Below are 144,179 nucleotides of genomic sequence, written 5' to 3' on the forward strand. Positions count from 1 at the left end.
TTAAACTCTTCCCTTTAAGGAATTTAACTGAAAGTGTCTGCCCCTTGGAGTATAAATATGTTAACTTTGAATAAGAATATATGGCCAAGAAGTCAGCCCAAGCTTGTTTTCTAGTTATTTTTCTTCCTAATAAATTCAGGTATGGCAGAAACCAGAGCCAGACTTGAGAGAAATTTTTACTCCGAAGTTTTCACCCAGATTCTAACCCATACGACTTAGTGAAAGCAGAATTTGGTCACAACGTAATGTCTAACCTTACACTGGAGTCTCCAAGTTTTAAACGTATCTCTCTTGCAGAGGATGCATTTTGTGCTGAAGCTTTTGGATTCAGCAATGACCTTGCTGGGCCCACTGCTGGACCCACATTCCACCTTGGCCAGGAGATAAAGCTCGACCTATGGCAATCCTTCTTTCATGGGATACATATATTTTAAATTTATTTTTTCAGATGACCGTGTTGTTGATTGGAAAAATGTGTTTTCTGAAGAATTGTGCTGTTGTGTCATTTCATCAAGAAGTTAATTGTTGTTGGAAATGTTATTTAAAGGCTTCATCAAATGAGGAAATAACTCTGCTATTGCAGGCCAAAGTCTCTTAACTTTTTTTTTTCACTTCATCTTTTTGATGCTGACTGAGTGGATTTTTTTTTATTTTATTTTATTGAAACAGTTCAGATTTTGCTCAGACATCCTTCTAACGCCTTCAGATGCAGCTATGAATCTCTTTAAGGAGATCCTGCCTAGAATAAGGAAGATTCTTTCAGCTGCTACAGCTTCTGATGAGCACGCATTGCTTAACTTCATGCTGAAAGAAGATGTGATATCCAAGGAGTACCATCAAGCCTTGCTCCATGAAGAAGACAGAGAGGACCTCGCGAGGAAGATATCTCTGACATTTGTGGAAAAATGGGACCTCTACTTGACCAGTTTGGTTCCCCTGTGTTGTTTAAACCTCTGTGGCAGTAAGCCTCAAAACGAGACAGATAATGAGCCAACAGGAAGCAAGTACATTTCTGGTAAATCAGATTTTTTGTTTGGTTTTTTGCTTTGTTAAAGATTTACTTTTGTTTATTGCATTTGAGATTGCATTGTGACACAGTGCAAAGTGCATCACTGGAGAGCAGGTGGGGAAGAGAAGAGAGTGGAGTGTAATGCAAGAGCAGCTAAGAAGAGATCCACCCATCCAGGGTAGCTACAGATACCTGTTTTCATAGCCAGGCCATCATGAAGCTTTTTCTTTGCCACCTTTTGCACAACCAGAAATGCAGAGTAGATTAAAGAGACCATGAGTAGGTCAGTTTTTTGCAATGGACATGCCGGCTATTGACAGTCTGAGTAGCATTTGTTTGCAGCACATGCTGGCAACTGATGGAGGGAAATCTTTTATCTTTTTCAGTCATATATGGGAGGAATATTCTTAACTTTAGATTCCAGATGTCTATAAGCAACAAAATTACACTGCCTGTACGAGGTTTAAGCAGGGGATGTACCTAATGACTTATGAAGCTGGATTCAAGAGTTTTGAGCAGCAGGAGAGATAATACCTTAAAATACCTATAATACCTTAAAATACCTTATAATTCTGAGGCAGTAAACTCTCTTTTCAGTCTGACTCACCAGAGGATTGATGTGTATGTTGGAGAACAGGGATAGTTCTGGGACAATCCTGACACTGTCCATCCTTTGTAAAATGACAGAACCACAGCTTAAATTACAGCATTCAGAATTATTTTTACAAAGCCAAGAAACTGTAGAAGAGAGTAAAAGAAAACTTAGTAGAATATTGGAGTAGTCCTGCAAAACCGATGGAACATGATCAGGGGCATGAATTTTTTCCTCCCCTAAAATATACTATGGGACATCACTTCTCGAGGCGTGCGTGAAAGTTCAAGGGGAAAGGCTGGAGAAAAAAAAATGAGGTAGTTTATGAGAGTACAAAATACTGACCTGGAAGATTTTAGCTCTATTATTACACACATTAAAATTAATGCCAAAAATTCATATTTTAACTGTAGAATATCATAGCAAGTGGCCCAGTGTCACTTATGCTGGGAGTATATATAGTCTGGCTTCTATTTTAAATTAAATCCCTGAAATGCTTGAAAACATTTCTGCTCCTGCTCATTTTTTTAATGGTAGCACCTAAAATCTCTGTTCAGGGATTTTGATCCTGTCACGCCTGGCTCTGTATCCCTGTCACAAAGCCTGCATACATTTGGGACATGACAGAGGGAAGCTGAAGTGCCTCAGAGGCAGCATGGGTTTTCATCCATCACATGTTCAACTCTTGCCACTGTTCTCTAGATTTTGTAGTAGAGATGGGCTTTAAAAAAGTGGTTTCAAAGACATTAATTCACCAAGAAATGACTCAAATTGTACTAGAGGCTTCAGCTTCCTTTGAAACAAATTATTCTATAACTTTCTTTTTGAAATTTGTTAATTTTTCAGCCTTACATTCAGTCATTGTTTCACTCTGGAGAAGTCTTGCAGAGAAATCTCAGGTCAGGAACAGACTGATACCAGCAGGTTTCTCACTTGTTACTTAACAGTTTTGCAACTATTTCCTCTACCACAAAACAGATCTTTACAATTTCTGGACAAAAAAAGCTCCAGCTTTCTCCCTCTTGCAAAGTGCACTATTGACATCTGGTTTGCAGTGCTTCCATACTAACCAACCTGTTCTGCTCCCTCCTTTTGCAACAAACACCCAAGCAAAGAAGCTGATGGTGACCTGAGAGTCTTAGGCCGTTCTGAGCTGCCTCACAGCCTCTCGTTTTCCCTCTAAGCCCATCTTTAGGCACTAGATGAGCCAGTACTCTCATTTGGTCCAGCAAATCCTTTCTGCTCCGCCTCAGAGCTGGTAAAGAAATCTGGCTGCAAGGCTGGCAAAGGAGCTTATACCTTGTGGGGTTGTGTTGCACATTACAATGGGGCTCACAAATAACCCTCTTAAATTTTGTAGGGATTTCTCGTGCAGTGATTGTATTATTGTCCTATCAAAACAGAGCACTAAAATACAGAACCTGTAGTTGTGCAGCCTTTCATTATTTTCTGCTCTGAATGCTGCTATACTGAGATGTTGCTTTTCTTCTGATGTGCATAGAGGAATTCCAGGAACACAGGTCTCTGGTGGGTTAGAGAGCCCAAATCGGCTGCTGCTGTGCACTGCAGGCTGGGCTCCGTGGGAACAGATCAGCTGCTCCCAGAAGGTATACAGCTTTATCTTTTCTCAGTGAGCGTGTTCCCATGGAACCTGATGGAAGTGCATCTCCGCTGCAAAGGGAAGAGGCTTACGCAGGTCAGCAGCTGCTTTGCTTATAGCACCTGCTGCCTTGTGCAGAAGCCATTTGTTACTGAGCAGCTGATTAAAAACTTGCCTTACTGAAGCGGCAAGTCCTGGATGTCATTGACTTCATCAAATTGCACTTCCTACACATTCTGGTGGAACTTTTGGTATAAGCCATAGCCAGTGGAATAACACTACAAAAAGTGTTTGCTCACTTGGGAATATATTCTCTTTCATAATTAATTTCTAATTTGTGTAGATCTATGCATGGTAAAAAATAGAAAAATAGGCAAATAAGCTTGCGAAGCCACACAGCAGCAGATAGAGGCATCATGGTAGGAACATTCATGAACGAAGTTGGTTTTCAAGTTTGTTTGTCTTACATCAGGTAGGTGCTGGCAGGGTGCTGAAATGAATAAATATTCTGTCAGATGCTGCTACAAGCAAACCCTGAACACCGTGTGTAAGCCAGACAAGGTTTACAAGATCCTCTTGCATAGAACGTCCTACTCATCATTTTGAGCCAATGGCAAGAAACACTTGAACAAGATACCAAAGTAATTTTTGTATTGGTAGAGCCTGTGAACATGTGAAAGAAATACTTTCACTTCTGTTATACCGAAGGGAGCTGCAAAGTAAGAATGTCTGCGTGCTTCTTGCTTTATTCGTAGTGATGGCCTGTCTAACAGCATGGCTTTGGGACAGATTGCAACTGGAATAAAAAAGGAAAGGAAGAATTCTGGGGAGCACCAGAAATTGTAACTGTCAGCTCTCATCCAATTTCGGCTTCCATCGGAATGTATCAGTCTGTTCGTAACTAGTGAAAAGTGCAAGCTCCTAGCTGTGAATCAACCGGTAGAGGTAAGCGTGTTTACTATACAGGACTTGCTAGAAGGGAGGTTCCTCTTAATTTTCCTTCATGGAATTCCCCCTGAGACTTTAACTTTTCTGCAGCAACTGGTCTGGCTCATTTCCTCCTTTCTGGTATCACTTTCTATAAGCCCTGGGCAATGATAGCAGCTCTTCTCACTTTTGGGTTCTGGATCCAGAGTGACAGAGCAGGAACTGTCCAGCTATCTAAGGTCAGTTTTTTCGCAACTCCTGAATTCAGTGTTTTTTCATGGAAAATGCATCTTATCTTTTGTAGATATTGGTAACTATAATGTGTCAGTATCTGGACTTGTATTGCTTGAAATAGTAGTAGGATGAGGTCTGAATGCAGGTGGAATTTTGGAGAATTTTTAACAATTTTGTTTTGTGGCTAGCTGTGTTATTTGCCAAAAAAGTTGCTGTAGTTTATTTCAGGCTTTGCTAAAAACGTACTTGCCTTTTGTATAAATGTTTGCTCCAATAGAAAGTGAAACTGAGGATTGGTAGAAGAAATTGGCTTATTTCCAGTTTTTTCACTGGTTTTACTTTTTCTGGCTTTACGTTCCCATTTAGGAGAGCTGAGATACTGTCTTGAAAAAAGTCTCTGCGCAAATGTACTTTTTCTGCCAAAAAAGCTTATAGGCAAGGTGTCTGCTTTATTCCATGGGGCTGCTGGGATGGGAGAGCCAGGCACAGCTGTGACACACCAGGCGATACGGGATCTGAAAAGGCAAATTCTGCTCTCAAATCACAACTCTGACACCTGCAGGACAGCACGTTATGAGTCTGCCTGAACTCGGCTGTCTCCAGCACAAGGCCAGTAATGTTTCTTTTATCTGTTGTGTTGGTTAGTATCCAGCTAAGTTCATTGACAGGCAGAAGCTCTTTTTACCTGATATTCATACTTTTAAAAACTTCTTTAAACTCATCTCTAAGGGGAATGTGGCAGAATATAGAGCAGCTTCTTTTCAAGCATCATCTCTGTTCTGCCTTTTTAGACTATAAAGCCCATGGAAAGTAACACACCACTCCATCAGCAAGATAAAGACTGTAGGTAAAAGTAACATCTTCTGTAAAATCGAGTAATACCATGGGAAAAGTTAAACTGGCTTCCAGATGTATAAGCCTTTCATGGATCTAAAATAGAAACTAAAACTTTCAAAGCTAAATATAAATTGTGCATCATTACTTGCAGTTTACAGTAATCAGACCATCTCTGAAAGGAAAATCTGTTTGGTGCCTGTGGAGTGAAGCAATTGTTAGCGATGGATTTGGGGAGAAGAAAGGGAGACAGGTGACTGTAGCACAGAGGGAACGTCCTGCTGGTATGTGTGCTGCACACAGTGACATAACCTCTGGGGGATGCAAAGAAGAGAGAAGAGTCTCTAAAGTTGTTTAAAAATTTAAAAAAGGCTTTAAGATTGTGGCTGCTGATAATGAGCTTTTAGCTCAGAGTACCAGTGGGTTGCTGGACTCCTTATTTAGAGTTTGATATAACCTGGTTTTTGTCAGCATGCTTCACTCAGATTCACGTGTAGCCCTTAATGGGTCTGAGGTGTTGCGGAAGAAATGTTATTTTCCTGCAATCTTTGTGTTTAATTTTTCAACCTCCCGTCTTCACAGCAGTCCACTCTCTTATATTTCTGTAATCTGAGACTTGGAGCTATAATGTTATGTCATCTTCTGGCTAAGAAATGTGTGATTTGCATGGCACTACTATTCTTTTTTATGAATTGTCCTCAGCTTCCTAAACCGGTACAAAAATAAAATTGTAAGGGGATTTCCTCTGTTCCTGGAATGACTTTACATAGTTTCATTTTCTTAACCTGTGTACTCATGTGGGAGATTATTTTATTATCTGTCAGAGCAGATGTCAACAAGGTTCTGGGAAGGAAACCCTGTAGCAAATCTTCTCAGAAGCATGCACCTTATTTTTGGACTAAATGCTCCATTATTGTCTGTATAATCCTTCTCCATTCTTTCAGATGCCATCTGTTTTTTATTTAGTAACAGACCCCATTACCTGGAGTCTTCAACATGCTGTTCCTTTAAAGTATCACAGTATGTTTGGGATTGGAAGGGACCTCAAAAGCTCATCTAGTCCAATCCCCCTGCTGGAGCAGGAACGCCCAGGTGAGGTAGCACAGGAACATGTCCAGGTGGGTTTTGAATGTCTCCAGAGAAGGAGACTCCACAACCTCCCTGGGCAGCCTGTTATAAGACATATATAAAAATCAAATTACTGGGGCAAAATGATAAATCACAACCACCTCCCTTATCTTCAGAAGTTAAAAATGCCCCATCTAACTCTTAAGACTTGTATGTGATTTAAGTGAACACCTGCTCCTTCTTTAACTGGATTATTTTTCCTGGTACAGTGATGTTCACTAATCTTTTACTGCTTGTCCAGCATTTTAAATTCATATGATATCACTCGGCCTCTAAAAAGAGCCCTGAAAAAAAACCAACATTGAGAGTCTTAGAAATGAATCATATTGTTGTGCTGTATATGCAGAATATGGAGCAAAACAAAGCGCATCCCAGGTAGAGCCCTTGCTGGCGCAGGTGCACACTGAATCATTGCACAGATAATGCAAAGGGAACTATATGGAGTACAGTGATGCAGCTGGAGTGTATAATCTGCTGAAAGGTCTTATTTAAAGACAGAAAGAAAGAAATCTGTCTTAACCAGTGTTCAAACAAGAAAGGGCTGAACTTTCTGAATGGCATGGCCATACATTCGCAGTACATCCTGCCTTGCCCTGCCTAGCACATCCACTTTGTGCTGCAAGGCGGGGGCACCTGTGTCCTCAGGGACTTCGATCTTTCATCCTGCAGGTCCGTGTGGGGTCCAGCTTCCTCCCCCCGAGAGCTGGCTCTAGCGTTCGCAGCCCAAACACTGACATTATTTGGAGATTTTTTTAGTCCTCTGATGTGAAAATGTGCCAGACACCCAGTTAGGCAGCACTGTGTGGGACCCCAAAGGGAATGTATTATCAGTAAACTAACTTAAAATCATGTATGAAACAACAGAGAAAGTGCTGAGCAGTGCAGAGCTTATTCATCTTTGGTCTCGGATAGGGGATTGCTGGGATGCTGCAAGGAAAAAGGGGAAGCTCTGGGAGAGGAATTACAGTTGTAAACAAGCTTGGTAATGTCTAGTTTCAGTTTGTGTGCTTCAGTTACAACACCCAGCAAACCCTTGATGATCCTGAGGTCTAATTCTCCTTGCCTCTGGCTTTCTTGGTGTGGAAATTTTCATCTTGCAAAAGCTCAATCCAGTGTAGTTAATAGACAGCTATGTATAGATTTGTGTCAAAACCAAAGTAATTAAGAAAAAAAGAGGGTAAACTGAGGGCCATTCAAACTGATGAAACAAAAAAGACAAGTAATCAAGTTTTTCATTCTTGAAAGGGTGGCAATCTTCATTCTTCCCAAGGGAGAAGGCTGTGTTGCTCTCACTCCTGTGTTCCTGGGTCATAGCACCTTTTAGGTTCAGATTTTCAGCTCTCTGGCCTGTTTTGGCACTGGTGAGACTTCCTCTTGGTTGCTTCCTGACTTCTTGACCATGGTAGCTGAAAAGTATTTTGCATTACTTACATATTTATCCACAGGGAAATGCTATTGAGAGGCTGAAAACAACAGAAGCTCTTACGACTATGACTTCATTGAAGCTTAGCATTTCCATGATGATTAAGTAGTCTGTCTTAGTCTCTTTCCACAGGGCTTGCCCTTTGCTTTGTCTGCTGTAATCAAGGAGTTTACTAATCACTGAACTTGCATTCCTGTTATGGCTTCTGCCCAATTACTTCTTTCCCTCTAACCCCAAAATTATATTGACCCAGAGGTAATGATTCTATAGCATTATTTGCAAAGTCTAGCAACCTGGCATCCTGAAAGGCCAAACTTTGTTTAGATTTTACATTAATTCAACAAAGCAAGTCGCAAAGCAAAATGATGCAACAAACTGAAAACTTAATCTGGTGTGTTTATAACCTCATTCTTGGTTCTCATGCAGTTTGTCAACTTCTGCTTTTCATTTTTAGCACAGCAAGGAACAATTTCAAATTTGGTGATTTTGGTAACATAACAAGGCCACACAACATGAACAAGGAGAACTACCTGAGTGTAGGTTATTCCTACTTGTGGGACTTCACTGTGTCCACCTGCTGTTCTGAATTCTGGCTCTAGACTCTGGTGTCTTCTGCAACAGAAGGCTGAGAGGCCATTTCTGAGCTATTCACAGGGACAGCCCCACAGAGGGGTAAGAGAAATGAAGATTCATTTATAACAAAGCAGCACGTGGTAACGTGTGACCAGGGCTGCTCTGCCTCTCTCAGCAGAGCTGCAGTGGTAGCTGTGTTTCTCTTTTTCCATGTTGCAGGTAGAGTTGATGGTACAGCAGGTTGCTCCACATTTGCACACCTCAGGGGTCAGGCGTGCAGCTGTGGACAGCAAGGACATTCTGCTACAGGCGGAACATCTGAGAGTGTGTTACAGCTGTCCTTCGTCGCAAAGGATGCTGCTTGATGCCAAGCTGAAACTTTTCATGGCTGTGGTGCATGGTCTATTTCAACAGCATGTGGTCTGGAAATGTTGCTGGTTATTCATTTCATGCCGGCACCTCAGTACTATGGTGGAGTAAATCACTTGGATTGCCAGCCCAGTTGGCATTCATATCAGTGATCTGTAAACACTGAGGAGCAAATATTTGTTTTTCAAATAGTTTGATGAAGACAATGAATAACCAACAAGTAGTGTTACTCCACTACCTGCAGAATATCCAGGAAGAATGTTTGTGTTTATTCTAGTGCCTACTGCAGTAACTGGAAGGAAATAGAAGGGATTTAAAAAGAGGTGGAGGAAGAGATAAACTTTATGAAGAAAGGCAGCTGCAGCAATCTAAGCAGTTCTCATTTACGCAGGGGTGACTGGGACAGGGAGCACCCTGGATCAGTCAAATTCATCTGGTACTGTATGGCACTCTGCTTAGAAGGCTGTGCTGATTCCCAGCTCATGAGTAGGTACACATATGAGTTCTGAGGGCGAGAGAAAATTGACTACAAAATCATTGTGATAGATTCCAAAATGCCAGTGAGTGCCCTTTTACCAGAAACTAATTCCCAAGGTGACCATGCTATTTTGTATGCAAACAACCAGGTGGTTTGGGAAAGAATGATATAAAGTAAATGTTCTACCTTTCACTGTTCCTTCTTGTGCAGAGGAGATGTCTCCTAGTGCCATCTCCAAGGCTTAGCAACTGGGTGTAGCATCCCAGCCAGAAGCTCCTTCCCCTGAGAAGAAGTTGTCCTGACAGTAAAGAATGGGATTCTTCTTCCATCCTCTTCGCTGCTGTCTTCTCATGGAGTTGTGACTTATTCAATACTTGACGTTTTTAGTCCAGGTGGTCAGACTGCAGTACCCACTGCCCTGATTGGAGTGAAAAATAGATAAGTCTAATTGCAAGCTGTATCTGGATCTATAAATTTAAGTAACTCAGGGTTATAACTCAATGCAACACTTGGTAAGCAATACAGGTTCCACAGCCATCAGATCTCAGTGTCATGTCAACAGAAAGCCACAGTGCAGGACTTGTAGTTTTGGTTGACAAAATCTGTGGCTTTGTCATAGCTAACTGTTTTACAATTTGATTTCAGACAGCAAGGGACAAATCATGGATTCAGCACTTCTGTCTGAGAATGGCTATCTTGATTTGCTGCACAGTGACATCGATCCATTGCATCTGTATACTGTCCTTGATCCAAAGTTATCTGGAAATGAAGATGATGTCTTCTCTGCAGGTTAGTAAAACACTAAAAAAATACTTGATTAGTTTAGTCATCATGCTGTGAGTTATTACCGTCTCCTCTCAATTATATAGCCATGTAATGGCAGTTTATCATGGTGGCTGGTCTAAATTCAGCAGACATTTGGTCTCACAACATGATAACTTTGTATCTGTATATATAACAGTGACTGCTTACAGAAACTATCATGTTTTGTAAACTGTACACATTTACAACTTCCTGCACTGTCCCTCATCAAGGTGTGAAGCTAATGCATTTGGTTTGGATATCATTCATGGAAGTAATTTATTTGCAAACATTTGTTGTAAGCTGGTCAAGTGTAATTGTCAACGCTTTTGTAGTTTCAAGCCAAAAGCTTTGCAAAAGGGAGACTTTTCGATGAGTTTGTGATTAAGCCAGTCTGCAAACAAACTAGCATTTCTAGAGCTTTCTGAGATCCTAAGGCACCAACACAATGGACTTTCACTGCCAGGTGCTGTTTTACAACTTTTGGGGGCACAGACCAATGATTCTATGATTCTGTGACAGGGGAGAAAGCAGAAGGGCCAGGGTGTAAAGATGATAGGTTCTTGTATGTAAGTTCCTACAGATAATCAGCCTGGTTGCCCTGGCTCTCAAACTTTCTGCTCCTGAATTTGTGTGAAGGTTTGGGAACATTCTGCTCCCCCTGAATCTGCTGGCATAGAAGTATGAAAGTGTATCTGTGCTGCTGACTCTGTTGTGGGGCAATAGCTGAGCTCATTTTAAAGGAATGAGCGGGACTGTAGGTTGAAAGTGGCAATGAAATTGAGAAGAACAGATGTACGCCAGGTTTGAAGTCCTATAGCTCTGTGCCCAACAGGTGTAAAACAACACCAAATTGGAGGATACCACCTCACATCCTTGTTGCTTTCATGAGTGACCAGCGTCAGCAGGTACATGGGCAAACTGGTGGGGGACTGAGCACCAGAATCTGGAATCATCTTTGTGATTAATTATTTTCCAGGCTGAGCTTTGCTTTCTCAACTTCTGACTGCTAGTAGCACCCACAGGAGTGTTTCTTCACTCCCGTGGTTTCACTGCTCAGTGACTGAAAGCAGGATGAATTAGGGATCAAGGACTGACTTGTCATATCAGAGATGTTTCACTGATTTGAATGTGCTTTCAAGCCCTAGCAGTGTCTGAGGTGATAGTGATAAATTGAACACTGTCAGGACATGGTGCCAGTAACTGGAAACTGAACATCTCTGCTGTGAAGACATTACTGTGGTCCTGGGTGTGTGTTTGGCCTTGGCCAACTAGCAGCTTCACAGGGAATTTGTAGCTGCAGTTCAGGGGTTAGTGTGCACCCAGCATTGTTCTGAACAGGAGTTTGGATGGTACCACCATCACCTAAAGAATGAGAAGATTTAATAGTATGGATGAGTCCGGGCCATGTGTGTAGGCCCTAGTGTCATAGAACAGATTCTGGAGCTGTTTTCTTTACTAGGAGAAATAATGTCTCAGTGTTTAGCAAAAGAAAAGTGTTGATGTTTGGGTGACTATAAATTACTGAGAGTTCTGTTCTGTTCCTATTTAGCCAACACACAATGAAGAGCTAAAGCCTTACACTGAAGTAACCAATCTGCCTTTTCTGTGTGTCCAGCTCTCTGTTTTTTTTACTCCTTGGTTATGGCATTCATTGAGCTGATGTGTACTCCTTTTTAATTCAAGATCCTGAAGTTGATGCCAGCAATAACGATCAGGTCAACAATATGGATTTCCCATATACACTGGAAAATGGTGAAAATGGGGATGAATTGTATCTCTGTTCCAACACCAGAGACGCTTACGCAAGAATAGGTATGAAAGCAATTTTTGTTTTTTAAATCATTATTTTCCAATCACTTGCTATAGCTATTTCTTACAAATTCCATTTTCAATGTAAAACAGCGTCATATACTCAAGTGGCCGGTCCCTCATGCATGGTCCATCTAGCCAGGCTACCTAAACCTGTGTGTGGTGGGGAAACAGATGAACAGTAGCGTGTGGTTCTTGGGGGAAAATCTCTCTATTAATGGCTCCTTCTGCTTAATACTTCCTGTCTCAACTTCTCCTTTCTCGTGTTCTTTATTTCCTGAACAATTTACAAGAAAAACTTAATTTAACTCTTCAGTTTCATTTATACTGCAGAATTCTGTTAATGATGGTAAGCTTCCAAGAGCTTTACTGTGAAATTCACTGTGTCATTACTGCGTTCCTTTTTCTTTTTCCTTCTTGATAGCTGAATTAGCAGAATATGTACTCAAAGATCATCAGGAGAAGCTGATAGAAGACGATTTTGGTAAGATTTATGTGGCAAATTTTAATTTTCTCCTTGACTGTGTTCTGGGCTAACATCTGCACTGTACTCCACCCCCAAAAATCAGACACCAGTAAAGTTTCTATACATCTGGTATCCCCTTTTTTTTTTCCCCTGGGAACTGTGTCCCATGATTTTCTTGGCAAACATTGAGGATTCTTTGTATTTTTGCAGTCTTTTCTCAAAGATGGCAGTTTTATTTCTGATCACATCAGCATGGCCATAGTGCATGCATGGCTTAACTGCCTGGTGCAGTGTGTGCCCTCAATTAGCATCAGACTCATTCTGAGCACAGCATGGATGATATATGTAAGTTCATTAAATCTGACCCACCCAGAGAACCTTGCATGTGTATAAATGGAGTTCCTGTGCACTTATTTCTGTCCAGGATGCACAGACCTGCCTGAGGAAGCATGCCAAATTTTACTTCTCTCCCTGATCACTGCAGCACTTGTATAATATACCCATAGTAAATGATTCCTTCTTTTGGTGCTTGACCAGAGATAATTGCTTGACTTTTGGTATAAAATCATTGTTTTGGTAGTGGCATAAATACAGCTGTTTGCTATTTCAGAATATACATATATATAAATAAATATTTAGCCGTTGGGAAATGTGTAGAATCAGAAAGATTCACAGAATCTTTATATACCCTGCTTTATGTTTGGGCAAGGTAATTTTGAACAACTTACCAAAGGTCAGCCCTTACCTAGGACAATTCTGACTTTTAAAATGCTTTTTATTGTTCCCTGGTGTGTTTAGAATTTGAGGATTTTTGCACCTAATGACAAAATTTATATTGGTTTTAGAGGAAACAAGATACAATACTTAAGTATTTGCAGTAGAAGAATGGTATGGATAACTTCACAATTCTTACAAAACAAAATATAAAATCTGTTTAGAACCCTTTACTCTGTCTCTTAGAAACTAACCCTTTTTGTATAAAAATAAGTAACTTTACACTGTGATGTTTTATCCTTTGCTTATCATTAGAGCATTGAGAAGCACTGATGTTTTATTAGCCACTGAATTTGTAACAGTAGATTAATATTTTGCCGTTCAGAAACTAACACTGGGTGACAGAATCTGTATTCATAGCTCAGTGGGCTTTCTAAATCTTAATGATGTGGATATGTGTTTTATCGCATTATTTTTTTTCGTCTTTTGTTTGTAACATATTTCATCTTTGCCTGTTGGTGTGTTTCTCTTGCTTTTACCTCTTTCTGTAATTTTTCTAGGATAACAAAGGTTGACATTTGGCAATGTTTCATGTTTTTTAGCAGGGAATCTTATTTGGGATGAAATGAATGCTGAAAACACTGAGAAATTTACTGACATAAAGATGCAGAAATGTCACAAACGACGTAAGTGAAAACCAGTGAGAGTTTGAAAGGCTGTAGTGTTTGAATTTTAAATCTGCATTATGGTGCTTTGGTTTTAACACAGCCTCAGTGCATCTCTCATGTAGTTCTTCACTGATACAACCAGATGTGCTTCTCCTGATTTTGCTTATCTTGTGTGGGCTGGAAGTGAAAACAACTCCCCCAAGCACATTCTTTACAATTCACAGATTTTCTTTTCCTCTAACATGACATTAAGCATGTTGTGTTTCTTCCCTTTTTAAATCATCTGTGTGACAATGTTAACTTTGTTCTCAGTGTACCTATAGCTTAGCAAGCTTTAGCTGAATGATTCCCTCTTTAATAGCATGAACAACAGCAAAAATCTTTGATTACTAGCACAAAAATCTTGCAGCCTAATTGAAATTTCACATAGTAAAATAATGTGAAGCTTTTCACATTCATATTTTATATATTAGATGTGTACAGTTCTGAAATAGCTGAATTGAAACTCCTACCACCCCCTTCTACGTTAAAAAGTTTAAATAAGTTTCCACGGTGGAAACTTAAAATTACCAAACTGGTTCAATTTTTATCACTTGCTGTCTCTGTTTTTCTTTCAGCCTTCTTAGGCTCTGCAGAGAGTTGCTCTGAAGCCTCAGAACCCAAATACAAGAAAATTGGTAAGTTACTGGCTGAATAGGAAAAGATTATTGAAGATGTATTGTGTCGTGTTCCAAAGTCTCATCCGCTGTTAGGTATTGGAACTCTGCCTTCTAGGGAAAGTTTGCTCTCACAGGTTTCATGTTACAGCATTTTTGTGCATTTTCGTGTTTCCACTTCCAGCAGAGTGAAAATCACTGTAGAATCACACTCTTATTACACACCTCTGGCTAATTCATGATGCACCAAGTCTGTGCCCTCTTATCAGTAGCTATTAAAATACACATCTTATGACCAACTATGTGGTAGCCTGGAAAGAGTTGGATCCTTGTGCTTCAAAAGCACACTGTCCTGCTGGCTGATAGAAAACTTCCTTAGCACCAGCAGAAGCACAGCTGAACTTTTCTAAATCCATCTGAGAGAAGGAAGCAGAACAATGGAGAACTGAGTGGTGCCAAACTTTGTAATTTTTATCATGTACACCTTTTGTTTATGCTGGGTCATGTGACTGGCGCCATAGTTTGGCATTTCCTGGATTTGACTGTCTTTTCTTTTAAGTGCGACACCTTCCAAAAATCCAGTGAAACATCCTAGTGAGAATAATAATTGTGCAGAAATGGCTTCTTGGCCCAGGCCATGATATTCAGTCCTTTAAACCTAAGTAAGGGTTGGAGAAAGGGAAATGTCTAGGTGTCGCACGCCGTTAGACCATCTGGAGGGCAGTACCTGTGGCAGCAGGCAGGCTGTATCTTGTTCCCTAGGTGTAAACTGATGTTAAAGTTCTTACCCAACTGTAGCCCAAATGGTTATCTTGGGGAGAGCTAAACCAGCAAAATTCTCTTCCAAAATCCTCATGAGAGCAAGCACCTTTGGATGAATATCTTCTATTGTGTTTGGAAGCAACATATATGTTACTGTACGGCAGTCTACTTCCCAGGCTTCCTAAGGGGAGCTCTGACTGTACCAAATCCCATGGGCCATGTACATGCCAGGATGGGCAGCCAAAACCAGCGTGTAACCCGGGAGCCATCCAGAGAGCGTCTGGGTTGTGGGACTGCACCGCTGCAAAATTCAGGCTGGTGATTGCTGAGGAACTGGCATGGACTGGGAGAAAGTCATAGAGAGCACACACATGCACTGGGACCCAAGCTGGTTTTCCAGCATTCATGTGGACTTCTAGGGGCACTTGAGCAGAATTAGCTGCTGGAAAGGTAATCAGAGTTCCTACGGAACTGGTACCTGCTGGTTGTAGTTATCCAGACACAAGTAAGGTTCCTGGCAGTTGGTACTCATTAAAGGTGGATTACCTTTTATCTTCTTAAATTCCTTTATAGATTTGGCACTTTTTAAAGCCTATATTTATGCCACACTAACAATGTGAGTTTTCAGTAGGGAAATGGCACATCAGTTCCTGTTCAAATGAAAACCAAAACCAAAACAGAAAAACTGCCTCCCCCTACAGAGCTTGCATTCCAGTGTACACTATCATCACAGAGCTAACAGGCGCTGTGGGAAGCTGTGCCCATCCTTTTCTCGAAAGTGCTCAGAGTATTATAATTCTCTCTACCTTGCTTGACCCAATGAAGGTGCTGAGGGAAGGAATCTATACATAAGGTACTATAAGAACTGGGTCCAAAAACTCTAATTGACAGAAAGACGAGGTACATGACAAAATCGGGACTTTATTTAACACATCGTAAAATGTGTCACAGTATGACCCTGCATAGGCACATACATCAGCTCTTCAGAAGTGTAAGACTATCTACAGTAAAGTTCAGAGTGGTAAGCCAAGGATGAGATTTGTCCAAAGGAACTGAAGGCAATTAAACTTTGGATGTGCCTGACTCTTTGTGGCTAGCTATAACTGCACCTGATCTGACTGTAGCAACGCAACAATCCTTAGCTAGGAAATCACATGGGAATTCCATATGCTGATTTACATACAAGCTGAAAACACTTTAAAAAGTCTCTTTTTATACCACAGTAAAAATGAGAGATTCCTGTAACAATATAATACATCAGTTCCTGATAAAGAACATAAACAAGTCCCACCCTAAAGAGCTTGCATTCCAGGTGACAGTGTACACTATAGTGGCACAAAACTCACATAGGTTTGTAGCTCCTGATAAAACATTAGACCGCAGAAAGTGATTAAATAGAAACATAATTGTTGCTGCTGGACTTGGTGGGGGGGGAAGAAAAGCTAAACCAACTCTGAGAATAAGGGCGTGGCAAAACCAAGGAAGCTACCAAACTAGTTCAATATACCAAGTGTATCTCACTTGATTTGTAAGAAGCTTGTGATTAGCAGATGAAAGCACACAATGCACGTGAGTGTCCCTCCCAGTTTGTCCTCTTGGAAAAATAACACAAGTGCTGCGGGGAAGTTGCATCTCTTAACACTCAGGTGTTTGTGACTGTTCCCTGGGAAACCCTCCTAACACAGACTAGTTATCCTTACAAGCACTGTCATGTCTAAGTAGAGAGTCAAAGTCCTCAGTTGTCCTTGAGCCTGTGCTTGGGAACCTTAGTACAGCCAATGTAAGACCTTGTCATCCCTTGTCTGTCAATCATCCGTGTGTAAGATCATTTACATTTAAACACATCTGAAGGTTTCTAGGAAGAAGGTGGGCAAGGAAAGATGAAGAAAATGAAAAGAGCAAACTACTGGAAAAAAAAGGAAAATTGTTCTTCTACAGAGTTTCATAAATCTATTTTAGATTTTAAGACCTGAGTAAATTTCAGAAAGCTTTGTGAATTGTTCTTGCTTTTGGAAAACCAAAACACAACTGATCAGATTCAAGTGGTTTATGGTATCTATTGAGACCTCTTCTTTGGGGCCTTGAACTTCCAGCAATGAAATAACTTTCTCCTTTTGTTTTGCCTTTTTTTGTTTTCAAGTGGAAGGACCTGCAGTGCCTGCAGGGAATGGCGGTTTCTTAACTATGCCTCTCAACAGCCATCCAGCCAGCTCCACCTCACTAACTAACCAGTACTTGTCCTTTTCTGTTCCTGCTGCCAATGTGCTGGAAAGAAGTTTTGTAATTCCTGGTATGTACAGTAAAGCTGTAGGTGTGCATCTGTACGCAGGCTGATTTATACAAGGGGAATGCTCTTATAAATCTGATCCTTGACCATGAACAATGGCAGGGAAAACAAGTATGGCAGCTGTTTCAAGCACTATAAAGTGTGGCAGTCACTAAAAGAATGCAGACTATTCAAGGGAAATTAGAAGTGCATTGCCCCTATGAAACAGAATGAGTCTTTCATTTAATTGGTGAAGTGCAGGTTAATAAATAAGATAATGGAGTTATTTACTATGTGCTAATCTAAATATTTGTCTTAAGAATAGGAAATCACAAAAATTTCATTAATAAATTTTAGTTTAGTTCCAAATTGTTCTTTCTCCAGAGGCTTGTAAAGGACTGCAGGATAATGGTATTTGCAACAGTAGAGCGAAATTTAGGTTGTAATTTTGTTCACAAAAACTGAGTACTAATCCAGGTGATGGGCTGTGTAGCCCCCTTGCCTTGATCATGTTGTGGAGCAGAGCGTGCCCATGGTACACCTGCAAGTGCTAGTGACAAAGGCACAATTCAACGCCTTTCACTCTTAAATCTATGCTGGAAAGGAACCAAAAAGCAGTGGATGAGTTAGAAGCCTTGAAGTATCTGATGTTAGCTGAAGCAGCACAAAGTAGCAGAAGAAATTCTGTCACACCTACAGAAACTCAGAGCTATGGCTGATTAAATTGCAAGCACTGCATCATCAAAAACACTTTCGAGTGCGGGTTCAGAGGCTGTTAGCACCTGCTGTGTGTGCAGTAATGTGGGAAAGCTATAGTGCAAAGGATGGTAAAATTCATCCAGATACGTAATATTTACGCATTTTCTTTCTTCTGTATCTCTGGTCCATAAATTTACAGACTTTGCCTAAAGCACTTTTCCTTATCTTAATAAAATTTCTCTTTGTAGTATCAAACCCCAGCATCATTAAAAGCTGGGTAGTCCCTTGTATTTCACATTTGCCGTACATTTTAAGAGTTTTTGTTTAGTGGATTCTATAGACCTAATTAGTTCTGGTTCATGACCTTTCCACTGGGAATATTTGCCCAGAAGCTGCCAGAAAGGATAAGTAGCTTAGAGAAAGCCTTTTATTTCTTAGAAACTTTTAGAAACCTAGAGCCTTTAAAAACAGAAGAGTAATTACTCGGCATTCATTTCAGGATCATCAGCACCTTTGATTCCAGAGTGTCTGCCTGTCAGCACGGAAGGGAGCCAAGAGGACACAGACTTTGCAGATCCTCCTCAGCAGATACTTAACTTTGTTCTTGAAAGTGGCACATCTGATGTTATAATATATCCAGGTAAGAGCAATAACCCTTTATCCACATCAATAGGTAGAAAGTACTGGAAAATCGGGGCTTTCAACACAGTATTAAGTTTCCTCATATTAGTTACTGATAGCTATGATGGGCTGAAAACTATCATTTGTTTCTTGCCAGTGCTGACTTCTTCCATGGAAACGCTGGTATCCCCGAGTTTTCCAGTTAGCTTATGTGGTAAGTAGAAAATGATTTTTTATATATACAGTGCTTTGGATTGGGAGAGGGAGAATATCACTTCTACCCAAAGCCAATTCTCCTCTCCAGGCTTTACTCATATTGACCTTATTGAGGAAAATAAAGATCAATGGCGTTTCCTTCTTTGTATTGATCATTGGCTGCTTAGTCTAGTCCAACATACAGAGCAGATAAAAGATTGTAAAGCTACGGGTTCAGCTATATAGTAGCAGCCAATCCACTGTGTTTGCTATGAAGTCCAGTTTCTGAAAGAAGTCTTCTTGTCTAGTTAAATCAATACAGCAAACAATACAAAAGCCCATCAGAAGTGGAAGTTGTGCTGGTAGTGGCATGGCCTGAGTGCCTTAAACGCCTGGTGCTGGAAGCCAGAGTGCAGTCAGCTCACATGGATGCCCCCAAACCAAAATTATGATGGCACATGTAACTGAATACAGAAGCTTGATACACAGAAGGCTTATAAGGAAATCAGAGCCTTGTTCAGGGGATAAGAGGCCCACCTGTGGTAGAAAACTCTCCTCAGACACTTTTCTTCCAGCCCTCAGAGCTCTTAGAACAGGGGTGTTGATTTCAGTGGTTGATGATCTCAGTATACCTTGGTGATCACAGTTACTTGCAGCTTAGTACAAGTATCTGTTGCCCTCTGGTGGCGACCACCAACCGAAATAGCAACATAACCCCTAGCTTTGGGGAAGTATTTGTAGATTATATATACAATACTAATAATTCAAACTGATTTACAGCAGCACAACATATGTGACTATGTTGCAAACTTCAGAATTCCAAATGCAGCAGAAAAAAATAGCACATAAGCTACCAAACCAGTCTCTTTTCCTTTTAAAAATATTAACACCTGTTTGATTTGGCGGATGCTGCTTCCCATCTAAATGTCTCATTATACCTTTTCTTGGTTTTCATTCTTCTTGTTTTTATTTTATTTTATTTAATGAAATAAATAGTAAGCCAAAATCAGCCACTTGCCTGAAAACTGGCATGTCCCCTCTTTATTTAATATCTTAAGTTGTTTTTTATTCTACAAGGTGTGCTATTTCTATATTAAATGTGTTCTTGCACTGGGAAAAGCACTTGCTTATTAGAAGTCTGCTAGAAGCAACTCTGAACTATAACCATTCCAACTGTTGCTGGTGTGCAGAGCAGGAATGGATTGGGTTTTTTTAACTACATTCTACATCAGGATGAACCAAATATTATGGTACTAAATACATCTGTACAAATCTAGAGAGATTAGCCTGTTTGGGGGTTTTGTATGGGTTTTCTTTGTTTTTTCCATCTCTCTGCTGAGTGTGATTACCACAAGACTATTGATGAGGTTGAGTTTGTTACAGTGTCTTATCAATTTAATTCCGTCCTGCATCTGCAAAGATTTTCCTACCAAGTTTTCTCAAAACTAATACTCTGTCAGTAACAGTCTACAGAAAACATGCTTGCTCTGAAAAACTCCCAATTTCTTTGTGTATGGCAGACACTGCTCATCTGGCCGGGTGCAGAGGTCTGCAGTAGTTTGAAACCAGGCAAAAAGAAAAATGGACAGTGACAGTACTTCATCAGGAAGAGTAATGGGTAAATTCACACTTAACGCTTGGTCACAGGTGTAGAATAACAAAAGGACGCTATTGCTTTGGATGACATAAAGAAGTGAATGTGAATTTGTGCACAACACTGACATTTGAAAAGAACAGCAGATGTCACCTTGTTGTGATAGGTCTTCTGCTTCATACCACTGTTGGTCATCTTGTTTGATGTCGTATTGCCTGTAGCGGGTTGTGTCAGCCGAATCGGACTTCTGTGAGGATTTTTTCTTCTTTCCCTCGTAAAACAAACAAGATATCTCTTTCTCTGGAGGATACATAGTTTATGTTGCAATGAACTCAAAAATTTGTATTAGCCCTACTGTTAAAATTAGTGAAGCGGCATGAATGACCATCTAGGTGTTTTCAATCAGATCATTTTGTTTCTCCAGGTCTGGAAATGTTCAAAGAAGTCCGAGTTCCCCCAATTCCTTCTGAAGAACCTCTCAAAAGACCAAGTGAGTTTAGATCTCTCAAGCTTAAAACTTCCAGTATTTTTTCCTAATTTTTCTATGTTTCTTTCCATACCGAAAAGCTACTTTTTCTAGTAATTGTCATTGAACAATTTGTGAAACTGTTACAAGTGTCTGAGCACAATTTCCGTTTTTAAGATGTTAGACTTGTCTACCTTTAGATATCTGGCTGTAGTACCTACTTAGGAGGTCAGTGTATATGCTGTTCTTATCAGATGTGTAGATACCTCCAGAATTATTCAATTCCTAGGTCTCAAAGTGTCTATTGTGCCTGCACTCCTAATTTGAGTACCTGCAGCTGGATGGGATAAATCCTGACCTACGTGCTTTATGGGAACTGATGTATTTTGAACATATTATAATTAGTACTTAAGCCACTCTGAAGCAACGGTGTGATTTGTGGACTGGTTTCTTCAGTTTGTATGTGCTTTTTACTTCCTTAGAGCCAGTGGAAGATTTCTGTGCATCACTTATGGAATATTTCCGAGATGTGTGCAAGTCTGTGGCCATGGAGCGTGAAGTAGCTCTTGATCACCTGTTTATTGATGGGACACTTGTTCAGAGCCAAACTGAAACCAAGACTGGGAAGAACAGCATAAAAGCAATGGAAAAGGAACTGGTAACTTGCAGTCTGCAAGGGAAGGAAAAAGCAGCTCTTACAAGAAGCCAAATATTTCAGATCCCAGGAGGTAAAGACTTAGAGACTAAAGTGATTGTGGTGCTGGGAAAAGCAGGAATGGGCAAAAGCATTCTTGTCCAGAAGATCTGCCAGGACTGGTCCAGTGGAGAGCTTTCTCAGTTTGAATTTGTATTTTGGTTTGACTGCAAACAAATAAGCTTGCCTGAGAAGCGATACAGCTTGAAGGATCTGCTGCTTGATTTTTTGGTAAAACCTCAAGAGGGAAGCAAAGAGATCTTCGAGTACATATTGCAAAATCCTGCTAAAGTCCTCCTGGTTTTTGATGGTTTTGAAGGGTTGCACGATCATGAGAATTTTCCCCGTTGCTCGGCCAGCCAGCCTGAAAAAGCCTTGTGCAGCGTCAAGGAGCTGCTTTCAGGACTCATCCAAAAGAAGATCCTCAATGGTTGTACTTTATTACTTACAGCAAGACCAAAAGACAAGGTGTACCAGTTTGTGTCCAAAGTGGATAAGACCATTGAATTAGTAGGATTTTCCCCTCAGCAGAGGGAATTGTACATAACCAAATACTTCGAAGGATTACCCTACTGTGATAATGCACTGAACTTAATCAAGGAGCGTGAGTACCTGTTCAGTCATTGTTACAGCCCTGTTATGTGCAGATTTGTTTGTTTTCTGTGTGAGACAGTACTTGAAACTGGAGACAAAAACCTTCCTTCAACTCTTACTACAGTCTTCCTGAAATTTGTCCAGCAAAAGATGATGCCTATGCAAACAGATGTTACGGCCCTGCAAAATCAAGAGAGTCTTGCTACACTAGCCCGTCTAGCCTGGCACCTTGGAGAAAAGCACCAAAGTGCCTTGAAAAGTGATCTTCTTCCTTCTAAGGAAGTTAAAGAGTTTGCTCTGAAACATGGATTTTTCTTGCCATTTGCATTCCCCAACCATTCAGATACTGGAGAAGAGGAATTTGGGAACACATTCTCTGATTTTGTCATTCAGAATTTCCTGGGTGCGCTTCACCTTATATTAGCAGAAGAGATCAAGGATAAAAGTCTAACAAAGTACCTGTCTTTTCCATCCAAGAAGAAAAAACCTTATAACTGGTTAGATTTAGTGCCTCGATTTTTGGCTGGACTGTTGTTCCTCCAGGATGACCCCTGCTTCTGCTGCCTTTCAAATAAAGATGTAAAACAATCAACCAAGAAGCAGAAAACACTCTTGAAGTATATTAAAAGGCTGCAGATAAATGAGCTCTGTCCAGAGAGGTTACTCGAGCTCTTCCATTGTATTTATGAAACACAAAGCAGTTATCTTTTTCAGCATGTGGCCTTAAGGCTCAAGCCAGACCTGTCTTTTCTGGGCGTAGTTCTTACTCCACCTGATGTCCATGTACTGCACTCTGTTTTAAAAAGGTCAAAAAAAGAGTTTTCCTTGGATTTGCGAAACAGCAGCATTGACATACAAGGGCTGAAAGATTTGGTCGGCCTAACGAATGTGGCATCCTTCAGGTTGGTCACTCCTTGCAGATAGTAGACATATACACGTAGATATCTATATGTAGATGACATTTTTATGCAACAACACCAGCCATATCTGTTGATTTTGCATGTTTTGCCACTTCACAGGGCCTCCCTCAGTGATACCCTCAGGCTCTGGAAATCTTTAGAGCAGACAAAAGACTATGAACTGCTGAAAGCATCAACAGAGAAGTTTGTTCTTGATCCCTTTAAGGCAAAGACAATGAAGGACATCAGTGACCTTTCAGACCTGGTAGAGATACAGGACAAGATGATCAATTGGTAGGCTCGTTTGTGATCAAAGGTCCTCTTAAAATACTAGTGATTTAAGAAAATATGGGTTCACTGATGGTGCTGGAGAGTGGGGTCCTCTGCTTGTCCAAAGGAGCCATAACTAACGCTGCACAAGCTCCTGGACCGTCCCAGAGTCTCCCACCCCAGCATGTGGTGGTTGTCATGGCCAGAGGAGCAATGACAGCAACATGCAGAATTTGTATTAAAATTGCCAATAAAAAAGGCAGCTGTCATTTTTTTTCTTCAGTTTTCTTTTTGATCTCTGAGCGCACTACCTTCTAATTGCTTTCAGTTACATAACTTGGGATAACTGATTTGTCCCCCTTGTGTAGCACCTGGGCCATAAATGAAGGATTGTTTTGCACCAGTCACAAATGACCTGAGTGAGTCCTTTAGCTCAGACCTCAGTCAGTCCTTCAGCTCAGGGGGGAAAAGCTTGTGTTACGTGATCTATAAACCCTGGGTTTCATCCCTGCTCATAATGTGGCTGGGGGATGGGTTGCAATGCAAAGTATGCACAAGTATTTTGGTGTTTTAGGGTTGTTGGTTGGTTTTTGGTTGGTTGGTTTGCTGGTTGGCTTTTGTGGGTTTTTGTTATTGCTGTTGTTGGTTTGTTTTCTCCTTTTTTAAAAATTTAACTGAAAATGATGACTTAATTTTAACAAGATATTTTAATAGAAGATATTTTAATTAAATAGATATTTTAATTAAATAGAAGATATTTTAATTAAAGCTATTTTAATAAAATGCACACCAAAAAAAATCATGTTTGACAGAAAATACTTCATTTAGAGGAATGTATTTTTAAGTTTTATTGGAAAAAGAGCAAATGACTGCACTATGGAAAGTACTTATCAGATTGCAATCAATTGAATGAAGAAAGAGTGGAGCGGAAGTTATTCTGAAGTTCCTCGTTCCTCAGTTAACACAGCAGTGGTTTATCTCCTGTAAATTTTTACTAAGAAATTATTTGTAAAGCACTATTTTATTCACTAAAATATTTCTCATACTTTGGTTCTGCTGTGATTTATTTAGTGTGCAAGATGCATCTGGATGCAGCAGCTATGAAATTCCTGCCATCAAAAACCTCAGAAAACTAGAATTTGCGTAAGTGCTGTTCCTCTCTGCTCATTGATACGTGATTACACTGCAGACTGAGAAAAGTCGTGGATATTGGTACAGTCATTGAGCTGGTGTAGAGTTAGTTTATGGTAAAGCATTAAGTAAACATCATTTATTTCTATTTTTCTTTTCTCAAGTAGATTTATTAAGTTACAGACAAACCTCAAAAAACGTCATTTCTGGCTCCTGTGGTGATATGGATCAACATGGTTGTATCCATTTGTTTTGATTTTACTACAAGTTGGCTCCTTATCACCAGATGTAGATCTTGTGCCACATCTTTGTGATCCAGCTACCTGGGAAATACTTTTTTCCCCAGAAATGCTTAACTTTTCTATCTGAGTCTTCTGATGTAATTTGCTGCCCTATCAGAGAGAATAAAGCCAGAGAATGCCTCCGAAATAAAATATTTAGCACCGTTTTCCTGGAAGAAGGAAGATTGACTTGGAAACACTGACTTTAGAAATGAGCTGTAGTAACACTTCTTTTTTCCCACAAACTGTAAGCAGCCTTCAAGGTTATTGTATTGCTTAAAACATCCGGCTATCGCGTGTGAGTTAATTTGGACAGAAATCACACCAGTGCAATGGAGAATTCTCATCAGGTCTTCTTCTGTTTCCTGCTTTTCATATCTGACCCACTCTAGAACTGTTATGCTTGGCCTCACTTCTGATTTTATGCTGCTTTCTCGTCTTATTTTCTCTCCTACTTTCCCTTTAGTTTAAATTTTTGGTTAAAATTCCAATCCTATTAACTTGGCTGAACTTGTGATACCAAGGAAACTCCAAATCAGAGGTTAGCATCTGAGGGACAAATGTTGGAGCTGGAGGACTGAAGTTCAATTTATGCTTTAAGCTGCAGTAAAATGTTGATCTGAAGGTAGTCTGAATTGCCAATTTTTCATCTCCATTATCAATATTGTAATACTTAAAATGAAAAACCTGTAGGGGGAAAAAAAAAAGAGAAAGAACAGAAATACAGGAATCTAGAACAAGTGAGATGAGTCTTGCAAAGAGTAACAAGAGAGTGGCAAATGCAGGTACGGCTGCTCCTGTGCAAGCAGTTCTGCTCTATTTGACCTTGGCCTTGGGGCTTCACAGCAGAAATCCTTGCTGCAGATTGTGGGGAACGGCTGCTTCCAAGGGCTGTAAACTAAGCCTGCATTTGGGGCTGCAGGGGAAGAACTTAAAAATTCATAATGTTTGCTGCTTCTGAGCATGTAAAAAGCGCTGCATGTCTTTATTTCTTTCTTCCAGGCTGGGTCCAGCATGTGGCCTACAGGGATTCCTAAAACTCGTGGAAATTCTTGCAGCATTTCCATCACTTCAGCATTTAGAGTGAGTAATGCTACAGATTAACATGCCTGATGTTGCTCCTCAGCAGCCCTTGATGGTGGGGGAGCTCAGGTACTCAAGAAACATTTTATTTACCAACAAGACAACTTGTTTTGATGACAAGAATATAACCACAGGCTAAAAGCTCATGCTTTTTATCTCCCTTCAGACACTTGGAAGTAGTTCCTTCAATACCTCTTCAGTCATTTCCCCCACGGGTTCCTCAGAGGTTAAAAGCTTGTGGGAAAGGCTTAGTATTAATACAGAGCCCTCGGGGTGCTCCCCCTTCCTGCCACGGCACCGATCAACACCACCTTCGGGGTCAATTATTTCTTCATTCCAGCTCCACCACGCGCCCCAGCCCCCGGCAACCTCCTGGTGAGGCTTCTGGGGGACTCACAGTCCTGTCTGCCCTGGGAGGGAACAGGCCCCCTCCTGACTCACCAACACTGTTAAATTTGGGGGTTAACTTCAGTACTTGTGCTGGTACTGTGCACCTTTCGGTGCCAACAGACATCCTGAACTTCTGGTAGAACCTGGAAGAGATTGAGCTTTGTGGATTTGATACTCAGCTAATATCTGGTTTTGTTCTGCCCACCTATTTTCCCCCAGTCGTTGTCCCTTCCTTTACCAGGAGCAGTATTAGAAATAGAGATTCAAGAACTCCAGTTACTATTTATTCTTTTGTATCTATGACAAACCAGCTGTCCCTGAATTTTTAAGCTTCTTTACGCAGAAACAACTGTAGCAACGATAGGCAATATCCTGCCATCATCTCTGTGGGAAGATTACTGGGTTTTGAGGGGAACTTTAGCCTTACTGGCTCAGCCCATTGACTGTCTATATTGTATGTGGCCTTTTCATGATATTTTGGGAAAACAATAAAGCTCCAAAATTGGAACGAGTTCAATGTATCCCAGTGTTGTCTGTCAGATTAGAACGGGATCCAGTATCTAAAACTGTGACTATCTGAAATTCTTTCCATCTGGATACCTGAATGAGGAAAAACTTCATTTCAATTCTATGCCCTATCTGGAGAAGGTGCTGTTCAGGCATCTGCTGAATTTTGTCAGTTTTGTATTTCTGTGTGCTCAGGAAATCTCATTTCAGCATAGCTGGAACAGCTATTTCGTAACCATTTTAATATTCTTCAGTGTATGGTGGAAGCAAGGCATTAAGTGCTACCATTTGCATATCAAAGGAAATGGGTCAAGCCATTCAACCAGTAAAAAATAATCTTGCACTGTAAATTTGGGAAGCAGAAAGCTGCTTATTAGAGAAGCTGTAATTTGTGTGATGCTTCTTGCTGATTGAGGCTACTGCAGAGAAGCAGCTTCTCAAGATACATAGAGTGGTCTCTGAGGTGAATAAACTGCAAAAATGTAAATAAAAAGGGAAGCTAATTCTCTCTTTGTCATCACCCAGCCTTGATGCTCTGAGTGAAAATGGCATAGGAGATGAAGGAGCAAAGAGTCTATCTGAAGTCTTTCCAACCCTGAAATCACTGGAAACATTAAAGTAAGTGCAAGGTTGACAGTTCTGGAAAATTTTGAAAATATATAGATTAAACCCAGAGCCCTAAGGGACTGTGTGTTACCAATTATGGCTGTAACTAACACATGGGCATGGAAGACCAATGAGTCTATGGACATACTTAATCTGTGCATTCATTACAGAAATAGGTTAATGCTATGGCAATTCCTTATTTCCCTTCAAGGGCCATAATTTGTCTTTTTCCCTATATTTGGTCTAAACAGACTGTCCAATTATATTCAAAAAAATAAATCCCCACATTGTAATAAATTAGAATAAATGTGTTCCACTAACAAAGCAATCTCGCTTACTGTAGCTTATCACAGAATAAGATAACAGATGTGGGTGCGGAGAAACTAGCTACAGCTCTTCCTTCGTTGTTGTCATTAAAGACACTAAGGTAAGTAGTTACGTCCTGTTTAGTTGGTTTATATAGCACGTTTCATACCGCATACTTTACTATCTCTATTAGAAATATTGAACATGAAACAAATATATACGCTGTGCAGCAGCCCAGCTTTTGACTTCATTCTTGCACAAAGCCTTTAAAGAGGAGAGAAATATATGACCCAGGAATATACTGAGGACTGTACTGATTTTTAAATCCAATCCATAATACTCACTGATGAATAATACTCTGTACAAATGTGCGCCTGGTGCCATGATCTACTGTGAGCTTATGTGGAGCTTGCTAAGCGCAGCGCTAAGCCCTAAGCCAGCAACAAGGTGGTGTGTTTGCTGATATGGGACCAGTGGTTCATCCCACTTCATTAAAATGTCTGGCGCAGGCCTGGATGAAGTGTCTCTGGAGAGAATGCAAGAAGCCATGGTGTGCAATTCTGGAATAATTTGCTCCCATGGAAATCCTTTCAATGCTATGCTCTAAATCTTTGAGATTCATGTTCTTGCAGATTTTTAATTTGATCTAACGTAGACAGAAATCTTCTCATCATTCATGAGGAATCTAGACCTATTTGTGTGTAGCTGTACTAGCTCAAGAAGGGATGTGACCGTTTGTCTCACTTGATACAGAAAATATCCTATTGTGTTTTAAACATCAACTGCAAATAGATAAAGATAAATTGGAAGTTAAGACGTACCAACCAGATCTGAAATTCCTTGATCTAATATATAACCTGTTTACATTATCCATTCTTCAATAGTGACTAAACTGGTTTGGTTTCCTGCAGCTTGTACAATAATAGCATTTGCGATTTTGGAGCAGAAAATCTTGCGAAAGTTCTTCCTGCGATGGCATCTCTAAGAGTGCTGGAGTGAGTATGAAATCTTTGGAGATGACCTGGGAAAGCTTATTTGCTTGGATACTGAAATTTAAATCTTCCATGCTCAGGGTAGAGGAGACAGAATTTGTGGAAGAAAACTTCAGGGCAATTTCAGAGGGAAAATGTGGCTGTGCAGAGTTCAGCAGTTAGTGGTTTAAAAGGATTAAGGAGCAGTTCACCACAAAAAAAGTGAAAAATTGGTTTTAAGATGGGAGAACAGGGCGATGGGGAGTTGGAGAAGGACCTCGGCTACAGAGAATACAGAATCACTCAGAGGAACTAACTTAATCAAGTTCCAGTTTGACCTTCTGAGTATTTTATTATGAGCTTTTTGAATTGAAGATCTATTTCTTTTTCTTTCTTCCCCCATCAACAGATAAGCCCATAGAAAATTTTTTGTTTTGAATGAAGTGTTGGATTACACTGCTACATGATGTGATCTGGATTAACAAAGGTTTTTTGGGTTTTTTTCCTCAGGGTTCAGTATAACAAAATCACTGGTGTTGGAGCCCAGCAGCTGACTGACAGCCTGCGCAAATGTCCCCATATAAAGAACTTGGTGTAAGTCTCTTGATATCCTGTTTGCTGTATCTTCATTCTGTAAGTTGGGTTAGAATTCATGCTAAAGCTGTGTCCTGTATTTGTCAGATTTATAAGAGGCGTGAAAAAGAAGACAACACCAAAATACAAAAGCAGACACAGAAATGTTATAAAATGTTGTCTCTGGTTTCAGCTGAATTAAGTCCCAATTGTCCCAGGCGAGCAAGCTTGTCCTGCTTTAAGCACAGTTTGCATTGAGCCTCCCTTTGTTAATCTCTATCCTACCAGAGTACCTGACCTGCCCAGCGCTGCAGGACTTGCGTTTGAAGGCTGAACAATAAACAGCCATCGTCAGAGGTTAAATAGGCTGGAGCTGCCAGTGTGCGTGCAGGGGAAGGGAGTTTGGTAGAAAGATCAAGAACAGTTATGGAGACAGGACTGTAGCGTGTCCTGTATCAGGTTATGGAGCAGTGAACTGCTTTCTTGTAATAAACCTCATATCGTAGCTTAAATACTTTTATAGATTGATATTCAAAAGGGAAAGGCAACTTTTAAAAAAAACTAAACAAAACAAAACACATATGTATCAAATACATAAAAAAACCTGTGAAGCAAATTACGCTTCTTAAAATCTCTTTCCTTTCTGAATTTGCCCTTACAGGATGTGGAATCCCACCATTCCCTATGGAGTTCTCGAACACCTGCAGCAGCTGGACTCTAGGATCAGTGTGTAGACTTGGATGATCCCATAAAGGTACCATAAACCCTGGCTCCATGAGACAAGATTTGTTTCTGTGGCAGCTGTGGTTCCTGGGCTGGCTGGCTGGCACAGAGACAGCACCAGTGCACACGTGGCTCAGGAAGGAGCTGCTGCGCTGGAGTGGCACAAATCAGTGTCACATCAGGCCCCTTTCCCCCTGTTCCACTCACACCCACCCTTCCCTGCCACCAGCAGACTGCAGGAGCTGCTGCAACAAGGCTGGGCTTTAGGCCACCCAGTTCAGCCCAGTTCAGTGGCTGTCAGTTGCCTGTTTACCTCTCTGTTCTGGTGCAGAAAAATAAATAGCTCTGTGCACTTCTTATGTTAAACAGATGAGTTCTCTACTCTTCTGAGATTGTTTTGTGTTGGTTTTTAGTAAATCCTTTCACTCTTCCTTTGTTTAGTACAAATCCTCAACAGCTGCTTGTCTCACAATGAAGCTGTGTCTACACTGTACTGAGAGCAAACCACTGGGTCCTGCATTCCTTGTTCTCAGACTGTTTTGTGTGGTGCAGCCACTTTTACTTCATTGATTCTACCTTCACGGTTTCAAGGATCCTTGAAATAATTGCATCATTAGCAATTAGCTAATCTGTCTGCCTCGATGCTCCTGGACTGAAGGAGCTGCAGCAGGCATGGCAAGTCAGGGCTTTCTGAGAGATTTCTGCTCCCACTTTTTCTGCCATGTGCTTCCTCTTGCTCTTAAAAAAAAAGGGCGCAGGATGCATCAGTGAAATGTTCCCAGTGAAGAATGAGAAGCCAGAGTCAAGCCGGACACCAGATGCCCTGCAGCTTTTTTTCAGATGGCAAAAACCACACTCCAGAGTGATTTCCAGCTGCTTGAGCTGTGGTTTGAGTGGTCCTGGCAGTGGCTGCAGTTGCCAACAGCTCCCTAAGCCATGCAGTAAGCCGAGCTTTTGCATGACCCAGGTTGTGGAAGACTCAGGTGCCAAACCAGCTCCACAGATCAGCTTTACACAGCAGCAGTGAAAAATTGTCGTGATCCTTAACAGCCTACAGTACAACTAATCCTTTCTCTTGTTGAATAACCATACCTACATGGGAAAGGAGACATTAGGGGTATGAACGCTGGCAGGAAACCTCACAAAAGCAAAGCTTTCTCTAGCCTGTGTCTGGCATTCAAGGGGAGCATGTGGTAAGAGCTCTGAACATGTAGTTCAGCTCCCAAGCGACCTCAGTTTTCCTCTGGTCAGAGCAATGGCAGTCAGTGGTAGAGAGCTCTGATCTATGAAAGCGGCAATTCTTGGATGCAGGTCAGCTTTCAACACCAACCAAAAGACGTGTTTGACATAGCTCTGCATGAACAACCCCTTGCATCTCCCTCCAGTGCCCTTCTCTCATGTTTGCAGCACATGCAGTGACCACATTAGAGCAGTATCTGAGTATGTGAGGAAACTTCCTTCTTCATTGGCACTGAGGATCATCAGCAGCAGGAACTCTAGATCCCACCTCCCAAACTTGAAACATCCACCAGTGACTGCTGTCTGTTTTCAGAGCACATCAAAGATACGGTTTTAGTGGTGTTAATGGTAATTAAGCTGAGGAGCATGTATCTAATATTCTGTTTCCATCATTTCACAGGTAACATAAAGAAGAGGAGAAGGTGTCCTCTGTGTTTTCCTGTCCTCTTGCTGCTTTATGAATCAGTGGCTGATTTTCATGATGGTAGCAGAATGAAAATAAGTCGCATTTAAGCTTCTGGGTGATGCTTGAAGTGGGTGAATGATGGAGTTCAAAAACTTTAGAGGTCATGTAAAATGCTATTCCAACACCTCGTTGTGTTTCTACTGAAGTGAGGAAGACTTAACCAATATGAAGTTTCAAAGATGGAAAGAGCATCTGGATATTGTGATCACCATTAAAGGTGACCAGAAATCACCAGGATATTGAGAGTATGAAATTCCATCATCAGTTCATCAAAGACCAGACTTCAAGCTTCTGGACCTGCAACATCTGATATAGTGAGAGATCAAATATACTTGTTTCATGGTGCCAGTGGTAACTGATCAAATTTGGTTTGATGATTTTGGACTTCCAAAGCTCAGTGTTATGGATTTCACCTGCCTGTCTGTCCTGATTTGAAGCATTAAGGCCAGGAGCATAAAAAAAGAATAATCAGTCTTAGAAAACAATTTGGTATTGTCAGATTATCTATGAGAATCTAGAAGTGGTTCTTTTCTTGACGTGAATCACCAATGCCGTCATAAAGGATAGAAAGATATTTTCTATGACTCTCTTGTTATAGAATCATAGAATCATTTTGGTTGGAAGAGACCCTCAAGATCATCGAGTCCGACCATAACCCAACTCTGTCATCCTTCAGAAAGATTGAGAGTGGAAAAAAAATGAAGTAAAGAGAAGAAATTAATTAAAGCTGGAAAACTGTTAAGGATTTTTCTGACATTATCACAAAAATCTGAATACATACAAATAGCTTCAGTTTATTGCACAAAAATCCTCAAAGTGACAGTCTTCAAAGGTTTTTACTCTGTCTCAAATCAGGACTTCAGTTTTTTGTTCTTCATTCATATACTTGGATTGGGATTTAGTTCCTGGCTTGCAGGTGGCGACATCTATTTTATACTTGACAGTGAAATCACTGCTGTGTGTGGTTTACGTGGCCTTCTTCTGCAGAGTTATGAATAACTAGGCAACGACAGACAATAACGTATTTCAAAGTGTTACCGTGTGTCTGCACTGCTGGTCTCAGTGATATGTGGGCCAAATACTGGTCCTGCCGACTGCAGGAGCGAAACAATTGTCTCCTTTTTTCATCTTTTTTTTTTTTCCCCTTTTCTCTTTTATTTCAGCTTTGTGAACATTGAGAAAACTTGTAATCATACAGAGACAATAGTCAGGAATGGTATTCAGGCTCCCTGTCCAGATTTGGTCTGGAAGCAGAAAAACATAAAAGGATGGAAAAAGCTTGGAATATTCCATATGCCACAAACTGGGAAGGGAGGTCTCTGCTTCACGGTTAGCTCAACAACCTCCTTGAAATCTCTTCTGTTAGGAAGCGCTGACAATACTAGAATTTCCCAACTCATCCCTCAAATACTCTGTTACTTGGTTTTCAAAAAGTCCTCAGTTTAAACAGTTCAAACCACCAATCTTTATGTTCTTTCCAGCAGGTTATACTTCTCTGCTAAAGTTTCAGTGCCTGTGGAGTCCTGACAGCAGGGAGGTGGAAGGTGGGCAAGTTAAGGAAGGAAGGAAGGTCTGGTTTATTGTTTCTGTTAATCAAAGGCGAGCAGGGAAGCACACCTAGTATGTGCAGGTGGTAGTACAACAGAGCAAGGTGGAAAAACTCTGTGAGAGTATGACTGTAAGTAGCAAGTGGTATTTTTCTTAGCTATCTGCCTGGTTCTTCTCTCTAGCCAAACTCTAGCAAGAGTCATGGAAAAAAATCTCATTTACATGCCCCTCTTTCAGCTGTGTGAATGGAAGATAGTTTGAGCCAAATCTTGTGTGATGTTCCCGTCAGCCCGTGGCACTTCAGCCACGCAGATCCACTCTGAGCCCTTGTCTTCGCTTCCCTTAACTAGGCTTTGGATGACACATGCCCCTGTAGGGATATATTCTGCAGCCACACTTCCCTGTGACCGTATCTGAGAATGTGCTAAATATTACACGGGCAGCTGAATGTTACAGGACTCTGTCTGGACTAATAAAATCACATTGGGTAAACTGCTGTTCTCTTTCTATGAGTTATTAGGAGATGTATGCTTATAATGTACAGATTGTAAATTGTGGTTGTCTTTATACATCATTTTAAAGTATTAATAAAAGTATATCTTTTTACACTAGCTTGTAGTCCCTGTTGAAAAATGCTTTGGTTTTTCTCTTGGAAATGCTGTGGATTGTAGGTGCCCAGAACACCCTGTGTGCAAGGGACACAGGGGGGTCCTGCCAGCACTTACCGGTTCTGTGGTCTGGAAATGGAAAAAGAACTCTTTCTGAACGGGCAATGGGATCTCGCAATGCCAACTGACAGACTGCAAGTCCAGGATTAGGAGATACACAAGTGCTGACTGAAGCAACTTGCTTAGAACAGCAAATAGTTGTTTTCATAATTTCAGACTTCTTTGCAGTTAAAAGTTCTAAATTTAATCAAGGTTCAAAGCCTGGATATTATTGTGGGACAAAGCTTATCTAAAATGCTTTTATCAAATGAGCACCTCACGTATAGAGGACTGAAGTCACTGGCTACCCTGAGAAAGCTGTTCTGATCAAATCTGTGTTCTAAAAATCTTTTAGAATGAGAAAAAAGCTAACCTCCTACTGGCCATGTTCTTTTTGTTGTCCAAGAAGCCTTGCTGCAACACTCAGGCTTGTGTTACAGGGGTAGTCGGGTCCTGTCATCCGAGTCCTCTCCCCATCCTTTGAACACATGAAGCTGAGCTGTTCTGAGAAATCAGAAATCTGCATCTGAGATTCAGAATCTCCACAGTGAATTACTTGGTGGAATTTGTGTTGCTTGATCTGTGCATCGTGTGGCATAAACGCACTGCAGGGAAACGATGACAAACTAGCAGATATTGCAGTACGTACCTGTCATGACAAACTGAACCAGGCTCTTCAAATGGCATACGTGTGACCCTGAAAAACAAGTGTTAGCTGTGTCTGTGAACAGCATGAATTTCTAATTATTTAAACAGCAGGAATTGCTGCCTTCAGCAGCAAAATTCAGCCTTTCTTGTGTTGGTACCAAATGGGCATGCAAACACAAGCTTAACAAGTTTTTAAACTTGGCTATTCTTTATGTAGATGTCTAAATGGGGATTTAGTTCCCTAAGTGCATCTTTATGTGTTGGGATATTGTGTCCCAGGTGACTTCATCCCTGAATTGCAGGCCAGGAGTTTTATGGAACAAAGCACTTGTCAGAGTTTTAAGGCCCCAAACCACAACTGATGGAACCTATGCTGGAGAACACCTACTTTGTTCAATGACAATGGTTCGTTTCTTGCAGGAGCGGCTGAAAATTGCATTTGGGGGACGGAATTTTGGGGACTGGGAGCTAATTTCTACTGCACTAAGAGTTAAAAAAATGCCATTTGAGTGTACCCTGAGAGTATCAGGAAAAAAGTGTGATGTGCTAGTTGCTTTGTCATTGTTTCAAGAGGGATCTAAACTGGCACCCTCTGGTCCCTCAGACTGGCTGTCAAGAAACTCACATGACACCGTCGGTCTGGATCCCAAAGCCCAAGCTGGGAGCAGATGGTAGAGACATGGGCTGCAGAGACATGGTGCATGGAGAGAGTTCAGGAGAAACATCTGCAATCCTGATTTATCTAAAATGTTCTTGCTACATCAACTTGGCTTAACAATGGCACAGTTAAGAAAATAAGACTTTTCTAAAAAATACAGTAAGATTAAACCAGTACAGTGCCTGCCCTGAGCAAGATGTGGGTTCCTGTGGGTTCCTGCCCCTGGCCCAGTGCGCAGTTCCTGGTGTGTCAGTTCAGGTCGGGTATTTTAAGCAGTTTTTCCTGAGGATTTCCTCCATGCTGGCCATCTCAACCGTCTGCAACTATTTGCAGGTACCTGTAGAAAAACTGGAATTTCCTGGAAAGCACATTTCAGTTTTTTCTATTCAAATTGAAAAAGAACTACTCCGACAAATGACTTTACTTTTTCATGGAAAAGGTCAGTCTTTATTGCTTTCATGTCTGTACATAGGAACACAAGCTTAAACAATCTGCAAAGTATTATATCTTGTGTTAGATAATGAATCCATCTGACATATAAAATTCACTCTCTGATCTATTTCAAAACTCACAATTTAAATAAAATATCTTACTAGCACAGTTCTTGCCGTAATCCTGCCCTGAACAGAACCTCCTTGCAGTCACTCCTGCATGTTTTCCCCTGAGAGCGCTGTCTTTGAACTACTGGCTGGTAGAGTTTCAGTGTGTGATTGTAAAACTCGCTGAAGCAGTTATGGAGAGCGTGTCCATTCAGGTGACGTGGTATTTATTCAAAGTTTATCAAATCTGAGTAATGTCTTGATTTTATTATTTGTTCATACAGTCCATCCCAGAATTACCTATGGAAGCCCAGTATGGTGCAAGAATCTCTGCAGTTGGTGCACACTCATGGAGAAGAGTCACAACTGACAAGGTCTGATGACAACTCTTCTTCTTGTCCCCTTGTCCTTCTTTTCATTTCTACATTTCAGAGTTTCTTTCATTACTTGTTCCATTAACCTGATTATAATCCATGTCAGGTGTTTAATGAATCTGTTTAAAAGAAAACACATAAATACAGAGTAACCCTCTAAACCTAAAATGAACAGAGAAGTCATTGTGTACATTAGATTTAGCACCAGGTCATCGACTTATTGAAACAAAAAAAAATTCAAACCCTTTTGTGACTATGGATAATAATTCTTTGAGAAGTAAAGGCCTGAACAACCTTTCAGGGAAATCAATTTAACAGTTTCTGTTAATGTCAGAGCGCACTTGTCCTTGGTGTAATGTTAATAGGGGCATGAAGATGCTGGAGACACAGCAGAAGCTACAAAGAGCCTGAACGAAGAATGAAACGCGATGGCCCCACGTTCTGCACGAGCATGGACAGACTGAGTGATACGGTTTGCTGAACGCAAACAGGGTGACACAGTGTTGGGGAAAGGTTCTTCTGTGCATTGAAAGCAGATTAAAATATTGGAAGCAAAGAATAAGGATTGGTAGGAAAGAAGTCAGTAGCAGAGTATGCCAGGGACCAGTTTTTATTCAACATACCATTAGTGATGCAGAGAAGAAAGTGAACAGAGAGATCATCAAGACTGCAGGAAATAAGCTCTGTCAGGTATTCGGATGCTGCACTGCTAGCAAGAGACTCCAGACAGATCTTGTGGGCAAAAGGTGTTGGGCTTGGAAAACATTTGCTAAAGGGCTGGGCAGTAATGTGCCCTCTAACATCCCTTATTCTACCAAGGAGAATGCCAGAAAATATGAAGAGAACAGGCAGCAGATTTAGGTCAGGGCCCTGCGCTGCCCAGAGAGCATCCCCTGCACTGCCAGAGCCACAACGCACGGCTGGGCCGCCGTGCTCTGACTCATCCGACGTTTCCTGGTGTGCCCCTTTCTGTAGGTGCTGGAGCAGAAACAAGAAGGATTTTTGTGTTGCTGTTGAATGTCAATCAGCTACAGTACCCTGCTAACAGCCAAACACTCAAAATCCTGTTTCTTAAACCAAGAACAAGAAAAGTGGAAGCAGCAGCTCCAACACATTCCTCATTTGGAGCTTATCTGATCGCTTTCCAAGTTGAACTAAAAGCTCTGATCCACAGCAGACAGTTCAGAGATTGTTAGTATTTTGCATTGTAGAACAAATTCTAGGCTGACTTAAAAATAACACAGTAAAATGTCTTAGGCCTGCAAAGCAACGCATAAAGCTGTCAAATGGAAGTTTCAAATATTGCTGTAGGGCTGCTAGTCCAAGACTGTAATTTGTGGTCGCAGATATTAAATGGGGTATGAATTATACAATTGACCAGGAGATTCAGTCTTGCCTTTCCATTCAGCTGATTTAAAAGTCCATCCTTCAAATTTCATGCAAACCTAATTTTTAACAGAAAATTTCAAAAAATTCAAAAAACAATGGGAAATGAAAAGGTAGCAACTATTTTTAGACTCTCAGAACTATAGTCTTCTAACAGCCTAAAAGATACCTGTAAGCATTTAACAGTATGGCTATTATAGCGTAACTAGCATTAGAAGAAGAAACTCAGCCATGGTATTTTTGATAATTCTGTCTGTGAAGTTATTGCTCTTCACAATTTGAGCTGGATCAAAGGGAACACGGTGATTCTGTTTTGTATCCTGACTTTGCTTTCAGGTTCCTGGACAAGTGTTTCAGACCTCAGGGCCTGTCTGGCCCTTCACAGAGTTTATAGCCTTAAGTCCATTAACTGAGCTAGAGCTTTACCCAACAACAGATCAGTCAGTGCACATCATAATTTTCCACTATACTGCTATTTTCCATATGTCTGCTATTAGTTTTTACCCTTTTTATCATATATATTAGAAACATACTTGTGTCCTTAGAAAGCACTGTTCAAATTACTCCGCTATTTTTTTTACCATTGTGGCCAAATTTATTCTTTAAAATCACTTGTGGCTGGGGCTTTTAAATGAAACCCATTCTATCCTAAATTAGTTGTCTCTTAATCTTCTATGCCTCATTTTAATTCATGTCATTAACAGGAGGTTTTGGAAAACTTTTTAAAACCCACCTCCTCCCTTGCATTATATAAATGAATGCATTTGGTAGAAAACCACCCAGGACTGTCCGTGGCTGTTGTTAATGAGTCTAAATGGCCAGTTCATCAGTTAACCACAATTTTGTTTTCCTTCCATCTAGCACTGAATTCCCTTTAAGAACAGCTGAAAAGCAATAGCAGAGCTACCGGCAAGTCCGAGGACTCAACTTCTGTGAATTTTAATAACACCTAAGAATTCACAACAGAGTTCCAAAAATTGTTGTCACTATAACTTGCATAAAATACCTGTCTGCTCTGTATCATGGAGTCAACAAACCACCTTGTTTTTAACGTGGAGATTTCTACAAATAAGGGAAGAGCACAGAGAAAAATGGCAAGGTAAAATAAGTGACGGATCATGGTGCTCATTATTTTTAAGATTCAAAGTCTGAAAAGGAAGAAGTCAGGTGGATTCTGATGCATTTATGTGTATCCTGACACCGCTAGTGATAACACCCTTCTGATCTGTTCCCTTTTGGGGCATCTCTGGTTTAGAGGGCTGGAACGGAGGCCCAAGTAAGCTGGGCTCACAGAAGCCAGGAGCAGCAGGCACAGGACGGATCCACCTGCCTCCTTCTCTCTGCCCAGCCCATCCTATCCCACACAGACACCAGATTGGCGTTGTATCAATGAGCTCATGAGTAAAGCTCTGTCTTTGAGTCAGGACTTAGACACCGGCATTCAGCAGAAGTGCTGAGTCACGAGTTTTGAGTGCTGGATTCTGCTCACTGAAGGCGTTCATCAGAATTCACCTTGATGAAGAAGTAAGGTAATGCTTGTACTCTAAGATTAAATCCAGTATTTCCTATTTGGTTTTCATTATTGATTACTTTTGCTCATTTTCTCTCGGATTAGAGTACTTAGTGATGAGTCACATCTGATTTTAAGACAGCACAAGGAGAACAGTCATATTGCTTTACTCCAGTGGACTTCAAATATAATAAAGAACCTGGCACACTCAAGCTAAAGCAGTACATAAGTTCAATTCAGCTCAGTTTATGCAGATGGATTTCTCCATTTGAATAGGATAGGAAGCTTCTTTGAGCTGCTTAGTTGTCTGCCTTCAACCTCTGCCACCAATTATGCTCAGGAACTTGGACATAATTTTGCTCCTACTGAGTTTAGTCAAGTGAGGGTTTTGTTCCAAGAGAGAACAGAGCTATTCTGATCCACATGCTTTTTCTTTTTACATCTAAATTAGCCTTTCCACATCCTGCAGAATCGCCTCTTGGGATTTCCCCCCTTTGTTTCCCTGTCACACATGCCACTCACCTCCTGGGCACAAGGCATCGCTTGCTAAAGGCAATTAGCACACTGCAAGGCTTCAGCTGAGGTTAATCATAGCGTTTTAGTTGTTCTCAGTAATCACTGGTGAGTCATATAAGGAACACTTCTCTTATATTCAATGCCAAGAGTGTGCTGATGAATTTTTCATCTCTGCTGGTAAAACTGAGACCTTTTCTTCCTGTGGCATCTTGTGAACCCCCATCACTCCTGGGTGTGACCCAACAGGCGGGTGGGCAGCCGGCCTAGGGAGCACGTATTTCTGCTCCAAAAAGTGGAAAACACAGCTCCAAACTGGGCCCTCTTCTGCCTGCCCTGCTAGGGAACTGGCGAGGAGGAACGGCACAGAACAGGGAAGAAACCTGTAACCACGGTATTAACACAAATTCCTTTTCGTGGTGACGTGCTGAGTCTTTGCCTGGTAGCAAAATACTTATGAAAATTGTGGCCTGGTTGCCATGTATATAAATATAATAAAATATATAAACAGATGAAGCACAGTAATAGCTTTTTTTTCTCTACAATAATTGATCTAACTTTATGGATTTGTGATTTCATTCTCAGTGGAAACCACCATCTAACATGACCACTTCCAAATTAAAGGATTAAGGCTGGAGCTGGCACCTGTGCAGAGCTCCATATAGACTGAGACTTCTGAGCTTTGGGAAGACTCCGCATTTCTACATACAGAGGTGACACGGTTTGCAGAGCTGCTTATCCTATTAATATGAAGGAAAATTTTAAAAAGGCCATTTATCTACACTAAACAGAACTATGTTCAGACTCTACTCTCTGTCAAACTATGTGTTCCTGCAGTAGGAAAAATCCACTGAGAAAAATTATGTCTGTTCTCCTTAGATCTTCCTGACAACTAGATGCAACTCATCATGACAAATCCTATTTGGCAAAAAAAGTTATTAAAGTTTTTAATCCCTACAGTAGATGCTGTTGGAGTAATACAATTTGGGGTTTGAGGAAAGATGTTTCGGGGGAGAAAATGTCTAGGGCTTTTCACAAAAAAGATTTTGCTTATATTTCCATTCTTTTTAATGAAATTCTTTCCCAGAATACAGATCATGTGTGTTATTTGCCCAGCTGAAAAGGGAGAGGAGATGACAGCCAGAAAAGCAGCCAACAGTGTTTTGTGGGGAGTTTAGTTCTACTCCAGACCTGCTATCCTAGCAGAATTGATTCTAATCCAGCTGCTTGGGATGGACACCAAAGGCTGGCATGGGCACTTTCATGTGCAGTAACTATATGCAGTGGGATTTCTTCAGCAGCAAAGATCTGTCCCCCCTGCTTGTTATGCTCCCATCTGCCTTTGACCAAGCTTTGTTCAACTGGTTTTGTATGATCCATGTCCCTCCAGCACCAAAGATTTCCATTTTTTTCTTTTAAACTATTGACTAAAATTGGCTACTATTGCTTTACATGGAACCGGAACAGAAATATTGAGGAGATAGTTTTAATCTGTATGAAGGACAGCTTTTAAAAATCTGTATGAAGGGAAGGTTTGTGGGGGTTGTCCTTGGTGGTTTTTTGTGGTTTTTGTTTGTTTGGAGTTGTCGTTGTTGTGGTGGTTTTTTTTTAATTAGCATACTGATGTTAAACGGCATTTGTATAGTATGTTCATCAAAGTTATGTTTGTAACCTTACAACAGAATTCCTATTTCCATAATTCCAAATAGAAAACAAAAAGGTATCTTGAACTGGTTTTCAAATTTACAGACAATATTCTGCTAAAAATTCTACTGGCAGATTTGGTAACACATTTCAATTTAAACTGTGAATGTTTTCATTAACATACATTTGGCACAGAAAGTCCTAGCTAGAAATAGTGATTTTCTTCCCGACTGCATTTCAATGTTTCAAAATACTAAAATCCTTACAACATTTCTAGAGTTTTAGTATTGCTCAACTACAATGACAAATTGATCAAGCAAACCCTCTCGCTACAATTAACATGAGAAGAACTGGGTAGTTTTCTTATTATTCAAGACAGAGGTTTTAAAGGGCATCTGATCAATTTCTGGCTCGAGTATGGTCTCTGATTTTCAACAAACATTAGCCTGGATGTTCGTTTAGACTCAGAGCTGCTTTCAAGACCGGATTAGCAAAGTTGTTGACGAGCTGTAAACATAACACCCAGCACAGCAGCTGCAGTGGCTCAGCACTGTGAAAATGAGTCTTTAGGGACAGACGTTCTCGCTGCGCAGAGGGCACGGAGCGGGGCCCCGCCGGGAGCTGCGCGGCGGGAGGAGCGGCGGGGGCAGCCGGGCAGCGCTCCGCTCCGCGCCCCCCGGCAGCCCGGCCTGCACAGCTCCGTGCTGGCAGCTGCGGTGGTGTCCGTGTGCCTGTGTCCCCGCTGTCCCGGAGGGTCTGTCCCCAGCCCGCCCGCGGCCGCTGCCCCAGCCGAGCCCCAGGGAATGACTTACTGCGGGTCCGCGCCGCCCCGCTCGCCCCTGCACCGGGAGAAGGGGGGGCCATTTGGAAGAGATGATGCGCAGAAAGAGCCGAGACGCTGCGAGGGTACCCGGGGCGTTCCCCGAGCTACGGCCATGTCGGGACACCGGCCCCAGCCCCGCGGCGTCACCCCGCAGTCACTTCGGAGCGCCCCGGGGCGTCACTCCAAGTACCCATCAAAAACATCCAGCTCGCTGTCCGTCTCGTAGAGCACGGAGCCGGGGTCGGAGAGCACCCCCAGATCCACCAGAGCCTGGTCCATATCCTCGGGCAGGAAGACGATGCCTACATTGAGCACGATGTACTCCATCAGGAAGGCATAGTACAGGATCAGCACGTTGACAAAAAACAACCCCACGTAAAACATATAGGGCAGCACCAGCAGCGCATGGAAGGCCCAGGACTCCAGCGAATCCAGCCGTGCCGAGACCGCGGCGGGCATGCAGCCGTGAGGGGGCTGCGGCGGCAGCGGGCACCGACCTGCCCGGCGGGGCGGGCGGCAGCGGCGGGCGCCGGCGCGGAGCCGGGAGCGGGGTGCGCAGGACCGCACTCTGCAGCCCCGGCGGCAGCAAAGGGCAAAACCCCAGAGCCCGATCCGCACCCCGGGAAGAGCCGAGCCCCGCGGGGGCGGAACAGCCGCAGAGCGGCCGGCTCGGTCACCTCCCTCTCCGGAGGAAGCGGCGTCCCGGCAGGCTGGCGGGCTTCAGCGGCGCTGCCGCAGCCCCGCCGCTGGCAGGAGGCTCCTCAGGGGCATCTCCAGCCCGACTGCTGCAGTCCCGCCGCGGCTCCCCTCCTCCCGCCCGCAAACTTCCCGCAAAGAGCCCGCAGGCGCGTTGTCGCGGTCGGCGCGGAGCACCTGCCGCCGTCAGCGAGCCCGCCAGTCCCGGCCTGCGCGGCACGTCCCCCCCGCTCCTCCGGCCTCCCCGCTCCGCCGCTGCCCCCGCCGCACGCCGCGGCTGTTTACCGGCGTCCGCGGCCCCTCGCAGCGCCGCCCGCCGCGGGCGCTGCTGGTTGGCCGGGAGCGGCCGTGACGGGCGCCGGCGCCTCCGCCGCGCTCAGCGGCAGCCACGTCCCGCTCCGGCGGCCCGGGGGCCGCCCCGGCGGGCTGCAGGGCACAGGGGTGGTGTCGTGCCCGGCCCGAGCCGCCCCGACACTGCGGCAGCCCGGGGGCTGCATTTGCCCGTTTCTGGGCCCCGGGGATTGTTTTCCGATCCCCTGTTGTTCACACGCCTCGCCGGAGCAGCGGTGCGGGCCCGGGCCCCTTCTGACCTCGGCAGAGGCATTTCTGTGCGGACCAGGGTTTCATCTATATCAAAACACGATCAGAGGCATTGCTTTAAACTTTTTTTTATTTTATTTTTTTTTTTTATGTAGGTGACAGACTCTTCAGCCTTTACCTACATTTAGTTTATTTATCCGGTTAAAGAAAAAAAATAAATTAACGCCATGTCAAGACGGTCGCTAATGATGCAGTGCTATCTTTATTCTGCTTTAATTTAGTTTTAAAGCCGGTTCGAAACTGTGCCATCCCAACCCATCCCCCAGAACCACTTGGTCTTGAGTTCAGGTGAAGGAGGAGTGTAAAGGGGCCAAATTTTATCTGAAATTACGATGCATTTGGGAGGTATCTGCGCAGCTGGAGTTGGGGGGGGAGATGTTTAAGCTAAATTTAGTCTTTCCTATTCTTTTAACTTGACAGTGCCCTCATGACCTGACAAGATCTAACCCAGAATGCCGAAACGAGTGAAGGAATCGAATAACCGGAGCCGGGTCCCCCGGCTGCCGCTCAGCCCTGGCTCCGGGAAGGGCCGGGCATCTCCGGCCGGTGACACTCGGTTCCCTCTGCGACAAACGGCCCCAAGCGGGGCGCTTCCACTTTTCTGGGGAAATTCTGACAGGAAAGGAGAAAACGCCGGGCCCCGCGGGGGCTCCGCCGTGGGCTGGCGGGACAGCCGGGGACAGGACAGGACAGGAGAGGAGATGAGATCCCAGCCCGGGGTCCCGGGTGTCCCGCGGTGCCCGGTGCCGCCTGCCGGGGCTCGCGGTGCCTACTGGGACTCGCAGTCCGGGGCGGGCACGGGCCCTCACTTCCCAGCGTGCTCCGCGCGCGCGTGCGCCTGTGTGCGCCGGTGGCCGCCGCCGGGGCCGCTTGCCGGGGTCCGCCCGCCCGGGCGCCGCTCGCCCCTTCGCCCGCCGTTCTCCGCGGGACGATGAAGCCCTAGAGCCCCGCGGGCCGTAGCAGCCGTTCGCCGCCAGCATGTTCGGCCGCTCCCGCAGCTGGGTGGGCGGCGGGCACGGGAAGGCCGCTCGCAGCATCCACTCCCTGGACCACCTCAAGTGAGCGCGGGCCGAGCGCCGGCCGGGGCGGCTGTGAGGGGAGAGGTGTGGGGAGGCGGGCTGGGGGCTTGGCAGGGGTGCGGAGGGTACGGGGCGGCCCGGCCCCCGCTGCGGGGTGCTCGGGGCAGCGCTCACCCTCGGGGGGCTGCGGAGCGGGGCCGGGGAAGGGCGGCAGGGGCGGCCGGGCCCGCCGCTCTCCCCGGTCTCCCTCCGGTGCGTTGTGGCGCAGCTCCCCAGGCCGGAGCTGCCGGAGCGGTTCAGCATGGCAAGGAGGCTCCGTGCCGTGCTGTCGGTGTCTTTCTCACGGAAATCTGCCTTTTTGCCCCAAAACACCTTCAGGGCAGACGCGGTTCCGTGGTGCCATGTCACACTCATGGCTGTGATACGCGTTTGTTTGCTTGTTTCTTAATAGTGTCTCAGACTTATTCAGTAGAGTGTAAGAGGTGATAAATACAACAAATACCGCATTCCTCTTGAGGGAGAACTATGTTTCCTGGTAGTGGATAGAATGGGAAAGTGAGGAGCCTGGTCCCAGCCTGTAAATAATACAGCCTGTAAATAACATAGACTTTTTGAGGAGTGTGTGTGATCTGGGCAGTCAGCAGTGATTCATGACGGTGGTTTTGCTGGTCCGGGGATGTGCCCCGGTTGGGAGGTTTAGCAGCTGACGCACAAGTAAAGCTGTTGAGCTTGAGAATTATAAGACAGGTCTCCGGAGTCTGAAATCCCGGCCTTGCTGCTGGCTGCAGGAGGTGGAATCGTTTTTTGCAGCTCTGCTGCTGGGAGGATGGCAAGGGATAAGACGATTTTAAATTTTCTGTTCCATTTTGAGAGTTTTCCAGTTGTGAGAAAAATCAGCTCCACTGTTATAGGTTATCTTTCTACTGAACTAGAAAAGGAGGTCATTAACAGAGGAAGTATTTTCTAAATGAAATCACAGTGAACATATAGCTCATTGAGAAATAAGTGACTGGTGGTTTTTGACAATTAGTCAAATTACAAGGAGGACATGAAAGGAGCCTGACAGTAATGAGCAGGGTGCACTTGGACAAGATTTGGATCTTGCAGTTACTTTATCGAGATTATTTATAGAATCTGATTCTTGCCTCTAAACTGGAAGAATGTTCAAAACCAGCAAGACTAAGTGAAATGCACCACTTTTTACCAAAGACAGGGAAATCAAGTCCATAAATACAAAACTGGTGATGCAGTAGCACTGCAGAGAGTACTTTTGCAACCATGGTAGGCCAGACTAGTAGGTCAACATGATCTGACATTGCAGGAAAAAGGGGAAAAGCTGCGCTCAGATATAAACATAGGGATGTTCTATTTAACATACAAAGGATAGTCATTGTGTACTACTCAGCACTAGTGGAGCCCTAGATCTATCTGGTTTCAATATTACACTTGAAGATAGAGTAAGAATGCTGATGCGTGATGAAATTTGAAGAAATTTAGTTTAAGTTTAGAAAAAGATAGGCTGGTGAGAGGGAGCCTTCGGGATGTTAGAATCTTTCGGGCAAGAGAAGTGTGATCATACATTCTCTCAGGGCGACAGAGGGTAGAAAAAGTGATACCCCCTTTGATTTGCAGCAAAGGGAATTAAGCTGTAAGTGTTGTGGCTTGTGCTTGACTTCTTATCTGGGAGTTGAAGTATATAGTTCTCTACTGAAATAGTAGCTTTGGTTTGTTTGCTTTTTTACATGGGATTTCTTGAACTGTGAAATCTGAAATGATAGTATGTAAGGGATACTCAACATCTTTGATGTGTTTAGACTATGTATATTTTAATTGTTTGTTTAACTAGGCTCTATCAACTTCAGTTTCTAGCTAAATATCGACAGCAAAGCCAGCTACCTATTGCTAAAGTGAAATCTAGGACTTTTCTAAAGTGGGTAAAGGAACAGCAGGAAGAAGGACAAAGAACCTTGGTTTTGGGGTCATGAAAGAAAGTCAGTCTTGTTAAGCTCACCATCTTGTGAACTGTGTGTTCTCATCTGTTCAGCCTGCCAAGAATGTGTGTTGTGTCCCGTGTGAATGAGTTGAGTAGAATGCACCCACCTTGCTATTAGCTTAGTCTGTAACATGGTGTATTATGCTGTGTTACAAAACTGAAATTAGCCCGCGCTATCTTTATGGGAATATTTTTATTTTTTAACATGCATAATGTAGAGTTTAGTCTAAATTGTAAACAATATACCTGTTTAGTAAAACTGAGTTACTGCTTTTGCCAATAAATGTTGGATCTGGGACTTCCTATCAGCTCTAATGCAGTTTGTCTGAGGCTTGCTTTTGAAATTTTACTATTCAGTCTTTCCACAAACGTGCTGTAGAATGGATCAGCTAAAGGAAAATTGTGAGGCTGTTTGTATTAAGTGTTTTGATACAGTCTCTTGGTCTAGTGAAAACAGTTACAATTCAAACCAGCTTTCTAGTATCTTCCTGAACTGTGATCTAGAGGGGCTGTGAAACAGTACTATCTGCCTGAGTGCTTCTGACTATTATTTTTCAGAGAACTTGATATTTTTGTGCCCTTTGTTTAGTAATTGAGGGAATGTCAGTAAACAGAGAAAGCCTAAATACTCTGGAAACAGGAACAATGTTAGTGGTTGCTTGGGAAAATGGTCTGAAGATTGTGTCTGACGCAAGGCCAGAATCCACTTCTTCAAGGAGGCATCCAGCAGTTGAAGATGAGACCTTTTTTTACCTCCCTTTATATAGTCCTGTGTTTATTACCTGCTTCCAGTTCTAAAAGCAAATACATCAACCCCGTTTTAGGCAGCAGTCTGTCCTGCTACACAAGCCTGAAGTTAGTGCATTGTCCTGTAGGTCGGGGCTTCTCCCAGTTCTCTGCAGCCACTGACAGGGCAGTCACTGCACTCAGCTTCTGCAACCCCTCACTTACGGAGCTGTGACCTGTGGTTAAGGTACCAAAAAGTGTTTCATGTTGCACCATTGAGGATGGTCTGACATTGGCAGATGCATGGTCAGATCTCCCTGAGAGCATAACTCTGTCATCTTTCCCCACCTATCTGCAGATTTTGACTTTGCATTGGAATAGATGAAGAGGATTTTATGTCATTTTTCCGGGTATTTAAGTGGTGATATCTTAAGCATTTCTGAAGAGTTCATCTGGTATCTCTCGTGTTCCTGCTAAAGTGAAAGGCTTTGGAACTTAAGCTTAGTATCCTCGTTTCTAGATTAAATTTCTTTTCCTGCTTTTCTAAGAGATATTTTATGTAGGCCTGTTGTTACCTTCATTTCCCATTGTTGCTTCTATGCTTGGTATTTTAATTGCATACTGATTGCACAGAAGGTTTTATACTATTAGAGTCAGGTGCTGAATGTTTCTCGTGACTTGGTCAGATGCAGTGTCCATAAACGTGAATGGTTGAAGACTTGTGTCACAGGTGATTCATTTCCTGAAGTACTGTCCGTGCTATACGTCAGATTTTCTCTATGAGAACAATATGTAATTACATAGTTACAGCAGCGTGAAGAAGCAAGCATGTTATGGTTATGTCTGGGCTTTTTAAATTTGAGTGCATGACTTTCTAAACTCATATATTTTAGTGTATTTTTGTCAGTAATAAGTAGGAAAGTCATTAACATACACTTTCTATATTCATGAGTTGTTATGTTATCCCCTTGAGCCTGGGTTTATTGTCTTGTTAAGATGGTGGCAAAATTTCCCACTGATTTTGATGGTAGCAGGTGCTTTGACTCTTCCAGCATGTTAAGCTTTTGTTAAAAAAATCTCCTCTTTGTAGGTTTAGCATTTTGGAGCACCAGCTTGACCCCTTTATAATCAGTATTTAAAGATAGGCTTCAAGGATTTATGTAAATAAAAAAATAGTGGGTTTGTGTGATACTTTATATTTTCATAATATGGTATGTTTTATGTCTGGTATGAGAAGCAAGTATGTGTGTGCTTTCTCATTTATTCTCAAGTGAGTAGATAAAGGAATAGCTTGGAAGTGAAGCTCAGGTTTTCTGTAAGTGCATCGTTGTGTTAGCAAATCAAGGAACTTTGCAGTAATGTTGATATTAAGTAAATTAATTTGAAGTTAATGTGTTCCTGACTATTAAGTGTTTATTTTTGCATCTGTAATGCTCTATGTTCCATAGACTCCTGAGGTGAGGTAATAATTCTTCTTACTGCTTCTCATTCCCAGAGTTCTGCTGTTGAAGTAAACTTTATTCCCAAGTTTGCATGATGTAACTTATTAGTGAGAAATAGATGTCCACAGATGCAATAATTTATATATGACTTCAAATGCATAGGCTAAAATATGTGAAGTCGTGTACTATTAATTACTCTCTTTAAACTCTCTCTCTCAGGAAAAATCCTTACTATACAGATTGGTGCGGAATGAACGGCTCTGATTGAATTGTCTTTTGTCTTCGGTTGTTCACTGTTCCATTAACTGATGCACGCTCAGACCAGTGACTTAGTTTTTGCCGTGTCTTTTGTTTTGGTGACCTGATAATACATATAGTGGCAGAAAGGGAAGTTTTTTCATGACTTGTATGCTCTTTTAGAAAGCCCTGGGAGTTCTCATAGGTGGTGAGACTTAAACTCTCCTATCTTCGCTGTGGATCATCAATCACACTGTCAGTCTCCATGAAAGGAACCTTGAGCTGTGATCCTCAGATTAGTTGAAGAGGATTTGCAGGTGCTCTTTGACTTGCTTCTTAGTGCCTTCTGTTTGGCACGGCATGTGACCAGGCAGTTTTGGTTGTAGGGGACAGCTATGAATCAGCTTTTCACAGAATCACAGACTGGTTGGGGTTGGAAGGGACCTCTGGAGATCATCCAGTCCAACCCACTTGTTCAAGCAGGTTCACCAGATCACACAGGAATTCATCCAAAACTTTTTCTAGAGTGGTGCTAATCTGAGCAGTTTCTGTTTTGGATTTGGAAAATGAGTATTGATTTATGAGAGGGGGAAACCAGCCTGAAGAGGGAGTGAAAATTTTTTATTGAAGAGAAGGAGTGTGAAAAGTCAATCTTCTTCTCCTGCTATCTCTTCCCTTTTTCTTCCTCTTTCCTCTGCTGTCTGGTAGGTTAACCTTAACATGTTGTAGGCGTTACCACATTGCTGATTGGGGAGGGAAGGGAGCATGCTGTCTATAAATCTTATTAATACTGTGAATTTGCAAGAGTTGTTTACCTCTCAGTGTCCTTGTGCAGCACTCAACGCAGTAAAATAGTTATTTGATGATTAATCAATATCAAGATCAGGAAGCACACAGCATTTTACCATAACAGCATAATAAACTCATCTGAAACAGCTTCTGCTCCTACGTGGCTTATGAGGATGGACCATGTCTTGCACCAGGTCCTGTGAAGCTCTAGCCAACTGTGTGGCAGCTCAGTGGTTGGAGAAGATTCCACAAAGCAAATTTAAGTAAACTGCAAATGTGATCAAACTTCTTAAAATTGAATTCAGGCATGAAAAGGCTTCTGAAACTAATATCTTGTTTTGTCTTTGTAAGTCTGATAAATAGTTGGACTAATCTGATAATGCGTGTTCAGTTAAATGGCGTTTTACTCTACAGCTGCATGTTTGCCTTGTGCAGTGATTGGCTTTTTTAGAATAGATGAAATTACAGAATCACAGAATGTCAGGGATTGGAAGGGACCTCGAAAGATCATCCAGTGCAATCCCCCTGCCGGAGTAGGAACACCCAGATGAGGTTACACAGGAAGGTGTCCAGGTGGGTTTGAATGTCTGCAGAGAAGGAGACTCCACAACCCCCCTGGGCAGCCTGGGCCAGGCTCTGCCACCCTCACTGGGAACAAGTTTCTTCTCATCTTTAAGTGGAACCTCCTGTGTTCCATGCACCCATTGCCCGTTGTCCTGTCACTGGTTGTCACCCAGAAGAGCCTGGCTCCATCCTCCTGACACTCTCCCTTTCCATATTGATCCCCATGAATGAGTCCCCCCTCAGTGTCCTCTTGTCCAGCTCCAGAGCCCCAGCTCCCTCAGCCTTTCCTCACACGGGAGATGCTCCACTCCCTTCAGCATCTTGGTGGCTGCGCTGGACTCTCTCCAGCAGTTCCCTGTCCTGCTGGAACTGAGGGGCCACAACTGGACACAATATTCCAGGTGTGGTCTCACCGGGGCAGAGTAGAGAGCCCTACAGTAGCTTCACAAAATTGGTGTTCTTGCATAATAGCTGCTTGAAATCTTTGGGTCTGTTGCTTAAAAATTGGCTTCTTCAACTTCTAAACCCCTGCATTGTTCATAAAATTTCAACCTGAATTGCTGAACAAACTTTAATGGAATCCAAAACAATAATCATAGGCTGCCTCAGAGTCAGGACATGCAAACTGCTTTCCACTAAATATATCCCAGGAGTTTTGATTAACTCCACTTTTCATGGGAAGGTTGATAATATGGACAATCTGTTTTCATTTCCAAACACTTGTGATTGTATTGCCCAGATAATCCTGAGTGCTCAGGTGTTGCTCCTGGTTTTCAACAGATTGCAGTATAGTAATATAGGAGCTGTGTTTAATAATCTAAACTCTTGCAGCTTTAAAATGATGTGAAATTTTTCTGATCATGTATTTTACTAATTACTTTCATAATTCTGCAGCTCTCTCACATCCATCCTTTCTCTTTATTACTATATTAAAGGAAAAAAAAAAGAAACAGGGAGAAAAGCAGTGGTGATTCTTGGCTTGTTGTTTTTTATTAGAATTTGTCACCTCAGCCTTTTTTTTTTTTTTTTTTTTGGTAGGATAAGGGGAACTAATATTTAACCTTTAACTAATCTTTGATCTTACTTTTTGGGGAAAAAAAAGATAAATAAATCATCTTAGAGAGTCCTGGTCATTGCCTATCAGACTGATGTGAGTCTGTAGGGGTCTCTGCAGCCAGAAGGGATCCAACTTTTCTGGTTGGGTTTGCATGTGCCTCTGCCCAGATGACCCTTCCCTGTCTCAGCTGCTGTGTTTGTACCTGCGGCTTCTGGTTCTCCCTTTTTTTGCCCATCACTCCTCTGACTTCATCATACCCCAGAGACATTCACTAGGTGGCCATAAGAAACACCATGGGACACTGGTCGTGTACTTTCTAGTCCTGTGTTAACAATTGCGTAAGCGTTCGTTAATTCACCTGGCTAGTTATGGATTGGTTGCGTTTGTCACATACTCTGTTCAACAACTATTTTTCTTTCTGTATCAATATTAAAAGCAAATTTTAGGATTTAAAACTGTACAATGATTAGATGTAGTGAGTGTGTGTTTGTGTCTACATTAAGTGACAGTGACGAAAGACAAACCTCTGGTGCACGTGAAAGTGGCAGGAGCGCATACTACTTGTGATTATATTTTCTTTTAGGTACATGTATCATGTCTTGACCAAAAACACAACAGTAACAGATCACAACCGCAACCTGCTGGTAGAGACTATTCGTTCTATAACAGAGATCCTGATATGGGGGGATCAGAATGACAGCTCCGTATTTGAGTAAGTACTTCAAAGCAATTTGGACTCTGGTTTTGTTTTTGAAGAATGATTAGAGTTGCATAGAGATGTAGTTCAAAAGGTTGGCACTTCTAAGACTGTATTTTATGAATCTGTCTAGAAAACTCTGTCCTGTAGTAGACAAGTAAGCAGGATCATATTTTTATACAAAGAAACAAAGAATTTGCTTCTGTTAACAGGAAAGTGCTCCAAGTCCAGAGCCCCTTTCATGTACTGCTTTTATTCGTCTCTCAAATCATTGATATAAATACAAAATCTAATCTCTTTTAGGGCCCAGATTTACTCAGTACATCTGTTAATATCATATGACTTTGATTTATTCACTTTATATAAGATACCACAAATATCTTATTCTAGCTATGATATTTAGAGTTTTTGTTCAGATGTTATTTTAATCCTCATAAAATAGTGTGATAGAAGAAGGAGCTTCAAAACAAATATTGAGAAATCGAATATACTAAAAATAAAATAAAAAAGGCCCTGGTTTGTTGACATCCCTTTTCTGCATAATTTTGAATGTTTAAGCATCCTTGTTAGTATTTAAGGCTTTCAGAAGATAGTCTTCTGTTATACAGGTAAAACTTTGCAGAATAATTCTTCGTAAATGTAGAACATACTGTTTGTCAAACTTGCCTAGAATTGTTCCTGATCCTAGTAAAATGATGTTCCTGTTAAATACAGCAAGTGACTTAATGACACCTGTATTTTATTTCAGCTTTTTCTTGGAGAAGAATATGTTTGTTTTCTTCTTGAACATCTTGCGTCAGAAATCTGGCCGTTACGTGTGTGTACAGCTCCTGCAGACTCTGAACATCCTTTTTGAGAACATCAGCCATGAAACGTCACTGTGTAAGGGTACACTTTTAAACTGTTTAGCATTAAGTGGTGAAGATTTGGTTGAATTCACAGTATCACAGTATGATTGGGATTGGAAGGGACCTCAAAAGCTCATCTAGTCCAATCCCCCTGCTGCAGCAGGAACGCCCAGGTGAGGTTGCACAGGAACATGTCCAGGTGGGGTTTGAATGTCTCCAGAGAAGGAGACTCCACAGCCTCCTTGGGCAGCCTGGGCCAGTGTCTGTCACCCTCCCTTTCATTTAGCAAAATTTAGTGCTAGTGCCCCTTCACAAAAGAACTAGATGAACACCTAACAATATTTTAAATTGAATGCTACTGAACATACAGTGCAATTTGACTCCAAAATACCCTTTCATATAAATTTTCAGTAGTACAAAAGGAGTTGTTTGGTACTACCAAACATTTATTTACTATATTTCAAGGAGTCCTTTAAGTCAGCAAATTAGTTGTGATCTGAAATGTTTGCTTTGCTGCCGGAGATGACTGGTGTAGAACTTGTACTGGAACCATTCTGGCATCATTGGGACTGGCATTCAGCCACGTACATTTACTTCAAGGTTTTTAGAAACATATAAGAGGATAGAGAATTAATAGTTAAAGTACTCCACAAGTACAATGAAGAGAAAGTAATATACAAGCCTTTCAGAATTCATGACTGTGGGAGAAAAATAGTTGTCTGAAGTTTTATTAGCTACAAAGCCTACAGAAATTGAGAGAGGTGAAGTATATTCTCAGTTGTCTTGTTCTTGGGAGCAAAGACCTTTGTAGGGAACAATTTCCTTTTATTGCCACTTGAAGCCGTCACTGAAGGAGTTTGGCTAAAATTTGGGATCTTCAAGTACCAGGTGGTTTGTTGCTAGCTGGCAGTTTCCATACAGCTAGTTAGCATAATGGTCTTTTTCTTTCTGTTAACCTGTGTAATGTCTCTTGTTTTTCAGACTACCTGCTCTCTAATAACTATGTAAATTCTATTATTGTCCACAAATTTGATTTTTCTGATGAAGAGATCATGGCATATTATATATCATTTTTGAAAACTCTTTCCCTGAAACTCAATAACCACACTGTACATTTCTTTTATAATGAGGTAAGTGAAAAAAGAGTTGCAGTATAATGGTAAGAGGATTTTAATTAGAAATTGATAGTAATTTGGCACATATTCTATTTAGTCTCTTGTCTCAGCATGTCCTGCATTTATTTGTATAAAGGTAATATCAGTGATTGAGAATTCATTTGTGGGGATCTCTGCAAAAGCATGATAAAGAAGGTCTTTGTCCTCGGACAATTATAATAAAATAAAAATCTGAAAGTTTGTGTTATATCGGACTGTTTCAGTAGTTCTGGAGTCTGCCTGCCTGGGGATTCATCTTGTTTATGCCTTGTTTTCTTGTGCTTTTATAAACAAGAACGTTTCTGTTACACCACTTGGTTCTAAGAGGCTTAGTCAAAGTCCAGAAAGCTTGAGTAATCAAAGGCCAAAGTTGAAATGGATTTTTCCATTCCACTTTTTGCCAGAAGAGGGCATTAACGCACCGAATATGTGCAGCATTAACATGGGAAGCTCTGGCACTTAAAGCGTTTAGTGCAGACCTACATATGCAGCTGACTGTGCATTGTAAAATCATTTTGATTACTTAAGATGAAAATATCAGAGTAATACATGGAAAGTATTTTTCGTAGTGAATCCAAATAAATATTCTGTACATGTTTTGGTTAATTCATAAATACTCTCTTTCCTCTTGTTACAGCACACTAATGACTTTGCTTTGTACACTGAAGCTATTAAATTTTTTAACCACCCAGAAAGCATGGTCAGGATTGCTGTTAGGACTATAACTTTAAATGTCTACAAAGGTATGCTTTTTATATATTTAAAAATGCATGTGTACAAAATGCTTGTTTCATTGTAGTTTAATTTTCAATTATTTCCATCCAAGGGTTTTCAGTCCATTTATTAATGAGATTAAAAAGCTTAGGATGTTGACTTCAGATACACATTTTGTTTTTTATGAAACAGGACCCTAAAGCTATAGTATCTAGTTGTATATAGTATTGTTTCCTCACAGGTGAAACTGGTTAAAAAACAAAAAGAGTATCAAGCGTACGCAAGGAACTTTAGGTTCCCTTCAACAGAGATCAGAATGTGACTGTGTTTTAACAACCAACCAAAAACCCCCACCAACTCCAAAACCAAAATGCTTTAAGAAGATCAAGTATTTTTTTACTTAACATCTTGAGCTTTGTGATGTGTGAAGCAGTAACCTTGCTGACCGTGTCACTTCCTTTTGGATTTGAAGTGCATTAGAATGTGACTGTAGAACTCTGGGGTCCTGCAGTCACTCCAGTCTAAAGAAGAGCTTGTCCATTTCCAGAGGTGTGCAGTGAAGGCCAGGAGGCTGCAGTCGCACATTCCTGTGTTGGACATTCCAGTAGCATCTAAAGAAAAAGCAAACCAAACACACCAAACCAAACTTCACCGTGAGAACAGTTAAGGGCTGCAACAGGCTTTCCAAAGCAACTGGGGCGTCTGTGCTGTTTGAGCTCTTCAAAACAAGGCCCTTAGCAACCTGGTTGAACTTTGAAGTTAAGGCTTCTTTGAGAATGGATTTGAACTAGACAACATCCAAAAGTCACTTCGACTAAATTTTTCTTGGGTCTATAAAATCTGTAATAGACAGAAAATATTACTGTGATCTCTGTAGAAAAAATGGTGCGTATTCAGAACGTCTCCCTCTGAGATGAGCATGCTGTAAGGTAGCATGTATCATGGAATACGTTCATGCAGGGCTTCTTATTCTTTAATCCATTTTAAATTATGTTTTGAATTTATACAACTTTCTATCGATTAAGTAGCAATTTGATTACAGTCTTCATCATAGAAGAATGTAAGATCATTTTGAAAACAATGAACAGTTGGCTTTGCAAATAACTGGTTGGCCTGCATAGCAGGTTCTTTATAGTGTTGATTGCGAGGGACACGTCTGCCTTTTGTATGTTGAGAAATGGGCACTTGTTTTCTACTTTAGGGAGCTGTGAACCCAAGTATGAGCTCACAAAAAGAGCAAAGTGCAGGCTTCATATCCTGTTTGTTATATATTTATGTAACTAAGTATTTTTAGGGTAGAAAAATGTTCTTATCTAGAATTTTCATTGAATGTTGTAGTGATATGGAGGATAGGGTTGGAAAAACACAGCTCAGATGTTCAGGTTATGTAGTTTTCTGACTATCCATTTGCATATGTGCTGATCTAACACCTGCCTTTTAGTTTAGATGCTTTGTGCTTTAGCTTTTTAAACCCTTTGGGAGGATGTCACTATCCCAGTTCCTAATCCTGTTAACTGTTGTCTGTTTCTTTTGCCCTTCCTTCACTGCTGATTCCTGTGTTCCCTAATGCAGTGTCATGTAAGTCTAACTAGCTTGACTTTCAGCATTACTGCTTTATTCTTATGCTTTTTTCTCTTCTTTTTAATAAAGAATGCGCTAAAAAACCTTTCTGAATTCCACTACATTTGTTTCTCTTCAGACCTATATAAATATATCAATATCAGGCTCATTCAAGCCGGTTAAGAATTGATATGATGCTTTTGTAGATGTCCATTTCATGCGTAAGATCATGTCAGGTATATACTCATATGAAAAGCCAGCATGTAATCAAAATACAGAAAATACCTTGTGTTTCTTAAAAATCAATTGAAAAAAATGGGCAACTGATTTATCTTTTTAACAATTTCTCTTCAGTGGACAACCAACCTATGCTGCATTACATTAGAGATAAAACTGCTGTCCCTTATTTCTCCAACCTGGTTTGGTTTATCGGAAGCCACGTGATAGAACTGGATAACTGTGTGCAGACTGATGAAGAGTAAGCTTTTACAAACACTGGGTATTGAATGGAAATGCTTTTCTGGGGTGTTGATACTCTCCTTGCTTTGTCATAGTGGTCCAGTTAAGTTAGTTTCCTTGTAGACAGTTGAAGCTTTTCATTCTTGCAAAGATTTTCAGTGTTTCTTTGAAGTAGTAGCGGTTAGTGCTGTGTGCCCTGGCTGTGCTAATATTTGTACAAGTAAATTGGTGTTTGGCAACATGCTTTTTCTTCCACTTTGTTTGAATTCTTCTAAATTCAGTAGATATTCAGAAGACACAAAAGGTACTTTGTGCTTCTTAATCTTATGAACTTTGTCCTTTTAGTGTTCTTTTTCTATCAGGTTGGTAGAACAGCATTCTGAAAAGGCTGTAGGAAAAAAAATTAAACTGGAATATTTACTTAATATGTGACATGTCAGACCTGAATTTCCTGTGTAATGTTACACTATCAACTATAGAAATATTTTGTTGATCCAGGTTATTCTTGGTTTGCCTTCCCACCCCACCTTAGAATGGGTGGCTGTTCCGTGCTTTCTTGAAGTGAAAAGGTACATGTTAAATACAACATAGATTTTTTTTTTTTTTTTTAAACAAATCTTACCATGTTTTATGGTTGGCACTGGAAATCAAAGTTTTGTGAAAACATTGCTTCTGAAATCTTGGGGGAAAACTTGATATGGGCATCCTAAAGCACATGTAATCCCGAATGCTGTTTGATGGCTTCATTAGTTGACTTTACTGAAAACATCATCTGTAGGCAGTCAGTCTGCGCAAGGTGATCTGTGGAAGAAATGCACATGAGTTCTCTCCTTAAATTTGTTAGACTGATGATTATATCTGAGACTTTCTTCCTACTCTTTTTCAGGCACAGAAATAGGGGCAAACTGAGTGACCTGGTAGCGGAACATCTTGATCATTTACATTACCTTAATGACATCCTTATCATTAATTGCGAATTTTTAAATGATGTGCTGACAGACCACCTACTTAATAGACTCTTTCTTCCACTCTATGTGTATTCGTTAGTAAATCAAGATAAGGTAAGCTGATAGATGCACACATTGAATTTTTAAAGGTATTATTACTTTCAGTATGCACAATGATGTGTTCAGCAGGTGTATTCTGTAGTAGGGTTAATGCTGCTGATATCTGTGTTTGTGTGTTTTACATGAAACAGTTGAAATGAGGTGACTGTAGGGCAGATACCTTGAGCCTGAATTAAAGGGCAGAACAGATGAAATTTTACTCACCAAACAAATACTAGTTTGGATGACTTGGTTGTTAAATGCTAACAGTAGTGGAGACAAGCAGAGGTGTACATTTGGAACAGGGTTTAAATCGATGCTGGGAGACAGGCGATTTCCTTTTCTGATACAGTAACTTGTCTCAGGCTGAAAACAGATTATTATACCTTTTCCCAGTATATGTGCAAATCTTCCATGGTGTAAAAACTCACTCCAGGTAGAAAATAGAAATTTTTGGTTTTGATACTTGATTCTGCTATTTGCAGATAAGCTGTGTTTGAATGTGATGTAGTTGAATTTGGTTTTAAAGCATAGCCTTTAAATTTAATGGAAAGCTAATTTTTAATGGAACAGAAACTGTTATTTTAAAACCTGTACAGGTTCCTGTATTCACTTGTCTTTGAAATAACAAAAAAAAATGACTTAACTGGTGTTTGGGTTTGTTTTTTCCCCCCTTCTGTTCTCAGTCTTCTGTACTTGTGCTTTTTCTTAAGAGACACGACGCTTAATGAATTTCAGCGTAGTTTCATTAACCAGAGGGCAGGTTTGTTGCAAGTTACTGAATTCAGTGTATTGCGTGTGCACTGAAGACTGAATAACAGTCTCAAAGGCCACTGAAATAAGGTGAAGCAGACTTCCTGACTTCTATTTTCATTTCAGCTATTCCAACTCTTTCCATTCATACATGTACAAAAATCTGCTTATTCCCTTGTTTTTGGGCAGATGTGTCTTATCATGAGGTCAGATATATATGTGATTGTAAAACTGGACTGTTCTTACTTCTTGAGATAAATGATGAATTTATTTGGTGATGATTTTTAAAGTATCACCAATTTATTTTTAGAAACATTTTCCTTACTACTGATATAGAAATTTAGCACTGTTGTGCTCAAGTTATACTTCAAATAATTTTGTCCAATGTGATTTACTTTAGAGAAGCATCTGTCAAGAACGTGTTTTTATTACATGGGTAATAGTTAATTGTTTCTGAACAGCTAATTTTTAGAGCAGACTTTAATGAATGTTAACTGAGAAGTACTTTTGGAAGGAATAGCACAGTGAAAACCAACGTACTTCTCAGATACTCATCTGTTCAATTTAAGTTACTGAAGTGACTATGAAAGGCAGTAATTAACAGTGATTTTCGTAAGCATGTAGGGTAAGGGATACGCTTATTCAGAGAGTCTTCATTTCAAATAGTTTACAAGAAGTGGATGTTAAAAAGTGTGATGATTTCTGAACATTTTGTAGCAGATTATGGAACAATAGAATATTAGAAGTTCTGTTTTGAACAAAATATTGAAGTGTAAATGTTTGTATAAACAAATCAGCGTTTTTCATAACATTTTTCCATAGAGTGGAGAGCGTCCAAAAATAAGTCTCCAAGTTTCTCTCTATCTTCTTTCTCAAGTAAGTATTTAAATATTTTGTTGTATTTCAGAACACGTTTTGCATGTTATGATCTGTAAGTTACTGTATTTTCATCTGTTTTGGCAAAGGCATTAAAGACAATTCGGCAAACAAAGTTTTAAACCTATGAATTTAAAAAAAGGGCAGCGAGATCACTTGTCTTTTTATGGACCGACCAAATAGCTTCTTACTTGAGGTGACAGCATTCTGAGGATCCCACAAGGCAAGGCGTCCTTTAGCGCATTCAGCGATTATAGTTTACATACACCATCTGACAAATGGTGTATGATAGAGCCCTGTAACACACTAGGACAGAATTTAGCAAAATTGCAGGTGAAATTTAAATAGATGCTGCATTGCACTTTGAATCTGTCGAAGCTATGGGAGATTCCAGGTTTGATGTTTTTCCTCTTAGAAAAAGAGAGGGAGCAATGATCTCATGGGGTTATTTTGATTGCTTTTTAAAGAAATAAACAACCAACCAACCATAGTTCATCACTGCATGCTAATAATTGCCTCACTTTCAAAGGTCTTGAATGGGTCTGACTTCAATCAGGAAACCTGTGGAGGTCAAGTTTAGCTAAATATCATCAAAGCAATAATTAGGTTTATTGATTTGGGGATTTTTCAGCTAGAACCACTGTTTAGGGATCCAGCTTTGGTATTTCTGTGAAGAGAATGGATGTAAGCTGACATGAGCCTCTTGTGGCTGGACCTGAGGCAGGTCTGTCCAGAAGGCAATTGTTTGCTGGCCTAACCGTGCACGCCTTGCCTCAAAATGGTGGTTGGTGTAAACAGAGTACGCTGTTAAAACCCCGAAGCACTTCTGGATAAGTGCTTTAGCATTATAGGCAGTATGGCCCTTATTCCTGTGTTAATGTAGCTGCTTTGTAGCTAGACCATAATTCATTGTGATTTCAGAGCCGGGAAAGCTGCTTCTGATCCATTTCAACTTATTGCATGACACTGACTCGTGAATCACTGCAAAGTACTTGTGTGCACAGCGTGGAACGTGCTGGAGTCCCACCGGTCACTGCATACAAGAAAGCTGGTGTATCATGATCAGTTTGTGTGGTTTCTCCAAAAACCAATGTTTTGGAGTAGTTTTAATTTGAGTTCCTTGCTAGAATATCATACAACTTTCATTGAAAAGCTGATGAGGAGAGAGAATTCACACTTCTTACCAGGAAGGAAGAGTATGAAAAACTGTTAAAATAGGATAGTTTAAAAGGTAGAGAAGGGTCAAATACCGGTAGAGAGGGTTATGGTCCCTTGTGTTTTGAAGCAGATTTTACGAACTCTCGCTGTTGCCAATTGTACTTTACTGTCTATGTAAACTTAAGATAGCAGTTCAACGAGGTCAAAGACGTATATTCAGTGACTGAAGCTGTGAAACTGTATGTGTTTTGGAATATATATCTGATATTTCTTTCTACCTTTCCTTTAATAGGTTTTTCTAATTATACATTACGCCCCTTTGGTGAACTCATTGGCTGAGGTTATACTTAATGGTGACCTCTCAGTGTTTTCTTCTAAAGTTGAGCAAGATGTACAGAAAAACTCGGTAAGTTGCCAACTAATCTTTAATAGTTTTTTTAGAGGCAAAGAAAATATTTGAAAAAAAAATCAGGCATCTGGAAACTGGTAAGCTAAGGCGATTGTTTAGGAGAGAAAAGCAGCAAGAGATTTCCGCTTCTCTTGTTGGATATGATAGCAGTGCAATGTACGGTTTTAGGTTCTCGTCAAGGTTGCAGTACTTTTGTGCATGCATATATATTAATTTAGTGGTATAAGAATGTGCAGGACACAAATTAGAATAGTTGTTTCTGTGGAGGGCAGACACCACAAGGGCTTCCATCATATTGATGGGACATTTTTGTAATCCAGTCTTGTGCGTTCAGTTTTTGTTACCAGCTCTTTGGTAGTGAAATAGAAATGAGTCGTTGCAACTATCCTATGAAATTATGTTCTTACGCAACTTGTAGCAGAAATGACTTAGAAAATACACCTAGCCTTATGGTAAATCCTTTGAATATAGAGGGAAATTAAGATTTTTAGTCTGAGTATTCCCAGTGTTTTGGCAGTAAAACTGACCATCTCTGCAAGTGTACATCGGTGTGCGTGAGAGAAGGTAGAGCAGCCAAGAACAGATGGCAGTGCAGTCACTGTGTCATCACCGCTCTACCTTCAGATTCAATCCTGCGTACATGTCGCTAGATGCTGTTGTTACTGGTTTTTATGTGTGGCAGGTATATGAATTTTTTTCTCTCTTATGGGTTTCATAGTCTTTGAAATGCTTGCATGTTACTTTTTAAAGGCCTGTTTAGGGATGGTAATAAGAAGAGGATGTGACGTTATTTGGGTTAAAAGGCATCTGACTGTAGTTCTGTTTAAACACCGAGCATGTCCCCTAACGTCTGACTGGTTAAAACATTTAGTTACTGACTGAATGTTTAATTTATAACAAGCAGTAGATGGGTTCTTGTCCAAGTTCTTTCCCAGCAGTGCTTGTAGCTCTAGGAGTTTCAAGGGGGAGATACTTCAGCTCTTTCATGGTACAAGTCAGCTTTTCCACATTTCTTCCCACTGTGCAGTGGAAGGTGTATGGGTTGATCTTAGCCAGCAGCTTTTGGGTTCTCCTGTTTTGTACTGTTGACCTTGATGTTTAGAATCTAATCCTCTTTAGAAAAAACTACAGAGGGGTAGTGGAGCTGGCTGAATGCTTTAAGATCAAGCAATCTCTTGTTGGAGCGAATGTCTGACCCTGTGCTAGCTGGGGACTGAATGTCGTGTGTGTTGTGTGTGCCGAAGCAGCTTTGTTACTAGGAAATTTGTGGTGAGAGGGTGGGGCAGCAGTTGTTGCAGAAGTGAGTTTCTCTTTTCCCCTGGTAGTTGCTGTACAGAGTTGCAAAATATCTGTAGCATGTTTGTGTGCTTGCACTAATGTTATTAGGGGTTTCCTAGAAACGTCTGTTTACCTATTCTCTTACATTTGTTATACTGTTTCGGTTGCTGCCTTCTTACTGGTCTTGAAGATGTGTCTTAATGGTACATAAACTGTGAGTTCTGTCGTATCTGAACAGGTAGTAAATAGGAGGGGTATTGGCTTTGGAGGATAAACACTTAGCAGAACTACTAGAGGTGAAACTTTGTTACAGGGAGTGTGGAGGGATGCCACTCTTGGTGGATGAGGAAAGGAGTTCCGTGGGAGAAACTTTGATTTCTAGTAAATTCAAACATATTCTTCATTGCAACCTTGGAGGGCGAAGCCTGTGCTGTCAGAAAGTCTGCTGGTGGAGGTTGGTTATTTGCATAAAGAGCAGGGGGTGATCCTCAGGAGAAGAGCACCGTGCCTTCCTTCCGACACAGGGAGCTACCACGGGATGGTTGGAGTTGGAAGGGACCTTTGGAGATCATCTAGCTCAACGCACCTGCTAAAGCAGGTTCACCAGAGCAGATCAAGTAGATCAAGTGAGCTGATCACAGTTGTTGAATATGAACAGCTACTGCATATATATTTCATGGTGTTTTCTACTGATGTACAACTCAGTGCAGTGAGGCTCAAGTCAGTTGTAGATGCGGAGGCATAGACAACTTGAGTAAAGGTCAGGTAGGTTCTTGTTGCTCTATGATAGGACTTCTCAGAGCATGGATTTGATACAGAGCCATCTCAGGGGCTGGTCTTTGCAAAGTTACTACTGTGGTGTGTTATGTTGCAAAGAAATTAGAAACTTCTGTTGAATAATGGAAGCTATTTCAGAAGCTACTTTAGAATTTCTTGTTCTGGGGTTAGTAGAGAAAAGTGATGAGCAAGTTTTTTATTTTACTTTTTGACTGAGTTTAGAATTGTGTTTGTTCTTACGTCAGACCCAAATTTATCTTTTACTACTTCCTATCTGTTATGATTTCCCATGCTAATCATTCTGATACTCATAAGCTTTTTGTTTTGAGCATATCTCTGTGTGTTATGGTAAGCCCCAGTTATCTCTAAACCCCTGCTCTGTACCTAACACTGCTCCTCTCTTGTAACTCAGATGTCGTGATATATTTAAAGTGTGTCAGTTTCTAACTAATATGTAGTTTCTAAAGCCCTCATAGCTATATTCATCTTCCTAGTAAGATGAATTAAGGTGGAATGGGATGTAGAGAGTATGGACTGAGATTACCAGAAGCAAGGACACATGTCTTTGTGACAGGAGACTAAATGAGTAAAGAGAACTTAACAAAACTGAAAGCTGGGAAGGGTTGCTGTGTATAAATACAACATATCCAGGGTTATTTAGGGCAAAAGAGCAATGGTAGTTGTCATGACAGGAACAAATGGTACTTTTCACTGGAAATCAATTTGTGGAGAAAGTCACCAGCAGACCTAACTACTCACAGCGTATGAATTGGCAATAACCCGCCTGTGGAGATGTGCTGAACATCATTGGGCAATAATGATTCCCAAACCTCCATTAAACAGGTTCTCCACCTCACAGTACAGCAAATTAAGATACACTTTTCTTGCCATATTTTATTTGTATTTCTGTTTGTAGGTGACATCAGAAGAAATACTCTTCTGATGAGAGTTGAATATGTGTAGCCAGCAGAATGTACTTAACCTTGTTAGCAGTCATCACGCCGAGGTTTACCTTGCTTCCTGTGAAATCTCTTCCTGCATAATTCGGATGTGGGCCAATTCTACCTACTTCATGTTTCTTGGTTTCTTGGTTAACCTACTTTCTCCTTCCCGTAAAAGTTGTTACTGGTACTGCCTTATTTTACCAGCACACATTGTACAAGATAAACAGTAACTGAAAATATGGTTGAAAGATATATTAAAAATATAAAATAGCAATATCTCAAACTGTATAATCAACTTAGGTAAACTATATTCTATGTAAATTAATTTTAAGTCTGATTTTAGAATGTTTGAAAGATATAGCCTTGTTATATTTAGCAGAACAGAATATATATGTGGAATTTATCTCAGCGTTCTTTCTTGAGAGGGACCAGACCATAGTTTAGTGCCTATGAGCACATTGCTGTCTAGTGGTCTCTCCTGTTGCAAAATATTAGAAATACAAGGGTGTCACGGGTATGTGTTCTTCACAAGGGAAGTAGCTACAGGATTCTAGGAAGCAACTGTGAGAAGTCAATACAGGAAAGGGAAAATGCGTTCTGCAACTTGCATTCTACTTTTCTTTTTTTCCCCGAAGAATAGCACTTAATGTGTTCTTCCCTTTTCTTCTGACTTTTCTGACCAGAAGCCATCAATAAAAGGTAATCTGGTTGTCCATCTGGTTGTCCTTCTGGTTGTTTTATAACCCTCTTATGTTGCAGTTTGATCAGACTAAAAATAGTGAGGTTTCTGGGAGACATAATAGTGGTGGGTTCCACATTGTGGGGTTTTTTTTGTATTGTGAAAGATTCCTCCTACTATGTGGTTTGTTTCAGTGCCAAGTGTAAGGTGACTTATGCAAGATTTCTATAAAAGGCTTCTAAAAAGAAGTCAGAAAATTCAGAGAAACATCTTGGCCTTCTGATTTGTAGAAGCCTTCTTTCCAGGTCTTTTCCTAATTTCTTAATCTTTACGTACAGTTGTGCCTTATGAAGTGGAGGGAGGTATTCTTCCAGTCTCTGAGGTCTCTGATGCACTCACCTTCAATGCTTATTGTACTTGAGTCACCTGAGGCAAGGAATGGGATCAGTTTTGTATTTAGTCTTGCTTAGTTTCTCTCGCTTGCTCTTAAATTGTTAACTCTTTAACCAGCATCTAAATGCGATTGAAGTATTGAGGTCTGAAAGGTGATGGAGTTTCTGTAGCAGTGTGTGCTGGCAGGAAGCCCTCACACCATGCGCTTCACTTCTGAGGAGCTGCGAGGTTTGGCTGATGGGTGTTTGTAGCTCTGGGTGAGAGGGAACAGGTACTCTGGTAATCCAGCTGGCAGGCCTGGCAAGGGAGAAGGGAGCTCAGAGCATCACAACTCACAAACAATCCACAAAATTGTAGGAAACCACATTTTGTTAGTCCTGCTGGTTAGAGAACGCCATGCAGTGTTTTGTGTCTTTCTGTAGGAACACGTAGTTCTCCGTTATTAAGATGGTACGGACTCTTGGAAATCTTTCCTCTGGGAAGAATGTGTCACCTAAATTAATTTTCTTGCTCTGTAAATTAATAATTAGGAAAATTGGGTATTTACTGAATACTATTTGCCTTCTTGTCCGAAAACAGTGTTTTGACTTGAAAGATAAATTTCTGGTATCTTTGTTTAGAACACAAGTATATTAAAACCTAACAAATGAAGTGGTGTTGGTTTTACCGACTTGGTAAGTCAGTGCCTGGAGCCCCAAAAAAAGGTTGATGTTTGGTGCCATTTGTTCTAGCTTACACAAAGACTAGTATGCTGTCGAGGGAAGCTTAGGATTAAAACAACCTCATGGGATAGAGCATTGGGTTTTTGTCCTTTCTAATGCCAAAGACATTTCAAGAGTGTATTTCAGCCTAATAAATTGCTGTCAACACACACTTTGGATTTTACTGCCTTTGCTGTTTTTGCAAAAGGTGTTTTAATTTTGTATGGACTAGTTGTTTGGCCTGTTAAGGAAGTTGAAAGATGGGGGGAAAAAAAAACCCAAACTTCTGTTGAAGAAATAGGTAGGTAGTTCTATATCTTCTCAAGATGGCATCTTTTTAATGAGAGGTCTTTAGAATATGTTACTTTGGAGGTAATTGTTCTACTGATTGTTTGATACAACTTGAAGTTTGCTTTCTTCAAATGGATTTGAGATTTGTAAGTGGTGTGCTAATTTCCTTTCTAAAAACCCTATTTTATATGACCTGAAGTTTCTTTATCAGAGTTAAAAATGTCTTGCTGTAACTCAGTGTAAACTCTGTAAATTACAGGCAAAGTCAAGTATCAGATGTTTCATAAAACCAACAGAAACACTTGAGAGGTCTCTTGAAATCAACAAACACAAGGGGAAGAAGAGGGTGCAGAAAAGACCCAACTATAAAAATGTTGGTGAAGAAGATGAGGAGGAGAGAGGATCAGAAGAGAACCAAGATGACCTGGATAAAACCAAAGGTACAGAAGCGAGTTCAAAGGGCATCCGAACAAGCAGTGAAAATGAAGGTGAGCACACCAGTAAATAAAAATGATGCTTACAATTTGGATACTTCAATTTACTGTGTGGATCTAGTTGTGATCTCCTACGTGACTTGTTCTCTTGTTGCACTAGGTAAATAAACATGGGACTATTACATTTGTTTCAGTCTTTGGCCATATTTTTGTCTCGTGTTAAATCATTCTGTTAGAACGTGTACTTCTAATCTGATTTAAAACTATGAGCGTGTTTTCATATCTTGAGCAGTCTTCAGTCCTTAGCACAACTGCACACCGTGCACTGAGGTGTACATGTTTATGGGGCACTTTATTAGCGGAATTCACAACTTTGTATCTTTTCCTTGTGTGGTAAGGCAAATGGTGCAGCCACTTCACCTTTGTAAGGTGAGAGTATTTTGTGCATGTTCCAATGATAAATGTGACAGTACATGGTAGAAGGTAGTTCAAAACTGAAGAAAACATCTTTAAATTTTAGATGTTTTTAATGTCACATATTCAGGATTTCTGAATGCTAACCTTAAGAAGAATTCGTTTATAGGATGAGTGGTCTTACAGCAATTGGTTTGTTTTACTAGTTAGTAACTATTAGAAGGATGTAAATCAGAAACTAGTCTTTACTTTAGACAGAAATTGAGAAAAATGTGGCAGAATTGCATACAAGCAATTGAAAGCAAGACCTTTATGCTTTGAGAGCCCTCTCCAAACATGTAATAGTTGCATTTTGGTTTAGGTAAACAGTCTGAGAAGGTTTTCCTCAAGTGTTGTCAAATGACTTAAGTATTATCTGTTATGATTTGAAGAAAATATGACATGACCTACTGTTTAAACTGGTGCATTTAGGAGTCATCATGCAAAAGCTAGGTTTGGTCCTCATACCTCTACCTAAAGCCAATAGCTACGAAGCACTCAGGGCCAGGTATCCTGTTTTCTGTAATTGTAGAGATCTATTTACATCCTCTAGGGAACTTGATGCCCACCTGTGCCCCAATCTCACCTGCATTTTCAAACACTTTTCCCAGGGAGAGGTCTTACATTTGTTACTTTTGTTTCCTGTGGTTTGGAGGGGGGATTGCTGTTGCTTGTTTATTTGCCAAAGTAATCTATATATTTTCTTTACATATGTATATGTATAATTGTCATATAGCAGTTCAGTTCATTAAAGGAATGTAAGCAAATTACTGGGAAGAAAATTTGCCCACATCAATTCATTCATTAACCTTTCAGAGGTTATGAATATAACTATAGTTGCATCAGTCACTGTTAATGCAAAACAGAACTTACAAAAAAGCTTGTGATTACTATTTCTTAAAAATATCAAATTTTGATGGTGTGGCTTTTGTTTTGTTTTAGAAATAGAGATGGTGATCATGGAGAGATGCAAACTGTCCGAATTGTCTATCTCTGCTGTGACAGAACAGAACACAACAGATGAAGAAAAGAGTGCAGCTGCCTCTGGGAGTGAGATAACAAACTGGAACAGGTATAAAAGAACTGTAATAGATTTTGCTGGATAGCTTCCTTACTTGCCCTCCTGTTAACTCTCTTGCTTCTTTTAAGGGATGTTTCAAATCTGCCTCCAATTAAAATCACAGGGGTTCGTGTGGATCACAAATAAGTAAGGCAACAGAACGAAGGGATGCGACCTCTCTACTGAGCGGTTTTGGAATGGTCTGTTCCTGGGAAAAGTTTGTGCTTTCCTTCATGGCAATTGTGATGCCTTAAGTTGGTAAAATTAAATTAGAGACTATTACCACAATAAAACCAGAATATAAATGTTTTCATTCCACGGTTTTCTAAACCTCTAAATTAAGCCAGAAGAAGTTTTTCTTAATGATACTTACGGTCACATCTGTCAATTTTGTATACACCTATAGGGAAAAAAAACAAAGAAAATTCCTCAGTTCAGGCTGAATTTTGCAGAATTTTAGTAGTAGTAGTTACAAATAAACCCTACTAACCTATGTAGTTTGCAAGGTCCATTAGTATAACTTAGGGTTATTGAAAACCTCTCTAGGGAATAGGTTTAAATGTTCCTGGGAGCAGAAATTGCCCTGACTTCAAAATTTAATCTTGGATATGTTAAATACCCATAGGACACTTCCTCAGTAAGGATTCTGCGTTCTTGATATTGGAATGCTAAAGAAGCTGAATGTGCCATCTCTGACACAAAAGTAATGGGAAATGTGTCCCTTGGGGAAACGCACGTGTTTAATAGGATTTCAAATTTATTTTTAAACTCGGGAAATGCTGCCTGGTGTTCCCAGAATTTCATTCTGTCTCCATTATAGCTTTGATGTAGCTTAGATTACATTCATTAATAAAGATAACATTTAACTTCATTGTAATGGTGAAATTGAACCTTGACTTGAACTGGCTTTAAAATACGTGTTCTAGATTATTGATATTTTGACTAAAATACGTGCCAAATGGCTTTTAGAAAGAAATTGGCAATGGCTGCATTGAATACTAAAGCAACTAGGATGCTGAGGTCTTGAAAAGTGCAAAATACTTCCAGGTGAGATTCCATGTCTGCATTCCAGGCCTCTCTTGATCTGCAGATGTGATCTGACAGCGTTCTGCATCTTTCCTAAAAATCAACAGCATCGAAGAATGTGCAGAGCTAAAAATATTTTTAAAATAAGGGTAGGCATTGTGTAGGGCATTTCTGGCCTTAGTTTTGCACATGAATCTGGAAAAATAAGGGAATAAGCTGCTATAGCTTAAGATTTTGTGTTATGCTATACGCCAAGTGTAATATTTGAGCAAATTTCTTGAGAGATTTAAGTAGTGTTTCAAACGTGTATAGCTTTTTTCCTACACCGATTGGAATCTCTGAATCTTGTGGATGAGGTGCAATGTGGCAGTGGAAAAGGCAGTGATCTTTTTATTCCATGCTTAAAGTAGGAGAAGCTTCTGTAACTGGACTAACCATTAATGATTGTGATGACTGTGATTCCTAATGTGTTGCTGTCTGCAATTGTGGACACATGCTACAAGAATAAATGATTTAAAGAATACCTATATGTATCAAGGCACTAGTAAAAGGCTGGCAAAGGAAGAAATGCTTGCAAAATTAAGAAATACATTTGAAAATACTTGACATATATAGCCTTTAACATTAAAAGTGGGTTTTAAAGAGTGTCCAATACTTATTGAAAAATAAATGGAAAACAGCACAGTTTGCAGTTAAAATGCTGTAGCTGTAAAAAAGGTAAGTTAAGTTTTCAATTTCCCTTACTGTTTTACTACTGCGTGGAACATAAAAAGAAAATTTAATTATTTTTGGTGTAATTTTATTTTGATGTGCCTCACTACTGGAAATTCTAAGCCTAAAGGCTTATTTTAAATGAGCTTCCTTTTATGATATGCTGCACATCAACATTTTTTCCAGAATGTGAAATTTTCATGCTGCGTTGCTGCTTTCTTACAGCTGAAGTTATTCCGTGTCTGTGCTGTATTTATTCTGTATGGGGACCTGTTGATGAGTGGGATTCCTGACTTTGTTTCAGCTGCAGATAATTGCAATTGAGACTTTGATAGTGCAGATAGATAGATGCCATGAAGAAGCATCTGGAATGAAACTTATGTCTCTCACTGCTGTAATAATGGGTTTTTTTTAAGTTACATAATTTCACAAATTCATGTAGTGTGGGGATGGAAACAATGAAAAATGCATTAGAGATTACAGGGACTGTTTAATACCATGTAATATGTAATACCGTGGAACACAAAGCTACTGATATTTCTGCAGGTTTGACCTCCTAAAATGTTGTTTTTAATAACATTAAAGTAAATATTACTTTTACGTCATAGGTCATTTTTTTAGGATACTCTGTTGTTGGTTTGATGACAGACCTAGTGTTCTCTAGCTTTTGTCATGAGCCTCGTAAGGCTGGGTCAATGCTTAGGAACACTGGAGGCACTCTTGGTTTCTTTTTAACGTTGCTCATGGTTTGGGCTGTTTATCTTGAATAGTTATGTTCTTTCGAGGTCTACAACAGGAGCATCATGTGGGAAATTTGGCTTAGATACCTAGTGTTGAACTTGGGAAAGAGGGATCGTAACTCAGTGGCATTTAAGTGTCTCATAGAGGATACTTGTGATCCAGCTTCAGAAATGCACAAGCGTGGGACTGCAATGTTGTGAACCAAGCAGAGGAACAGTGGTTTTATGACTTTGGATGTTATTTTAATGTGTTTTATTTGGATGTAGTGTAGGTGATGTAAGGTGATTTTTTTTCCTTTCACTGTTAAAAAAAAAATACTGTCTGGGCTGTCTGTGAAAATGGATTTAATTTCTGCCTGTGCTCTGAACTAACTTGATGCAAGCCAGCTTAAGACAAGAAGCCAAGTTACTTCGCCATCAGGCTTGTGCTAATAGCAACTGAATCTCAGCCATATCTGATGTGTCCCAACAGCTTCTCGATTAAATTGACTTCTCTGGTCTGTTCAGGGCACAGGTGAAGGGTGAACTTGGCACTATCTGCAGGTTCATGTTTAGGTGTCATAGATCGCATATGCTTAAATCTGGGAAACAAAGCTCATCTGCAGTCCAGAGCTTTTTTTTCTCCATTCACATGTTCCCCGTCTTGTTAATTTTTATTTTTATAAGCGTTTGATGGTGAAGTTTTGGTTGGTTTAGAATAACGTAGCTTACTCCAAACTTCTTGTGCAAACTGCTTTCTTGTAATAGTAGAAACTTTTCAACTCTGTTTAGTACATGAGTTTTAAGGTAGTCTTTTTGTAATGTAACAGCAATAGCAGCTCCTTGAAGTAACCTGGGTGTACACTTAAAACAACCTGTACAACGCTTCTGCATACATACTAAATGTGCTACAAACAGCCCAGTAAATGTGTGGACAGTCAATTCTTGGGAAAGTATTATGTAACAAATCCCATTAAAACATCAGAATTAATGTCAGAATGTGAATACAAGGCATGGCTATGATCTTAGCACTCTTGAACAGGTTAATTTTTGTTTAATGCCTGAAAATGTTTATTGCTGTAAATTTGCCTCTTTCATTAGTTACATGTAGAAAAGATTGTTACTCATTTTCCTCTAGATATGATCTTTTTCTTCTTAACTGTTTTAAAATTGCTCCTTTCACAGGCCTTTTCTTGATATGGTCTATAATGCCCTGGACTGTGCTGAAGATGATTACTACGCCCTCTTCGTGCTCTGTCTTCTATATGCAATGTCACACAACAAAGGTGAGTAATTGTTGCTTTTTCCAGGGAAAACTAAACGAAACACATGGTTTTAGACAGGCACGATCTGTTTGTAACTGATGTTTATGTATGCCTTAGAGAGAAATTCTTTACGTGAGGGAGGCAGAAATAAGTATGCTGTAAGTAAAAACAGTTGCTAAGGATCACCATTTTAAGAATGATTTGGTAGAAAGCTTTGTGAACATCAGATGACTTTTCTTCCATAGGTTTCTTCGAATTGGAATAAGATTTTTGTATTTCATTATTAATCTCTTCAGTTGAAACTCACTATATTCAATGTACACATAGATGGGATCCAGTTCTTTCTCACTTGGCGTATGCTGTGACTGCTATATGTAAGCAAAGTATAAAATGTTGTAAAACTTATTACCATATGTTGAAGTTAAATCTTTGTATGCTTTAAAGATATAGATCATGCACGAGGCCTGACAATCAGATGTGATGATGGAAGCCATGTATTGCCTATTTCTGTCCAGCTTTGACAGTCCTTCAGTAATTCTTTCTATAGAGCCTTCTCATCTGTTGTGCCATAATTGATTGAAAACTTGTGTAAGTTGTCAGTGTTCTGTGCCATAACACATCTTGCAAGTCTCCCAAGGAGCCTGAACTATATTTTAAATTAGCAAAGCTGTGTTCAATGTGTATTTCATTATAATTCAGACAGTATGAGAATGTGTAACCTTTGCTATGGAATGATTATGGTTAGCTTTTTTGCTGTTTATGTGCATTTTAAATAGATTCCTTATGAAGCAATAATGTAGACACCTCATACATGCAAATAATCTTATGTTTCAGGCATCAAGAGCTGAATTTAAGTTATTTTCTGCTTACGAGGATAGTTTCTGTAACATACTAGTAATTCCAATTAATCAACTGCTACAGTAAACTAAGCAAAAGAGCATCAGATGTGATGAGATGCCTAAAAGTAAGGATTCTGTTCTCGCTTCAGGATACCCCTAATGTACAAGTAGAGTGGAAATGAGTCTTGAGGGAGCTGGGAAAGCTGAGCCCCTCCTGTTCTCCTCCACCCTCTTGATGGCTTTATCTTTTTCCAGGAATGCAGGAATGCTTCACTGAGATCATAATTTACAGGCAATTTCAGGGCTTTCACAGTCTCTTATGACGAGAGATAATAACACAACTAATATCACCGAAGACAGCACCACAGCCTTGCTGTGCTCCAGCTCTTTCTTACTCATGTCTCTGATTTCCCACCCTGCCTCTCCTCCCCCATCCCCTACAATCAGTGTCCTCCTTCCAGAAAATGACTTTCCCTAAGGGACTTCTAAGCATCACAGTGCTGGAAAACCCTGATGTCAGAGATGGATTCTCTTCTCTTAAAATTCATTAGTTGAAGCTGTGAATAGGCAGAATCATTAGTTGTAACTGTTGCAGCTTCAAAGACCCCTGCAAGTCTTTCTACATCATTGTAGAGGAGTGAGCCTGCACTCTAGAGCTATATTTCTTAAGAAATCTCATAGTTGAGACCATAGTCCTTCAGCCCACTGTATTTGCTTTCTGTGTAATTAGCCACTCTTCAATGTCCTGTTCCCAGAAAAAAGATCTGATATCCTCTCTCGTTTCAAAGATGTTTTGCTTACATCTATAGTATTGCTGTAAGCAGTGACAAATGCAGCCTCTTGCTGCTTAGCTTCAGCAGTCTCTGTGCTGTTTATTTTTCACCCTATATCCAGGGTTACCAAGAGAAATACAACAAAAAATAGCTACCTTTTAAGAGACTAAAAGCATCCTGCCCATAAACTGGAGACATTATGCATTTAAGGGGTCAAAATCTACGCTTCATTCTTTGGTGGTCACATCAGCTCTCTCTAAATGAAACATTCTTTAGGCTATACTCATTGGCTTTCCTTATCAACAATTTACATTAGCCTGTTGCTCTTTGGAAGCTGTTTTCCTTTCTTCCCCAGTCCTTGACCCTAGATCTTAGGTGCTGGGCGGATGACGTCATCCAGTTTGGTCTTCACTGTCATTCAGTGACCCACTTCTTGTCCCTGCAGTAACCTGCCCTCAGCCTCGGGGCCACTGTGCCTGTGTCTTCAACAGGAGGGTTTCACAAGCTGCTGATTTGGTGCCCCTGCTGTTCTTTCCAAGCTCAGGAGCTGTACAGCTGTTCCTTTCTGCACCAAAGTCAATACCAGTCATGGAAGGTGCCTCAAGGCTGAGCTGGAGCCAATGTTTATAACTGAATTCAATCTAATGCAAGAGATCTGTTTGCTCACAGACTTTCTCAAGGTATGGCGCACTGATTCTTTTGTTTGGCAAAAGGGCATGAAGATCCCTCACCAAACAGGGAGAGGCAAAGTTGTTTTCACACTTTAAGGAAGTAATAAATCTCTAGGAGTTGTGTGTCTAGGATCTCATTTACTGTCTATACGACAGAGATGGTAAGTGCTCTAGTGAGCACTTGGATCAGTTCAAACAGGTAAAGAATTGGAAATTTAGGATGGTTTCTTGTACCTGAATGCTGGTCTTCTCTACACCACATGAAAATCAGTTGCAGTTTTCTATTTCAGCATATTGGCTGTTTCAAGATATGTTTCTGACTCTCTACCTGGTCAGTTTGAATTTTGACTTTCTCCCCCATCTTAATCATTCTGGCACTGTGGAGGCGCTGTTCTCTTCTACAACAGAACACATTTTAAAAGATCTGAATTGCCTGAGCTTATGCAAGAAGTTTGGTTTCAGGCCTTTCTTCTAAGGGAGCAGCCTTCTCAGTCTCTGTCATTAAACAGACACCCTGTTGAGGCTTTTGATCATGACTCCTTCCATCTGCATGCTGAGTCTGCACTTTGCACCATGTTCTTGAACAAGTTTAAAGAAATGTGCTAGATTTTTACCAGCAAGAAATATCTGTGTGAACAGGAAGAAAGAATCTGAAGAGGTACACTTGTGCAGCTGAATAGATTTGTTGCAAAGTGTATCTGAGAGATTTTCAATTCTAAAAGGAGCTGTTTATATATGTTGCCAGAGCATGTACTGTATCTCAAGAACACAGAATTTTGCATCCTTGGCAGGCAGACAACCAGATGGAAGCTGCTGAATGTGAGTTCTTTCACTGTGATTTCAATTTGGCCACTTTGTTGATCAACCTGCCTGGTCCTGCCTTATTCCTCCTCCATGTTTTCTTAGTCTCCTTAATGGTTTTCTGCTGGTTAATGAGTGTGAGAGCTTAATCTGCATATAGATATTCTCTAAGAAATGTTAATCAGAGCAGCTTTCCTTTCCAGAATTAATTACCAAACACTAATACTCTGCCCCGGTTCCTTAAATGCGCCCTTCCACCCCATCCCTTCCTTCAGTCTCATCATGAGAGAGAACGTTTGTATCGCTGTCATTAATCTTCAAACAGACCTTTATTAGTTGTTCCAAAAACATATGCTTAGTGAAGAAATAAATCAGATATCACAGATGGCATTGTTATGTAGAGTTAGCGGCAAGTTCAGGGTTAGAAGAAACTCTAAACCACAATATAGTCATCTTCTGTTTTATAGGGTTGTTTATTACCATTCTTCAGAACAAGGACAGGGAGTCCTCAGCAATCCATAACAATGTTTTGTTCTAAGAGGTCTTACAGTAAACCAGTCTATTCTGAGAATTAACTTGGCTGTTTTAGAGGAATAGGTTGAAGAAAGATGGGTTTAGTTTCCTTATAACGGGAAGTCAGTGAGAATCTGTGATTTGATTTAGGAAAGGTACCATAATAAATAAGAGGTTACTAGTTACAAAATAGAATTCCTATTTTTTTAAAACATCTATGAACTGATCGCTTACTACCAAAGCAGAATTGAAAATCAGATTTTCTTTTCTCCTTTAGCCTTTATGCTCTTCAGATGTATGGCTCGACTTGGATTTGATTTAGATGCAAACAAATAGTCTGAGAATTCCAGGTGCAGCAAAACGGTTTGGATGCCACTAACTACTTTGGGATTTGAGTGTCTTCACCCAGTCAGCTCCACCTAAGGCTGAGATGTTTCAGTGATATATACACATTTAGGCTCTCTGTTGCTCCTCTGTTTCCTTGTAATAGAAATTCAAAACTAACTTGCCCAGTTTTATAGTGCCGATTCCACTCTTCTGAGAAAACTGCTACTGTTAATAAATACTTACCTGGAGGCATACAGCTCTTTTCCAACTTAACATTCTTCCTTCTTTCCCCACAAAAGGAATTGACCCCGTCAAGCTGGAGCGAATCCAACTGCCAGCTCAACATGCTGAAGAGAGAAATTCATATAATCATGTGCTTGCAGAAGGGCTCATCAGGATAATGAATTATGCTGCACAGCCAGGTATCACTTCTCCACTATTTGTTTTCTTGCCAAGATAAATTTTTGAAGATTTAAAAAAAAAAAAAAATAAAAGAAAAAGAAATATGCTACTTAGCCACTTGTCTTTGAGGGGAATGTGTCAGTTTAGCATTCTCTTCTGGGAACAGTGGGTAGATATCATCTGTGAAAAACAACTATCAGGTTCCCTTGGTGTTGCTGAAGCAGAAGCTCTGAATTTCTGCTGAATAGTTGTTTCTGTACTCACAACTACACAGTGATCTGCTATCTTAATTCCTACTTTCTGTGGTTTGGAATAAACAAAAATGATGAGATGTATAGTGATTTCAGCTTAGTGTAGGATTTCATCATGAAAATATGTGGTACCTTTGCATGTAAAAGTAATTCTGTTGCACAGAAAAATGATATTTGTTCAGGTCACAGCTCTTCTCTCTGCACTTCCCCTCTTAAAACTTCAAACGAATAGAGCTGGTTTTCCCCTGAAACTGAGCACTATCAAATTCCTGGTTTTCTGTAGAATTAGATTTAATGCTTATTTGACTCTCAAGACTGATCTACTGAGTATTAACTTATGCTGATGTGTCAGTCACCGATTAAAAGCTTGTTTATATGTTTGTACATACTGCAGATGGAATGACTGCAAGATGAGGAAATGAATTTATTTAAACAAAAGCAAAAGGGGTGGAATTAGTGGGGTTTTACTAAGCTTGCTAAATGCTGTGTACAACGTCTTTTATTTTTGGGGGTACTGACCTTTGTCTTTAGTTTCTGGCAGAATGGTGTTAACTTGTAAAATAGTAGATGAGAGTTGAGGTCAAAAGCTGAGATGTCTGCCTGTCTCTTGGGTATATTGTCTTAGTATTGATGACTGAGCTCAGACTGTGCATTTCTAATACATATATATATATGTGTATATATATATATTTAAATCCTCTGAAACTATAAGCTTGAGGTCTCAATGCATTCTTTTACTGGGACTTCTCTAGATTGTCACATCCAGGTTGTATCTGAATCCTTTGGACTTTATTTTAAGGAAAAGCCAGCCTCTATTAGTGTGCTGTGTACAAAACTTCCTTTCATTTTAACTGTAACTTAGACCCATGCCAAAAGTCTGTGATTCTTTTGTAATTTTAGTGCAATTCAACGTCTGCTTCAGATAGATAAAGGCATTATTTATGTCCTCTTTTCTAATAGTATTAATCTTTATTGCCTTCTTATTGCATGGTCCTCCTTTAAATTTTTTTCTACTTTAAATGACTCTTACAGTTCTTTTTTTTCTTGTAACGGTCAGCATTGTAAGCCAGCATCAGCACTCATCCCTGTCAGAAAGGGTGTCTATGACAGAGGAACAAAGTTCATGACCATTGCAGAGAATGAAGAGAAATACATAAATTGATAACTTTTTTGTATATTGAAATTTTCATAGATGGGAAAATCCGTTTGGCAACTTTAGAACTTGGCTGCCTGTTGCTGAAGCAGCTTGTGTTCTCTAAAACTGGCAGCCTCATAAAAGATGTTCACCTTGCTTGCCTTGAGGTGAGTATTTTCTTTCAAATTACCGCTCACAGCATTACTTACTTGTCTTTGAGTCTTGTAGTATAGTTGTGTAAATTCCGTTTCTGATTGCAGTAAGTGTAAGTGTAACATCTGAGCTTCTAGAACATCTTTCTACTGGTGACCATGTGTGAACATAAAGAATCAAACCCCATGTTCTGTTCTCAGCTTTGCTGTTTACTTGCTGTTTAAACTCTAACTTCTTGAGTAGGCTTCTGTTTAATTTTCTCTCTGGAATTTATATGTAATCCATCCCAACAATGTAAAGAAATGTGATTTTCAAATAACAAAGAAGCTGTATTTTCATAAGTGCAAGAACTATGTTCTATCAGATTATGGGCTGAAGGCTATTAGTACAGGGGTATTAATAGGCTGTCTTTTCTGTGTGAATTTTTGGGTGTTTTGTAAATGTGTATTTACTCCCTGAAACACTGAAATAAAATAACTGAAAAAAGTTATTTTATCTTTTCTAGGGTGCAAGGGAAGAAAGTGTTCATCTCCTTCGTCGTTTCTATAAGGTATATATTAAAAATCCTGGAAGAAACAATCCTTTACATAATACAGAATTAGAAGGAAGTCTGCAGCCGAGTCTTTATGTAATGCTTAAGGCAGCACTTTTAAAGATAGGAACTCCGTATTTGTGATAGGGAAGGAAGTGTTTCACTGGAGGATGCCTCTCCGTTCTTCTCTTTCTGTGCCACACTGACAAATGTCACACAAAGGCTGGTAGAAGTCTCACAGGGCTTGTACTGGAGGTGGTTAGCAGTTATGTGCTGTTGTTGCAGCTGCCATGTATTTCATGGAACACAGCCACTGTTAAACTATTTCTGGGATTTCATCGTTGACACTGATATGGAATTGTGTGTTATCTGAAATGATAATCTAAAATTTTACTTTTTTTTTTTTTCCTTATTGGAGATCTCTGCAGCTTTTTGCCCCCTTTTTTTTTGTCCTGTAAACAATGTGAGAAATAAAACTTTATCCCTAGATGTTAACTTCTCTGTAAGGAGCAGTAAATCCATGACAGATTTATCTCAGATCTCTTGCTACTTGTGTTAGAATTCTCTTGAAGAATATTTTGTCAATGTGGTTTACAAAAAATGAGCAGTTTGTGGTGGGTTGGCCCTGGCTGGCTGCCAGGCGCCCACACAACCACTCACTCACTCCCTCTCCCCAACAGGATGGGGGGATAACATGAGACAAAAAAAACCTTGTGCTGAAGGTAAAGACAGGGAGATCACTTACCAATTACCATTAGGGGCAAAACAGACTCATCTTGGTGAAAATCCATTTATTGCCAAGTGAAATAAATTTGTTCCATTCTTAAACAGTGTAAAATAATCTGGCTTAAGTTACATTCACCCTTATTTTAAATCTTTCTTGCTGCCAAGATGGTACAGTGGACCCCAGTGGATCTGGAAATTCAGGAATGAGCTTACCCAGTATGGGCTAAGCCGTTCTGAGCTAGAAACTGAACCTGCAAGAGCACAAACAAAGAGAAAAGTCTTGTTATCTCCCTGTCAACAAAAACAAATATTTCCTTCACATTCTAAACTGCTGTGTGTTACTTATCCATTGTATAGAGGTGCACTAGGAGTCCACAAAGTCCAAATCAGGTTTTAGAGTGAAGTTTTTTCCAGGAAAGATAGTATGCCTGTTACCTTTTTTTTTTTTTTTTTTAAATAATTAATTTATGTGACTTAAAATGAAAAAGATTTAGTGTAAATTAAATAGCGAGAAACAAAGATGAATTAAAACAACACTGTTGCCCACCCCTGCCATTCCCCAGGCTCAACTTTTCTCCTCCATTCCCGCCTCTTCTGTCTCCTCCCCGTGGTGCGGTGGGGACGTGGGGGTTTGGGGTCAGTTCGTAGTATTTTATCTCTGCTGCTTCTTCCTCCTCACGCTTTCCCCCTGCGCCGTGTGGCTCCTCTCCATGGGCTACAGTCCCACAGGACAAACATCTGCCTCAGCGGGGCTCCTCCACAGACCGCCGCTCCTTCAGGGCACAGCACCTGTTCTGAGCCGCAGTGGGGGTGTCTGCTCCTCCATGGTCCCCTCTGCAGGCTGCAGAGGAGTCTCTCTCCCGTTCCTCACCATGTTTTCCCAGAGGCGCCATTAGCGCTGCCCAAGGGCTGCGCTGTGTCCTGTGGCGGGAACTGGCGGGAACCGGCTGCTCCTCACAGAGGCCCCTGCAGCCCCTGCGAGCTCCTGGGCAGGAACACCCAGTACATAATTAAACAACACCAAAACAATGTGGCTCCATAAACATAAGGATTCATTGTATGTCCTTATCCCTTTTTTTGAAAGGGAGAAGAAATTTTTCTGGATATGTTTGAAGATGAATACCGGAGTATGACGGTGAGTGATACCTCATCCACCCCGCCAGCTCCTCAAACCCTGACACAACATGGGAGCGAGAACAAGTGCTTATTGTAACTACAAAGTGTGCGGGTACCTTTATTTCTGGGAGGAGAATAACAAAATGTGGGTGAGATTCTATTTTTGTCTCTGTAGAGTTGTGTCTACACAGCAAAGAACAGGTTCTGGTGAGCGAGCGTCAGGGCCTTGGTCTCGCCCGGGAGAGGAGCTGCCGGCACCACAGGGCCGGCTGGGAAGTTCTCACACATTGCTAAGCTTAATCTCTGACAATTCATATTTAACATGAAAATGTATTTAAAAAATAAATATCTGTTTCAATTCTTAGGTCAGAATTTGGATTAAAATACTTTTGAGTAGTCAGTCAGAGGTGTTTTTTTCACAGTGGTACCAGCATTTAATGAGCAGCCACTCGTTGTCTTTTTGAAAAAGCACAATCTCCAGTTGGTGTGTTGCAATAAGTCTTCTAATATGAGAAGCATCTTTAACATATTTTGCCAGTATAAATAATAGAAATATTTAGTGAAACATTTAATTTTTTTGTATTTAAGTATTGCTGTACCCTTCATTTCAGAAGTGGCACCGATACTAGCATCATTTCTATGTTGCAAGTTCAGTATCTGTAGGTTTTTCTATTGTAGCTTTGTTTCTGAGACTGCATTATTTTTATTTACCATGAGACGGAGCTACATGCTAGAACTTGAACTTTGTTTATTTGCCTGGCTAACAAATGACTTGCTGAGTGGGCTGATTTAAGTGCTAAGTGACACTGATGCTGTCTTGTGAGATGAGTTGCATCAATAACATGATATAGAGATTGTACAAAGTCAGTTTACTTGCTCTGTCTGAATGACAAAGAAAGAAAAAAGTTGTGTCTCCATTTATGATAGATAAGAACAAGTAAATTGAACACTACTCCTTAGTATTTTTGCATTCAGAAATAAGTTTTCTTTTTTAACATTCTTCACCTTTATAATGCAAAATACTATTTAAACCAATGTATCCCCATGTGGTTTGCATCTAAAGTACTTATTTACATGTTAGAAATTTTAGTTGTGTTCTCATTGTCTATGTAGATTTTCGTATCTCTCTTACCGAATTTGTTAATCCAGTATTTTAGACACTGAAGATGAATTGTTCTGAGATCAGAAAAAAATGGCTAAAGACTATTTTTGAGTTTGTATGTGTACAAGGCAGCAGTTCAAGACTGTACTCTGAAAATTCTGAACCTTGTCTCAGTCTGCTGCATTCATGGTATCTGACTGGCAAAGTGGCCAGGAACGCTTCCAGTTGCAGTTGGCTATTTCGGAATGCCTAAGTGGCTGCGTTTTTTTTCTGTGCAGAATATTGTACAAGCTGTGGGAAGGGCTTTTGTATGTTTTATCCATTCCAGCTGGCTTTCTGTCAAAAAGAAACTCATGTCTCCAGGGTGTGTGTATATAACAGAACTTGGATGAAATTGCCCCAGTGTACAGAAGGATAGATATTTCAGACATCAATTATTCATGAAAATAAGCAGCCATGTAAGGGAGAGAGTCTGTTACTGGCAAGATTGAAGGGAATTCTCTAGTGTGAAAGTATTGCATTATTAGAGACTAGAGAGTTCTCTTTGGAGAGAAAAATAGATGGGAAACTTCTGGTGATTAAAGAAATAGCAAATTTGAGTCAAAACCTAAAATCAAAGCTGACAGGCTTTGGTTTTTAGTACTCATTAAATAGATTTTTCTTGTGTAGTCTTTCAGAGTATTTTCCTGTGTCTTTTTCAGTATAGAAACTTCAATGGTGTGTTAGGGAACAATGAGCAAATATAAACGAGAGATTGCGTGTAAGGAGCTTAAAATAAGATGGATGATATAAAAATTCTCGGAACTTTATAACCATTCCTTCCTCCTAAAATATGTAATGTAAAGATGCAAATACTTATTGTTCTGTATAGTAATCAAGATTAAAATATTTTTATAGATTAAACCCATGAATGTAGAGTACTTGATGATGGATGCATCAATCTTGTTGCCTCCAACGGGGACACCACTGACTGGTATTGATTTTGTGAAAAGATTGCCTTGTGGAGATGTGGAAAGAACACGAAGAGTGAGTAAGACTATTTTCCTTACATTCGTTCACAACAGAATGATGCTGAAGGCTCTGAACAATTCTGGAAATAAACGTTTTTCCTTGAAAGCTGCTTGATTAGAAGCTGCATCCAGAAAATCAAAAAGACTTGCTGAAGGCAGAGCTGTGTGTAGAGCATAGAATATTTATCTGTCCCAGTGGAGAAACTTTCTCTGCACTTTCTTGTGTCTAATCAGTTCAATATGTTCTTGCACTGGGGTTCTAAATTTTTAGACTGTGGAGACATCCACATAAAAAGGCATTTTGATGATGCTCATTAATATATTCTCTCTTTCCTTTTGGGATCTGATATCTCAGTCTGTCTGTCTTTATATTCCTATAGCAAGAATGTCCACTGGAAGACTGGCTTCATATTACTTGTATTTCTAGATATGGCAAAAAATATAGTTCTACTCAGGAGTGTTCATCTTGGCAAAGTAATTCATGATAGAGATCGTGAGAGTGAGGAGAAAAATAGCACAATATCTGTTTTTATAAATGACACCATCTGTAGAGGTGATACTGACCTCAATAATAACATTATTATTGGCATTCTTGGAATAATCAAATCTTAGACTTTACCTGGGTATGTCCTATAAACCTTGCAGTGCCAGTAAGTCTTAAAGTTATATTACTGCATGACATTATTACTTGAAAAGTGTTGTTGTTCAGGTAGTTTTGCATTTATGTAAGCGTATGTGTAAGTATATTTGAGTACTCTTGAAGAAAAAACATATTACCAGGAATCTTCTGAAAACTTTCGTTTTCATTACTTACTATAAACCACACAACTTTTGTTATCACAGCAAGTTAAGTTGAATAAAGTACAAAGAATTATCTTGAAAAGTATTGTTCTTAGAAAGCAAAAATGCTTCTTAGAATTCTCTCTCAGGCATTTAACCAAATGATACTTAGAAATGCAGGTTAATGGAAACTGATTGCTCCATGGTTTTTCATGTGCTATATAAAGAACAGCTTAAATTCTGTTAGTGGAGATTCAAAATTCAGTATCAATATTCCTGTACATTCTTTGGAATGGAGGGATCTTTCTCAGCAGCAAGATCTCCCAGAATGCTTCCGTGTTGGTCCTCCTTTCCCTGACCACAGTACTCTAGAAATTTTAGAATTCCTTAAAATTGCTGTGCTATTTTCTTCCAGCGGGGCTCTCTCTCTGAGGCTGAATTGCCAGAACAATACACTGAATTTCAGGTGTATCTTGTGATGTTTCTGCTGCTTAACCTGCTGGACAGTTTCAAATGGGTGTGATTCGATTCTGAGCATCCCCTGACATGATTCTAAAAAAGTTCTCAAGTTTTATTTAACTAGCACGTGGAGAAGAGCCGTACTTTGATTGTATCATGAGTTCTTAGCTATTAGAGATCAGGCTTTTTTAGACTCTCACTTCTTCTTTTGCTATAGAAAGTCCCTCTAAGTTGCAGTTATTTTCCTCTTAATCGCTTTAGGAGGAACTGTCAGAAACCAGATATCTCTCGAGTTATCAAACGCACGTCTCCAAAATCCAGACAGCCCCCCTCTCTGACTAAAAACATTAACATGAACCAGAAGTTGCTTTCTGAAATCAGCTGCTGCTGCTTGATCCAGCCTTCTGCCCAGGATCAAATGCTCTTTTGAATTGTAGATAGTCCAGTTACTGCTGGTTCATTCTATCTCTTCCTTCTGATTTCTGTAGTCCTCAAGGTGGTACTGCTTACCAGTCACCTAGAACAATGCAATTCTTTTACATGCTTATTTGGGAAGGAATGAACAGTACGGGTCTTGGACTCTGCACCTGGGACTATGTAGCAAGCAAAGACTTGTTTCCCTGCAAATTGCGATTTCTTTGCACATGGTATGTGTATATAAATGAAGGAATAGGCACAAATAGGCTTCATAGTGCATAGTTCTTTAATGTAGATAGCAATTTGTTCCTACATAACCAAGAAGACAGAAGTCAACTGAAGAAAATTCTAAGGCCACTGCATTGCTCTGCTATTCTGTTACAATCTAATAAAATGTTATAGGAATTCACAAATCAGATTCCTTTGGATTTATGTTGATATTGCTGACAAAGTGAGGGTTATCAGTATTGTAGGAAGCACAATGTAATTCCCTTTTCATCTTGATGTTCTTGTTTGGAAATGAGTGACTTAAGTTTTATAGGGAATGCATGTGAGGAAAATTAATGCTTTGTCTAGGGGGGAAAGTAAGTGAAAGGTGTCTGAGTGGTGGCTGCCCTCTGAATTAAACAAACAAACCTGCTGGGCTTGACTTCTGAGTTACCAGAAATGTTGGACGTTGCTGTTCTTGGTGTAATTTGGAAAGTTTTAAACCAAATACTGTGAATTCTTCTTGAAGCATCTGGTAGTAAAACTGCTTTATAGTAATCCTATTTAATTTCAGTAAATCCACAATACAGTAGGATGCGATCTCCCTAAGTGGGAGAGATCATCTCCCATTATAAAATGACTCTTCTCTTATTCATAAGGTAACGTTAATATCATATAATTTTGTTAGATACCCTTGACATTCTTTGCTCTGAATAATCATGCTGCCTTACTAGATTTCAACAGCATACCAAATTCATGGAAGAGCCAGGTATGTGACTTCCCTCCCTTCATCCCTGTTCTGCCAGAAGTTTCCAAAAGCAGCCCCAGTATGACAGCTGATCAGGCACTCCAGTTCTGGTTCATGGGAGCCAAACTTCTGTTGATTTTTAAAAAAGAGCGGTGAAGGGTTTTTCCTTAACTCAGTTCAGATTGTTTTTCCTAACACTTCCTGCAGTCTTGGGAGTTCCTGGGCAGTCACGGCAGCTGTTCCATGAATTCGATGCTTTTACTGTAAGGCAGCAGCTAATTTACAGTATGGCACAGAATTACTGAGTAGGAAATTGTTGTAAAACAACAAAATACCAGAAGTAATAAAAAATGATTTTTTCATTAGCTGTACTGAAACTACAAGTTCTTGTAGTGGAAGAAGAATATAAATGGTGCCTTTCAGAATGTGGTTAATAAAATGATGATTGTTCTCTGGCACTTTATCTAGTCTTTGCATACCATATGTCATTAATTTCTAAATCAAAACAAGAATATTAGTTTGACAGAGTAGTTGTTGAAAATTCCTCGGGCCTGGTGCAGCTTGCAGAATGCTTTGCCCTGATGTAGACCTTCTGAAAATAGAGATTAAGTTATCTGAGCGTGCTATATTGCATGTGGTTAGTTCTGGTGAACACAGCCAATTAAAACTAAAAACCCCCACTGTTTTCTCTTGAAGTCATAAACATCTTAGCTAGACTCAGTCACAAAAGTTAGTACTGTTTTAAGATCAAAATGTAAGAGTCTCTGAAGGTTGGTTGTGTAGTTGTCTGTAGCATACAGGTATTGTAAATACAATCAGTCTTAAAATAATGGTTAAAAAAAAGAAGTTTTTGCTTAAACAGCTCCTGTAGTAATTTGTGTGTCAGTCCCTGTCTGTGTAAGTGTGCCGGTGGGATAAAAGCTCTGCTGCTTCTGTTTCATTGAAAATAAATAACATGTTTCAAGTTCTTTCATATCCTTTTTTTAAACTAACTTTGAAATTGCATTCTACTTTCTCAGTTTAAAAAGTAGATTTAGTGCACGACAACAAACTCAGGGGTTGTAAAAGTGAGTATATTTTTGTAAGATTCTGTTAAAATACATAGTACTGAGTGCAGCAATATTTTAATATTCTTTTCTTAATTTCTCAAGGCAATCAGAGTTTTCTTCATGCTCCGTTCGCTATCACTGCACTTGCGAGGTGAGCCAGAAACTCAGTTACCCCTCACAAGGGAGGAAGATCTGATAAAGACCGATGACGTTCTTGACTTGAGTAAGTAGTCCCTCAGTTTCCCACATAGTCTATGACATGGAAAAATTGCTGGCTGTTTGTTTTGGGTTTTTTTTAAGTTAGAAATGCCAAATAATTACCTTCTTTGTGTATCTCACTACTAAGGATGATTGTGTTAAATTTGTCTTCTGTCAGATTTGGAATATTTCTTGTGGTTTTTGTTTTGTTTTTTAATTTCTAAAGCGACTGTTAATAAATATTCCAGGGTTCAAATACTAGCACATGAAGGATTTGGAGTCCTTCATCTGATTTCCTGATATGTTCATTTTTTAAATGAACTAATCCTAGGAGGATTTTCTTCTATTCTGCTTTCACCTGTTCAAACTGCACTTAAACCATTCATGAAGTTAAAGGGACTGAAGGTAATTGCTCCAAGAGCTTCACTGTGCCATTTTAGCAATACTGGGGTTTGCTCGTCATTGTGTCCTGCCCACCCTGGAGTTCTTCACATTTCTTCTGTCATTGTAATGTTGGCATATGGAAGCTTTAACTCCCGTAGTTGAACAGGACGCTGAGCTGGTCCCAAAGGGCATCAGGCTGCAACATCCAGAATGACTTGGTGATATTAAGTAGTACTTGTTATGAAGTTAAAGGCCAAGAACTAAAACTGGAGTTTTACCATCTCCAGCACTGACATTAAGAAACACTAACTTGTTAGTTTTTAAGTTAATTTACTATGTGTGAGACATTTGGTTTTTGTTTAAAGGTTTTGTTTAAAGGTTTAAAATATGTAGAGAAGTGTGCTTTTAGACTAGAATTGAAAGTGCATGATAATGTAAATACTATGAGTTCCGTTTGTTGTAATCAAGACCTAGGACAATGTGACATTGGCACTGGCTGATAGGTAGTTACCTTTTGTTCAGGCAATTGTCTCATTAAGAACTTGGAGGTAACATTGGTAGCTTTCGATGACATGTGACTGCTAAAATGGGGCGTGTATGTCTGCTAGAGTTTTAATTATAGAGTGTTCTTGGTTTTTTTTTAAAAAAAAAAAAGGAAAAGAATGCTTGATGTTTCAGATGTTAATTTCTTTATTCTCTGTGTTTAAGTGCTTGTTGATCTTAGTGCAACTAAAAAAATGCAGTTGCCCCAGCTGCCTTAATAGATGCTATGGGATTTTGTCCAGTATCTCAGATGTTTTTGTGCATTAAGTCCATTAAGGATATTAATTGTTTCAGTGAAGGAGAAACACTAAAATCAAGTGAGCTAAGCAGAAGTTTTTTGATGTCAGAGCTGCTGTGCAGTATCTTAATGGGTGAAATCCAGATTAAACCTTAAATGAATTCTATTTCAAAAATATTATTATTAAAAGCTAATTAAATTTATTTTTTAGAAAATATATTTCTCTGCAATACTGAAAATGTCAGAGGGCACTCCCTCTGGCATAAAGTCCAAGCTGTGCAGCTTAGAGCAGTGAAAGGTTTTGAGAACAAACTCATCTGTGAATGTGCGAAGAATGCTATCAAAGCAGTTACTGCACTTGTAAAAACGTACAAGCTGTCGGTGGACAGACATTTACTTAGTAACTGTAAGTGTTCGGCGGCAACAGGTGAGAAGATCTCGAGGTATTGATCCAGGGTTTGTGTTTTTGGTAGCTGTGGTGTGGAGGGCAGCCAGTTGAGCCATCACGATTCCCATTTGTTGAATTTCTCTATTACTTAGAAGATTTAAGAAAATGTACAGGGAAAATACTTGTTAAAATGTGTTCTTCAATGGTTGGATTCTGTTCTTTTCCTACTGGTATTGTTTTGGTTGGATGAATTAAGCAGAAAGAGCTTAATGTAAACGCAACACTTTTGGTCTTTCCCAAGAAACTTTCCCAAAGAGAATGAACAGCACAAGATGTCATTAATTACATTATGCCATTATTAGTTGTCAGGTAAAAATTATGTCCAGAATTTAGTTACTGTTGACTTGCTAAAGGATTAGTAATATAGAATTAACTCAGTTTCCTGTTTCAAATGAGTTAGGTATTTATTGTGATGCTGGCACTTTGCCAGAGGGTGAGATGAAATAATGAATCAGTTTCTACTGAAAAAAAAAAAAGGTGTTTTTCTTGAATTAACTGGAAATGTGTTCATGAAGTAGTTGTTAGTTTTTTAAGAACATACTGAAGAAAAGGTAGATCTGATTGAAATAGTGTTTCCAAATGTTGTATATTCCTCCTCCCCACCCACCCAAAAAAAGAAGAAGGACACCTTTTGTCCTTGCTTATCTGTGAGTCTAGATAAATGCTGAGCGCTCTCATAAAATTAAATGGACTGCACCGCACACATCGTTCATTGCACATGTCTTTTTATTACTTCAGTTCTAAGGCGATTGCTTTTCCACAGAATACAAGGTATTTTGGTTGTTTACACTTCCTAAACTGTTTTTTTCTGTTATTGTTACTTTACCTGAATTGAGTTAGTACAGTGATGAAGTTCTAGTGTGTGTGGTAGCATGAAGACATAGTTTCCAGTTCAAGTCTCTTCATTGCCCAAGAAATAGAGACAAGAGAATATCAGCATTTTGGCATAAAGTATATAGGATGCACGCTGTTGCATAGGTGCTGTACCCTGGGAGGAGACCTAGCAATTGGCAAAATGTGACCCAAAAAATGGAATTGTGGGCCTTTCTTATTCATTATCACTTCGGAGATATTTTTGATCTAACAAATTTTCTTCTATATTATTACAATGCTTTTGAAATTCTTCTGAACACTGAGATGTCTCTGGTGATTATGCTCATTTGTGTGCAGTGTGCAGAAGGAGTAGAGATTAAGGAGATCCAGTAATAATTTCAGCTACTGTTTTGATTTGAAAAAAATCCTGCAAAACTCACCGTAACTAAACAGCTTGTTTCATTGTTTCCTGAATGCAGTGCTGGTGTTTTCTGAGAGCTTGATGAGAAAGGTCGAAGTTTGTTGTAAAGAAGCATTTTAATATTTGGATGCACCTGTGTTCATTGTAAATCTTAAGTGTAGTTGCAAGGTTGTGAGCACTATATGTGACTGTACATTTAGAAATGAGTCAGGTATTCCACAGAAGGTTTAGTCCATATTGCTGGGTGTGCTGCCACCACGGTGATATCTGCCATGACTTGTCAGTGTTCTTTTTTACTGTAAATGGTTTTGGAGCACTTGCGTATTATGTGATAACTGCCTCCCTTAGTCTGTGTGTGAGTTTGCAGGTGTCTTCCGTAGGTGGCTTCTTTAATGTTATTCAGCAGCTCTCTGGTTGTGTGAAGGTGACTGGTGCTTGGTTTCAGGCTGCTGTGACAGAGTTTTAAATGCCACTGCCAAGAGGTAAATGATGATTCATTTAAAGCTGCTATTTCTTTGCTAAAACTGAAAAAAAGTAATATAATAAAGTCTCCTTTTTCACTCTGTCCCTACCAAATATATGGGCTTTCTAAAGGCACACTAGCACACATGGCACAAGAAATGGATCGTGTTCAGTATGCTTGAAATGTGATCAGCATGTGAGAGGAAATCACAGCTGTTCTAAGAAATTCCAGCAGATGCTCCTTTTAAACGCCAACATACACTTTTTCCTGAGTATCATCAGGAGGCAAGACTTTTTCTTCACTTAATGGCGTAACTCATCTGTAGTGTGTATGGTGGATCAAATTTTATATTTATTGGTGGGAATGTGGAAGAGCTTAATTGGGCTAGTTTGCTTATTTGCTAATAGTTAATTATTTAATATTTTTCTTGTGATAGTGATCTTTTCTCTGTTAGATATAGTACAGTCTTTCCAGGCAAATAGTTGCATGTGTTCATTCAATATTTTCACCAAATTTACATCATCTTTGCTGCAAGCAGCTGAAGTTTTTGAACTCTCCTTCCTAGGCTGTGTTTCCTAAAAGTTGTATTTTTCTTAGAGAAGGTCCAGAGAAATCTTGGATCCATGTCTTGGAGGTACAATGTCCCAGCTGGTTACAGGCTTTGTTAGTTTTGAGGAAAATCTCCGAAATGACACTACACTTATTGGCAGCAGTGTCCCATCAGCGACCATTCTGGCTCTGGTTCACCTTCATCCCCAGATGGAATTTCAATAGGACTGAAGTTTAGTGGGCTTGAAATTCTTTCATCTAAATATGGTTGGGTATCTGTAACTGTTTTATAGCATAGCTGTAAGTATTTTCAGATCGGTTCACTGGAAATGTGTTTAACCTCACAGTCATCTTTTATGACAAAAACAGAAGTAGCTTATGACCCTTCAGCAGTTGTGAACTAGAAACAGTCATGGAAATGGGGTACATTCAGTTTTATAAACTTGAAAGATTCCCGTAACAACTGCCTAATAAATTAGTAATTTTCCTTTTTGTGCTTTGATAAATTGTTACAGTAATGTTTTATGTGAAGTTTTTGTCAGATCTAAAATGAAGAGTTTCTGCTCTGGAAAACAATTCCTGCCCTTTGAGTTCTTTGCCTTGAGTACTGCATTTTTGTAGTCAGACAGTTGAATTTGTACAGCAGTAATTCCAAGTATTTTAATCTTGCTGTTGCACTAACAACTGTATAAATACTGGACAAAACCAAGTATTTGAGGACTTCACAACTCTCTTTGGTGTTATGACACTTATGTTGAGAATTTCACAACAGATTATCCACAAAATTCAGCAACCTCTTATTATGTATTTGGAGGAGTCCACATCAGGTCTTAAGAAGAAAAGGGCTGTTCCAGGAATTTGTATGAACTGAAATAAATGTTGATGGATTAATTGGATTAAAGAATGAAAGAGGCAATGAAGGGTCGCTGGTTAAGAAGTAACCAGTTACATTCCAAAGTTCTATCTTGAAACACATTTCTAATTGTTGAAAGCCTTGAGGGCTCGTTAACACTAATAGCACTTTAATGCTTGTTATTGTAACTGCTTCAAAAAGGTATCAGCTCTAAGAGTTGATGCAGTATAGAGGATTGGTCATATATTAAGTCTGGCCTTGTTTCGTCATACCAGCTGTTTGAGGATTAGTTCCTCCTCAGTTAATAGCTATAGTCATAGGGATTTTCTTGTTTTATTCTCTTTCTGTGACTTGGAAAAAAACCTTGAACCTAGCTTGTGAATTATATACAACTTTTTGAAGCTAGTTCGGTTTGAACCAAAGTGTGTTCCTAGAAAAGTGTTCATGATTAGAAACTTTGTCCTGTGAAAGAGCAGAGAACAGAGTACCAATTGTGTAGTTTAATCACTCAATTATTTTCACCATGGAACTGCTGCCATTTGTAGCTTTTGTCTATTAGACTTGGCCCTGTGTTACATTACATGGATGTATTAGATCTATACTTCTGTTACCACTTCTGGATGTGTATGTATACAATATATACAAATAGAGATATACTTTTGGATCAAAAATTTAGATACAGCTTTGGATGCATTTAATATATATCATTCTCTATTATAGTTCAGGTTATTAGAATGTCACTGGTACAGTAATACTGGAGTAGGATTCTGTTGGCAAAGCGTAGCCTATGTAGCCATTTTAGATCTCCTCCGATTTTCTGCCTGGTGTCTCAGCTCTTTTTCTAAGAAGGAATACATCTCCCATAGGCCCTGTAGTAGTATTTCCCAATCCTGTATGGATTTCTTGAGCTTTCTAGGGCATATGAGCAGGTAATAGCCATCAGTCCTCATGTAACTGAATCCCATCCTGTAGGTATTGCAGAAAAGTCAGAGTGTTGTATTGATTCAACTTGTTTTCTCAATTTTCAAAAGCTCACACTTAATTCACACCACATTTGCGTTAATTATCCTCTCTTAAATGCATTAGCGTTCCATATTTCCTCCCTCTTCTCTCCTGCCACCCAAACAATTGTGAATGGATCCTGCTGGTAAAGGGTAATTGATAGAATCATTGAAATGATATTTGGAATGGACTTCTTGGTTGTGGTGTGGGGGTTTTTGGGGGAGGAAGAGGAGGTGGATTTTGGGAGGAGTGTTTGGTTTCTTTTTTTGAAACTTGACAACCTTTGGTGATAGACATCACACAACCTTTCTGGCTAACCTGCTGTGCTGTATTACGCACAAGAGAATTTCCCCTGCCTCCCAAACTGTAATTTGTGGCTGGTGTCCCTAGTTGTATGACTGGCTGCTGCAAAAGAGCTGTGTGCTTCCCCTTACAGCTTATAGCTATCCCACAAACTGTTCTAGTTTGAAATATGGTGTTAACTACTTGTTTGGATGTTTGGAGAAGTAAGTTTTACTGTTTTGTATAATCTGCACCCTCATTCCTATCTATTTAGCTAATACTTCTAGTTTGATTTTTAGACTGTGGTGTGTTGTTAGTTTATTTTACCATGGCTATTTAAACAAATAACTCCAAACTGCTGAGCCTATCAATGCCTTAGTAATACCAAAGAATCAGAGCACTAAGGAGAAGGAGTGATTGAAAAACTACAACTAAGGTAGAACTCATTGCTTGCAAGTTGGATGGTTTCTATTTAAAAAAACCTCTAACAAAACAAGCAAACAAACAAACAAACAAAACAACAAAAAAAACCCCAAAACAAGCAAATACCACACACCAATGCCTAAGCCCAGTCAAAACTATTGCAGGAAATAGTTAGAATGCTTCAACTTAGCTGGCTAAATCCATCAAATTTTGTGGCATACCGTCTAGAATTGCAAAGATTATTAACTCAGTAGGACAGTGTGTGTGGTCATAGAATCAAATACTTGCTATAAATTGTACTAGATGAGAGGAAAAAGACCTGTGTACAGTAAGTACGTGAATGAAAGTATCGGTTTGAAGCAAAGGAAAAAGGCAGCTGTAGTAAGATAAGCAAAGGTCTCCTAGAAGGTGTCAGTGCTGGTTTATGGGGTGCTCAGTAAACTTCAGCTGGTGTAAAGAAGGTGATTTAGTTACTTTTCAAGAATGATGGGTTTGAACTGGAACAGGTGCACTGAGGAGATGCAGGAGGATCAGGGAATGGGGTATTTGCTCCCTGAGATCTGTATTTTGGCACTTGTTTGAGGGGTCCTAGAGTAATGGTTAAGAGAGGATGTATTTATTCATTATAAATGAATAAAATGGGTCGATAAGAGAAAAAAAGTAATCTCATGTAACAAATGTTGTTTAAAAACCCAATACAGTTTACCTGGAGAGTCCACGAAGTCTTGAAGTTAAAAGGCTTCTAGCAGTCAGAATAATCAGGTTTCAGTCCTGTAGAAATGTAACTTGTGTCAGAATGGAGCCGAAGTTTATAATGGGGTGGATGTAATTGCCTGCAGTGGGGTCAGACTGTCTTTGGTCGTTGGGGAAGACTTTTTGAGACTTCTATTTAGTGAGGGAAATCGACACTGATGCAATTACAACCCTGAAATGAAGTTGAAATGAAGAAATTACCTTTAAACTAAAAGGTAATGAAGGTGGTAGGAGAAAGCAAGATGAATACAATGCACGTCTTATATGTAGCTTGTAAGATACCTGAACCACTGTTGTCAAAATACATCCTGCCCTTTCTAAGGAACTGTAAATATCATAGGGAAATGCAAAATATATATTAAAAAATCCCACCTTGTGTAACTTTAGACATGTCTTGTAAAGATGATTACACTTTCATATATTAACGTTTTACGTTACACAGAGCAAACAAACCCCAGACTCCTCAACTTCAGTATTTATGTGATTTTTTTTTTTCCTTTCTTCCTACAGATAACAGTGATCTAATTGCTTGTACAGTCATAACAAAGGATGGGGGTCAAGTTCAAAGATTCCTGGCTGTGGATATTTACCAGATGAGTTTGGTTGAGCCAGATATTGCCAGACTTGGCTGGGGAGTAGTTAAGTTTGCAGGTCTTTTGCAGGTAAGAAGTTTTAATCCAAGTGGTTACTTTTTCTCAGTTGAAAATCTACCTTTACATTGGGTGAAAAGTGATACCAATATTAGCTCATCTATTTAAGCTCTGTACCATGCTTACTTGTTTCTTCTGTTGCTAGTCTTTTTTCTAGTTCCCGCCTTTTAAAGTGTTTCTGTTTTTCTGAAGAAGTTTCCATAGTTAACTAGAAGCACACTTGAAAATGAGGTAACTTCCCCAGTACATATTGGACTGTGATCATTTGAACATGAAATCGTATACAATCGGGATTAAGTCCCAAGCACTTTCTTTAAGTGACAATGTAATGAACTCTCTGAGAGTTCTGATCTTCCTACACAGGTAGGGAAGGTAACAGGTTGCAACTTCAAAATAATCTGTGCTTATCTGATTGATTTCACAGAATCACACACACACAATCACACAGAATTGACTGGGTTGGAAAAGACCTCAGAGATCATCAAGTCCAACCCTTAGTCCAACTCAAAAGCTTTAAGAAGTTTCTCTCATTTACGTCTCTCTTGCCTTAGCCAACACTGTATTTCCTGAAAATTCACTATACTCAAATAACCTATTTGAATTTTAAAATGACTTAATCTTTGAGTACCAGTTTCTGAAGAGCTAAATCCAAGGTTGTACAATTTCCATAGTCCCGCCCCCTTTTTTTTTTAACACAGAAACTGGGTTTTTAGGAGGCTTAGTGGAGCATTCACAGGATTTTCTTTTAATGTTGGTATTTAATCTGTGGTTCAAAAATGCTAACTTTTGCATTAGCTACTTGCTTTCTGTTTCTTTTTAGGATATGCAGGTGACTGGAGTAGAGGATGACAGCAGAGCTCTGAACATAATAATTCATAAGCCTGCCTCAAGTCCTCATTCTAAGCCCTTTCCTATCCTTCAAGCTACATTTATCTTTTCTGATCACATTCGCTGCATTATTGCAAAACAACGTCTTGCAAAAGGCCGTATCCAGGCTCGGCGTATGAAAATGCAGAGAATAGCAGGTAAATGGTTATTTTGAAATTATTCTAAGAAACAAGGCTTCTATGTCGCAGCAAGTCACTCTGTAATGTAAGGATGTGTTAGAAAAAATCTCAGAAGTGGTGTGCAACAGAAAACTAAATCAGCGTCTAGTTTCTAAGCCATAGATGCTATTGAATTAAAATGTGTTTTCATTTGTAATGATAGACACATCAAAGAAAGGATGAAAAAGGACTCCTGTCTTGTTACCTCTAGCTGCCAATCATTTCACAAAACTTGGCATTTCTCTGTAAATGTGATTCAGTGATTCAAAATGAAAACGCGCTACTTAGAAAGCAGATGTTCTACTGCCTTGGGGCTGAATTGGAGCTCAACTCACCCCATTCCTGGGTTGGGCGGTGTCCTGATGGTGTGGATGGTAGTGCTTAATGCTTGGATGTGGTGATGATGAGCCATCCAAAATGTTAAGTGGATTAAAATTATCAGCAGCCGGATTTCTGTGTTTGGAGGAAATGCATGCGAAGAGATGAGGGAGTTAATTTGAGTAAATAGCAAAGAGTGATTAAAATCTTATTCGAATACTAAGTGGGTGAAGAGTAGATTGAAGCTTACCAGTAAACTGAGTGAATTGGTGAGTATGGAAAAGGAAACTCTGAAACACAGAAAGGAAAACAGGTGGGCAAACAAAAAAGAACAGCAGCCATCTCAGTTACTTGGTTTGTCCAAGAAAATAACAAACTAATCAGACTTGTGAAAAACAAGGTCATAGCTGGTATTAAAATTATTGAGTTGTCAAGAGAATTATTCTGATTGTAGATGATGTGAGATTATTTTGGAGTTTTATGATTCTATAGGAAGTGAAGCAAAAAGTTTTTATGCTTTGAGTTTAAAGAATAGGCATGTCATCTTTTATGGCTTGCTTCATGGCAAAAAAAGCATGAAGCAAGACTGAGGCTAATACAAGTCTATTTTGATATTAAAATCCTAGGTTGACTGGCAATGCCAAGGCATTTTTTGCCATTTTAAAGCAGATCGTCTCTCTAAATGGCTTTCTGCAGTCTTCAGTTGTAACGAATGAATGACCTCATTTGTACAAGGAAAAACAGTTGTGGTTGGTTTTTTGTTGGTTTTTTTTTTGTTTGTTTTAATAACTCCTATGGCCTATTTAAAGCAAGAAGCTTATTGTAATCCTTTTTTTTTCTCCTCCACTGTATTCTGAGGCGTCCTTAGTGTGAATGTGATGTGGACAGCAATGGTACAAAGGTTACCAGAAATGTTGTCTCTTCTTTTCCAATGCAATTGTAACCATGATTAAGAGGTAAATGCAGGCAAGTTATGTTAAACATCCGATTTAGACTAAAACTTCCTGAGCAAACTTTCAATTGTATTTTCGCCTGTTCTTCCTTTTATGTATTTTTGAGTAACAAGAATTATCAATTGTGATTAAACATAGCTCTCCTGGATCTTCCTGTTCAGCCTTCAACTGAGGTTCTGGGTTTTGGACATAGCTCTGCAGCTGCAGCCCAGCACCTTCCATTTAGATTTTACGATCATGCACGACGCAGCAGCAGTGACACTACAGTGCAACGCTCTGTTTTTGCATCTGTTGACAAAGTCCCAGGTAAGATTTGCATGCATTGTCAAGTGGTTTTTGCTTTGTGATTTTTATCTGCAAAAGCTGAACTGTAACTTGTATAAGCAATGGAAAAGCTTCCTGCGAAATGTTTCTGAATACTCCTAGATAAACAAATAATACCTGGGTGTGTATTCCAGGTACATTTGAGCAATCCCTCCCTGACTGTTTCCCAAATACACTGAAGTGTCTTAATATTTTGCCTTCCTTTACAAACTGAGTTAGTTTAAATCGTGTTTAGCATACTCAATGTTTGTGCAGCACATCTGTCAGTTGTGGTGGTTCTTTCTTCAATTTGGTTATGATTTTTTTGCCAGTTGGTAAAAATAGCTGGGATACTGTGCACAGCTGCATTTACCTTGGAGCTGGCAAGGCAGAAAAGGACCACAGCTGCTCCTACAACATTACTTGGCATTGATTTTAAAGAAATAATTCTGAATCAATGAGCTCTTTGGTCTTCTCACTCTGTTTCACCACTTGACTTCTCTGCAGAGGTTTTTTTTCCAGATGGTGAACTTTTTTTCTTTTGGATTGAGTAATTTTAAAGATGAATCTCATACTGCTTGAAAGTGCTTAATTTTGTTGTGTTATACAAAAAGATGCACCCTTGTTTACCACCAGCTGCCAATCATTTCACAAAACTCAGCATTTCTCTGTAAATGTGATTCAGTGATTCAAAATTCAGATGCCCTACTTAGAAAGCAGATGTTCTACAGATTAGGACTGAATTGGAGCTCAGCTTGTCCAAGTTTGGGAACAGAAGTCATGAAAGCATTTGTACTGTCAGTCAGGTTTTTCAAGGCATGTTGTATGTTGGGAATGTATTTCCTTACTTGACACGACTTCCATGGAAAAGGTGTGCTTGGAAAGCTGCCGGTGCTGCTGCTTCAGGAGCAGCCTTCCCTAAGAAGAGTGTGCTTGTGCTCATAACAAGTGACTTCATCTACTAATTCTTTTACTTTTGGGGATGGTGCAACACAATAGTTTGTTCAAACAACCCCATACTTACTTTGAATTCCAGAAAGTGAAGAATTCCAGTGTATGCACATGCAAATCCAGGGGGAAAACTAGTCTGAAGCTTTTATTTGATACCAAACATGAGAAACCAGGCACAGAACATGACACACTTCAAATGCTGTGGTTTTTAAATGCATTTTATGATAGTCACTACTATAATAAAAATAGATTAATTTATTGGTTTACATCTGATTACAAAATAAATACAAGTGCCTCTTCCTTCTCCCCATATCTTCACTACTGAATGAATGAGGTTTCCTAGTTCCAAGTAATTTTCATAGGAATGTGTTTGTGTTTACCTCTTAATCAGGCCTGGAGTGATTTTTACTTTAAGAGAAAGATTTCATGCTCCATGTTTTAATTTCTTCATGCTATAACTTTATTTGGTTGAGTTCTGCAGAGCTCCTACAGTCTGATAATTTGATTGTACTTGTAAGAAACCAGTTGTGCTTTCCCTTGATGATGGTGGATTTTGTTGCTTTAAAGGAGAGCTATTTTTGGCAATATTTTTAGAAGTTTAATCACCTTTTTTAGTAGGACCATGTTACTGTTAGTGCTGTACATCCAGCATGATTTTTAAAAAATGGACAGTGACATAAATGTTTTCAGCCCTCCTGCAAATTTCACTCTGTGGGGAATTTTAGTACAACTATTGAATCAGTTCCCTAATCCCCCTTCTCAGTGAATTTAGAGTTTTCAATAACAGTTATTTTAGTCTGCTCTGGTTCAGTTTCTATTGTAGTGCGTACATAAAGCTCTACATATTTCACCAGAGAGCACACAGTTACTTTATTGTAGTCAAACTGTGCTTCACTTTGCTTTAGTGCTTCATGGTCCAAAGTTAAAATCTGTTTTGATAGCACTTCTTGAGATCTGGGGAGAAGAGGGTGAGAGTTGTTGTAGCTTAAATCCAGATTTTGTGCGAGATGGGTGAAAGGTGACAAGAATCTAACAGACCGCACTTTGGAACACCCCTGTTAATACTTTTTATATTAAGTAAGGGTTATGCAAAAGAGTGAGATGATGTAATTATCCCACATGACTGGTCTGACAAACTGGTCAATTCATATCAGAGAATAACAGAAGCAAAATCTTTCACTTGATCAATTTTATTGTGATGAATTCATTGCCATGAATATACCGTCAGGGTCTGGTTTAGGTTAATGGCCTTTGCCAGAATGTTAGAGCATTTTACGGGTAGGTTAGTTGGTTGGACTGTTCACCGTTTTGTCTATTAGCTATGTATTCATGCCGTGTTTTTGAAGCACTCTGTATGTAAATAATTACATTGTTTTCAAAGAATTGAACAGCTTTGGTAGGTGTCCTGTGAACACACGTCTTACATTGAAAGTAAATACCCACTTCCTTTCCAAGGACACTCAAATATTGGTTTCAAATACCAGCTGTATACTGAGATTTATATGCTCAGTGGGACTTAAGGGAAATCGTAATGATTCTAAATATTTTATAAATATCTAAATATTTTAACAAGTGTGGTTGCTTTCCTACTCAGAAAGTTTATTTTGGAAAGGAAAATGAATCAATAGATCTCTGTTGCTATTTTCTCCATTGTTAATACCTTACTATATGATGATGATAATAAGATTTGGGGGGTAAAATTTTGAAAAAAACTTCTCCTTAATATTAGCCATTGCAAACAAATTAGAGCCATCTTAATTTTAAAATCCAAAGGGAAAAATATAGTCTTTTATAGCTTTGTAACCCTTTAAATGAAAAAGGAAATGTGGATGAGAATTCTGTATGAAGTGTGCATCACTTTTTGGGAAAACTTTAAACAGAGCACAAGAGTTTGAACAGAGCACAAGCAGCGTTTGAGATTGTTCAGATTTACATGGAGAACATTTATTTTAGTTTTGTCAAATATTATTCAGCCTGAAAGCATATTATGCACTGTAAAAAATGATGTGCCGTTTTTTAGCACTGTCACCACAGGTGGACATAAAATCATGGGAGTTTTTTAAATTAATAATATTAATGCATTCTTACAGTGTGGATTATTTTTGTAATTTAATTGCCTTCTCCACCCACAGTGAGAAAACAGTGCCTTTTGATCAAAGTACTATTGAAGGGCTTGACATTCACAGCTGATGAGCATCTGCACTTGTTACTGGTTTTCTGAGGTTAGATTGCTCAGCACATTTGAACGTCATAGATAAGTTCTTTTGGAACTGTGCTGTGGGACCCTGATCAACCCTTTCATGTTCATCATCATGCCCAGCTACCGCAGGAACAGCAGATTGGAATAGTTTACTTAGCTAGTACTAAGTTATGTGTAGTGTGAGATGGTTAAAATGTCCCATGCTCCATAATTCTAGGATACAGTTGCTTTTATAGCCCATAAGTATATTTAAAGTATTTTTTGATTCCTTTGTTCTTTGCAAAAATAATGGAGGACAGCTGCTCAGTTTATCATCTCAGTTTGTTTTTTCTAATTAATATTCTTTGAAGCATTCCAAGTTCAATATTTAGTTATGGCTGCTGCTTTCGAAGACCCAGCTCTGCTGCCTTTTTTATACCTACTTATCTTGCCTCATCATCAGAATTGTGGGATATGAACTAGATACTAATCTTCCTATCATTATCAGAATGATGTAGAACTTAATCATTTCTGTGCAGAGGTATTCAAGCAGAAGTGCCTAATTAAAGTAGTTTGACAGCACTAAGATTACACCAGATACAACTAACTTGATTTATGTAATGTGAGTTACTGCTTGTGTGTGCGAAATGAAAGGTGCCCTTCAAACTGAGTTAAATATGCAGGCCTGCTAGATAGATTTTTAATTTTATTTTAATAAGAAACAGCTTTGAAAACAATCTTTGTTACTATTTGGGGAGTTTACTATTTACAAGGATTATTTTCAGTAAAAAAACAAAACAGCACTTCAAAATAGCACGTTCTGGAACCAAGAATTCTCAAGTGTTGTGTTGCAGCGCTGACATATACTTTAGGTCTCTCTGTGCCAGTGGAACTACAATTACTATTCTCATTTCCTTCAACCTATTGAAAGGATTTCTCTGGAAAAAATTGCGGCATACTTTGATATTAGAGTTCCTTTGTGCATTAAAGTACAGTCAAAATAAATGTCATCTCAACAAAGTGTCACTCACAGTGAGGATGTGCTGGTGAGGCATAAAGAGAACCAGCCACGGCAAAGATTGAAGTCCCCTGACCACTGGCCTTGCAACTGGTCTGTCGAGTGTACTAAATTGATGAGAACTGTGGATACAGCTGTGGTCATCACATATTGGCATTGTCTGCCAAGTGTGGATACTGAAAATGTCAATTAATCCATTTTTCAAAGCTGCTTCAAGTTGTAGTACCTGCTGGCAACAGAGTTCCAAGTGACTGATTTGTTTTGTACATCTGTTTTCTTGGCAATACTTTTTCTACTCTTTCTGCTATTCTGGTGAAGATAGAAGATTTCTCCTCCCTTGACATGCAAACATTTTGTGGATATAAAATGTCTTAGATGGGTGCAACTTTTTCCAACTCTGTAAGGAAAACAAAATACATTGATGTAGGCGCTTCTTTGCCGATGGCTTTAGTAACTGTTCCAAAAATAAGTTTCATTCACTTTACCAGATGACTTTGCCTCACTTCTGTGGTCATAAGTCCATTGATTATTCCTTGTTTCTCATCCTAACTAGTATTTCAAAGTATGAAGTATGTATGAGAAACCTAATGCCCATTTGCTGTATTAAAAACTATATGTGTCAGTGGCCCCAAGTGCTATCGAAGTCTTTCAGGTTTGATGTACTTTAGTTTGTGGTTAACTTTTTGCAGACTATCAGGCGTCACTGTGTGTAACCTCTGTTTAACTTATCTAAATTATTCTAAAGGATCAATCAGTTTGGTTTCCAAAATAAAATACGTGGAAGCATTTACATTTATGGAATAATTAGCTCCTTACCAAACTATTTTGTTTTTAATTGAAATAGATGTCTCCTGCCATGGTGGTCTTTCAAGTGGTGTTCATTTTAGACATAATAAATGTAATTTAAAATAAAAGTTTGGTAAAAGTGGCATTCACCCATCTAAAACTATGATGCAAGTACTACGGCAATTCAGATTCATTGTGTTTCTGCAAGTGGGTTTGAGTCTATTTCTTGAGTATGTGCATGGGAGGCAGAGGATAAGAGGTGGGACTGCAGATTAAGTCAGATTATTAACAGGATTTATATTTGTCAGCTTTTTTCTGTGTCTTCCTTTCCTTATCCATTCTGGTTTTTTCCTGGTAACACAACCTTTCAGCTTATGTTGTTCCTGACAGCATTTTCTGACTTGTCATGTCTGTGTTTAAAGCTTCCATAGGCTTCCCGTAAGCCATGTAAATTGGGTTTTGCGTGGCTGCCTGCTGCGTGACACCAGCAAATTCCCCGTACAGGAGATTCTCCGTAATGAGTGAATAAGCCGCCCAGTGCCGTGGGAGATTCCCCATACAAAAGAGTAAAGAATCGTGTGGTCCGTTTGCTTGCTCTCAGACCTGATTGTCAGATACTTTCCTTTTCAGTGTTCACTGTGCAGCGAAGGCAACACATAGTAAGCATAGTTAGGTGTTTTGTAGTGCATGTTGCAACTACTTTCAATAATTCAGAGGACTGCCAGTCCAAAGGAAACTCACATAGATGCTTGCCCATGGGAATGTGGGGAGGAGTGCAGAGCAGCCCAGTTGTGTGCGTCTCCTGATGTACAGCCCAGATTGAACATACTTCTTTTGCTGTAGGAAGGTTTTCAACTTCTGAAAAGCTGCTTGCTACCAGAACCTGGAGAGATGACTAAAAGCTGCCAAGTGGTAGGAGGAATGTCTGCCAGAGGAAATCCTTGCTAATAAAATTGAGGAATTGCTACAGGCATGTCGTTGTGAGGAAAGTGAGAACCACAAGAAGGGTGTAATCTTCTAGAGAAAGAGATGGAGCAAGAACAAACAATGCCATGGTAGTTGTCTCCACGTGGGCTTGTGTGGGAAAGGCAGTTCATGAACTTTCCTTTCACAGCATGTCGTAAATTCTACGGTGTTCTAACAGTAGAATGCTGCTATGCTAGTAGATTCCAGACCTTGAAGCTCTTAATTTTTCTGCATTTTTATAATACCAATGCAGTTCAAGATCAAATCATTGAATTCTATAACAGCAAAACTATGGAAACTGTAAGTTAAAAATTCAGCTGAAAAATCAGAGCAAAGAGGGAAAACTGTGGTTAATTGAAAGATACAGTAAAGGGCAATTGAAAGATCCAGTGAAGAGCAGCTTCCTGGTTTTAATCTCCGAGAGATATCCTGACTTCAAACAGTCTAATCACAAGTGAGTTAGCAGGTCATCCCACAGCTGGGTCTTCGACATGTGGGGATCAACAGTTTCTGTAGGATGTGACTGTACGGCAAAATAGCACATTCACGAGTCAACTAAAGAATAAATGTCAGTTGTCTTTTGGCTCATAGCATACTTCTGCACAAAATATTTGGCACAACACACACAGAATAACTATTGTTTCTGATTCAGTGTAGTCTCACGCGGTGAACGCATGATGTAGGTCCTGTGTACTCAAGGGCTTCTCATCTTGACTAAAGCAGTGAAATTAAATATTCATGGTAACCCAGTCTCAGATTATTCAATTCTGAGATGCTGCATTTGAGAAACCAGGGATTTTAATTCCTTCCTTGTGCTTCTTTCCCAAATTGTGTACTTGCAATGGATTTCCTTGTGTTGCAGGTCCTCGGTACTTTATGAAGTTGCATCTTGAAAGAGAAAGTACGAGTGGGATGTGAGGAGGGAGGGAACTAAAAGGAAGATGGTTTGTTTGGGGTTTCTTTTTAGGCATGTCAAAGACTGAAGCAAGGGGTTGCAGAGGGAGGAGAGAGTGCAAGATTGTGTTAGGAAAGAGAAGGATGCTACAATGTAAAGAATTCGAGGAAATAATAGACTGAAAGCCAGAAGAAGGATTAGTTTAAAAGTGCTGTCAGACACTGTATAGACCTTTCCAGTCTCGAGTCTAGGGAGAAGTTTGACTTGTGAGAAAGAGGATGGAATCCAATGCCAGCATTAGATTGATTAGAGTTTTCTGAAGTTTTTATCTCTGCAAAGAAATGTAGTGCAGGCCTTCCATCTCAGGGTCGTTTTGTTCACTTATGACTTAACCATTTTCCTTATCACGTTAAGGTCTGTGACCTGTGAATTTATTGATTATATCAAAAACTGAAGAGTTTTGACATGTTTTGGCTGTGTATAAGCTGTAAGTTTTAAAATGTTTTGAATCCCTTACCCTCCACTTTCTTGTTTGTCGATGAGCATTCGTAGCATGTTTTCAGTAAGGTGCATTCAGATTTTCAGGCTTCCAAGATGAAACTGGGAGAGAGGGTGCATCCTCTGAGTACTTACACAAAATTAACATTGCTTTGATGCAATATTTGCTCTTACCGTTCCTCAATTTGTTTATGTAGGTTAACTCTTCCAGGCTAATAATGAACTTATCAACTTCGTTGTCCTGTTTTGTAGGCTTTGCTGTAGCCCAGTGTATAAATCAACACAACCCATCACCACTCTCATCCCCATCACCTTCCAGTGGCAGTGGGAGCACAGGACGCTGCGATTCAGTGACTGCAAGCTCAACATCCACTCCTTCGGTTGCACAGAGCCCATCAGGTATTAAATCACAATTTTCAGCCTTGTCGCTAAGGGAGGTAGAGTAGTTTATTGTAAAATTTAATTTACTATGTTATTAGATTAAAACAAGTAGGACTTTGTTTTTAGATCACTTGGATTTTTCAACTAAACCAATGAAAGTAAATTGTGGTTCAAATTTTAATGATCTCTTCAGCTTTTTGGAACTCTAATAGATACTTGGTATCTTTCAGCAGGGATTTTTAAGTGCTGTCAAAATAATGTTCTGCTTGTCTGACTTGTAGCACATACAATTTAAAATGTTGTTTGTTTTTTGTTGTGTTTTTGTTCTTGCTTTTTAAACTGAAGTATTGCTTTACATAAATTTGTGATGCAAACTGCCAGCCTTTCACTGCAGTGGATAAGTTGATCTGCACATGAAGCGTTTTTTTTGAAGTGGATGACGTTTGGGTTTGTATGTTTATCTGACACTCATGTTACTTTGTAACAGTAGGCCAAATATGGAGTATTTGAAAATAGTTATTTGGGATGCTAATACTGTAAAGCTTTTGCAAGAGCACTCTTTTGGCTGAAGACCACATTTGAGGAGGCTGTTGCACTGGTGCAGCAGAAGCTGCCATATAAATAGACTGACAGTATAACTGTCACAAATGTGGCCACCATGTGTTTGTGTTGGTCAGTCTTTTCAGTGAGTATGTTTATGCTGGGACTTCTTATTGCATTAGAACACCTTCATTCCTCCTTTTTTGTGTAGCATTTGTAGACAATCTTGTAATGGTGTTTGTTCTGAGTGCAATCTGTGTGTGAGGAAACGCCTCAAGCTGGAAACTAAACAAGAAGTAAATCCTGAAGGGTGCATACTGAGATGCTTTCATGCTGGGACTGACCTACTGTCCTCATTTTGGTTATAAAACGATAGAGGTAACTTGATTCTCAACACCTTTTCAAACAGCCCCCTCATTTTAACAGTCATTTCCAATGACTCCTTGAAATGGTTGTTCTGGTTCCCCTTTCTATGATTCTATGATTTTGCTTTGATTAGGAAGCCTCATGTAGATCTGAGCTCTTCTGCAGTCCTACAGGGAATGAGGGAATTTTTGTTAGGCATTTAGTGTTTTGTAGGTTTCACTGAACAGTGTCAGGATATCAATGTAAGTTATGTGTCCAAAGTGACTGTCCCTGCAGGAAATATGGCTGGAAAGGGTCAGCAAAGGCTGGTTTTGAAGTTCATGAATGGTATATAAAGCATTCTAACACCTAGACTCTGGATTAAAAAGTCCCTATTATTAAGAAACTAACATATAGTCAAAATATTCTTGCAATATATGTAATTCCAGAATAAAAATTGGACTTTTTTTAATATGCAATCTATTCTTCAAGGCTGCTTTATGGGTCTGAACCAAACTGCTAATACAGTTGCAGCCAATAATGAATAAAATGTTTTAAGTAGCTATAGCTGAGTGACTGACAGTGTCTCAAGGTCCTTAGTATAGACTAGAGAGGATTCTGAAGACCCTGGATCTGGGCCTTTGTGGAGGGGGGGCATGGGGAGGGTTTTCTCCAGCCCAGGGAGCTTTGTTGACACTTTTTGCCGATCTTCACTGTCAGAGCAGTACTGTTGTCTATTGCTGGGAACAATGTGTCTGCATTAACTGTTTTGACCAGTTTACTGTAATGAATGTTCTCCCTTGTATAGTATTTATATGTAATTGTGAGCTGTAGTGGAAACTGTTGCCAGGAGCATGACCATGAAAGAGGTTTTCTGTTTGGTATGTCCAGATAGCTGCTCCGTAGGCTTCTGCACGAACAGCAGGTGCGTGGCTGAAATAGGTGATAGTGTCTTGACCACTGGCTGTGTTGAATCAGGTCTTACTGACCACTGAGCTGAGTTATGGAACAAGTGTTGATATTCACCCACTTCAGCATAAGACAATGTGATTTTCCCTTAACCTGTTGAGAACAATTGAGAGTAAACTGCCCTACTTTGCCATGAAGCAGAAGAGGAACCTTCAGTGCTGTGAAGTGGCTCCTTCAAGGAGGAAGTAACAAGTAGCAGTTCCCAAGATCTGTTGTTTTATGCCCCAAGGCAGCACTTGAATGCTGCCACCATTTGTCACATTTGAATCTCCCTTCTCATTTCCCATTCCATTTTAAACACACTCACATGAGCACATGTACACACTCTCTGTCCATGTCTCCTTCCCTGTTTCCTCTTTATTCTGACAACTGCTCAGGCTGTTGGCCCTGAAGAACATGCCAGGTTTCTCAGGATCTTCGGTCAAGAAGGCCAGGCAAGGTAAAAGGGAGATGTGCGTGTGAACTTCAAGGAAACTACCTCAACTACCTTCCTTAAGAGCAGCATCTTGAACCACCACAGCTGTTTCTACTGTAAACTTGTGATTGTAGTTTCCTAAGCTACTGTCTGTTGACAGATATAAACTGTTCAGAGTTTAATGTATCTGAGATGGTACTTGGAATCTTCACAGAGTTGTTTCAGAAGTAAGTTTTGGAACATACACACTGACTTTTGCATGAAACAGTGATAGATGAGAACAAATGAAGACAAATTACATAATAGTTGAAAGAAAACAATGTTACAAGATAAAGCATCTACTAAGTAAAATAAAAGAGCTTTCAAGAATGCATCACAGGGAAACAAAATTATTTTAATTTGGTATTTTCTAAAGATACTTTACTTGCCATCTCTCCTGCCTGCATCAATCCCACAGTATCTCGGTGTGAGGAGGGAGATTAACTGAATTTACATAAAATCATACAGCTGCTGTGCATGTTGCGGTCACTGTAAGGGAACAACAGTTACATTAACTGCGTTGTCATGAATAAAAGAAACTCTTATGATTCCGGAGTTCATCAGCTATCCTATCAAACAATTGTCGCTATACTTCATGGCTCAGATATTTAAAAGCCCAGTAACTGCCCCATTTGCAGTATCTGGGAATTAAGCTCAGCCCTTTACAAGATCTCTGTTCCTTAAAATTGGAAGAGCAGAAGTCATCCCGAAAAGTAAGTGGAATCCCCCACAATACAAAAAGCAGTTATCAGGTTCTGCAAATGCCGCTGTCAGGTTGGATTTTTTTCTTTGCATTTACATGTTTGTTTGTTTAATTAACATATCCATTTGAAGTGTTGCTATGCATAAGGTAAAAATGTTCTCTTGCTAGGCATATTTTGAATCATGAAGATTCTGAGCTTAGAATACAGCTTCTTGGTTACACTTGCTGGAACTGTGCACTTTGCTGAAGTGTTTATGTATGTCAAGGATTAAGATAAAGGAGGTCTCTTACTGTAAGTTAGCAATCTTCCAGAATTATGTATGTGTAACATCATCTACCCTGTATTTTATCACTTTTTAAGTTGTCTTAAGCTTTAAAGTGCAATTGACTTCAATACTTAAGAAAATGTTTACACTGAAGCAATGGATATTGAGTACTTCAGAAGGCATTGATCTGCTGTGCCACTTATGCTGTATTTCACACTTCTGGCAGATATTGATGGTAAAATGTCTAAAATAAGTACAAAGAGCTGTCCCTTGTTGCAGAGAATACATTGTTTTCCAGTCTGTAAAATAAAATGTATCTATTTCAAGGAGAGGCTGATTAATCAAGGCTGGAGAGCCTGTAAGAGCAGTGCTTGCCATCTTACTGAAACCATCCCCGTCTCTTCCCTCTGTAGTCAGTAATGAAAATGTGGTTTGGTCTCTCCTGTTCTATGATGCAAGAAATTTCTGACTAGGTGAGAAAGTATTTTTGTTTCTAGAAAGTTTCTTTTCTAGAAACTTTCTATGCACCGAGCATCATCATCTGAACTGCTGCTATCATTTAAAACACTCCGATTGGCTTTATTAGAGACCGAATCTAATATATTAGTTTCATATCACAGAATAGTAGGGCTGAATGGTCTGAAGTATTGTCACGTGCAAAGTAGTGCACATCTTATAATTTCTGGCCAGTGGAGATCAGAATAATTTTGTGTTACCAGGATTTGTGATAAATAGCTTCTCTCAAGACTTCTAAAGCATATGAGTGGATTGTAATGCAAATAAATGCCTGACAGTCCCTCTTCAGTTTGAGTGCTGTTGGTATTGCCAGACGTAGTCCAAACTGCATTATGAACATTTCCAGGTAGGTAAAAGCAAAAATCAGTTAAACTCACTTATTTCTAGAGAATTAATACTTCCAGCTTCAGAAGTACTTCCCAAACTTGGTATGGTGTCAAATTGTATTCAAGATACCGGCAGTTATGGATGTGTCCTTGTCACTTATTCCTGTTGCTACTCTAACATTTATCCTTTGTCTTCATTCCAGTTTCCCTTCCTTGTTTCATTGTTAAAGCCTTCATATGATATATCGCTGTGTTTGCCTCTAGTAAGGTCTGGCAGGAAAGGACGTCGGCGGGTGTTTAGTCTGTCGGAGGCTGACAGTCACGGTGGACACTGGGTTTAGGTCTTCAAGCAGCAGCTGCAACAGAAACTCGCGCAATATCAATTCAGGCAGGTTCCTCCATAAGCTTTCAAAAGCCCATAACAGTTCATAGAACGTACTTGGTTTCCATGCTGACAGCAATGACAGTGAGGTAGGAAACTGAAGAAAGCACCATAAATGTTTGTCTCTACTGTTTTTTCGGGGAGAAGTGTAAAGTAATAATTAGCTGTTTCTGAAAGCCTTAGCTGCAGTTTCTCCCATATTTATTGGCTCTTTTGCCAAAGATGGAAATTCTGCTAGCAAGCCTCCAGCTTCAAAGCAGCTATGTCTTCATTTGCACAGGGGCAGCCGTGGCTGTAGTGGAATTTAGCAAGCACAGGCTCCTGAATGGACAGTAATGCAGGTCCTTGGCTAGTGGCAAGAAACCTTTTTCTTACTTGGGTAAAATGGACAAGCATTCGGCATAAGACTGTCCTTGGACTCTGTGATGGCACAAGCTTAATATTTCCATGATCACCAAACTGGGGCAAATGGTTTTGTGGACTGTTCAGTTGCCTGAGGAGGGGAAGCAGATACAAAAAAGCTGAAAATATGCTTCAGACTACCTTCTTATTTTTATAACCTGTTTTAACTTGTATCTAATCAATTTCTTGCTTTTACTGTCAAGGCATTAAGATATTTTACTCTGTTAATAGTATATAAGCACCCTTTTTCATCTTTATAGATTTACTTTGCATCATTTCACTTAATGTCCTGTTATTTCTATTTCTGTTACCCTTACATAGTTTGTTGCTGTACAGTTTGGGACACTGCTCTGTGGATAATATTCTTTCTTTCCTTTTCCTGTTCTTTTCTATCTTCTTTCACTAATGACCATCCTTAACACAACTTAATATAATGGAAGTTGAGTGATTTGCCTAAGATTTTTTTTCTGTAAAGATCATCTTGGTAGCGTTATAAAAGTACTGAAAAGCATCCAAGATTGCTGAAGCCACTGCAACAAGAGAGAGGGGTCATAGTACTCAAAAACTTGCAAAATGGCACCCTCTTTTCAAACCTTGTTTGGTACTTAAATTGGGGGTATGTGGGTGTTTGTTAGAACTAAATGTTAACATCACAACTCTTTTAAGAAAATGCCTTCACTCTCCCTGGTTTTGTTGCAGATTTGGCCTATATTTTTTTGCCAGAACGGTATTGTTTTAGTACGTGGGGGTTGGGGAGAGGTGAATAGAAATGCCAAATTATGTTATAATTCTTGATACTCAGGGGTAGAGCATATCGTAGTGACTGCTGATTTTATTATCTGATGTACTGGTAAAATTACATTTATTTTTGCTCTTTCTATCCAAAAGTCAAACTTTTTTTCTTTTTTTTTGAGACAGTTTTCAAATGCTTTCGTTTCCTTTGTGGCAGTAAGAAGGGAGTCACTTTAGCATTAATTTAGATCCTATGTGGAAAGATTTAGGGACAATACAGCATAACTAAAGAATAAGTATGTCTGTCATGATTTCAGTAAATTTCATTGAGAAAACATAGTAGTATTTTGTTTGGAGGAGTGATTCGAGAAATTAACTGCAGGATCAGAAGCAAAATAGCAGATCTGGAATAGAAATGTGCTGTTTATAACATTCCTGAGCAGAATGCCATTGCTCGATAATACTTACCAGAATGTCTCAGGTTTCTGAGTCCTGAATTTTGGTGACTATTCATACCATAATTAAGATAAAAAATAATCTTGGCAAATGATGTTTGCTATTCTTTAAAGATTTTATAAATTCAGAAAGGAAAATCACTGCAAAGAGACTCGCTTGTTTCTGCACACTTAAATGTTAGTGTTTATCTTGGAATTCAGAGAAACGAGGCTTTACTTCAGTGTTTTGAACAGTTCGTTTTCCATTCAAGTCTTGCATCACTTCCTCTGTTATCAATCACTGCTTTCTCACTAAAGCTTCTTAGCAGCTAAAAAGAACAATCTGCAGTTACTTTGAATCTGTCTTTATTTTTCAAAAATAACAAGTGATGTCCCTTGTACTTTAAAGGAGGCTTTTTTACAATTGTTACATGTTGTTTATAGTAAAGCAAGAACCTTTAGCAAAAAGTAAAACTGAGTGGTTTTTTTGAAGTGAGCATACAACATTGTTTGGGGTTATCTTACCAGAAAGGTAAAAAACCCAATAATCTTACTGTTATCCCACCGATACCGATATCCATTCCATTCCATTCTCAGCTTTGTTTTTATTTTCTTTTTTTTTTTTTCCTGCCTTATGTTCATGCTTTCTGTTCTTTTACAGGATTAATTGGAACCCTATTGAAACGGAAATATTTTTAAGGTCACTGTGTATTAAAGCCAGAATCTAATTCTTAGCTTCTGTATTCACTACATTGCCTTGTAGAGTTTTCTGCAGATGCCTGTACACTTGAACACATGCTGTTTCTTACAAGAGTCTAAAAATGGTCTGTCTTGAAGCTGGATACCTGTTACTTTAATGACATCTATTACCCTAGTCTGAAAAGAAAAAAACCCTGACTTTTCTGGGCATACTTGCTCATTTAAGGCTGTATTGCCTGCTCCCCTCCATTCACTGTCCTGAGCCAAATGAGCAGTTAGCTGGGATTGAAGGGGGAAAGGAACGTGCAAAGAGCCTTGAAGAGTTTTTCATTGTGTGGGAAGGTGTCATAGCATATCAGTTCTCTGTGGCATGTAATACTTATTGCCAGTTTTATCTGTGTTGTATGCTCCATGCTTAACAGCACACAGGAAAAAAACGTCGCATAACACAAGCCTGTGTAAAATGGCAGCACCTTTCAGTTACAGAAAGCACATTATTGCCCTTCCTTCTCTTTCATAATTCTGCTTTCTGTGATCGAGGTGTCACTTCAGTGTGAATCTGAAGAATGACATGAGAGAATGACTTCCAAATTTTTGTAAGAAACAAGCCACCTCTTGGGAGAACTAGTTACAGAGGGGTTCTGTCTTTTTTTTAATAACATTTCTAAAGAGCTTCCTGGTATGGGGTGGCTATTCAGTTTATACTAAATACTGGAGAGGGTTGCTTATTCTTTCCCTCAATTTCCTCTCTCTAGGAATATTTCTGATATTGCTGAATATTCTAATACTGTGTAAAATTTTCTAGTTCCTAATTTAAACAGATTCTTGCTGGCATTTGATGTTATGCCTTCATAATATTTTGGTTTATTTCCTATTACTAAAAAGTGAATGTGTAAGCATAGTGCTTGACAGAACTGCATTTTCCACCCAGTTATTCTTCAATATTCATAAATAATAGTATACTGTTAGGCTTAATGTACATACTAAGTTGAATATTGATTGTTTCTTGCTGTTTTCTTTTATTAGATGATGCATCAGCTCTGGAGCAGCCTCAGATGACCATTTCTGGTCAGACGATGTTGACTGATGAAACTCTTCCAGCTGTCTCAAAGTCTAGCAAGAATGCTGTAAAAACCAATGACATAGAAACGGCAAACCTGTCTCCCAGCCTGATTCCTGCGCAGCAGCCCACGATATCCTTAATAACAGATGACAATACAGATGCACTAAGTGTGGAGTCACTTACCCTGGTGCCACCGGTTGATCCACACAGCATTCGAACTTTCAGCTGCATTCCCCCATCGTCTTTGCAATCTGAAGCTGAAGTTTCCAAGGTAAAAGAAGTAGAGGAAGAATGTTCTGATTAAAGCCAACCTGCAGGCTGTGCTGAACAGTGAAGCAAATGCAGCCATATTCTTCCTTGTTTTTTCTTTGGGAGTCCAGATAATTCGTGAAGCCAGCGAGGCTATCTGGTCTGCAAAAGAGCCTCACTGCCAAAAGAGAATGTGGGCAGCTTTTAGAGCAAAACATCAGATGCTCAGCATCTTTAAACTAGACAAGAAAAACAAACAAACAAACCAACTTTTGAATCTGAACTGGTTGTTTCTTACCAATTTGTGTTATGAAGAACATGGAAGTATTTCAGAGCACCTGCTTTCTTTCTGTTATAGAGTTTCAGCTGCAGGAACTAAGTTCATTGTAAAAGGTCTACAGTATTATGGCAAAGTGAAGACATTTTTGGATACCTGGCTTCAGGATATTGTATCATTACTTCTCTGAAACTGGAGACATACCATTGATCAGAAAAAATTATATACTATAGTAGAGAGATAGCGTTTCCATTTGAGACATGGTGTGTTTTTCAGTTTGGTTGGGTTTGTTTGGTTTTTGGTTTTTTAATCCCAGTCTCATTCATCTTTTGGAGGTCTGCATGATACCAGCAGGCTTGGCCACTTCCAATGTTGTCTTTGGAGAACTCCAGACTTCAATATTGTCTTTTCCATGTGTAATATTTATTTCAAGGTTTGATTCAAAGCCAGATATATGTCAAAAAGCTTTTTAAAAGGTAAAAGCCTGAAATTTAATGACAAATGCTTGTTCGAATTAACATAAGGGATTTTTGAGACTACTTTAGTTGTTGGTTAACCAGCTACAGAGGAATGTGAAATATTTTAAGAGATTGCTATAGGTTGTTTGTTTGCTTCTGACAGTCAAATTGCTGCACCTCCTTTGTACTGAAGGACGGCTTCTAGGAGGAGATGGAAGCAGTTTTACTATAAAGAGGTTTTTAATATGTTCATCTTCATGTAGGAAGGAGGTCACCACATCTAACTGATAATTCCTTTTCAAGTCTGAAACTCAAAAGGAAAGGTATTGTGTAGTTTTTTTCCTATCTGGGATAGTATCACAGTTAAGCAACATTACTACAGAAAAGTGATCCTGAGCTTGTGCCTGCCTTACTTTGCTTCCTAGATCTGATACCAAGTTGACAGAAAGTAGTGGAAAAGTGTTGATTAAAGTCTGAAATGTTCCTTGCGGATTTGATACGTAATTTAACACGAATGGAATTTAAGGTGTCACGTCAATTTCCATGTGTGTTAATTTAAATTAATAGTAAAATGAGCAGAATGTCCTTCTTGGTCTGCTCATAACATGGAGTGCTTTCTGGCTCTCAAAGATTGAAGACTGCTATTTACTGTACTTGGTCTTGTGATTTCAGTCGTCGGTGCAATGTTTCCTCTTTCTATCTCTACTAACATTGATTTCATATCAAATAGGTGAATCTGAAAAGCTTTTATCTCTTCTTGGCTATCAGATGAAATACTTGAAGTGATTTCAAATGTTACATATGCGATTGACTAATCCACAAGTATAACTTTGCTCACTTTTTCCATCTTTTCCTTCACATAATAACTTAATCTTTAAAATGTGTATACGAGGTGTCTGCAGTTGAACACCAGCACTTTTTTTCTTCCCTCATTAGCTTATGCGTGCAGTTTTCTGACCATTCCAGAGTGGCTTAAACTCTACATTAATTCTGAGAGTTATCTGTCTTCAGCACTGCTGTGGATACGGATGAGAAGTTGGCATTGCTGGTCTAAGAGCCTGCCTTTTTTTTGCTCGTATCCTTGGGGTGAGTTTACACAGCGGTCACTGTTGCAGCTGATGTACGTGCACCTGAACAAGCCTGGGATTCAAGTGGTAATTTGGGCATAAGGACCACATAAAATTGTATCAGCTGAACTGATGACAGTCTAGTCTTCCTCTAGTTTGTTGCACCGTTACACTGTACCCCTGTAATATTCTGAAGATAACTATAAAAATGATGCCTTATTTAATTTGAAAGCATTTTATCTTAGTTGTTAACCTTAACTGTTGACCTAGATTACACAAAATGCCACCCTTAAAGAGAATTAATTTTATATATGAAAACATTTATCTTTATTAATCTAATTTCAAATTCAGTTATAGCAAGAGTAGGGCCATGCACAAGGAGTCTTTTTAATGAGTATGTATAGTCTCACCCTGGAGCTGTACTTCACAAGAAATGAGACAGGGGAAAAAAAAGGTGACTTTGTGCTTTTCGGTGCCTTTGAGTGGTTTTGAAATCTCATGACCAGTGAGATTTACTGAGAGCTTCACAGGAAATGGCTGAGATAGATACTGGTATTAGGAGAACAGAAGACCTGCTGGCAGAGCCTTGCTGGTGTGGAAAGGTGGGATATCTTAGCAATTCTATTAAACATTCTCTGCAAAGATGGAGTAACACTGGGAGCTGGTGCTCTGCCTGCACCAGCTCTGCTGCTGATGTGTTGTTATATAAATGCTACAACTGGTACAGACCATTCTGAATCTCTGAATGCTTATGCCACAGAAGCAATTGATTTTGATTTGTTTGCTTCTGATATGAAGGTATATGTGCCTAAAGTTGGACTGTGCTTCATGCTGCATTAGGAGACTTCAGAATGTAGAAGCTTTGGAGATGCTGAAATAATCTGTCATCGACAGTCTTTTATCTCTGAAAGTTCAGTGTTACTCATCTACAGTTCCTTGAAGAGTATCATATCTGTCTTTCCTTTATCAGAAAAACTCAAGGGCTGTTTCCTTATCCCCCTTTCACTGTAAAAAGGAAATTCAACCAAGAAAGTATTAGCACGTCAGCCACAAATGTAATTTTTTTCTAAACAAAAATTGATGTGAGTCAGTGTAACATCATTCTTTTTAACCAAATCCAAATACCAAGTTGCAGATAAGAGCAGCAGCTGAACACCTGACTGTGTAAAAGGCTCACTACTTCAGTGTAACAATGCAGAGGGAGGTAGAATCACTCTAAAATAAATATAACAGTGTTCCAGGGCAAAATGCCAACATTTTGGAGAGATGCTAAATTCTCAATGTGTTTGTAGAGGCCATGCCTATCTACAGCCAGATTCTGTCAACATGAAACAGTTCTATTATTCTCTTTCTTTTGAGAAGAGAAGCCAAGGCATACTGAATGTTACTTTGCTGTTTTATAGTCCGCATAGCTCATTTTATCAAATTTTACCAACCTATTACTTGGTTAATAGAACTATGTATTGTCTTCACTGTTAGGTCTCCCTGCTTCTTGCTGGTCCCCTTTGCTTTTCTGTCATCCAGTGTACAACAGTGGACAAGACCCAGCTTTTAATTTGTGAAGAGAGTAACAGCAGCAGCCACTTGGTAATTTGGTCAAAAGTGGAGGGAGGAAACATTAGTGCCCAGTTCTAATGTCTGCTTCACCAGAGAGGTAATGCTTGCAGTGTAAAACTTGGGTGCAAAAAAGTAACTGGTTTGCAGAAACTCTTTGATATAGAGAGAAACCAAAGGTTAAGCTTCCTGCTTTTCATTTTACAAGCTGAGTGGATTAAACCAAATTCATTAGAAATGCGGTCACATATATTAATACAAAACTAAAAGCTGTATTTTGTGTGTGAAATCATGATGATATATAATACAAGGACTGAGCTCATTTCTATTCTCCAATGCTAAATTATGAGAAACTAAAATTCTGATTTCTCTTCCTTTAAGCTGAGCTTTTTTTAAAACAAAGGTATAAAGTGACACCTGTTAAAGGAGCTCCTCAACATTCTTTGCTTTACAACAGTTGGAATTTCCTTTGAAGTCACTTGGTGAGGAAAAATTGGGAATCTCTTCCAGGATTCATTTATTGTTTTGCAATATTGTTACGAAAGGACAGGTATGTGACATTTAAAACCTCTTATTCTGTATCCAGAATTTAAGACTCAAATCTAGATCAGTATTCAGAGTTGAAGTCAATGTCCAGTGATTCATATGAACCCTTTGTCCAATAGAGACAGAATACAGGGAGAAATAATGTCCCTTTGTGGATTTGAAGTATTATTGTGTGTAGAATTTTAAAACCAATGGTTAAAGTATTTTGTTTATAGCAAAGTCAGCAATCTTTAGAATTTAAATTACTGTGATTTTTTTTTTTTCTAATTAAGCAGTAAGACATGAGTGACTTAGAACTTCCACACTTAATGCAGGTGGTCTGGGATGATAACTTTAAGCAATCTAGGAATTCAGTAATTGCCCTGCAATTGAGTGTCATTTTACAGCAGTAAATTGGATTTAAAACTGTATGCTTGACAACATAGGTAAGCTCTCAGACAAGAAGGTCAAACTCTCAGTGTGTGAAGCCACTTCACCAAAGTAAACACTTGAATGGCATGGTGCTGTCGCTGCTGTAGTGTGATCAGTCACTCTTCCCATGGCACGTGTTACAGGTAAATAACTACAGAATAACCAGTTAATAGTTTCTCTAACCTGCGAATAGTACTCTTCAAAACAATCCCTCCATGCTAAACATTCTGCTGTTGTCTTCACTAACCAGCTAAAGTTAACGGGAAGTTGCATTTAAAAGAACATTGCACGGGCAACTGTCATCTAGGAAATCAGGTGCATTAGTCCTATAGCTGAACCTGAGGTGTGCACAGAGACATCAGATGGGGCATCAGTGAGATCGAGGCATTTTGCCTCAAAGATGATGTCTCTTTGATGAGTCTTGTACTTTTCAGGCAACCTAATGCTAGGCATCTAAATATATGTTGAAAATTCTCTTCCTGACTTACTGTCATTTGCAGCATGAATTAGAAACAAATAGAATAACTCTTACTGGCTCCTGTTGGCTTCTGGAAAGCAGGTGGTGATCCAAGCAGGGCTCGCTAGGGTGGGATGTTTTTAGGGGACGGGAGGGGGAAGCGCTTGGGGTTTTTTCCTGCTGCTCAGCAATTTTGGAGCAGCAACAAAGACATGGGACGTGCAGTTCTGGACTGAGGCTCAAACAGAAGGTTCTTTCATATGGAAATGTATTTTTATATTACATTTGTACAGAATTTTCCATATTTTGATCTCCCAAAATTTTTAGATTTGCGCATTGCTCGGATTTCATTTGTTCTGCAAGGTGTTATAAAACATGTATTTTTATGTTCGTTAATGTATTATAAATGTAAAGCTAAATTTTGCTCGTCTAATAAATGTGCACTGTGGCAGTATCTGTTTTATTGTTTTGCTAACTTGAATCCATTTGTTCTTAGTATGAAAAGGAAAAACTTGAGTCATTATTGTGACTGTCTCGTTAGCATAATGTGTGGAATGCGTTTATTAAAAATAAAACAACTAAGAAGGTCTCAAGAAGCAGGTAATGACTAAGAATACTTGATGATAAAAGCTAGAGTTCAATAAGCTTCAGACTAGTATAGAGTGTTCCCAGGATTCTTTTAAGATCTTAATCTTAAGGTACATGAGGTGTTTTTTTTTCATCCTGTTCTCCATTGGTTTTGGTCCTGGGTGCTCATACTACACTGAGTTTGACATGGTAATTGCAATCGGATCACTTAGGTGTGTATGAGACGGTCTGAGATTTTGTGTTTGGGTGTATTTAAGGGCTGTGGCAGAAATATTATATTTACAGTGAATACGAACATAATTTTGGAAAGGATGGAGAATAGATTCAAGTATCCAAATTTATCGACTCTCAGAATTTCTAGGAGTTTTGTTTTGGCCAGCAATAGCACTGAATAATAGATTGCTACAGCTCCTGGGGACCTGCTGGAAGCCTTTTAAACTGTCGAGGATAACTTTAGGCATCTCCACTTGTGAATAGGTATGTTGGTATTTTTGTTGCAAACCGTTTACTTCATTTTGAGCTGTTTCGTAAGTTTGATTGTTTTAAGTGCAAAGAGGGGGAAATGTATTTTTCTAGAAGAATGAATGTACCTGGGATTTAAACACTACATAAAGCGTTTAAATGAACATGAAGGACTGTCCTCCTATGAAATGGATTTCAACAAAGTTGTGTCTTAAATGTACTTCATTTGGAGGAAAAAAAAAAGTCCTGAACATGGAAAAAAGCCCAAACACAACAGAATTTAATTCTGAAATTTCTTTCACAGGCAATAAGTATGAATTATTTAATGTAAGTTATGTTAGATATTTGAAGTAAATGTGACAGTATCTTATGTTAATTTAAAGAAAACTGTAAATAAGTGTCTGGCAAGGGAGTGAAATTAGAAGATATTGGTGTGTGTTTCTGAAATCCAGATTTCTATAGCTAAGTCTGTATTTGGTGGCATTGATCAAGTGTCATGGCTATTGCAAACCTGGGCAAGAATGAACAAGAGACCTTTCTTTGTAAATGGAACTTGGCAATAAAAATGGTGTTACTGAGAAAACTTCCTTCCCTTTCATGTTCTGTTGCTGGATTTGATGCATAAGGACATTCAATAACAGTAATATGCAAAATTTGCAGAAGGTTGGTTTTGTTTACAACTATGGGGTGTATATGTGAATGTTGGGCATTTTAATCTTTAAAATGAAATAGCCAAGGAATTTTTGCATTGTGTATGCAGGAAAGACACAGCTTGAGAGAGAGAGCAGAAAGGCAGCCTGTGGAGGTGATGAGACCAGGTAGATGAGACCAAGGGTTGGGAGTGACTGGGCAACATTTAAACTGCCTGTGAACCACTTGGAAAGTGCCTGTCATGTGTGATTTCTTCCCCAAATATACCCTTGCACCCTCCACCGCTTTCTCTTTTCTACATGTTGCCAGTTCAGTGTATGGATTAAATCCAACTGAGTTATTAGCTGGATTCTGGTTAATTAGCCTCTCCATCTGTAGGAATTAATTATAGTCAGTCTACATTCCTTGTGAAATGTTGTTTCTCAAACCAGGCATTGCTCCAGAAGCTTTCTTAGGAAGAAGTTAAATCACACCGTACTGTGAAATAAGCAAGCTCTGTGTCGCAGATAGGAGACAACACAGTGATTTACTATAAGATGCAAATATTAAAACATGGTCTTTTGGAGAAAAGTGATCTTAAATCTACTCCTGGCCGTTGGACTTTCTGCATCGTTCCAGTAGTGCTGCTGTAAGGACACCCGTTGTCTAACGAGTGGCCAGGAAGTTCCCTTCTGTTTGAAACTGTCTTGTGGTTCCTGTGTCCCTCTGATGCCTCAGAATTTTTGTCCTTTTTGTCCTTTGTCCTACAGCGACAAGATGAGCCCTTTGTCTTGTCGCTGTAGAAGATCTTTTTAGATTTGGGCACTGAGTCAGGTTCAGCACCTTGCCCTGGGTTGCTGATGGTCACAGATGGACAGATTGACACGCAATGCTTTATTAGTCCACTCTTTTCTTAGTCCCCATGAAAAGTGCAGCCACTTTGAACAGTCCTTTAATAGGTAAATCCACATTCTTTATCATTAAGATAAGTCATTTCAGTTATAGAAATAAGAAAGTGAAACTATGTGGTTTGTTTCTATATCAAGGCAAGATTTCACTGGGATTGCGTGAGAGCAGCTGGTTGGGGGGGGGCAAAGAACTTGTATCCCTAACGGCACTTTTCTGCTGCCAGGTTGGATGAAGACAAAAGCTGTATCGGCGCTTTCTGGTGATCTTTTTGAATAAGTGATGCCTACAACTTGGAATGCAAGCTCGCTGTTTATATGAGTGCATTCCCTGAAAATTCTGTTGAATTTTAAGCAGGTTTCTGTTATCTCTCAAAGAAGGAGAGGTGTTGAGAGTTGCAACACTTGGAGTTGTAACTCAGCACCGGCCAAATAAGCAGAAAGGTTTCAGGCAAGTGTTGTCACACAGTTAAGGCTGTTGAGCTGATGGGAAATAACTCTGGTTGGCTGGTGTTTGTTGTGTATCTGCTTTTAGCTCAAGGATTCTACCGACAGCTTATCTGTGAACATCTTAAAATTATTATTGCTTTTAGGTTGCCAGTTCTCTAAAATGGATTTTAAGATGTGAAATTGTTATCAAGTGCCTTATTTTTCAGGATTACAGTATGAGATCATTTGAAATATGTTGAAAGCTTTTGGCTGTCCTCAGAGACTCGTTCTAGAAAGTTGGGAAATGTGCTTGTTGAATGGAAAATACTGATCTCATCATTCCATCCTCACTGTCTTGCCCCCAAATGAAGGTTTATATTTCACATAGGTCACAGTTTAATATTTTTTCGGCCTGTTTGGATGACCGATAAGGACGGACGAATACACAGGCTCTGTTTCCTAGTTACACATCGTTTTTCTCAGCTTTAGTACGCAATAAACATTGTGACACAGGCTGGGAAAAAAAGCTGTTGTTTTACTACAGAAATAAATTTTGACTTCAGTTAATTGGGTTAAGACATCTTTGTGTAAATTTGTCTTGCTTTTTGGATCATTTCTTTGAAGCAGATTTAGGTTGCTGAGAAGCTAAAACTACAGGGTACACTTGAAGCTTACGTACATTAAATGAGTACTACAAACAGTTGTAATGACTCAATTGTTTGAGCTAAGCTGGTTGCAGGAGTTAATGCGATTGGCACAGGAGCAAAGAATGATAATATATTCCAGCCCCTTGCCAGAAAACTTATTAAAAGAATTGTTACAAAATTTGGAGAGGAGGTTTATTTTAGTATAGTCATTAATGGTAGAGTGTTTCCTGAGCCCTCCTCCCCTGCTGCTCTCCCAAAATGGGTCACTTATTCCCAGGAAATATTTGGCTCTTTACTTCAGCAACATTGCTCTTGTCAGTGATTAAATGGGCTGTAAACATGACTCTGTGAGGCACTCAAAACAACAGAACAAGAATCTGCACAAAACCAAGAGGTTAATGAAATCTGAGCTGCCTCTGTGTATGTAACAGCATCAGCCTCCCAAGGAGCACTTTGTGGAAAGCTGTAGTTATTGTGGTAATATTTCAAATATATCAACTTCACCTTCTTACTAAAGGACTGGGAAGTGTCGTGTTGATCTGGCGGTAGTTACCAAACTGGAGGTTATGGGAAAGTTGATTACATAGTTATGCAATAGCAATCAGACTTACGCCTGTAAGTCTCCCCACTTCTTTACTGCTTTGGTTTAAGGCTTTAGGAAAATCACAAGATGGGAATCCTTTCATGTAGGCTGGTATAACTGAGATGGGCAGACTCTTGATCCTCTGATATTTAAAAACTTTCTCACATAAGCCATAATAGGGAATTTCTGTTATGATTTTAAACTATGCAGTTCAGGAAGAGCTGCTTTTTCTACCAAAACACTTGATTTTCTGAGTTAACTTTGAGGAAAACTTCAGGCCTTTCTCAGCTTGTTTAAATGACAGAGAAAATATTAAAAAGGAGAAAATATGACAAGGCGCTAGTAAAGAATTACTCATCTGCAAGAGATGGTGAGGTTTTTTAAAATAGCTGAAAATGGCTTTGCAAAAATTTCCTGCCTATTCTGGGCCCTAGTAAATGCATTGGGTGTGCATATTTTTGCTTTAGGATAATATTCTGAAGGTAGAAATTCAATTTTGGGTGGCTAAAAGTAAACAAACACCCTAATAGTTCTACCACAGACTGGAGGTGGGAAGGAATTCCCTCACGTGCAAGAAAGCTTCTCTTCATAGTAGGTGCCCTACCACAAGTACTAGTTGGGAAGTCATGGTTAAGGTGAGAACTTCAAAAGCTTTTTTAAAACAACCAATGATGAGTAAATTTACCCTCTGCTTTTATGAAGAGTCAGTTTTTTTGGTGGGGAATCAAAAACCCTCTAGAAATCACCAATGTAGTTGATCTTTGAACGAAAGAACACTGTTTCCCATTATTGCTTCTTAGCCTGTCTTTTATTGGCAGCACTAAATAGAGGAAATTTCGTTTTTTAATTTGCAATGTTGCTTCATTCTCTGGTCCGTTAGTCAGAGCCTACGAGTGTTGTGATTCACTGCTGATGCAGCGTGTGAGATGGTTTAGCATTTTTCTGTTGTTAGTGGTTTCTGTTTAACATCCTTTTTCCTTTTTTTCTGAGGATTGAGATGGCAGCATCACAACTGCAGGTAACTCCACTGCTCCATGAGCCAGTTCACTGTATTTTAACTGTGCCCATTGTGGGACAGGGGAAATTGCACAAGTGGTTGTTGTAGCACATCTGGTGAGGGGAGGTTGCCCGTGAGTAAGAACAAAAACATTAACAGAAGGTCTACAAAGTAGACGCAGGATTGTGCCGGTTCACCAGCGGTGAGGCCGCCAGCTCCAGCCCCAGGGGACGGCTGGGATCCCATCAAGAGCCATTTCCTGTTCCATCTCTAACCTGCCCAGCTGTCTGCAGAGAACAGGGCTGAGAGCCTTGAAGTACTTGGTGACAGAAATTATTGCAGGAAACTTGTGGAGTTATTCTCCTGAAAAGCAACTAGGTGTTTCTGTCAGCAGCACTGAACTCAGTTTGAAGTTTTAGGTCACTGAACAGCTCCGCTGGCACTGGGTGCTCTGACAGGACCCGCCGTACCTGCTCGCTGCTGAAGCTGGTGGCAGCTCGAGCTCTCCTGTCCTTGTAAGAGTTTACAGAACGTTGGAGCCATTATGCGTGGTTCAGTAGAAACTTTAATGCCCTGTTCAGGGAAGGATTCTCAAGACAGACAGTAATTAGATTTTAATTTTAATTGAATTTATTTTTATCTATTGATATGCAGATATAAAAAAAATAAATAAAAATAACTGAAAGAAAACAAACAAACAAACAAAAAATGTAGCTGGCCAGTAGTCATCTAACCCAGTATTTCCAGTGTTTGTTACCCTATTTGATACACCTGTTAATCTATATGAATGCAGTTTTGGATATGTTACGATTGCAAATACTTCCTATGCGCATCTTGTGATTTATGTCTGATATTCTAAAGTTCAGTGAGCCTCGGTGTGTTATGGAGAGGTTGTCTTTGAATGTGAGATTTACCTGCTGCTTGTTACCCAACACATCCCTCCCCAGCTAGTGCAGCCAGTGGCACTGGAATAGGCTTAGGACAGGGGGCTGGCTAAAGGCAGAACAACTGGCTTGCTTCCACCTTTTTTTGGAGAGGCTGTATGGAAAATGAAAAATTGCAAACAGGAGTATGAGCTCGGCCTTTTCTTTAAATATCTCTAATTCCTGTTTCTCTAAAAGGTCCCAACAAGCAACATGGAATGGTGGGGAGAGGCTGCCCCCGAGGCCCAAATGGTTCTTGCTGTGCCCACTGAGTCATTGCTGATAGTGAGACATGTTAAGAGCCATTCAGATGTTTCAGAGTGCTATCAAGAATTTATACCAAAAAATCTTGGCTACTTAATGTATAATTTTGGTAAAACTGAAGAGTCTGTTGCAAAATGTGAGTTTAGCATTTTGGGGTCTTGTTTTCCATATAAGCAAATAAGGAGGTTTTCACATACGTTTCTAGTGGATGAGAGTTCAAAATTTTCTTATATTAGAAAACCTCAATTATTTTAAAGTAATACATTAATTTCCAGAATATTTAATAAAACAGACCTATAATGTTGTGTATGTGGTTACCACCTTTTGAATATTGAGGACTGCCTGCATCTCTCAAACCAGAGCCATTTTCTCCAGTATGCGTACACATTTATTTTTCATAGTAGGTCATAGCTTAAGCTCAAAATAAAGGCCTTCTGCTTTGTTTGGCTGGTCGCAGACTTTGCTGTTCCCTTTTGGCTTCTCTCTGGTAAGAAATTTGAAACCCTTTGTTAACTTCGTGTAACTAGGTCTTGTTTCAGGTATTAGAGCTTTGAAGCTTTTAAGGAGAAAACTTGTAATTCATACAAAGAACGAAAGTAACAGGTATTTTGACAGGACAGTCCAAGAGAAAATAAAGATCAGTATATAGCATTTTATATGTAATCTTGACCTTGATGCAGGACATCAGTTACTTAACTGATACAATAAAAAAAATATGGCATCTGTAAGAACATTAGATTTAACTGTCCACAGCCATGCTTGCATTTAAATTACACTCTTTATACACCACATGCGTATTATCCCGTGCAGACCCTGTTGCTGAGGTGAGAAGGTTGTCACTGAATTCCAGAGTTCTTGGGAATGAGATGTGAGCAGCTTTGCTTTGATGCTTCTCTATCCTGCAGTTCACTTGAATTTGTTTATCACAGTTTATCAGCTTCGAGGCTTTCCTGCGAAAGTCTTGTTTGCAACCACTGGCTGCTGAGAACTCGTAATTCTTACATAGCTGCCCAAACACTTTGGAGGGGCATAGTCTTGCTTGGCTTGGCTAAATTTTGTTTACAATAGGTCTTGCAAGCTTCTTTGTGAGTTTCTGAGCAGATCTTCATATTACATGTTCTGTGGGGGAGGGAGACTTGTCAAATTCTTTAAAACCACAGATCTCTTTGAACCATACTCTTGGCGCTAAGGTTCATCTGTTTTTACTTTGAATCTGAAAAGGAAAAGAGTCCTGACTTTTCTATAGCTGCATTCAGGTTCATTCACATGGAGTGCACGGTGTGTGATCCTGGCGTCACCTTTGCTTTAGCTTAATAGGACTTGGACAGGTCATCAGCCTGTCTGTTCCTTAGTTCATGCTTTTCAAATATATTTATATCAAACAATTAATGGTGCACTTGAGAAGCTTAGTTCATGTTTGTAAAGTGCTTTGATGTTGATCCTAAGCATTAATCTTTTTAACTCCTTGTCATAAAGGAATGTTATTTAAATTATACTTCCCATCTTACCACTTGCACCAGATAATGTAGTTCTTTTTGAGGACCTGTAACTTTGAAAGTCACAATAAAAAACCTTTGTTTTTTCACTTGCACCATAACTCTTGAGTCATCTGAACAACTTCCAAATGCTAGCAGTCCAGGACCTATAGGGCACTCTTAGCAATGAGACTTAACCAAAATTCACTCATTATGTATTTCTAAGAACAATAATTTAAACAGTATCCTGACTGGAGGAAGTGAGTGTGTCTGGCAGAAACTAGTTTGTTGATTTTTTTCAGTATTTTCAAAAAAACAAATGCAGAAGTCACTGTAGCCTGGTGTTAAAATGTACCCCTGTCTGTTGGCAGGATTTCCTCAACTCCCTGGTTGATACTGTACCATTTATTCAGGAAGCTGAAATTTCTGGATAGTCCCATGAGTAACCTTATTAATGTGAAACCCTTAATGCTGTATTCTTGCTTAATTCCTTACTGATGGTGAGCTGAATGACTAGAAGCTGACTGAAGAACTTCTCATTCTCCTCTGCTGTAATTGCACAGATGTCCCTGATGACACTGAAACTGAAATTGTGTTGTACTGGATGCTGTACAGACATTGATTGAGTCAGACCCTGTTACAAAGAGTTTATAGTTTGCAGTGATGACTTGTATGTAGGGTGTGTGACTTGGGTGTAAGGTAGTGCCATTGTTTCTGTATTAAAGATCATATCACAGACTGCTTGATGAAAATTGTACATAAAGTCTGTGGATGGCTCAAGAACCGAACCCAAAGCAACTGCTTTTGCTGATGATTGCTTTGTCTTTCCAGTGGTAAGAGAGATTATATGAAATATCTGATGTTAAAATGCATCTTCTGGATAAGATTTTTTTTCCTACTACATGTGAGGAAACATTTCCCTGTAATGCTGTTCCATAGAAGAGTGTGTTATGATGAGTAAATAGATATTTTAAGAAAAGTAACTTGACAAACTCAGGATGCTTGTTCAGCCAGTCTGGATGAGGAGCAGCTGGAATATTGCCCCAGCTGCCAGCAGGAGGTCATTGAAGAGCAGTTTCCCATCTCTGTAATCTGAAAAGTTCAGAATAATATTAACGTTGACACAAATTGATGACCAGTGTTCAGTCCAGCTACACTTCTGCAGAGCCTCATGAGAATAACAGCTGAGAAGTCGTCATCCCTCTGTCAATGTTGGTTTGTTCTTCCCTGTCCAGACTGTGTATTTCATGTTGTGCAGTGAGTTGCACACTGGGAACAGCGCTGTGCCTAAAAGGGGCTAGAGGTAAGTTTCAAACATGACTTATGGTTTGATTACATACAAAGTGTCTAAACCAGCAGATGTTCGGGAACACCAAATGAGCAAAATCTATGATTTCAAGCTTTTTGGTGGAGTAAATGTAAATTGTGTATTAAGCAACTTTCATGCAAGCCTTCCATAGCCAAAATTACTCTACTAGAAATCTTGCGATGAAGTTAGCTCTTCTGTCCAAGCAGACCCGAGGCACAAGGTGTGTTTTGGGGTTCAGCAGGACACACTTTTCCTCTGCAGAGCCGTGTTGTGGGGAAAGGCAGACAAACATACAGACAGATTTAGTTCTGGCTGTGGACACATCAGTGTTAGTTCTTGTTACTGTTTTACATATGTAGCTGTCATGTCTCTGAATTGCTTCTAGATTAGGGAAACAATAGGAAAGAAAACCACAGTATTTCTCAACTCTGCGAATCAAAGTATAGTTAGTTCTGCAAATGGACACTTTTCAGACATTGCAGTACAAACAACAAAATTTGCTGCCTTTGTCAGTGTTTGAGAGATGGCTCAGGCTGAGTTTTACCTTAGTGTTAATTTATTGTTGTGACTTTAATTTTTTGGTTTTTTTTTTTTGTTTCAGTGAAAAATGTAACTCACCCCACCTGAAACCAGAATGCTGGGACATGCTTCCACGAGCTCTGAGCTGGGCCCGAGTAAAGATGCACTTGGGTGCTTGCCCTGGGACTTAGATCCATAGCTGTGTCCAGCTTCAGCCACCAGAGAAGTGAAGTTGCATGTCTTCACTCAGACTCTCCTGTGCCTGTGAGAGGGAATCAGCCTTTCAGATGCGTTTGGCTCACAGTCTAGAGGGTTTGTTTTGGAGCAATTCCAAATCTGTCTGCACAGTAATATGTTCCTACAAGATGTTTTATTTTTAGATGGTAGATCCAATAATCACTTCTGTACAGTGAACCACGAGGATCTCTGGCAGCTCCAACCTGAAAGAGCAGCAGCACCTTGTTTTGTTTGCTTTCCTCCTCCGTTCCAGGAGACTTGGGAGGATTCATCTGCAGTTCAGTGTGCAATGTGAAATCCTGTTCTTTATGTTAAAATAGGCAGTGAAGAAACAGAGTGAAGTGGGAACCTGCAATTCAACCTGCTTGAATGAGGGTAGAGAAACAAACCCTATATGTACAAGGCATAAAATAAGTACATGGCCCTCAATGAACTCTGCAGCCTTGGACAAAGCAGGTTGCTGCTCATTGCTGCTTCCAGAGTCCATCTGCAACGTGTAGTAATGGGCAGGTGGTTGGGAGCTGCATGCTCCGAACAGTTTGCAGTAGACAGTTTGTAAAATGAGAGGGGATTATCTCCCTGCACAGGAGTGTCACAGAGCTGAGCAACACCTTAGCAAGGCAGAAACATCCTGAATTGGACTGTCTATTAATACCATGCCAAGAAACTCCAGGACTTTGCTGCTACCTCTTAGGCTTTGAATCTGCAGAGTATCCTCGCTCTCTGACTAACAGATAGGCTTGTGTGTACCCTCACCTATTACTGGACTTAGGTGTGTAAGTATGGTGCTGTTTCCTTCATTCACAGGACCTGACTGTGTAAAAAGTATTTTGCTCTCATTCATTCAGGGGGGGTTTGTTGCCTGTCACAGAGGAGCATGTTTGGAATGATCTGCCCGAACTGAAGCTGCAGAACTGGTCACTGGCCTCTAACATAAGATCCAGGTGTAAGATTTATGTAAGTACATGAATTCAACATTTTTATTAATAGAGGCTATTTATTTCTGTTGATATTAGTGTACTAACTTTAATACTACTTTTTTTTTTTCTTTCACCATGAGGTAGTGTGTCATTTGGTGCACAGTATTACAGTTTGCAGTAAAATCTGCACAGCTTCTTAATGTAAAAATACTGGGGGTTTTTAAGAAGTAGATTAATAAGGATCATCTTAAGTACATAAGTACATACATAAGTACATACAGACTCGGGAATGTTCTCTTTGCATCTCTGACTTCATGTAAGTCAACAAGAGCTGGAGCAGAAAGCCAAGTGAGGAAGCAGAGCATGACCTACTCTGGGTGTTTGGGACAGAACAATGTGGACTTCAGGGGAATGGTTCTAATTCTTACTGCAGAAGGGAGACCTGCAGGACTGGGCAATGAGCCTGTTCTGCCTGCAGAGCTGCTCTGGACTCCGTTTCCCTTTATTTTCCAGCTCCTCTAGGATGTGGTTAATTCTACAATGTTGCAGTGTGGCTACAGGAGCAATTATTGTTTGTGTGAAACTGGAGAGAAATGGGTGGTTAAGTCTGCTTCAGCTGTAATTAAGTCTGAAATGTCTCAGTGGTCACATTAGAAGCACTAATTTTAAGCTCACTTATTGGTTTAGAGCATAACCATTTGTTACATGAAAAGGCAAAGGGTTTTTTTGTCCTTCAAACGATTTTCTGTGCGGAATATGAAAAGAAAAAAAAAGTGCTCTTCAAAGCATCAAGACAATAGTACCCACTACAGCCTCCTTGTCATGCCAAAATAAATCAGTTAAGAAACCTAAACCATTTTTTGAATGGAAAAAGTATCTAATCATCCTTTTTTGTCCATTGGTGAAACAAGCTATGCCTGCAAGTTCATCCCATGGGTGACTATTTCACTATTTGTGTTCCAGGGATGGACTTCTAATGTCAAGTTAGTCATGCAGCAGCTTACATTTAAATTGCATTCAGGAGTGTGTCATTTTAACATGTTTTCCCTTGCAGAAAATGGTCTTTTGTTCCTGCCTTTACCTTGCAAGTTTCCATGTCCTTGGATATATTGACAACTCTTTTTGGGTTGTGTGTGTTGCTACCAGTTTTGATCAAATGAGATCTGAAAGTACAAAAATGTAAAATACTCTAGATGGGGTGGGAATCAGAAGTAGCTCATGTGGAGCTGTTGGTAGGAGTATTTTTGTTGTGCTCATGTCACCATTTATTGCAGGGCAAGGATAAAGTGTGGCAAATGCTCTCTGTTAACCCCTGCCCTCCACACTAAGGAAGGGGAAAAGGAAGAGAGACTTACCAGCTGGAAGATTAAAACAGCTTTACTAACAATACTAGTAATAAGAGAAATAATGCAAAACACACAAAACCAAGATTGAGTCTCCTGGATGAGCAGGGAATTGGGGGCTGTGGAGCGGACCCCGGGAACTCCTGGACTGTACTCTGCAGTAGATGGGAACTGGATTCAGGAATGCATGGACTTGAACCGGGATCATGACAGCTGGCAGGGTCCTCTCCAGAAGCCAGCCGTGGATGAAGAGAACGAGACCCTCGTGATCCTCCAGCTTTAAATTGCGTATGACGTGGATGGCATGGAATACCTGCCTGGTCCCTTTGCGTCCCCAGTTCTGTCCACTCCTCCCTGCAAGTATGACCCTTTAATGACTTCTCTCTTGTGGGATATAAGAGGTCTGTCAGTGACTGTGGCAGCTGCAGTAATGAAATAGAAACACGGGCCTGCATGCCATTCCTGCCCTCAGCTCGGTAAAACTGTAAACAGCAGATGTTATCAGCTCTGGAGCAGACGCTCTCTGAAGATGTGCAGCCAGCTTCCGAAAAGTGCAGTTACTTAGAAGAAATGTAACTGAAAGGAAAATTCACTGAAAGACAATTGGTCTTGTTTTAACCAAAACCAGAACAGCGTGGTCCATCAATGAGAACAAATGAAACACCAGATACAAATTTAGCTTAAATAAATGGAATGATGTCCAGAACTAAAATATCAGAACTTCTGTATTTTGAAGCAGCCAGGGACAGAGAAGTCTGTTTTATGCATTTCCTGCCAGTGACCTTTGGACACAGTGCTTATGTAATGGAAGTTTGCTGGTTCTAATCACAAAATATATGTTTTGGGCTGTTTCAGCTAAGTGCAGAACATATTTAAAGAAATTTAAAACTGCTGATTGAACGCTGAACAGTTGCTGTGAAGGAATGGCCTTGCACCTGCTGGTCCACTGCAAACAAGAATAGATGCGAGGAGTCAGTGTCCTTGCTTTTCTTGAGAAATCTGGAAATGCTTAATAGTTGTTTAGTTTGGAAACATTCCTGATGGGAGTGCAGGAAACCTGCAGGCTGAAAAGGCTATTGCTGAGAAATAGAAACTGAGCTCCTCCCTTGGCGATGGGCACAACAACTGAACCAGGAGAATAAAAAGTGAAACTACCACTGTCACTTCAGGGATTTCAGCAAAGCCGGTGATAAACAGCCATTTGAAGTTTTAACTGAGTTTGAACTCGGGGCTGGCTCAACTCCTACAAATGGTTATTCTGCCCGTGCACCCTCCAGCTCTCAGCTGGTGCAGCTACAGCAGCCGCTGGCTCACAGCACAGGAGTCAGCAGGTGCTGAAAAGCTCACTGCTGAAATAGGTACGTCACTTCAAAGCTGGTTCAGTTCAGTTGCCACCTGTGCAAATGTATTAAAACATTAATTTATTCCTTTTTAATGTGGTGAGTTCCCAGCAAACTAGAGACTTTTATATTAGTTAACTTTGAGCCTGGAGGGATTGTCCTGGTGCTGACTTTGATGCTACTAAATGGCTTAGTTTCTCCTTTCATCTTTATATGACACTACCTGCTGATGTGGTGATACCAAGATGTTCACTCAACACATGTTATAGAATTAAGCTGAAGTATCATAAACAGAATTGTGTTGATAATGTTCCATCTAACAGATGGCCCTACAAAGGTGTCTGTAAAACCCAGCTCTTTAGTCTTGCCTTAGAAAGTTTAATCACTCAGCTTCCAGGTGGCGGTGGCTCCTGTTCCCCTTCTCTCCCTTGGCAGAACTGAATAAACCACTGAATATATTTCTAAGAAGACAGTACTACCAAAAGAGTGGAGTGAGATGGCAAGTAAAATGAGCAATAAATAACTAGAAAGGTGTGAGGGGCATAATCATTAACAGCACAAGTCAGGAACTGACTGTGTCTATAAAGCCAGCCCTGGGGTTTAGTCATTGCCAGTGTGTTCTGCACACCTGTGCTGTTTCTTTTCCTCCACTTCTCTGCTGTCCCCGTCCCCTTCCACAGGTCCTCAAAGCCTCTGACAGGTTTGAGTGACAAGATGGGGTGTGGGGGTTTTTTCACTTTGTTTTCTATCCACACCATGTCCACAGTGTTAACTTCCTCAATTTGTTGCAGTAGAAGCAAAGACTTCATGGCAGAAGGTTTAAGAAATGAGGGAATTTTTTTTTTTATTAGGAACTAGATTGTTTGATTTCAAAGAAAAGTATTATTTGCTTTTTTCTGGAAATTTTCCCACAAATGCCTGCTGTAAGATTACTGAATGAGCATCCACTCAGCTAAGTCAAATTAAAGACAAGTCGTCAGTGTAACCTCCAGATGCTGAGAACTGGGCATTTTTAGCTGTTGAGAGAGCTTAGATCATAAAGGTCTGGGGAATCTAGGAGCCAGATAAATTGATATTCATTCAGTATCTTCCCCTTTCACCAGCACAAGGCTTTTGAAAAATGAAACAGCAAAGCAAAGGAAGCCAACTGATAGCTGAAGCCAGAAGAACAGCTGTTGAAACTTTTTGAAAAACAACGCTTTTACACCATTAGCATTCTGAGTTGCTTTCTGAAGCTTTCTTGCTTCAGAATCATCATCTTATTTGAGCTATTTAGTCTTTTGCTCTCTCACTCCAACCCTTTGTTTAGCTAATGTACTTTGACATGGTTTTCCAGAAAGGATTTAGTCCTAAAACCAAAAAGTACTTGGAGCACATGGGCACCATCACTTTGGTGTAGATCTGCTTGTCTTTTGTCCCTTCCCCAGCTTGGGTGTGTTGTGCCTGCTTAGATGGGCACTGCACATACAGCACCCGCCTTGGCTTTTGGGTCTCAGACCTTCTCTAATTAACAGTACTCTGAGTGATCGGGTGGGAGGGGCTGGGATGGAGTGGAGGAAAAGATTGAAACTTTCATTCTCTTCATTTTCTTGCAGTTTTGTGGTTGTCAATTGATGATGGTGTGGAGCAGTAATGCAGAAAAGGTTGTGAACTGAGCGAGGAACTGTGGATGTGAGTGCAAACAAGAGATAAGCAGAACAGCAGGAGAAAAAGGACAATGTCTTGTTCAGATACAGCAACAAGAATACAAACATTAGTGTTGGAAGCATCCTCCTATATGACCAAAGTGCCCAGAAAAAGGAGAAACAGGTATTTATGCCAAACACAGACTCATCTTTAAGCCTGACTCAGATTGCTCAATACCGTGTCTTCTAGTCACTTAAAATAGGTCATGGCATTTTGGAAAGAGTAACGTGCATTGGATGCTTGACTTCTAGCACAGAAGGGGAAGCCTTAGTAGCACTGGGAATAGTTAAACATATGAAATTCTCTTCTAGGAGTAGAATTCATTCAGCTTCTCAACCGAGAAATGTTCATTTATGCTGTTTGCTCATGCAGGCACCCCCTGAGGGCACAGTTTCAGCTGACCCATGTAACCAATCACAGTGCTCTGACAGCACTTGTTCTTTATCAGCCCATTAAGCATGGGCTTTCAGCCAGTGAAAACATCAGATATTTGGCAAAGCTTTTATAATTAGTAAGTGTTGTGGCAGAATAATGGAATCCGAGGTCTCAGAAACCATCAAGTGTGTCTATTTGTAGCTGATAATCCCATGGAGACAACAAAATAGAAAGTGAGGAATACCGAATTGAAGGAGGCAGTATGCAGTGTTTGAATTTACTGCAGTGTCTTGCAGCAATCCAGGTCTTTCCAGAATTTGATACTCAGTGACCGAAGACCTTGCAGAGAAGGGTATTTTCTCCCCCTACCTTGCCTGTGTTGTACAGGTATTGCTGTGCCATCCTGCCTGTACCGTTTGTTCCTGTCCAGTTCAGAAAGCTTTTTGTGCTTTGACAAGAGGTACACTTCGGGGACACATTTCCATAATCCTGAAATAGTTTGATATTGAGGACATAGTTGTATTGTTGGGAGGGGAGGCAGACAGGGCTGTGCAGTTTGCTGTCTCTAGGTGTGGCTGTGCAGGCTTCCACTCGGTCTCCTTGTGTACACAATGGGAATCTCCTTCATTTGTTTTGGCTGATGATCTGACCAGCCATCACCCACTTTCTGTGCTCAGGCATGGGATATCAAGATATGGCCACTTTCTGTCAACCATGTTTTTGTTTTTCACTCTCTTGGCATGCATTTGACAAGCTTGCTTGGCATCTTCCAAGTCTCACAGTCTTTTTCTGAAAACTGGCTTCCAAGCTTTTGACATTCTCTGGCTGCATGTCATCTTCCCATAGCAGAAATTCTTCTCTCCTCGCATCACTGTCCATTTGGCACTGAGAGCTGGCCCGTGCAGCTCAGATGAAAAGTGATTCTGCGCTTGGAGAGCCTGAAGCCAGAGTGCTCCAGCGGTTCAGTCCGTTCCGGCAATGCTGCCCCTCTTGAGCCAAGTGGGTTCTCAGTGTTTGAGATTTGGTTTATTTTACATTTTTTCTAGAAGGGTGCAAAGAACTAGGGAAAGGACTTTGTGAACTTGCTTACTAGTAAAGAGTTTCAATATCTCCATTCTGTGAATAAAGAATCAAGTGACAGCTGTGTGATTCCATGTCAGCTTCAGCTGGACTGCTGTGGGTCCTGGCAGCCCTTTCTCCCTGGCATCCGTTCTGCAGTCTGGCCTCTCGTCCCCTTTCCGTTTATAATACTGCTCCCTTGGCTGTGGTGAGGGAGCTGATCTGACTGAACAACACCAAAAAAACCACCAAAATAATTTATTTCTTCTTACTTTGCCAGACCTTTTCTTTATAGAGCCACATGAACTTTACTGCTGCCACAAGAGCGAGCTGGGGAGGGAAGGGCAGGCACAGGACTACAGCATCTTGGCTGAGATTCACTTCAAACTTCCGTGAAATCTGACTTAAAACCCTGAGCATGTCTCAAGCCCTGGGTGCCAGGCACGTGCGTTCTGTGAGCTACAGTCTTTGCTGCTGCTTTCTGCTGCCTTCTTGTCTCTGTGATGAAATGTATCATTCATTTTGTGACTCAAACATCAGTATCCACTTTAAAAGAAGCCCTTCAGAGCTATGATTTAGTCCTTCTCAGGACTTGGTATGTGCAGGAGTACTGTAGTCTCCTTTTGTTTTTATCCCTCGTTCAAATATCTGCATACAAAGTACAGAATTACTTTTGTTTCTAATCTGAAGTAGAGTGCAAAGTGCTGAGCAGATCTGTAAGATTTGCACTGGTTAGAGATCCAAACTGTGCTGGCAAGGAGTCCTTAATGGCATGGTGACAGTATCCTTCCCATTCAAAACAAGGGCTCAAGTCATATGAAACAGATTTCTTCTAAATGCCTAAAAGGGGAGAAAGGGAGGGGAGAACAGAAAGAGGAAAGCAGAACGCCTTATTTTTGAGTGACTATATCCAGCGTCAGAGCCAGCAGAGTCTACACTCTTCTGCTTTTTGTTTTGGTTTGGTTTGGAGCGTGAGGGGCGGTCTGGAGAGGGAAGATAGTGGCTCTGCAGATGCAGATTATGTGTTCCAGGGGCTCGGTTCCAAGTGCAAAAGTTATCCTTTCTCAAATGCTCGTTTCTGCACTAATGCAACAGGCATGACTGGGCTGTGCAGCTACATTTAGGCTTTTCCCTCTGTAGTCTGGACAGTGTCTCCATCTGTGTGTTGCCCACAGAATCCAGACCCAGAATCCAGGTACAGAGCATCCCCAGGCTCTGCCACCACAGCAGCAGCAAATTAGGTGGAGTGAGCGCTGGAGATGTCTGGCAGGTCATAGAGCTATTTTGCAAGACTTTAAATGCAGGAGTGCAGTATGGGCTGAGTACAACTGGACCAGAGTAATGCAGGTGCTGTGATAACAGGCCAGGCTTTTATCATTGTGTCCATAAAACAGTGCTTTCTGTTGTTATAAATGGGGTGAAGCTCTTCTTCCTGGTGAGTATTTGGCCCAGTCCTAGATGTTAGAATAACTTCCTACAGGGCAAGCCCAGCTGTGATTTGTAGTGCTGTTTTATTTTCAGGACTTGTGGGAGATTGGCCTTAGCACACGCGATGAGAAGGCAGCATTGAACAAGAAAAAATTGGAGGGTTTTTTTAGCAGGGCAATTTCAGCACTGGCCAGTGCTGTAGCCTGGATCTGACTAAGCCAGCAGAAGGCTGAGCTTATTCATTTTCCTTGCCAAGCTTGTAGCTCGGTCACTTTAACCTTGATATAACCAACAGCCGTGTCAGGGGCTGGCGCTGCAGCTCTAGTGATAAACCTGCTGTTGTGCAGTCTGACTGTTACCCCTATCAATGTATTACTTGCACAACTGTGACTTTGGTGCCGCTGAACTGATCTCAGTGTTGGAGGCTGGTTCCTCCAAACTTTTGTCCCCTTCTCCCTCAGCACCAAGCAAAGCTGCTTCTACACAGAAGCGTTTCCCAAAACTGAGAGGAGAGTTCTTGTTCCACCCATTTAAGGCGTTCCTTTGTGTATCCCTGAATTGTCTTACAGCAGCTTTGGGGATGGGAAGCCATGTGAGTCCTTTTGCAGCTCTTTTGTACATGTTTGGCTGTTGAAAACCAGTGTGAAGTGTTCTGGTAAATGCCTCCGTTTCTGTTCATCGGTTCTTGAGGTGTTGCAGCTCAGTGGAGTCAGTTAATTTTTCTCACGACTGTAAGTTTCACTTTCAGGTTCTTGGATTTACTGCATTTCCCTGATGCAGTAAATGGTAGGGCGCTTGTTTAAAGATGTCCTCTCAAGTTTTGAAAGACTGATCTTAAATCTTACTATTTAGTTTAAAAAAATTAAAACTCACTTTCATGAAATAAAAAATGGACATCTTCTGATTTCAACATGCACTTTTTAAAAAAGATGTTTAGAAATAGCTACTGCTGTGGCATTTTGTAATTGGCTCAGAATTTAAGCCTTTTGTTTCCCAACAGGAAATTTCTGAGCAAATCTTGCATTGTCCCAGGCCCATCTCTTTGTCTTCATCCTTGCTGCTTGTAGTTATAGCTTGATTTGTTATCCTTGAGGGTGGGTGGAAATCCTGATGGCTTCATAGTTGTGGGAGAAAGCTGGGAGAGAAAACAGGGGCAGAAGCAAAGACAACTTCGCTAAAAGAAAACAGTAGATAAGTTTTGGGATAAATAATGAAGCAGAAATGACCAGATAGGGTAAGGGGCAAAGGCTGGTTTGAATAGGGACAACCTTGTTCTGGAAAATGGTTGAAGAATGGATCCCAGGAGACCAAGTGCTCTAGAGAAATAAATCCACTGGCACCTAACTATAAATATTCTATAGCATTAGCTATAATTCAGAACTCTGTTAAAATCGCACCCTTAGAATCAGATCCAAACCCAGCATGGCATCTGGAGAGCTGCTCAACTCAACACACGGTATTTAAAATCTGTAGGAAGGAAGCCAAAAGTGATCTCTGGAATTAAGAGCATCTTCAGGGCCCAACAGTTGTTCAGCACATTTGCACGTTTATAATCAAAATTTGGAATTTAGAAACCCAAATTCTGCCATAATCTCACTTCATAAACCTGTTTTTCTTGCCCTATATGCTGTTTTATTTAAGATGTCTTATGAGAATAGAAACTTCATCCTGTGAAAGAAAAACATGAATACAGTTGTATAGGTCTTTCTCATTTATCAAGTTTAAGCTAGGAAAGAGCAAATATGCATAATATATGGTGAGAGGAAGAAAAGTACTATTGCTACCCATCTCCATGCTTCAATTCTTCTCATTTTTAATGTGCTTTGTAACAAGATGAAATAAGTATCTGTATAACAAGTGGTTGTGACTGAAGGAGAGCAAGCAAGTAGCTAGAGAACTTAACCTTATACTGGAATTCACCATCAACAGCAAGCAGAAAAAAAGTAATTGTGAATTTCCTTTGTAAATCAGGTTTTTTCCTCTCCATAAATTCCTTGTGAATCCCTGGTAAGGAGAGGAACTACAAAATGAGGCAGAATTTAAAAACCGTCCAGTGCTTCTGGCAGTGATGCAGCGGTATTTATGTAGGAATTATTTTACCAGAAATACAGGTGGGGGAGGGAGGGTTACATGCTATATTATTCCCCTGCAGAAAAGAAAAATCAATCCATTCTCATAAATAATATACAAAATTCTCAGCAAGATCTAAATTCAATACACTTAAGATGTCACCAGGGGTCTAGGCCTGACTGGCCGAAGAGCTGGCGGGGAAAAGGCTTTATTATTATTCAGTTCCATTGCTGGCAAAAGCTGATCACCCTTCCTGTCCATCCCAGGCTCTGGAGGGAAGAGAGTTTCTGTCTCTGGACAGCCGAACAATGGGTACGTCACTGCCATAGGACGTTTCGGGAGGGCAGAGGGTTGCTCCGAGCTACTCACTCTAGGAGACTGAGCAAACCATCCGATGGAAGGTTTTCTGTGGTCAGGTGAAAGAATGCCAAACTTGTATAAACACAGACATTGCCTAGTTTAATTCATCAGTTGGTGTCCCGGTGGTTTAATTAACATTAGAAGAAGCTTAATGGGCCAAGAGCTTGAGTGTTCAGATTAAGGATGATCACAGGCATTGTTTACTGGGGTTGGGAGCTTTTAACCTGCAAATCCAATGTTAATTGCCCCGTTTTAGATCAGCCTTGCCAATTTTCCTCTGTATTTTCAGAGCAAGATAATTAAGCTACAGGTTGTCAGGAAAAGGCCATATACAATGACAATATATTTAATTGTTTAAGGGATAACTGGACAAATCAAGACTTGAGTGCACTCAAATGGCAAAATGTTGAAATTTTGCTTCTCTTGGAGTTCGGTCCATTTGTCAGAAATTTCACAGGTTGCTTCATAGCATTGTTTCTGATGTTTGCTTTTAATTTCTCTCTTATACTGTAAAAGCTTAGGGAATTTAAATCTAACAGTATAGGGAAAGTCAGTAGATCCCAGGCTTCCTATCAAGTGTAGGTAATTTAATGTTTCTACTGATTCTGAAACTAATTGACTGTGATGGTAAATTAGGAGCTATGGGGCTCCTTAACTGGGTGTGCGTGTTCAGGTGTTCCTCACTAAACCTCCTTGGAGCACCAGCTTGGGGGTTTTTGGTGAAGGGTTTTATGATTGCTGAAGTCGGTCTGTTGCTAGTGGTGCTGCTCCCCCAGTGCTTAATCTCTTGTTTATCAACAGATCGTGTAACGCCAAGTTAGAGTGATAGATCATTAATTTTCCAGGGCTATTTAGGGAACGAGGCACTCAGCTCCTTTGGTGCTGATGCTGTTAGAGCAGCTCAGCCATTCACAGCAGACCCTACAGAGCTGCAGCTGCCTTGGAGTGCATCCTGCATTCCTGAGCTGCAGCTCAAATCTTGGGTAAACTCCTACACAGATGTTTTTTTGGCTCCCTCCTTGTCTCAGGGTGAAGTGGCTTGGCCTTCTATAGTCGTTATGCACATATGTGTACACACATAAGCCAAAAAAGCCACCCAAACACCCACCTTCAGCACTCTCCACCAGCTTCACCTGCCTTGATTCAGTTTGCTCACAGGACATGTCCTATGGCTGGTTATGAGCTAAGTAGTTGCTGGGTTTTGCTTCCCAAATACAAGGTGGGCCATCCCAAACAAATTGAAATTGAGCTGTTTGTACTTTTTCCCTCTGACATAAGGTGGGTAGAGAAGAACTGAGTAGTTTCCCCTCTCTTGACAACTGTGGGTCTTCAAAGGGCTGGAGGCAGCAGATAACTCTGGCATTTCAAGCTTTGTAGCAAACTGAATTGGAACTGACCACCCCATGGAAGCCTTCATGGCAGAAGAGGCAGCACAATCACATGAACTTCATTTTCTCAGAAAATCAAGGCAAAAACCTAGTACACTTTGGCAAAATCCTGCTATGTGTGTAAGCAGCAGTGTTAATTTAAAGCAAAGGAGCAGTTCCACTGCAATGTCCTGGCTGTGCCTTGGAACTGCAATTCTGCCTACACTCCTTCAGCCATTTTTCTGTCCTAGACATTCTTTCTAAAGTAAGCTAACACTTCCAAAAAAACAAACATTCCTCATCATTTTCTAAAGCTGAGGATGTTGCAGGTGTTTTTAATCCCAAGTGTCCTTTTGTTTAGGTATTAAAGGCTCTTCCTTATCTCCAGGCTGCCAGATCTGTGAATAATGGACTTTTCCCCCTCTACTTGAAACTTTTTTTTTAAAGCTATTTGAAAAGACCTTGGCAAATCTTTCTCTGTCAGGGAGTAATTGAATTAAGCCCCAAGTTGCTTGATGCTGTCCCTCCCTTTTCCCCTGAGATTTTTCTATCCATTGCTTTTTGCCTATAAATAACACAGAGATAACTAGAAAGGGAAACCTTTTTTAAGAGGTGATATTGTCATCTGGCAGCTGCCCAGTGAGGCCCTATTGGCTGTAAGTCAGCGTTGAGCTTCTCTGAGAAAAAGAAAGTCTGATGTTAGTTTAAAAAAAAAAATCTTAAAAATATGAAAACCTCACTGTCTTGTGTTTGCTGTTTAAAGGGAAAGGAACAGAGAATGTTTTATCTTCCTATGCAAACAGGCATAGCCAGATTTTGATGCTGCAGCTGAAAGCACTTCTCAGTCCCTTTTATCACTGAGGTGATGTAGAGCTTGGGTGGCATTTAACAGCAGGGAGGTGAGAGCTGAGCAGCTGGAGCACCAAGGGTGGCTGTAGGTTTTTGCCTGTGCAGTGAGCTCCGGGTGCTGGGAGCAGAAACTCCTGCACCTGCCCTGGCTCTGTGCTTCAGCTGCAGCGGTGCTGTTTGAACGAGAAACACAGCAGGCCAGAGTTTTGTGATGTTTATCTATAGGGTATGTCTTTTGTGCTATTGTAACTGCCGCTGTGCTCAAAAATAATACGGTGGAAAACTTGTGTGCAGACCACAAAATAAAAATGAGTGTTGATTTAATGGTTGGACACAGAGCAGGTCAGCTTCCTGCCACGAGGTATTTTTACTTGCCCATGCCTAGGAACTGGAGTTGCACAATAATGTGTCCTGGCCAGCCAGGCTTCCAGAAAACACTAACAACTTTTCCCACATCTCGTCCTATTGTTTTCTTAGTTGCATTCATGCTATTTTTCTAAACCAGTCTGATCTGGTCAGTATTACTTCATCATGTATTAGGATATGAGTTGGGATCGTAACAATAGCATTTTTAAAGATTCTTGAGTTCAGAAACTCTTAATTAGAATGAAATGGACACAATGACTTTGTGACAATGGCCTCCTTCCCCCTTAAAATGGTAAAAGACGAAGTACCAAAGCGAATTACTTCTTAGGCTTTTTTTTCCCTTCTTTGCCTAGATATAGTGCAATGGTGTTAGCACTCAAACAGCAGTAGCTCATTTAGAAGTTAATGACTTTGACGCCTTCTCTGGCCTCTCTTTATCACGTAGAAGCTTACTCTGGATTTTCAATTAGATATTACCATAGATATATAAAGATTTTTTTTCATTATTTTGAAAAATATGGAGGGAGCAAATAGCAAAAAACCTACTCTCCATTTTAGACAGGATCCCACCCTGAAAATAACTTTGTTTTTGAACTCTTGGCTACATCCAAACTACATTGTAAATTTAGACAATTGTTTCTGTGCTCTGGGAAAGAAAAAAAAAACGAAGCAAACTTGGAATCAAACATTAAACATTAAGTTGATTGTTGGGCTGGAATCAGATTTCGGCATAGTCAAATAGTAATCCCTGTTGAACTTGAACTCCTTGTTCACTGCCTCAGATTAAAATTCAGAACGCTGAAACACAGATAAAGTACCATTAAGGATTTGCATTAAAATCAAATCTATATATCCATATGATGATTTCCGCTTCATGAGTTCCGCTTCATCTCCAGTTCCCTCTCCCATACATCTTGCCCTTCATATGAGGCAACTGCACGTCTCCATCTGTCAAAGACCTGAGTGCCATGGCGGTTTTCTGGTTCCAGTAGATGTCTGCTTACATCTAACTAGAATCAACACACAAAAGCTGCTGTGGGGCACAAGGAGGCCATATAGCCCATACAGCAAAAGGGCTTATATGAGTGGTTATATTCAGAGTTGACCAGCGCTATATGAGCTGCCACCTCTTGTCTCCCAGCTATAGCATCTTTTGCCTGTACCGAAGCCATTCAGGCTGTGACACCAGCTCTTGAACACAGCCCCAAGAGGTACCCAAGGTGTTTCTGGTTTGCACCAGGATGGGGGGAGGAGGATGAAAACTCAGATGAGCTGGAAGAAGGAGATGACAGACCGGGGTGAGAAGTGCCTGGAGAAAGGTGGGCTCATCCCCAGAGGGAAACAGTTCCGAGGGCTGGCGTGGGCTGCTTTTGAACTGGAGATTGGCGGTGTTAGTGGAGCTGAAGGAGCCTTACAGTGTTGACGGATATCTGATGTGGATGAAGGTGTGTGGATTAGCATTGACAAAAAGGAATATATTCAGCAGAGACCTTCTTAATGTAAAAATATGGAGTTTTTCATTATTTCAAAATCAAGTCATTGCTGTTGCTTCCTCCTTTCTGGTGAATATCACCAAAATTCCCTAGGAAATGTTTCCTGAAGAGGGACTATCTGTTTTCCATTTCTGCTAATTGTTTTAACTCCGTGAAATACACAGATAATTTCTTGCTCAACTGAAACATTTCACAGAGGTGAAATTTGCTTTTCTAATTGCTGTTAGGTAATAAATGTGGCTTAATAACCAAATCCCCAGTCTATGATAAGCAAATATTGCAAGGCCAGGGAATATTTGAAGTTTTAGACAGTCTTTTCCTGGAATGATAAGGAAATAGATTTCTTTGGAAAGCTGGTACAGCTCAGGGTTTTTTAATGGTGCATGACGCTGCAAGGACAATGTTGAGACATGCAATTACATCTTAGGAGTACAAAGCCTTGGCTGTTAAACGGAAATTGTGAACTAGGACAAACACTTGATTATAATAAGGAAAGGAGCAAAAATAAGCCACATTTTCTGTAACTTCCCAGCAAGTCAGTAGGATGAAGCCCATAGCAGAGAAGTTTTCCTTTGTGCAAAGCAATGCCAAGATAGGAGCATTCCCTTCAATGCTACTGCAGCCCCTGTCTGGAGAGAGAGAAGGAGATTTCACCTGCTCACTTTTGAGGCTGAGCTCAGTGGAATCATTATCACTGGGGGAGGAGAAAGGTTCCTGTTCTTCACAAAATCAAATAAAGTTCTCTGTGTATGTTGCTGTCTCCCTCAGGACCCTACCGGCCCTGATGAGCTTCTGCTCCTAATGTGTGATCATTCCCTGTGCTCCAACTGCCCTTTAGAGGCCGCACAGATGCTCATGAGCTGTAATTGTGCTTCCAGATGTAATTGGGAGGTGGGGCGAAAAGGGGGGGAGTGAATTTTAAGGCAGGAGCCAATTTTCTTCTATTTTTTTGTGTTTATTTTGAGAATTGAAAGTAAGCCAACAGAAATCACAGGGAGTAATGCAAAGGATGTTTCTGAAATTGCTTTTCAGGAGAGAGGGAAACTGTGCCAGAAAGACTGCTGGAAAGTGGAGCACACGAGGCAGTTCAGCCTATGTAAATATGAGGTATCTATATGTGCACATCGTTGTGTTTTCAACAGAGCATTTTAGCAAAAGCTGACTAGATGGAAACTTCTGCAAGAAGACAGAAGGCAGCAAGAGGTCAGTGTGCAGTAGGGTGGGACAGAATGATTACAAGACCAAGAAGCTCAGAAAGCTACTGGGAAAGGCTTTGAGAGGATTTCCCCTAAGTTCTCCAAGCAGGCTGACCTGTCCCGTCCAGCGTGCCACAACCTGGCTGAGCTCTGCGCTCTGCAGGGAAATACCAATGGGGAAACAGGAACTAAATACTATCTCAATGAATTTATACTTGAAATACATCCCCAGACCGTTTTTTTGGGGATAAATACTGAATAAGACTAGAGTTGGAGAGAGACGTGACAGCATCCCTTGGAGAAGATCTTCTAAAACTCTTTGTATTTGTGTGCAGTCTGCTATGTAAGCTTATTTTTCTCCATCATATAATGTGTAAGATTTCTATAGTGTCCCAAGAGCTGGATAGCTTTGGTTCAGGCAAGCACAGAGGAGAAAGTTAGCAGTCAAAACTGTTGAAAAATTATTTGACTCATCTAGGACAGTTTTACTTTCCTTAACCTTCTTTCCTCAGTAGATTCACTGAAAAAAAAAATAACCTACTTCTAATAATCTCTTAAGTAGAAACTGGTGGATATAAACTACTAAGCAAAGTCAGTGGGCAGCTTGTAACGAACTTGATATTCTGTACTGCATTGAATTGTTTATTAGGAAGGAACCTTTTGGCGTGGCAGCAGTGGTCTAGCTGCTTCTGTTAAAGTCAACAGAAAATTTCCCATCTAGCTTTAATCTGGATTTTGCTAAACACTGATACAGTATCTGAGTGAAACCCTGTGAAATCAACAGGAGCTACTTCTTGCTGGCTTAGTGGGAGCTACGGTATCTTGTTAAAGAAATCAGTGCAAGCTGTGGAGTTCCCACTGAGCTGAGGTTTCTGTGGTCTGAAATTATCTGTGCTGACCATAGCGCATCACCACACAGCTAAAGGCTGTGGAGCCTGTGCTGTGGTTGGGTTCAGCACACGAATGAGAGGAGGCGCAGGCTCAGGCAGCTGTTTCTCTGCCACGCAGTAGCTGGATGATCCTCTGATTGCTGTCCCTTATACTATGGCTTGTCTATTATTAATAACTCACCTCAAAACCAGTCAGTCTGTGCCCATCCTCCTGCATTTAGTCCTTTATGAAGTCATTGATTAAAAAACTAGGAAACTGTTCAGACAGTTGCAAAAAGCCTTTTTTAATAAAGTGCTGATCATGCAGCACTTTGACCAGAAAGTGTCCCAAGGAGACGAGGGGATGTCGCATCCTTAGGCAGCTGCTGCTGTGCAGCGTGCTGTATGGGATCTCACTGTTCCCAAGGACCTGTTTTTGTTGCAGAGATGTTTCCGTGTTAAAGATATTAGCAGCTGGATAAAATTCCCCTGGAAACTAGTACAGACTTGTTATTCAAACATTTCTAGATACCTTTCAGATATCTCTATTTACATATTTTTGGCATCTAGCCTGGGCAGCACCCATATGTGTTTTAAATTAAGTTCATTCTAAAGGTGATTGCATTTTTTGTCTTTCTAAGCTTTTGTTGAGAGTAGAACAGTTTTCTGAGAGGCTTGATAGAAAGCTTAGCGCTACTGTACATATAAGCAGCATATGGAAAACTTTTTATTGTATGTGGTCTAATTCTGATGTGTGTCAACACACACATCTCTGCTGGGATCGTGCTGTGTAGGCATTAACATCCTGTTTAAATAC

At 40.1% G+C, this 144,179-nt stretch overlaps 3 protein-coding genes across 5 annotated transcripts; 2 read left to right on the top strand and 1 right to left on the bottom strand.

Moving 5' to 3' along the window:
* Positions 1–419: 419 nt before the first annotated feature.
* Positions 420–29,926, top strand: CIITA (class II major histocompatibility complex transactivator; the record flags this gene model as incomplete). Its single annotated transcript, XM_080353857.1, has 18 exons — positions 420–1,015; positions 9,813–9,956; positions 11,655–11,783; positions 12,205–12,264; positions 13,563–13,646; positions 14,255–14,305; positions 17,187–17,336; positions 18,511–18,651; positions 20,846–20,911; positions 21,370–23,077; positions 23,195–23,368; positions 24,416–24,487; positions 25,759–25,839; positions 27,262–27,354; positions 27,686–27,769; positions 28,560–28,643; positions 29,130–29,213; positions 29,854–29,926. The coding sequence occupies exons 1-18, from the start codon at positions 625–627 to the stop codon at positions 29,924–29,926; spliced, it is 3,669 nt and encodes a 1,222-aa protein (XP_080209983.1). The 5' UTR covers positions 420–624.
* A 12,221-nt stretch (positions 29,927–42,147) lies between these two features.
* Positions 42,148–42,429, bottom strand: DEXI (Dexi homolog; the record flags this gene model as incomplete). Its single annotated transcript, XM_080354032.1, has 1 exon — positions 42,148–42,429. The coding sequence occupies one exon, from the start codon at positions 42,427–42,429 to the stop codon at positions 42,148–42,150; it is 282 nt and encodes a 93-aa protein (XP_080210158.1).
* A 1,687-nt stretch (positions 42,430–44,116) lies between these two features.
* Positions 44,117–116,798, top strand: CLEC16A (C-type lectin domain containing 16A). 3 transcript variants are annotated; one of them, XM_080353799.1, is made up of 24 exons: positions 44,117–44,324; positions 51,677–51,805; positions 52,539–52,672; positions 53,620–53,768; positions 54,430–54,535; positions 56,421–56,544; positions 57,412–57,586; positions 59,147–59,200; positions 60,651–60,764; positions 66,090–66,318; positions 67,660–67,789; positions 71,419–71,519; positions 75,722–75,844; positions 77,268–77,377; positions 77,869–77,913; positions 79,706–79,756; positions 81,737–81,865; positions 85,612–85,732; positions 93,390–93,541; positions 94,350–94,554; positions 95,985–96,152; positions 102,912–102,950; positions 103,695–103,841; positions 111,618–116,798. In XM_080353799.1, exons 1-24 carry the CDS (start codon positions 44,245–44,247, stop codon positions 111,956–111,958), a joined length of 3,156 nt encoding a protein of 1,051 aa, XP_080209925.1. In that variant the 5' UTR covers positions 44,117–44,244; the 3' UTR covers positions 111,959–116,798. The 3 variants fall into 3 exon arrangements, with proteins under 3 accessions (XP_080209925.1, XP_080209927.1, XP_080209926.1); XM_080353801.1 differs by lacking the exon at positions 111,618–116,798 and adding an exon at positions 110,554–110,809; XM_080353800.1 differs by lacking the exon at positions 102,912–102,950.
* Positions 116,799–144,179: the final 27,381 nt, after the last annotated feature.

The sequence above is a fragment of the Nesoenas mayeri genome (genome assembly GCF_963082525.1).
Source record: "Nesoenas mayeri genome assembly, chromosome: 15".
NCBI lineage: Eukaryota > Metazoa > Chordata > Aves > Columbiformes > Columbidae > Nesoenas > Nesoenas mayeri.

Coding starts and splice junctions, on each gene's coding strand:
- CLEC16A (XM_080353799.1), top strand. CDS start 44,245: ATGTTCGGCCGCTCCCGCAGCTGGGTGGGCGGCGGGCACGGGAAGGCC. Junction 44,325..51,676: donor CACTCCCTGGACCACCTCAA/GTGAGCGCGGGC, acceptor ATTTTCTTTTAG/GTACATGTATCATGTCTTGA. Junction 93,542..94,349: donor AGTTTGCAGGTCTTTTGCAG/GTAAGAAGTTTT, acceptor GTTTCTTTTTAG/GATATGCAGGTGACTGGAGT.